This window comes from Atractosteus spatula, chromosome 5, assembly GCF_055471065.1.
Source record: "Atractosteus spatula isolate fAtrSpa1 chromosome 5, fAtrSpa1.hap1, whole genome shotgun sequence".
Taxonomy (NCBI): domain Eukaryota; kingdom Metazoa; phylum Chordata; class Actinopteri; order Semionotiformes; family Lepisosteidae; genus Atractosteus; species Atractosteus spatula.
This window is the reverse complement of record NC_142710.1, coordinates 13656398-13768308: the sequence shown is the minus strand read 5'-3', so window position 1 is coordinate 13768308 and position 111911 is coordinate 13656398. Positions and strand designations below refer to the sequence as shown.

At 56.4% G+C, this 111911-nt stretch overlaps 5 protein-coding genes across 8 annotated transcripts; 3 read left to right on the top strand and 2 right to left on the bottom strand.

Annotated features, from left to right (window-relative positions):
- Positions 1-418: 418 nt before the first annotated feature.
- Positions 419-13888, bottom strand: phkg2 (phosphorylase kinase, gamma 2 (testis)). Its single transcript, XM_088916945.1, has 11 exons — positions 12563-13888; positions 12199-12438; positions 10616-10717; positions 7378-7553; positions 7152-7206; positions 6332-6397; positions 6080-6243; positions 5721-5811; positions 4834-4987; positions 3405-3530; positions 419-2636 (listed from the first exon to the last, which is right to left on the bottom strand). The coding sequence occupies exons 3-11, from the start codon at positions 10708-10710 to the stop codon at positions 2379-2381; spliced, it is 1185 nt and encodes a 394-aa protein (XP_088773071.1). The 5' UTR covers positions 10711-10717; positions 12199-12438; positions 12563-13888; the 3' UTR covers positions 419-2378.
- A 2975-nt stretch (positions 13889-16863) lies between these two features.
- Positions 16864-38496, top strand: fbrs (fibrosin). 3 transcript variants are annotated; one of them, XM_088916901.1, is made up of 18 exons: positions 16864-17718; positions 22402-22599; positions 23758-23793; positions 24668-24697; positions 25255-25300; positions 26058-26445; positions 26602-26846; positions 29539-29822; positions 30655-30699; positions 30824-30913; positions 31143-31211; positions 32773-32811; positions 33379-33450; positions 33917-34040; positions 34195-34275; positions 34490-34573; positions 34767-34947; positions 35665-38496. In XM_088916901.1, the coding sequence occupies exons 1-18, from the start codon at positions 17434-17436 to the stop codon at positions 37097-37099; spliced, it is 3732 nt and encodes a 1243-aa protein (XP_088773027.1). In that variant the 5' UTR covers positions 16864-17433; the 3' UTR covers positions 37100-38496. The 3 variants fall into 3 exon arrangements, with proteins under 3 accessions (XP_088773027.1, XP_088773028.1, XP_088773029.1); XM_088916902.1 differs by lacking the exon at positions 23758-23793; XM_088916903.1 differs by lacking the exon at positions 34490-34573.
- A 13555-nt stretch (positions 38497-52051) lies between these two features.
- srcap (Snf2-related CREBBP activator protein) lies at positions 52052-87013 on the top strand. The gene is made up of 33 exons (XM_088916982.1): positions 52052-54158; positions 54868-54906; positions 55674-55934; positions 56544-56729; positions 57169-57309; positions 58212-58404; positions 58554-58732; positions 59908-60001; positions 60102-60191; positions 60460-60672; positions 61092-61297; positions 61389-61566; positions 63221-63357; positions 63450-63619; positions 64828-65020; positions 65101-65237; positions 65344-65530; positions 67511-67680; positions 68423-68595; positions 68942-69214; positions 69658-69822; positions 70055-70228; positions 70703-71038; positions 71181-71335; positions 72137-72444; positions 72701-72903; positions 72995-73164; positions 73356-73552; positions 74057-74171; positions 74725-74853; positions 76330-76518; positions 77144-77227; positions 79310-87013. Exons 1-33 carry the CDS (start codon positions 52134-52136, stop codon positions 83435-83437), a joined length of 11598 nt encoding a protein of 3865 aa, XP_088773108.1. The 5' UTR covers positions 52052-52133; the 3' UTR covers positions 83438-87013.
- Positions 87014-88291: 1278 nt separating this feature from the next.
- Positions 88292-98157, top strand: LOC148834218 (cardiotrophin-1-like). Of its 2 annotated transcripts, none has more exons than XM_088916971.1 (3): positions 88292-88385; positions 92711-92826; positions 95491-98157. In XM_088916971.1, the coding sequence occupies exons 1-3, from the start codon at positions 88370-88372 to the stop codon at positions 95941-95943; spliced, it is 585 nt and encodes a 194-aa protein (XP_088773097.1). In that variant the 5' UTR covers positions 88292-88369; the 3' UTR covers positions 95944-98157. The 2 variants fall into 2 exon arrangements, with proteins under 2 accessions (XP_088773097.1, XP_088773094.1); XM_088916968.1 differs by having other exon boundaries at positions 88350-88385; positions 92708-92826.
- On the bottom strand, positions 95998-103685 carry LOC148834217 (macrophage mannose receptor 1-like). The gene is made up of 7 exons (XM_088915755.1): positions 103649-103685; positions 103090-103434; positions 102597-102956; positions 101522-101845; positions 100916-101266; positions 99461-99811; positions 95998-96140 (listed from the first exon to the last, which is right to left on the bottom strand). The coding sequence occupies exons 1-7, from the start codon at positions 103683-103685 to the stop codon at positions 95998-96000; spliced, it is 1911 nt and encodes a 636-aa protein (XP_088771881.1).
- Positions 103686-111911: the final 8226 nt, after the last annotated feature.

The following is a 111911-nucleotide window of genomic DNA, read 5'->3' as shown; positions in this document are numbered from 1 at the left end:
ATGGCTCTGAGTGTCATTGGTCAGAGAAATGTCAGAGCAACATGGGCAAAACACCTTTGTTCTCCCCTTGTAGGTGGGCAGTTGGAAAAATGGAGGAAGAGCAAAGTTTTTCTGTACGAACCCCTCTCTCTCAGTACAGTGTTAATGTACTGGAGTGTCCAGTCAGTCAGTGTGTCTGTATGAACCCCTCTCTCTCAGTGCAGTGTTAATGTACTGGAGTGTCCAGTCAGTCAGTGTGTCTGTATGAACCCCTCTCTCTCAGTGCAGTGTTAATGTACTGGAGTGTCCAGTCAGTGTGTCTGTATGAACCCCTCTCTCTCAGTGCAGTGTTAATGTACTGGAGTGTCCAGTCAGTCAGTCTGTCTATATTAACCCCTCTCTCGAAAAGAAAGACAAATGAAAATGCCAGAATCACAGGTTTGTAAACCACAAGTTAATCTATATTTCTCACCAGCTTGTTTATGAGTGTTTTAAACATCAAGTACAGTACATAGGATGCAGTGGTGTATACAGTACTGAACAGGAAAGCGCCGCACCGCCCTTCTCTGTGCATGACATGACCTGCCCTGTAGCAGTCAGTCCACCCGCCCTCAGAGTTCAAGAGTGAAGGCTGTGTCCCTTTCTTATTGCGGACAGGGTCGGCCCCGATGTCCTGTGCACAAAATAAGTCCTTTCCACAGTGGTGTGTGGACGGGAGCCCCGCTCGGAGGCAGCTGTCCCTGCGAGAGGAGGGATCAGGGGTGTAGGGGGCAGTGTGATGGGGTACGACTAAAGTCACAGCCACCACCCCCCCAGGACTCCACTTCCCAAACTCTGGGAGCCCCTCTTCCTCCAACAGTCTGTGGATAACATGTATGCAGGCCTGCGGCTCTTCCACACTGACTTATCTATTCAAGTTAGAGAGCCGTGTCAGAGGCTTGTGACACAGCACAGCCCGAGGGGGGGTCAGACTGTCAGGTGTCCCACCGCGTGCTCCTCGTGTGCTCAGCCGACCCCCCGAAACCCTCAGCAGAGCAGGACATCTGGAAGAGGACGTCTGGAAGAGGGCTGCGCCAGCTCAATCACGCACGGGTCTGGAGCTGCTGGTGCCTCAAGCACACTGACAGAGGCCGCTGGCCTGGCGCCCCCGGGGAGAGTCCACTGCAGCCAGTTCTTCCCCAGAGTCAACAGGCTGAAAGACCCCGAAGTTCTCACCCGACAGAAACTTGAAGAAACGGCTGCATGAGACTCACGGATCACTTTTAGCCGTTAGCAACCCAACCCGCTCGTGGTTCTGCGAGAGCCATCCTGTCCTCCGAGCTGCTCAGCACTTCCGTAAGCGTCTCTGGGTCTTGGGCCTGCTGTGTACGCAGCCTGTCCAGGTCTCTTCCAAGTACCAGCGCCCTCCTAGCTGGGAGACGCTGGGAAACAGTCGAAACGAACTGCCCTACGAGGTTAAGAGATGAGATGGTCCTCCAGGTCTGGAAATGCAGCCAGAACACAGTACTGGCAGGAACCGCAATGGTCCCGGGGCCACTGAATTTGTGCTGCGTTCCGAATAATTAAGGTTCAGGAAAAAAATAAATAAAAATAATCTTAAAAATTACAGACGGTCCCTCAGACAGGGCCCCGAGTTCTGGTCCTCACCCCTGCTGGTTTTCATCGCAGCTGAGCCCTCGACTTAAAAAAGGAACCTCAAGGGAACCAGTCCGTCACTGGGCTGGAACTGCGTGCAAGATTAATCTTCTACTCAGAGGCTGGAAACTGGTAAGTCACCCAAGAGTTAAAAGGTATCTCCTACGTGGAAGTGAAGACAATTAAAGAGTTTAAATTCAACCTAAATCTATGGAGTCTGTTCCCCAATCGAATGATTTAACTAGCGGGGTGCTCAGGTGGAACTTCGGGGTCCCCAGGACTGGCCGCGCGTCACGTGAGCTGCAGGCAAGGGCGATGTGAGAACCAGCCGCGCTGGTGGTCTCCGGCTCGAGGGGAGGAAGCTGTGGCTCCACACTGGCGCTCGCCTGCGGGGGTGAGAGGGGTGGGGTGGGACGCCGGTGTCCAGGCAGGGGCGACGCCCCCCTGAGGTGGACCTCCACTCACAGAACAGACACCGCACCAGAAGGCCAATTGGGAATGCTGCCCCTTAATCCCGTTCCCGATCTCCCCTTCACCCAGCGGCACAGGGACGGGGATTGGATCGCGACAAGTCCAGACCAACCGAAGCCCCCCTCCCCCCCCCCCCCCCCAACCCGTGGGGATGTCGGTACAGGAACACGACGACGACGGACATGCGGGGCGCTCGGCGCGGAGGCGGGGCCCCTCAGCCTCGGGAAGAGGGAGGAGCGGAAGGGAGAGACGGCGCTCCCTCTCCTCCCCCGGTCTCGCCCGCACGGCCCCGCTCAGTCCCCCTCGGCCTCCTCCAGGCTGGCCAGCTCCAGCAGCACGGTCTTGGGCGAGTTCTGGAAAAGCGCGGCCCGGTTCTGCTGCTCGCCCTTCTTCACCCAGTGGCCATAGATCCGGAAGGCACAGGCGTCAATCAGCTTCCTCACCCCCCGCACGGAGTAGGGGTCACGGGTCAGCACGTCGCGGGTCAGCGGCCGGGCACGACGATACCGAGAGTACACCCGGATTCCTGCCAGGACAGTCAGGATGAGCACCTTAGAGAGAGAGAGAGGGGTTAATACAGACACACTGACTGACTGGACACTCCAGTACATTAACACTGCACTGAGAGAGAGGGGTTCATACAGACACACTGACTGACTGGACACTCCAGTACATTAACACTGCACTGAGAGAGAGGGGTTCATACAGACACACTGACTGGACACTCCAGTACATTAACACTGCACTGAGAGAGAGGGGTTCATACAGACACACTGACTGACTGGACACTCCAGTACATTAACACTGCACTGAGAGAGAGGGGTTCACACAGACACACTGACTGACTGGACACTCCAGTACATTAACACTGCACTGAGAGAGAGGGGTTCATACAGACACACTGACTGACTGGACACTCCAGTACATTAACACTGCACTGAGAGAGAGGGGTTCATACAGACACACTGACTGACTGGACACTCCAGTACATTAACACTGCACTGAGAGAGAGGGGTTAATACAGACACACTGACTGACTGAACACTCCAGTACATTAACACTGCACTGAGAGAGAGGGGTTCATACAGACACACTGACTGACTGGACAGTCCAGTACATTAACACTGCACTGAGAGAGAGGGGTTAATACAGACACACTGACTGACTGGACACTCCAGTACATTAACACTGCACTGAGAGAGAGGGGTTCATACAGACACACTGACTGACTGGACACTCCAGTACATTAACACTGCACTGAGAGAGAGGGGTTCATACAGACACACTGACTGACTGGAGACTGTGGTTTATGCTCTCACCCTGAACTTCCTGTAGGGGCAGAACTGCCGGACCTCCTCAGGCTCGTAGAGGCGGAAGAAGGGGTGGGCGAGGGCCTGCTCGGCTGTGAGGCGCAGCGAGGGGTCCACTACCAGCAGGCGACAGATCTGGAGCGGGACACAGGGGGCAGGACCGTGTCAGCACATCGGTCTGCACCAGCGCCCACCTGCTGATCTGTCACTAGGGGTGTGGTACAGTGACAGTGAGCACTGGGGGTGTGGTACAGTGAGCACTAGGGGTGTGGTACAGTGACAGTGGGCACTAGGGGTGTGGTACAGTGACAGTGAGCACTGGGGGTGTGGTACAGTGAGCACTGGGGGTGTGGTACAGTGACAGTGAGCACTAGGGGTGTGGTACAGTGACAGTGAGCACTAGGGGGGTGTGGTACAGTGAGCACTGGGGGTGTGGTACAGTGAGCACTAGGGGTGTGGTACAGTGAAAGTGAGAACTGGGGGTGTGGTACAGTGAGCACTGGGGGTGTGGTACAGTGACAGTGAGCACTGGGGGTGCGGTACAGTGACAGTGAGCACTGGGGGTGTGGTACAGTGAGCACTAGGGGTGTGGTACAGTGACAGTGAGCACTAGGGGGGTGTGGTACAGTGAGCACTAGGGGTGTGGTACAGTGACAGTGAGAACTGGGGGTGTGGTACAGTGAGCACTGGGGGTGTGGTACAGTGACAGTGAGCACTGGGGGTGCGGTACAGTGACAGTGAGCACTGGGGGTGTGGTACAGTGAGCACTAGGGGTGTGGTACAGTGACAGTGAGCACTAGGGGGGTGTGGTACAGTGAGCACTAGGGGTGTGGTACAGTGAGCACTAGGGGTGTGGTACAGTGACAGTGGGCACTGGGGGTGTGGTACCGTGACAGTGAGCACTGGGGGTGTGGTACCGTGAGCACTAGGGGTGTGGTACAGTGACAGTGAGCACTGGGGGTGTGGTACAGTGACAGTGAGCACTAGGGGTGTGGTACCGTGACAGTGAGCACTGGGGGTGTGGTACCGTGAGCACTAGGGGTGTGGTACAGTGACAGTGAGCACTGGGGGTGTGGTACAGTGACAGTGAGCACTAGGGGTGTGGTACAGTGACAGTGAGCACTGGGGGTGTGGTACAGTGGCAGTGAGCACTGGGGGTGTGGTACAGTGACAGTGAGCACTGGGGGTGTGGTACAGTGAGCACTAGGGGTGTGGTACAGTGACAGTGAGCACTGGGGGTGTGGTACAGTGGCAGTGAGCACTGGGGGTGTGGTACAGTGACAGTGAGCACTAGGGGTGTGGTACAGTGAGCACTAGGGGTGTGGTACAGTGACAGTGAGCACTGGGGGTGTGGTACAGTGAGCACTAGGGGTGTGGTACAGTGACAGTGAGCACTGGGGGTGTGGTACAGTGAGCACTGGGGTGCAGTCACACTCACCAGGTCCTTGACGGTGTCCGAGCGGTCGTCCCACTCCGGGGAGCTGAACTGGTACTTCCCCTCCATGATCATCCTGAGCATCAGCATCTGCTTCCGGTGCCAGAAGGGAGGCGAGCCGGCCAGGAGGGTGAATATGATCACCCCACACGCCCAGCTGCACAGGGCAAGAGAGAAAGAGAGTCAGACACCCCACACGCCCAGCTGCACAGGGCAAGAGAGAGAGAGAGTCAGACACCCCACACGCCCAGCTGCACAGGGCAAGAGAGAGAGAGAGAGAGAGAGAGAGTCAGACACCCCACACGCCCAGCTGCACAGGGCAAGAGAGAGAGAGAGAGAGTCAGACACCCCACACGCCCAGCTGCACAGGGCAAGAGAGAGAGAGAGAGAGTCAGACACCCCACATGCCCAGCTGCACAGGGCAAGAGAGAGAGAGAGAGTCAGACACCCCACACGCCCAGCTGCACAGGGCAAGAGAGAGAGAGAGAGTCAGACACCCCACACGCCCAGCTGCACAGGGCAAGAGAGAGAGAGAGAGTCAGACACCCCACATGCCCAGCTGCACAGGGCAAGAGAGAGAGAGAGAGTCAGACACCCCACACGCCCAGCTGCACAGGGCAAGAGAGAGAGAGAGTCAGACACCCCACACGCCCAGCTGCACAGGGCAAGAGAGAGAGAGAGAGAGTCAGACACCCCACACGCCCAGCTGCACTGGGCAAGAGAGAGAGAGAGTCAGACACCCTGCTGCTGGAGAGACGCACTGCACACACACACACACCAGGTTCAGACCGGCGCGTGCGCACACACACACACACAGACACAGAGCTCAGACTGGCACGCACGCGCACACACACACACACACACTGAGCTCTATGGTGACAGTGACTCACAGGTCCACTTCCTTGCTGTATCCTGGGTGAGTCTCATCCATGGAGCACTTCAGTATCTCAGGAGCCAGATACCCAGGGGTCCCACACAGCTCTGAGCGGGATGAGACAAATAGTGAGAGGCCTGTTCTAAACCCCCTTCACCCCTCCAGTCTCACGCCTCGGTATCTCTCTGAGCCTGTCCCCTCTAGACAGCCAGGTCTGTCCATGTCCAGTTTCTACATCCAGCCTGTGGTCACTGAGCCTGTCCTCTCTGGACAGCCAGGTCAGTCTGTGTCCAGTTTCTGTTGTCAGTGCCCAGGTATGACAGTCCTGCTCCAGCTCCTCTCTCTCTCTCACCCCCCCCAGCCCTCCTCTCTCACCTCTCAGCCTCTCTTCTGGGCTCAGCTGACAGGAGAAGCCGAAGTCAGAAAGTTTGATGTTTCCATTGTTATCTAGCAGGATGTTCTCGGGCTTTAGATCCCTGTGGATGATGTTGAGGGAGTGGAGGTACTGGACAGCCTGCAGCAGAGCCCGCATCATACTCCTGGACAGAGAGAGGGGTCAGAGCGGTCAGCACCGGACACTGCAGCGCAGCCACACCACGAGACACACACACCACCCGACACGCTCACCTGGTCTCCTTCTCACTCAGCGTGACCTTCTCTGTCAAGTAATCAAACAGCTCACCTCTCCTCATTCTGAAACGTCAGAGAGAAAGAGGTTAATACAGACACACTGACTGACTGGACACTCCAGTACATTAACACTGCACTGAGAGAGAGGGGTTCATACAGACACACTGACTGGACACTCCAGTACATTAACACTGCACTGAGAGAGAGGGGTTAATACAGACACACTGACTGACTGGACACTCCAGTACATTAACACTGCACTGAGAGAGAGGGGTTCATACAGACACACTGACTGACTGGACACTCCAGTACATTAACACTGCACTGAGAGAGAGGGGTTCATACAGACACACTGACTGACTGGACACTCCAGTACATTAACACTGCACTGAGAGAGAGGGGTTCATACAGACACACTGACTGACTGGACACTCCAGTACATTAACACTGCACTGAGAGAGAGGGGTTCATACAGACACACTGACTGACTGGACACTCCAGTACATTAACACTGCACTGAGAGAGAGGGGTTCATACAGACACACTGACTGACTGGACACTCCAGTACATTAACACTGCACCGAGAGAGAGGGGTTAATACAGACACACTGACTGACTGGACACTCCAGTACATTAACACTGCACTGAGAGAGAGGGGTTCATACAGACACACTGACTGGACACTCCAGTACATTAACACTGCACTGAGAGAGAGGGGTTCATACAGACACACTGACTGGACACTCCAGTACATTAACACTGCACTGAGAGAGACAAGGTCAACTTTTTAATCATTGAGAGCAAAAGTAATACTCACAGATCAAACACCAGGAATATAAATGTGGACGATTCATAGGAATCAATGAGGGTAACTGAGGAGAGAGAAAAGAAAATCAGTCCCACATCTGGGACATGTCATTGATGTCTGCAGAGAAAGAGAGATTCACTGATGGAGGAGAGCCGAGAGAGGGACAGACTCACTGACAGAGGGGTTTCCAGAGAGAGACAGAGAGAGAGAGAGAGAGAGAGAGAGAGAGACTCACTGATGGAGGGGTGTCCGCTCACAGTCTTGAGGATCTGTATCTCCTTCAGGGTGGAGCTCTTCACCTCCTGCAGCTGCTGCTCTGTCATCCTCTCAGCCGTGATCTCAATGATCTTCACTGCAAACTCCTGGCCGGACTGCCTGTGCACACACCGCCGCACCACGCTGCTCACACCCCTGGGGACAGGGAGAGAGAGCTCCAGCACTCCAGCTCGCATGATAACCAGAATCCCAGCTCAGAACTACTCCAGCTCACTGTACAGTCAGTCCAGTCCAGCCTGGAGTGTCTCAGACTGCTCTGTCAGTGTCAGAGGAGTCTGATTATAATCCCAGTTAATCACTAATCAAGATCACAGTCCAGTCAGTCCAGTCAAGCCTGGAGAGTCTCACACTGCTCTGTCAGTGTCAGAGGAGTCTGATTATAATCCCAGTTAATCACTAATCAAGATCACAGTCCAGTCAGTCCAGTCCAGCCTGGAGTCTCACACTGCTCTGTCAGTGTCAGTGTGAGTCTGATTATAATCCTAGTTTATCACTAATCAAGATCACAGTACAGCCAGTCCAGTCCAGTCTGGAGTGTCTCACACTGCTCTGTTAGTGTCAGTGGAGTCTGATTATAATCTCAGTTAATAACTGATCAAGATCACAGTCCAGTCAGTCCAATCCAGCCTGGAGTGTCTCACACTGCTCTGTCAGTGTCAGAGGAGTCTGATTATAATCTCAGTTAATCACTAATCAAGATCACAGTACAGTCAGTCCAGTCCAGCCTGGAGAGTCTCACACTGCTCTGTCAGTGTCAGAGGAGTCTGATTTTAATCCCAGTTAATCACTAATCAAGATCACAGTCCAGTCAGTCCAGTCCAGCCTGGAGTGTCTCACACTGCTCTGTTAGTGTCAATGGAGTCTGATTATAATCCCAGTTAATCACTAATCAAGATCACAGTACAGTCAGTCCAGTCCAGTCTGGAGTGTCTCACACTGCTCTGTTAGTGTCAATGGAGTCTGATTATAATCTCAGTTAATCACTAATCAAGATCACAGTACAGTCAGTCCAGTCCAGCCTGGAGAGTCTCACACTGCTCTGTCAGTGTCAGAGGAGTCTGATTTTAATCCCAGTTAATCACTAATCAAGATCACAGTCCAGTCAGTCCAGTCCAGCCTGGAGAGTCTCACACTGCTCTGTCAGTGTCAGTGTGAGTCTGATTATAATCCTAGTTTATCACTAATCAAGATCACAGTCCAGTCAGTCCAGTCCAGCCTGGAGTGTCTCACACTGCTCTGTTAGTGTCAATGGAGTCTGATTATAATCCCAGTTAATCACTAATCAAGATCACAGTACAGTCAGTCCAGTCCAGCCTGGAGTGTCTCACACTGCTCTGTTAGTGTCAATGGAGTCTGATTATAATCCCAGTTAATCACTAATCAAGATCACAGTCCAGTCAGTCCAGTCCAGCCTGGAGTGTCTCACACTGCTCTGTTAGTGTCAATGGAGTCTAATTATAATCTCAGTTAATCACTAATCAAGATCACAGTACAGTCAGTCCAGTCCAGCCTGGAGAGTCTCACACTGCTCTGTTAGTGTCAATGGAGTCTGATTATAATCCCAGTTAATCACTAATCAAGATCACAGTCCAGTCAGTCCAGTCCAGCCTGGAGAGTCTCACACTGCTATGTCAGTGTCAGTGGAGTCTGATTATAATCCCAGTTAATCACTAATCAAGATCACAGTCCAGTCGGTCCAGTCCAGCCTGGAGAGTCTCACACTGCTCTGTCAGTGTCAGTGGAGTCTGATTATTATCTCAGTTAATCACTAATCAAGATCACAGTCCAGTCAGTCCAGTCAAGCCTGGAGAGTCTCACACTGCTCTGTCAGTGTCAGTGGAGTCTGATTATAATCCCAGTTAATCACTAATCAAGATCACAGTCCAGTCGGTCCAGTCCAGCCTGGAGAGTCTCACACTGCTCTGTCAGTGTCAGAGGAGTCTGATTATTATCTCAGTTAATCACTAATCAAGATCACAGTCCAGTCGGTCCAGTCCAGCCTGGAGAGTCTCACACTGCTCTGTCAGTGTCAGTGGAGTCTAATTATTATCTCAGTTAATCACTAATCAAGATCACAGTACTGCTGTCAGTGGAGTCTGTTAATAATCACAGTTCAAACCTAATCAAGGTAACAGTAACGTCACTCCAGTCCAGCCTGGAGTGTCTCAGAGTGCTCTGTCAGTGTCAGTGGAGTCTGATTATAATCCCAGTTAATAACTAATCAAGATCACAGTACAGTCAGTCCAGTCCAGCCTCGAGAGTCTCACACTGCTATGTCAGTGTCAGTGGAGTCTGATTATAATCCCAGTTAATCACTAATCAAGATCACAGTCCAGTCGGTCCAGTCCAGCCTGGAGAGTCTCACACTGCTCTGTCAGTGTCAGTGGAGTCTGATTATAATCCCAGTTAATAACTAATCAAGATCACAGTCCAGTCAGTCCAGTCCAGCCTGGAGAGTCTCACACTGCTATGTCAGTGTCAGTGGAGTCTGATTATAATCCCAGTTAATCACTAATCAAGATCACAGTCCAGTCGGTCCAGTCCAGCCTGGAGAGTCTCACACTGCTCTGTCAGTGTCAGTGGAGTCTGATTATTATCTCAGTTAATCACTAATCAAGATCACAGTCCAGTCAGTCCAGTCAAGCCTGGAGAGTCTCACACTGCTCTGTCAGTGTCAGTGGAGTCTGATTATAATCCCAGTTAATCACTAATCAAGATCACAGTCCAGTCGGTCCAGTCCAGCCTGGAGAGTCTCACACTGCTCTGTCAGTGTCAGAGGAGTCTGATTATTATCTCAGTTAATCACTAATCAAGATCACAGTCCAGTCGGTCCAGTCCAGCCTGGAGAGTCTCACACTGCTCTGTCAGTGTCAGTGGAGTCTAATTATTATCTCAGTTAATCACTAATCAAGATCACAGTACTGCTGTCAGTGGAGTCTGTTAATAATCACAGTTCAAACCTAATCAAGGTAACAGTAACGTCACTCCAGTCCAGCCTGGAGTGTCTCAGAGTGCTCTGTCAGTGTCAGTGGAGTCTGATTATAATCCCAGTTAATAACTAATCAAGATCACAGTACAGTCAGTCCAGTCCAGCCTCGAGAGTCTCACACTGCTGTCAGTGTCAGTGGAGTCTGATTATAATCTCAGTTCATACCTAATCCAGCCCACAGTAAAGTCAGTCCTATACTGTGACTCACCTGCCAATCACCTCTTTCGGATCATACTTCTGATAGAATTCTTTGGCTCCTGCCCAGTCAGGGAGCTCATCTCCCAGCTGCAGATCACGGGTCATGTTGGGGCTTGAGAGAGAGAAAGACAGAGAGTCACACACAGACACTGGACACACAAAGGTTCTCACTAACCACAGCTGGGCGTAGAAACTGGACACAGGCAGATCTGGCTGTCCAGAGAGGACAGGCTCAGTGACCACAGTCTGGACACAGGCAGACCTGATTGCCCAGAGTGGACAGATTGTGCTCTCACTGCGAGCAGGGAACCCTCCACAAGGTCAGCCCATTCTCGTGGACACACAGCGACTGTTCAGAAACTGGACCTGGTGGACACGGTGACCAGCTGCACTTTCTGCTGCGCTATGAGACATACTCTGGGATTAGACCAACATTCTTCGCAAACATAACACATAGAGTCCCAGAATTCCCACAGCTGCCAGTCAGAACAGCTCCCAGTCCTGCTGGGAGAGGGGACTCGGCAGGGAGCCTGTCTGATCGTCTCACTGGTGCACATGTCTCTGAAACTCGTGCCAACTGCTACTGTGCTGGCAGCACCATCAGCCCATCTGTCGCACCGGTGAGGCTCGCCGAGCTCTGGACAGAGGGACAGCGGCGTGAGACCCCCGCTGCGCTCTTCCCCAACGGGTCCGTCCTGTCTGCCCCCCCTGACCCCTGACCCCGCAGAAGGGAAATCCCAAATCCTGACGTGTCCTCTCCGGGACGACACCCTGCCCGCGGAATCACTGCACCTTCCTCACTTCCACCCTCGGCCTGGCCAGCGACCGGGAGGGGCAGAGGGGCATCCAGTACCACAGGCGTGCTGGGTGGGGCAGGAGGGGTATCCAGTACCACAGGCGTGCTGGGTGGGGCAGGAGGGGTATCCTGTACCACAGAAGTGCTGGGTGGGGCAGGAGGGGTATCTAGTACCACAGGGGTGCTGGGTGGGGCAGGAGGGGTATCTAGTACCACAGGAGTGCTGGGTGGGGCAGGAGGGGTATCCAGTACCACAGGCGTGCTGGGTGGGGCAGGAGGGGTATCCTGTACCACAGAAGTGCTGGGTGGGGCAGGAGGGGTATCTAGTACCAGAGGCGTGCTGGGTGGGGCAGGAGAGGTATCCTGTACCACAGAAGTGCTGGGTGGCGCATCCAGTACCACAGGGGTGCTGGGTGGGGTAGGAGGGGCATCCAGTACCACAGGCGTGCTGGGTGGGGCAGAAGGGACTGTTGAAGGTGAAAACGAAACCCCCCCTTCCGTTCCCGTGACCCTGTCCTGCGTGTAAGTCAAAAGGAGAGAAACCGGGGAGGGCGTGGACGTTGCGGGGTGGAACATGTATTTACGAGTATTGTGTGTAAATGTCACGTCGCCACCTCTCCAGTATCTCTCTCCCTGTCCACTCCACGACACCGCACTTGAACCCACGGCTACAGCCCCCTCCCACGCGCTACACGCGAGTTCTTACGCAACAGCGGCGCGCGCGCGCACGCACGCAGCCGTCTACACGTTTTAATCCTCTGCCCCCCTTCCCCTCCCCCGGGAAACCAGGTACTGACCAGCGGCTGTTCCTCGGGTCGTCACGTAGGACACGGCGGCGGCTGTAACTGGAGTCTCGGCGTGCGTCCGGCGCTCAGGTCATCGTCCTCACAGCACGGGCAGGACTCGCCGCGGGCGGGAGGGACGCGTCCGAGCCGGGAGAGAGCGGCCCAGCTGCGAGATCCTGGCCCCCGGCGTCTCTTCTAGACCCGGGCGGGGAGCTGCGTGACCTCGGTCTGCACAGTGGTTACTCCGAGTCCCTGGAAATTCAGCGGCAGAGCGTCGGGGGGAGGGAATCGTACCTATGTGCAGCAGATAGAGCCGTGTCCAGACTCATGCATTTAATCCAGCGCCGAAACTCGTCACTGTGGTCTCTGCAAATACCTGTACTTGCGGCTCGTCCGGGTTTGTTGTCGCTCCCAGCGGTAAGATGATCTGGTTACGACCTGTCACGGCTGATTGAAACACCTTCCCACCAATCGGGTTGCAGCAAAGCCTCGTCAAGGCGGTCTGCCAATGAAAACCCAGCGATCTCCCCCTTCGTCACCAGGCTGTAACCAATCAAATCTCTCCACTCACTCCCTAGACCACGTCCGGCCCTAACATTACGAAATTCTGAAGCCGTCTTGGCGCCATGTTGGTAGGGGACGAAAAAAAATTCTTTCCACGCCCTGTGTGTGTTTTAGGGGTTATGTAGTACAGAATGTCGGAGCAGACGGAGAGGATAGGAGCGGGGCGAGTGTGTGTGGAGTTGACAACCCCCTCTCTCCTTAATTCAGTAAGGTTTATTTAAGAGCTGAGGCCTTTATGACTTTCTAGAAAATGGGAAGAGGACGATGACTCAATAATGGAGACAAACGAAAGAACATTGGCGCCCCCTGCCTTGTCAATTAGAATTAATATCTAAACAATCCCAGTTTCTTTTCAGCCGCCTCTGGGATAATCCTGGGGAGCCAACTATCACCAGCAACACCGCAGCAGTCTAAAACACTCTGCACTGATGATTTTGAAAATGAATCTCTTCAGAGAACAGAGAAGACTGCGTAGTCACTTGAACAACTCTGTGGTCCGGAGACTCTGTCTCTGCGTGTCCGGGTGGCCTCCCTCAAAGGGGAGCGTTTAGTGAATCTGGGACAGACCGAAGGGGACATTACAGGGAGGTGCATTTAAAACAGACAACAGGTGGCCTTTCTTTACACACAGCGGGGTGGGGGGGTGGAACAAGCTGGACGGCCATGTTGTTGAAGTGGATACCCTGGATTCTTTCAAGAAGCTGCATGAGATTGGGGGATCAATGAACTACTAACTACGAAAAGGGTTAGATGGGATGAATAGGTTCCTCTCACCTGGGACCTGTCTTCTCTTTTTAAACAAAGCACTGAGCGCTGTTCTCTTCTAGGTAGCACTTTATCAGCATGCTGGGGCTCTGGTTTGTAATTAAACATAGGAAATGGTCATTCAAGGGCTACAATATGACTCTTAAACACCCAAAGCCTGCAAAGGTGAACAAAGACAGATGATGATGTTCACTGCAATAACCTTGTGTCTATAATATGGTATCTTGTTTATATACTGTACCACGACCATCCATGATTGAAAACTGAGGTATTGTATGTTCAAGCAGAATCAAAAGTAATCTTAAAAGTACAAAGTGTAAAACATGCTATCTGGAAAAGAGATGAACCTCCCATCTGCTGTGAATAAATTTAAACTCATAATCATTAAACATGACTGATCTGCTGTGCTGTACTGTATGGGTTTCCTGTTTACTTACATGCCCCCCTGTACACAGATCAGTGGCAGCAGAGAGAAACTGCTGCACCAGGAGGGTTAAGAGGGACTGTCTAGCCCAGAGCAGAGTTTAGTCAAGACACTGGGGTCAACACCCCTACTTTTACTGACAGTGTCCTGGGATCTGTACTGACCAGCTATCAGGACACCCCTACTCTTACTGACAGTATCCTGGGATCTGTACTGACCAGCAGTCAGGACACCCCTACTCTTACTGACAGTATCCTGGGATCTGTACTGACCAGCAGTCAGGACACCTCTACTCTTACTGACAGCGTCCTGGGATCTGTACTGACCAGCAGTCAGGACACCCCTACTCTTACTGACAGCGTCCTGGGATCTGTACTGACCAGCAGTCAGGACACCCCTACTCTTACTGACAGTGTCCTGGGATCTGTACTGACCAGCAGTCAGGACACCCCTACTCTTACTGACAGTGTCCTGGGGTCTGTACTGAGTTCTGTACAGTACTGGACTACTGAGAAGTAGTTCAGGTGGGTAGTTGTGTCAGCATGTGTAGGCTGCAAAGGGACAAGTAATAGGTGTAGCCTCCTGCTCACCTATAAGGCTCTGCATGGCTTGGCACCTCAGTACCTGTCTGAACTATTATCGCCCTACTCCCCACCTCATCACCTTCGCTCTTCTAATTCTGCTCTCCTTACTGTCCCCCAAGCCCGTCTACATTGTATGGGTGACAGGGCCTTCTCATGTGATGCCCCCAAGCTCTGGATCTCTCTCCCCAAGGATATCAGAGAGTCACCTTCTCTAAACTCCTTCAAATCCAGACTCAAAACCCTCTTCTTCAGAAGAGCCTTTACTGAACTGGTTCCATTCTTCACCCCTCTGCTTCTACTTTTCTTAGTACCACCACCCACAGTCTCCTCTGTGTATTGTAATTGTGTTTAATCTTGTGTATTCTCCTTATTTATTGTTGTTGTCATTCTGTAAAGCGCTTTGAGATGCCACCTTTAAAGGCGCTATATAAAATAAAGTTTATTATAATTATTCCCTGCTGAAAAGAGAAGAAAGAAAACACAACGTTTCGGCTGTGGAGCCTTCTTCGGGCGTGAGGTCTCACAAGTGCCCCACAGGCGAGGAAGGTAACTAAGCAGCTCTAGAGCCGGGCAGGAAGGAACTGCTGCTCCCCTCCGCTCCAGCAGGTGGCGCCACCGCCTCGGCTCTCCGCTGCACCGGAACAGGACAAGGACCAGCAGCGCAACAAGGATCTTCGCTTCAAGGGGAGGAAGTGAGGCGGTTCAGGGGCTGGAGTGAATAGTGAGAGCAGAAAGGGGAGAAAAAAGGAGGAAATCTCCGACGTGGTGGTGCAGAAGACAGATTCTGAGAGAGGGAATACCGGATGCGTCGATCACCGCCCTGGTGAATTTGGTCTCCGCGTCTACTGGGAGGAGAAGGGACACTCTTGAAACAGCCCTCGCCGCCCGTGTGGGGCTGTGTGGGAGAGACGGAGACGGGCTCTCGCCGAGATGACGGCTGACTGGCTCCGCGGGGTCTGACAGCAGCAGCCCGGAGAGTGACCGGCTCTGACTGGGGGGGGGAGGAGGAGGAGGAGGAGGAGAGACGACCGCCGTCCCGGGGAAGCTGACGGCTGGCCGGCGCGTGAGAAGGACCCCGAAGGCCTTGACGACGCCGCCGCCTGTCTCGGGGGGCTGCGCGCGCGGGCTGATCCGCACGCAGAGGCAGAGGCAGAGGGAGCTCGAGCCGCCCCGCGAGGCTCCACATTGTTCGAGGGGGGGGGGGAGCGGAGCGGAGGCACGCGCTGACCGTCGCCGGTATAAAAGGGCGCAGCGCTTCGGGGCGGGCGGCCGGGGGAGAGACCGAGAGACAGAGACGGAGCGGCTCGGTCCCGGGCTCTGCTGCTCTCGCCCCGCGGTGTCGGGGAGCACCGGCAGCCCCCGGCTCCGAATCGTGACGGGCTCGGGAGGAAACACCCCAACAACAGCTATCTGGCATAACGTCCCCCCCCCCCCTCTCCGGGGCAGCGTCCATACTCGCCCCCTCCCTCCTCCTCCTCCTCCTCCCCGCTCTCCCCTCCCCCTCGCCACCATCTGTGTCCCGGCCGCTCGCATTGTGCGCTCACGGTGCTGCGGGGCTTGCGGCGCGATTTCTACGCTTTTCTTCCTGTCCGCTCGGAGCAGAGACCCGTCCTGGCGGCTTGTTCCGGGCCCTCGTCTCGGAGAGGTACCCGGAAAGCTCCTTTGTTCAAGAGTCAAGAGCGGGGAGGTTTTTCAGCGCTTCAGCTACCCCCCCCCTTCCTTTCCCCCGGTCTCTGTTGTGCTTCAGCGGGGCCGCGGAAGGAGGAGGAGTCCGACCTGAGAGCCCTCCGCCTGGGGAAGCGGCTGCAACGCGAAGCCGAGGCTTCTTCCGTCCCCGGGCCCCGTGGATGTTAATGGACGCGGAGAGCCGAGTGCGGGAACGGCAGAGGGAAGTGACCGCCGCGGCCGTTGTTTTCGGGAAGGGAGGCGCCATTTCCTTCGCCTCGCCTTGAAGAGGAGCCGCGCTCGCTCCTGCTCGGTGCGCCGTCTGTCTGCGACGCCGGAGCGGCTGAGCTGCTGGTGTCGAGGGAGAAGAGAGAGAGAGAGCGAGAGGGGCCTGCTCCCCGGTTTCCTCTCCTGCACAGGCCCCCCAGTTCGCATTTGCCTCTTCGCGGAGCGACTCGCCTGCGGGACGCACGGCCGTTAGACGAGGGCGAGCTCGAGCCCGGGCGCGGGCTGTCAAGCGGGTGTCCTCGCTCAACCCTTGTCGCGAGCCCAGGGCACGAGCCTGCTGTCCCCCCCGCGAGCCGGAAGGCGGAAGTCCTCGCCGAAGCGGACAGACAGACAGACCGACCGAGAGACCGCGGGGTGGTTGTTGTTGCCGAAGCGGACAGACAGACAGACCGACCGAGAGACCGCGGGGTGGTTGTTGTTGTTGTTGTTGTTGTTGTTGTCGCCGTCGTCGTCCTCGGGGTTAAGAGACACGAACCCTGCCGGGGTGAGACAGGCTGAGCCTCGGACGGGGCGCAGAGCGATGAGCGGCAGGTGTCGCTCGGCAGAACAGGGGAAAACCAGCGCCGAGCCCGCCGGCTGCGCCTCCTGAAAGGCCGGAGGGAGACCGCCGCGCCCCGCGAAGCGGCGGAGGCAGAGCCTGGTGCCCGGGCGTGGGCCATGCTGAGCCCGGCCGGCTCGGGGCTCGGTGTCAGCGGATTCGGGCTGGGCTGCGGGCAGGGCCGGCTCCCGGCGCAGTAGCGACGAGCCCTCGGCTCCTCGGCTTCGGCTCGGACCCACACGCCAGGGGCGCCTGCTCTAGTTTCGGCAGCGCCGACGGGATGAGCCGGCGGGCGCCGTGAGAGACGGAGAGCGACACACAGACGGGACAGACGCGTTTCGGACGACAAGAGCCGAGAGCGGATCTTCAAGGCGAGGACGCAGAGCGGAGAGCGGCCGGGGGCGCCCACGGACTGCGCCATGGACGGGCCGGGCCGCAGCGCCGGCTACAGGCAGAGCCGGCGCTCCCGCTCGCAGCGCGACCGAGAGCGGCGCCGCCGCCGCTCCGACCTCGCCGAGCAGCAGCGCGCCTCCTCGGGCTCCTCGGGCTCCGAGCGGGAGGCGGCGGGCGGGGAGGCGGGAGGCGGCGGCGCCAGCAGCCGCCACAGGCCGCCGCGCCGGCGGAAGCGGGAGTCGGTGTCGTGCGAGGAGGACATCATCGACGGCTTCGCCATCGCCAGCTTCGTCAGCCTGGAGGCGCTGGAGGTAAGCGGGCCCCGGGCACGGGCCTCTGGGGTCAGGGGTCAGGGCTGAGGTGGGGGGGGGGTGTTGGGGTGCCAGGTGTGAGCAAGTTGCTGAGGTCGGGGGGGTGTTGGGGTGCCAGGTGTGAGCAAGTTGCTGAGGTCGGGGGGGTGTTGGGGTGCCAGGTGTGAGCAAGTTGCTGAGGTCGGGGGGGTGTTGGGGTGCCAGGTGTGAGGATACTGAGGTGGGAGGGGGTCACTGTGGCGCGGAGGACCCCGGCGAATGGGACACGCCTGTGCCTTGCTCTCTCCCCGCCTGGCTGATGAGTGCCCTGTCCGCTGAGCCGCAGGGTCACCATGGCGCTGCGGCAGTCGGGGGGACCCCAGTTTTCAAACCGCGCTGCATCCACGGGCCGTCGCCCCGACTCCCCGTCCTTCTCCTGCGCCCCTGCCAGCTGCGCTCTGGTACACGGCAGAGTGTTTGACGGACGGGGTTCGTCTGAACTGTTGTCAGCTCGTGAGCCGTGGCTCTGAGCGGTGAAGAAACCGCACAGTGGGCTCTGTGAGGGCTTGGGTCAGGCAGGGTCCTGGGGTGGACCGGGGCTCTGTGTGGCTTGGATCACATTCAGACGCTCTTGAGAACGCACCCAGGCGCAAACAGTGGTGGGAGGCTGGAACAAGCTGCCCAGACATGTTGCTGAAGCCCCAGACTTCTTGAGGAACAGCTGCATGAGATGCTGCGGTCAGGACAGGAGACTGGACACACAGGGTGGCGGGAGTGTGGAGCAGGCTGCCCTGCCTGGATGAGATCACCCCAGTCTGTGACACTGGGTCAGGGACACGGGCCTTGCAGACGCTGCTGCCTCCAGCTCTTCGACTGGATTGATCCCGCTGGTCCCCGGCTACACCGTTACTGGAGCGTCTCCTGCCGCGCCCCTCTCCCCCGGGATGGGTGATGAGCCCCTGCTGTGGCTTATTCCATTCGCTCCGGACCGCCAGACCCCTTCACGCCCTCTACCATCTGGGCCCGGTCACTCTGGACCCCTTCGCGCCCTCTCCCGTCTGGGCCCGGTCACTCTGGACCCCTTCGCGCCCTCTCCCGTCTGGGCCCGCACCCTGATCCCTCCGGACTGCCGGACCCCTTCGCGCCCTCTCCCGTCTGGGCCCGGTCACTCTGGACCCCTTCGCGCCCTCTCCCGTCTGGGCCCGGTCACTCTGGACCCCTTCGCGCCCTCTCCCGTCTGGGCCCGGTCGTCTCCCAGTTCCCCCGCCCTGTGGACCTCGCTGCTGAAGGACCGGCCCGAACGGATCGAGACCGTTTCTGGCCTCCCCCCTCCACAGGCCCAGCTGTAGTGCTCTCTTCAGGGAGCCCTCTCCAGGGGTCATGAGATAGTCCGGGGTCCCCTCGGCGGCGGCCCCCACTGCGCTTGAGCGCCTCCCCTCTTAGGGACGGGACAGAGCCAGGCCCTTCAGCATATCGCTTCCGAACAGCAGTCTGATCTGCTCCGTTTCCCCCCTCCTGGGGTTCTGAGCAGGACCCAGCTGTGGCTGGGTGTTTCTCTGTACAGGGGCCGTGTGTACAGTGTGCAGAAGCTCATCCTGGGATCGGACACCCGAGGCCGTGCTGAGGAAGCTCTGGGCCTGGTGTTGAGAGGGATGGCTTTTCCACATGATCCCTGAATCTCCGAGTCAATTGAAGGAAGCTGCTTGCAGAGTGGATCCCAGCTCGGACGGAGGTCCAGCAGGCCAGGCATTCAGAGACCTTCCCTTCATCAGAGCCTCCCAGCCCTGGTCTCCTCTTGGTCACTCAGCGTTGTGACTTGTTTCTGCGGTCAGTCCCGAGTGTCGGAGATCCATGGACTTGCAGGGAACCGCTTCATCGCACAGACCCGTACCCTGGCTTATTCCACTTATTTCTGAGTCAACAGCTCAGAAGTTTACAAGGTGACCAACTGCTGCGGGGTACAGGTGGGAGGGGTGCTGTGTGGGTCACCCCAACATTGGGCATTCTGTCCTTCTGGTGACATTTCAGGAAACACGCCTGAACGAGGACAGTTCCGAACCCCAGAGCCCCTTAAGTTACACCCCCCCCCCCCCTTCAACCTTTAAGAGCTGAAAGCAAAATAGCGCATCTCCCCAAACAGCTAAGTGCCATGAGTCTGGGATTAAAGGCAGGGCATCAGTTCTATCCTCCCCCACCTTCATATCGACCCTTAATTAGACTCTCCTGGGAGTGTCTCTCCTGCTCTTTTCCAGGACTCTGCTGTTCTCTTGGTTAAAGGTACAGCTCTGTCCTGGCCACTCTGGATCCTGGTGAGCACAGTTAGCTCCAGCCCCTGGAGAAAGGGAACACCCTTTGCAGAGTAACCTTGTGTGGCCTAATGGCCTGAAATCAAGACCGTTTACACGGTGTAACACACAACCCCTCCGGGTGAAAAGCACGTGCGCTGACATTCTGGAAAGTCATTACAGATGAGGACCTGGTGAACGGGGCTGGATAGGGTCACAGCCCTGAGGGCGTCCCTGTTGGGATGAGTCGCACTTGTGAGCGCGGATGGCTCCGTGCCAATGCAGCGCACCTGGTTCTGGTCCTGGTTCTCCCAGAGCTGCTCGAGCTCGGTCAGACTGCGAGGGCGTCTGATGGTCCGCGGGTTTCCACCCGGGCTGGGGCCAGGGCTCGGCCTGGGCCTCTCGGGGACAGTGATCTTCCTGTCCTTGGGCTGTGTGCCCTGGGTCCCTGTCGTGCTGAAAGGTAAACGTCCTTCCCAATTCCAGCTTTTTTTTTTTGCTCCATCCGGTTTCCCTTCGGTCCGGACCGGTACGGGGGTCCCTGCTGCCGAGCAACACCCCCATTACAGAGCGGCGTTCTCCCCCTCCTCTGTGGGTCATGTGCTCTGTTGTTTGCGTTGCAGCCAGAACGTTCTGTCCTGGTTTGATCCGGCCACGGCCCGCTTTCCCCGCGCGGCGTCTGGATCCGGTGCAGCGTTGCGCGTTCCTCACGCGCGGCTCGGTGTGGGCTCTCCTGGGCAGTGGCTTTCTCCCTGCCGCCCTCCCACATCACGACGGGAACACGCGGGCGGGTCCTGTCACGAGCCCCTGGATTCTCGGTGGCCTCTCTTGCCGTGTGCCTCCCCTTGCTCGGTCATCCATTTTGGAGAGGTGACTTGACCTAGGCCAAGACAGGCCCTGGCGTGAGTGTGTCTGTGTCTGCCCTGCCCTCTTGCCCTCGGAGCCCGGCGCGCGCTGGGACGGAGCGGTTGGAAAGTGGGTGGCTGGGCTGATCCACGCAGGGTCTAGGTGGTGCCCTACGTGGTCTTGACTGTTCCACGAGAGATGTATGGCCCCTGACATCCGTCTCCCGCTCTGCGGCTTTCCAAGACGATATCCCGGAGGACCTCCGGTAGCTCCTAGCTGCCCAGGGTCGACTCTTCGCCTGGAGGCGCGATACCCGGCAGAGGAGAGCTACAGGAAGGGCTGCTTCTGCTCTGAAGCCATCAGAACCGCTCCAGTTGAAGGGGGGGGGGGGAGGCTGATTGGCTTGTTGTGTGATGTGGGAGGTAATAGGTCACACCAGAGCTGATTTACCATTGCTCTTGCACTCGTCTGCGTGTTCACCCTCGGTGACTTTCCAGGATGTCTGATGTGTTTTCCACGGGGAGGCTGTGTGAGGGTGTGTGAATAAAACTCAGATGAACTCGGTTGCCGTCTCTTGTTTTCTCTCGGGCGGGGCCACAGGGTGTGTGGCTGCGCGTGCGGCCGGTAATGACACTCGCCCTCGCAGTTCTCTTCGGCGCTGTCACGGCGGTGCGGTTCAGCTGCCGAAAGATCCAGTTCTGTCCAGAACGCCCCGGCTCTGGTGATCGAGGGTTTCCAGTCACACGGTTGATGAGCTCATTAGTCCGCCTGGAGCAGGATCCAGACCCTCTCAGGTTGGGGGTCCCTGGTTTCGGAGGTCAGAGCAGCAGGAATACGGACTAGCACACAGGACAACGGACTTCAGGCCCTGACTGTGTCCGAGACGGTGTCCGGGGGGCTCTCGGACTCCGTTGCCATGGAGCCCAGCGTCTGCTGGTTTGGGCCCTGACCTGCGTGAGCTGGGCCCGGGTGCGGCCAGAAGCCGATTATTCTGCCTGTTCCGAGTCCGTGTCCGACCCGGCTCTCGATCGTGACGTGCAGTCGCTGCGGCGTGTGTGGATGCGCTTTGCCAGTTTTTTTTGCTGAATCCGAGGAAAGTCTCGGAGGTGATCCCTCCCTGGTCGGAGGTGGGTGGGGAGGGGGGTGTGACGGACTGTCAGCTGTGTGTGTTTGAGAGGTCACAGCTGCAGCTGCTCCTTCCCCCTGTTCTTCCAGGAGAAACCAGGGCTCTGTTTTCTGGGGGTGAAATTGGGGTACCTGATCTCAACATACTGAGGCTGTCTGGTGTCGTGCGTGCCTCGTGTGTGTCCAGGAGCCTCTGGTTTATTCCTCTCTCCCACTGTGAGGGGCAGCAGCTGCTGTTCTTCCAGGAGAAACCAGGGCTCTAGTTTCTGAGGGGTGGGAGGTGGCAGGAGCTTGGAGTGAAATTGGAGTACCTGAGTCTGTCTGGGGCCGTGCGTGCCTCGTGCGTGCCTCGTGCGTGCCTCGTGCGTGCCTCGTGCGTGCCTCGTGCGTGTCCAGGAGCCTCTGGTTGATTCCTCTCTCTCTCCCTGTGTGTGCGTGTCTGCTGCAGAAGGACTGCTCCCTGAAGCCCCCGGAGCGAGTGGCCCTGTGGGAGCGCAGGGGTAGCAAGAGGAAGAGGGCGGAGGAGGAAGGGCCGCGGTCGGACCCCGAGGACGGGGACCCCCTCCCCCCCCGGCCCCCCGCCGCCTTCTCCCGCCGCGAGGGGGCCCCCGACCGGAGAGCCAGCAAGCGCCGGAGGAAGAGAGAGGTGAGAGGGCAGCGCATCCCAGCCCGGAGGGGAAAGCTCGGGAAGATCCCGCTGCCTGACGCGAGACCCCTCCCGTTTCGTACCCGGGGTCTAGAGAGGCGTACTGGTACCCTAACAGAGCCCCGAGCTGCCGAAGAGCACGAGTGCCTGTTCGTGATCACGACACTTACTGCGCAGCAGTGGTCACAGGGGACCTGCAGGCCTGTTTTACATTTCAGGGTCAGAAAGAATTGGCATGGAGGAGTGCCTTTCAAACCCCCGTGAAAGCAGAAAGTACACCCTAACGTGTAAAACCTCCAATTTCCATCACGACGGAGACACAATTTCCAGATTTGCGCTGCGCCGTGTTCTGCGATTCACCAACAGTGACAAGAGCAGCCCTCTTACACTGTGAACAAGCAGGCTTGTGTATCCCTCTCTTTTAATCCAATAGGAATATTGCTTTCGGTTTTGAGATGTTTTTGCAGACAAATACAACTGACTGGCTAATTGCAAGCGGATCACATTGGCACATTTCTGTGGTGGGATATCTGCTGCACAACCTGTACTGATTCACTCGCACATCCCGTTACTGTAGTCATTACCGGGACTAGTGAGCAGGAAGGGCCACCTCACGGCGCAGTTCATGGGACTCGAACCTGAATCTGTGCCGACTTACAGTACATTCACAGTGTTCGGATTAAGCACAAAATGGGGAACTTTGTACATTTTTTTTCTATGCGGTCACTGAATTAATTTTATTGAGATTTAACAGCCGGTCTGCGAAACTGGGACTGCAGTTCCTCCTTAAGATCAGTAAGGTGCGGAGGCGACCCTCTGCTGTGAGAATTTGTGAACTAGGGGCTGGGAGACCGAGTGGGAGGTGTGCTTGTGTAGAAAGAGGGGTTTAATAAGGTCAGGATGAGTGCCGCAGAGCCAGAAGTGTGGCGCTGCCCCCTGTGTGCTGCTCTGTGTGCTCAGCTCTGTCCTTTTTTTTCTGTCATCTGTGCCCTGCCCTCTGTGCCTTGTGCCCTGTGCCCTTTATTCTGTTCTCTACTCTGTGTCCTGTATCTTTCCGCCTGTGTGTCCTTTGTCCTCTCGAGCTGCCCTCTGCCCTCGGTGCTCCTGAACCCAGGAGGTGCCCTGTCCTGACAGTCCCTTCTCTCTGTGCTGTTGCAGGGTCCTGGGAGCCTGTTCCTGGAGACGGGCTACATCGTAAGTGTCCCTCCCCCCCCCAAGCCCCCCCCCCCACCCCCCTCTGCCGGGCTTCAGCGGCGACTTGCCGCGAGGATGTCTGTACATTTTGCGATGGCGGTGACAGCCTGTTACACCAGTTTTATGATAACTCCACTTTTGTTCCCCCACATTGGCTGGCTGGGGGATCTGAAGCAAGCGCTCTGATTGGCTAAGGCACCGAGCTGTTTTATATTCCCCACTCCCACCACCCTTTTTGTGAAGTAGGCCTGACTGGAGGTTCTCATCCAGATGTGTCCTGGAAGAATCCCGGGTATCGGTTTCATCACAAGGCTGGGCACCTTGTTCTCCACTCCCACCCCCCTCTGTGTGAAGACACGGCTCGTTCATTCTAGGCCTCAATTCTGGGGACAGCGGGCCTGAGATTTGGAAAAGGTTCTACGACCATAACGGAGGTTACGAATCACAAATTGGCCCATCTAGCTGGTTTAGTAGTGGCTGGCCAGCTTGTTCCATGCTCCTACCACTGTGTAAAGAGAAGCTGCTTTCCTTTAAGTCTCTGGACAGGTAGACCTCTGCTTGTCTCACTGTTCAGGCTGTTGGAAAAGCTTAGACCAGAAGCTGCCCTGCCCCTCTAGCCCTCCAGCAGGTGCTCTGACAGACTCCGTAAGGAAGCAGGTCTTTGCCAGTTCCAGTTCAACCAGTTCAGGCTACTTCCTCCCCAGTCGGTTTTCCTAGTCCAAATGAGAAAGGTCCAGATCTCCCACTCCGGGATCCGCAGGGATGGCCGTGTCCCAGGGGAGCTGTGATGCTGTGTTAGAGCCGGGATTAAGAGACAGTGCTGCCACAGTGGCTACACGAGACTGACCTGTTTTCTGTTTTCTCTCTGCTGCAGTGCGACACAGAGAGCGACTCTGGAGACAGGGTGAGTCTGCGAGTGTTGGCGATCGTCTGACCTGGCCTAGGGACCCATGACCCGGTCCAGCCTGGAGTGTCTCGGACTGCTCTGTCAGCGTTGGGGGAATGTGTACCTTGTCTGATGGCAGTCAGACTCCAATGACACTGACAGAGCAGTGTGAGACTCTCCAGGCTGGACTGGACTGACTGTACTGTGATCTTGATTAGTGATTAACTGGGATTATAATCAGACTCACACTGACACTGGCAGTCAGACTCCACTGACACTGACAGAGCAGTGTGAGACTCTCCAGGCTGGACTGGACTGACTTTACTGTGATCTTGATTAGTGATTAACTGGGATTATAATCAGACTCCTCTGACACTGACAGAGCAGTCTGAGACACTCCAGGTTGGACTGGACTGACTGTACTGCGGGCTGGATTAGTTATGAGCTGTGATCATAATCAGACTCCACTGACAGAACAGAGTGAGACTCTCCAGGCTGGACTGGACTGACTGTACTGTGATCCTGAGTGGTTATTGATTGGGATTATAAATGGTCTCCCTCTCGCTGTGTTCAAGGCCTCTGACGACATGGATCGGATGTTCACGGTGACCACCAGGAAGGGTAAGCAAAGCCTCCCTCCAGTGAAGCTCCAGCTTTTAATTCCTCGCTCAGGTCAGAAGGTGGGGGGGGGTGTTTTAGATTTTTTTTTAGAATAAATGAGTCCCAGTCACATGAACTGTGGGTTAGTACAACTAACAGTCAGCTGTGATGGTGTTAAATCCTGCAGAACATGGCAATGGTTCTGAAACCACGACGCACGCAGTCCTGTCGAGTGGTTCCCGGGAACATGGGTTCACACAAACAGTGGAGAGCCAGGTTTATCTGGCCCAGGGGTGCTGCACTGACTGTGCCAACTACAGCTCCCATAATCCCAAAGGGCCGATTCCTGTAGTGTTCCTGCGTCATGATTCGCTAAGATGCCTGTCAGCTGTGACTTCCTGCAGGCCCCGCACAGGCCTGGCGGTCAGGGGGACTGGTCTGCCAGGAGCCCACTGGGAATGACCCCACGTGGGCTTATTTCTGAAACAGTGGGACAATGCAATGCAATGGGATGGAATTCCAAATGATTGCTTAGCATGGCACAGGACACTGGTAGCTTTCAGAACCATGGCAGAGGTTCTGGACCGGGTCGTCTTGGCACGCTGTCACTCCGCAACAGTCTTTCCAGAAAGCCCAGTAGGTCCGCCTCCCACGCCCTGCTCCGTTTCCAGCCAGAGTGCCAGCAGCCAACTCCGGAGTGTATCGGGGTGCAGCAGTAGATGCTCTGTCGGGGTGCGCAGGAGTAACTCGCCGTCCCCTCTCTCTCCCTCCCTGTCAGTGTCCGAGACGGCAGTGGGACCCGTGAACGGCCGCCCCTGCGACTCCTGCGGCCCTGCCCGGCTCTCGGTGACGCCCCGCGTCTCGGGGCTCCAGCGCAGCCAGGAGAGGAGCCAGGACCCGCCGCCCCCCCGCGACGCCCTGCTGCTGCTGCCGCCAGGCCCCGCGGCCCCACGCCACAGCCCCTCTCCCGCCCCGGCCCTGCCTTCCCAGCACCCCCGGCTCGGGCCCTCCCCCGCGCCCCAGCCCGCGCAGCCCCAGCTCAACGGAGACGGCCGGCCCCCCTCCCATGGCCCCAGCCCCCCGCAGCCCAGGAACAAGACGCCCCTGTCCTTCGGGCCCGCCCCGCAGACCGTGTACTCCTCAGGGCTGGGACTGAGCACCGTCAGGTGAGCGTGTGCTGGCGGGGGGGGGGGGGGGGGGTTCGGGGCGAGGTCCATCCGACAGTCCCGCGGTGCTGCAGCGCCGCGGGACTGTCGGGCCCGGCTGGTCTCGGGGTTCAGCAGTGTACTCCTGTATTGACTCTTTCTCCCTCTCTCTCTCAGGAGCAGCACGCCTGTCAAGCGACCCTCCTCCAACCCCCATTCCCAGTCCCACCGCTCCTCCACGCCATCATCCACTGGAATGGCCATCTCGCTGGGGGGGGCCGGGGCTCCTCCCTCGTCTTCCCACAGCTTTGGGGAAGCTGGACTGTTCACCCCCTCCCCCGGTTTGCCTCCTCCGCCACCTCTTCTTCAGGTGTCCAGCCATCACCACAGCACTGTCCCTGCCAACACTGCTGCCTTCACAGGTAGATATGGACACACTGGAGCACTGTACTGACGCACACTGTCGCTGTCCACACTGCTAGATATGGACACACTGTAGCACTGTACTGACGCACACTGTCGCTGTCCTCACGGCTAGATATGGACACACTGGAGCACTGTACTGACGCACACTGTCGCTGTCCACACTGCTAGATATGGACACACTGGAGCACTGTACTGACGCACACTGTCGCTGTCCTCACGGCTAGATATGGACACACTGGAGCACTGTACTGACGCACACTGTCGCTGTCTTCACGGCTAGATATGGACACACTGGAGCACTGTACTGGCGCACATTGTCGCTGTCCTCACTGCTAGATATGGACACACTGTAGCACTGTACTGACGCACACTGTCGCTGTCCTCACGGCTAGATATGGACACACTGGAGCACTGTACCTGACGCACACTGTCGCTGTCCTCACGGCTAGATATGGACACACTGGAGCACTGTACCTGACGCACACTGTCGCTGTCCTCACGGCTAGATATGGACACACTGTAGCACTGTACTGACGCACACTGTCGCTGTCCTCACGGCTAGATATGGACACACTGGAGCACTGTACTGACGCACACTGTCGCTGTCCTCACGGCTAGATATGGACACACTGGAGCACTGTACTGACGCACACTGTCGCTGTCCTCACGGCTAGATATGGACACACTGGAGCACTGTACTGGCGCACACTGTCGCTGTCCTCACGGCTAGATATGGACACACTGGAGCACTGTACTGGCGCACACTGTCGCTGTCCTCACGGCTAGATATGGACACACTGGAGCACTGTACTGACGCACACTGTCGCTGTCCTCACGGCTAGATATGGACACACTGGAGCACTGTACCTGACGCACACTGTCGCTGTCCTCACGGCTAGATATGGACACACTGGAGCACTGTACTGGCGCACACTGTCGCTGTCCTCACGGCTAGATATGGACACACTGGAGCACTGTACTGACCCACACTGTCGCTGTCCTCACGGCTAGATATGGACACACTGTAGCACTGTACTGACGCACACTGTCGCTGTCCTCACGGCTAGATATGGACACACTGGAGCACTGTACCTGACGCACACCGTCGCTGTCCACACTGCTAGATATGGACACACTGTAGCACTGTACTGACGCACACCGTCGCTGTCCTCACGGCTAGATATGGACACACTGGAGCACTGTACTGACGCACACCGTCGCTGTCCTCACGGCTAGATATGGACACACTGGAGCACTGTACTGAGGCACACCGTCGCTGTCCTCACGGCTAGATATGGACACACTGGAGCACTGTACCTGACGCACACTGTCGCTGTCCACACTGCTAGATATGGACACACTGTAGCACTGTACTGACGCACACTGTCGCTGTCCTCACGGCTAGATATGGACACACTGGAGCACTGTACTGACGCACACTGTCGCTGTCCTCACGGCTAGATATGGACACACTGTAGCACTGTACTGGCGCACACTGTCGCTGTCCACACTGCTAGATATGGACACACTGGAGCACTGTACCTGACGCACACTGTCGCTGTCCACACTGCTAGATATGGACACACTGTAGCACTGTACTGACACACACTGTCGCTGTCCAAACTGCTAGATATGGACACACTGTAGCACTGAACTGACGCACACTGTCGCTGTCCTCACGGCTAGATATGGACACACTGTAGCACTGTACTGGCGCACACTGTCGCTGTCCACACTGCTAGATATGGACACACTGTAGCACTGTACCTGACGCACAGTCGCTGTCCACACTGCTAGATATGAACACACAGTAGCACTGTACTGACGCACACTGTCGCTGTCCACACTGCTAGATATGGACACACTGTAGCACTGTACTGACGCACACTGTCGCTGTCCACACTGCTAGATATGGACACACTGTAGCACTGTACTGACGCACACTGTCGCTGTCCACACTGCTAGATGTAGACACACTGTAGCACTGTACTGACGCACACTGTCGCTGTCCACACTGCTAGATATGGACACACTGTAGCACTGTACTGGCGCACACTGTCGCTGTCCACACTGCTAGATATGGACACACTGTAGCACTGTACTGACGCACACTGTCGCTGTCCTCATGGCTGGACAGTGTGTCTGTGTTATCCCCCCTCTCTCTTAGTGCAGTGTTAATGTACTGGAGTGTCCAGTCAGTCAGTGTGTCTGTATGAACCCCTCTCTCTCAGTGCAGTGTTAATGTACTGGAGTGTCCAGTCAGTGTGTCTGTATGAACCCCTCTCTCTCAATGCAGTGTTAATGTACTGGAGTGTCCAGTCAGTCAGTGTGTCTGTATGAACCCCTCTCTCTCAGTGCAGTGTAAATGTACTGGAGTGTCCAGTCAGTGTGTCTGTATGAACCCCTCTCTCTCAGTGCAGTGTAAATGTACTGGAGTGTCCAGTCAGTCAGTGTGTCTGTATGAACCCCTCTCTCTCAGTGCAGTGTTAATGTACTGGAGTATCCAGTCAGTCAGTGTGTCTGTATGAACCCCTCTCTCTCAGTGCAGTGTTAATGTACTGGAGTGTCCAGTCAGTCAGTGTGTCTGTATGAACCCCTCTCTCTCAGTGCAGTGTTAATGTACTGGAGTGTCCAGTCAGTGTGTCTGTATTAACCCCCCCCCCCCCCCTCTCTTTGTTCTCTTCACAGATCACGACCTGCTGCGTCAGGAGTTGAACTCTCGGTTTCTGAGTCACAGCGCAGAGCCTGTGGGGGTTGGGGGAGGGGGTGGAGCGGGTGGGGGCCGCGGAGGGGCTGGGGGCGGCTCGGCGTCGGGGGCGGCCCCGGGTTCAGGTGCTGGGGCGTCCCCGGCCCAGCCTGCCATTCCCCCGCTGGCCTTCCAGTTCCACCAGCACAACCACCAGCACCAGCACACCCACACGCATCAGCACTTCACCCCCTTCCTGACCTCCCCCGCCGCTGCGCCCCCTCTGGTAGGTGTCGGGATTGCGCTCCTGCCCCTTTCCTCCTCCGGGGCCTCGTCTTTCCTCGTCGGCGGCAGCTGCAGGCCAGGCTGTGAGGTGCCAGGCCGGGCCAGCGCTGACCCGAGGGCCGTGCCGTGGGGTCTGCTCTCCTTGTAGGTGGGGCTCTCGCACTGTGTCCCCCCTGAAGGGGGGGACCTGGGGCATCAGTGGGCTGTCCTGCTTCACATTGGAGACGTCCTGTGCTGGATCAGCAGGCCTGGGGCCTGGTCATCAGCACAGGGCCGTCCCGGGGCTCAGCAGCTCTGTTGCGCCTGACGTCCGAGCACCTTGTCCTCTCCCGGGGCCGGTTGTGGGCGTGGGCTGAGGGGCGGAGACGCTGAGCTCCGGTGCGTTGGTCTGATCCACGTCTCCCAGCAGGACAGATCCTGCCTGGCGTGCAAGCCCCCCACCCCCCCTGTGGGCCAGGGGCGACTGGGAGGTGACCGCTGCGAGCTCGGTCCACCCATCTCTGGGTGCCAGCTCTCAGGGCAGACGCTGGTTCTTTAGAAAGCGGCGCAGGGGGCTGTTGGGGTTGTGGAACTCTTTGGGCTGCCGCGTGACCTTTGACCCCAGTCCTGACTGAGTCGCTGGAGAGGGTCCTGGGGCTCTGTCAGTGAACAGCTCGCCTGCTCTCCCAGAGCCAGCCTCTTCTCTGGGCTTTAGAGCTGACCACTCCCAGCAGCTCCTGGTACCCGGTGGGACAAGGGAAGCAGGCCCTCACCCGCCCAGTTTCTCCGTCTTCGTTCGTCTCCCGCTTGTGGCGTTCGGCCTCTCAGTCCTTCCCTCTCTCTCTCTTTCTCAGTTCGACAAATTCCCAGGGAAGATGGAGGGGCTGTACCGACACAGTGTGAGTGGGGCCTCTATCTGCGTTTCTGTGTCCGTGTCCATTTGCCTGTCTCTCTCTGTGCCTGCTCAACTCCGTGTTTTTTCTGTTCCTCCTTGTGAGATCCTGCTTGTGTCCTCTCTTCCAGTTCTACCCCAACTACCCCCACTCTGTGCCTGGGATCCAGCCTGTACTGCCTGGACCATTCAGCTCACTGCAGGGAGCCTTCCAGCCAAAGGTGAGGACTCGCTGACCTTTGACCTTTCACGCTGCAGCCCACACTGTTCTATATCGCCCTCACCCTTCCAGCAAAAGGGTGGCACTGTCTCTGACACTTGTTCTTTCACACTGCCCCCGTGCCAAAACTCAGACCTGGGTTCTCTAGTTGTGGCACTCAGACCTAGATAAATCACTGCTCACTACCCACTCCCTATCCGTTCCATGAGTGACAGTCTCTCTGCTTCCAGGCTACCAATCCAGAGATGGCAGCTCGACTAGGGGCGGTGCCTCACGCCCTGCAGCCCAAAGACCCCCGGGTGAGTGACAGTGTTTCTGGTGTGTATGTCCTCAGTCAGTGTCGGTGCACAGTGAACAGGTGTGTGTGTGTGTGTGTTTGTGCAGTCTGTGATCAGGCTCTGGTTGTGCACAGTGAACAGGTGTGTGTGTTTGTGCAGTCTGTGATCAGGCTCTGGTTGTGCACAGTGAACAGGTGTGTGTGTGTTTGTGCAGTCTGTGATCAGGCTCTGGTTGTGCACAGTGAACAGGTGTGTGTGTTTGTGCAGTCTGTGATCAGGCTCTGGTTGTGCACAGTGAACAGGTGTGTGTGTGTGTGTTTGTGCAGTCTGTGATCAGGCTCTGGTTGTGCACAGTGAACAGGTGTGTGTTTGTGCAGTCTGTGATCAGGCTCTGGTTGTGCACAGTGAACAGGTGTGTGTTTGTGCAGTCTGTGATCGGGCTCTGGTTGTGAACAGGTGTGTGTGTGTTTGTGCAGTCTGTGATCGGGCTCTGGTTGTGAACAGGTGTGTGTGTGTTTGTGCAGTCTGTGATCGGGCTCTGGCTGTGCACAGTGAACAGGTGCGTGTGTTTGTACAGTCTGTGATCGGGCTCTGGTTGTGAACAGGTGTGTGTGTGTTTGTGCAGTCTGTGATCGGGCTCTGGCTGTGCATAGTGAACAGGTGTGTGTGTTTGTGCAGTCTGTGATCAGGCTCTGGTTGTGCACAGTGAACAGGTGTGTGTGTGTGCAGTCTGTGATCGGGCTCTGGTTGTGAACAGGTGTGTGTGTGTTTGTGCAGTCTGTGATCGGGCTCTGGCTGTGCATAGTGAACAGGTGTGTGTGTTTGTGCAGTCTGTGATCAGGCTCTGGCTGTGCACAGTGAACAGGTGTGTTTTTGTGCAGTCTGTGATTGGGCTCTGGTTGTGAACAGGTGTGTGTGTGTTTGTGCAGTCTGTGATCGGGCTCTGGCTGTGCATAGTGAACAGGTGTGTGTGTTTGTGCAGTCTGTGATCAGGCTCTGGTTGTGCATAGTGAACAGGTGTGTGTGTTTGTGCAGTCTGTGATCAGGCTCTGGTTGTGCACAGTGAACAGGTGTGTGTGTGTGCAGTCTGTGATCAGACTCTGGCTGTGCATAGTGAACAGGTGTGTGTGTGTGTGCAGTCTGTGATCGGGCTCTGGCTGTGCACAGTGAACAGGTGTGTGTGTGTGCAGTCTGTGATCGGGCTCTGGTTGTGCACAGTGAACAGGTGTGTGTGTTTGTGCAGCTGTGATCGGGCTCTGGTTGTGCACAGTGAACAGGTGTGTGTGTTTGTGCAGTCTGTGATCGGGCTCTGGTTGTGCACAGTGAACAGGTGTGTGTGTTTGTGCAGTCTGTGAACAGGTGTGTGTGTTTGTGCAGTCTGTGATCGGGCTCTGGCTGTGCACAGCGAACAGCTGTGTGATTATTGTTAATTGTAGGACATGCTGTTGGTGTTTCCTTCTGATAATGGCTTGTTGAGATCACAGGTTGCCAGTAGCTAATTGACCTAATGAACTTGCTGGGCTCAGTGAGCTGTAACCGTGCTTGTGTTCTGATTCTCACAATCAGTCACTGTCTTTTTCAGCTGACTGATCACTTCAGGAGTTCACTGCGAGTCAACAATGTAAGAACCTGCAATTGCTCTGACTCTTTTTGTTTAATCTACCTCTGACATCACGATCTGTCGGCATATCACTCTGTCTAGATGTTTATCGGTCAGTGTGTCTGTATCAACCCCTCTCTCTCAGTGCAGTGTTAATGTACTGGAGTGTCCAGTCAGTGTGTCTGTATGAACCCCTCTCAGTGCAGTGTTAATGTACTGGAGTGTCCAGTCAGTCAGTGTGTCTGTATTAACCCCTCTCTCTCAGTGCAGTGTTAATGTACTGGAGTGTCCAGTCAGTCAGTGTGTCTGTATGAACCCCTCTCTCTCAGTGCAGTGTTAATGTACTGGAGTGTCCAGTCAGTCAGTGTGTCTGTATGAACCCCTCTCTCTCAGTGCAGTGTTAATGTACTGGAGTGTCCAGTCAGTCAGTGTGTCTGTATTAACCCCTCTCTCTCAGTGCAGTGTTAATGTACTGGAGTGTCCAGTCAGTGTGTCTGTATTAACCCCTCTCTCTCAGTGCAGTGTTAATGTACTGGAGTGTCCAGTCAGTCAGGGTGTCTGTATTGACCCCTCTTATGCTCTCTCTAGAAGCCGGGCAAGTGGTGTGCAATGCATGTAAGAGTAGCTTGGATGATCCTGAGACACCAGGAGAAAGTCAAGGTAATGGCATTATGAAGAGAAGATACTTGAATTAAGAGGAATATTTGCAAATCTGCAAAGATTTGTAGTTTTATATGCTACTCTTATCCTGTGTATTATGTCCCTGATTAACAGCAAAATGTACCAGTTTCAGTCTAACGACCCTACTGCTTTCGAACATGTAGTAAGAAGTTTAGGATTGTTGTTAAGAGATTCCCACAGAGCAGCGTGAGACTCTCCAGGCTGAACCGGACCGACTTTACTGTGCTCTTGATTAGGTATGAACTGTGATAATAATCAGACTCTGACAGAGCAGTCTGAGACACTGCAGGCTGTACAGGACTGGACAGAGTTTACTGTAAACTGGGTTAGTGATTAACTGTGATGAGAATCGGGCTCTGTGAGAGCAGTCCGTGCCTCCCCGGTCCCCTGTCGCTTCTGTGCTGTATACTCTGTTGGTTTGCTCACTGTCCTCTCTGCTGCTCAGATGATGCAGGGGGACCCTCACAAGCTGGACTTCCGCACTGACCTGCTGGCCAGGATGCCCGGGGCCAGCTCTCTGCCCACCTCTCACCAGCTGGCACGGCCCGCCTCTCTCTTCTCTGCCGCTGGTGAGTCTGGGTCCGGCTGTCCCCCTTTCCTTTTTGCTCCTCCTGCCCGTTGGAGAGCGACCTTTTCCACATGGATCTGTCTGCACAGATCAACAGGGAGTCGGCCGTCGGTTCCTTCTCTTGACCTCCTTCACCCAGGCCTCTGTCTCGACAGGTGCAGTTCACCCCAGCTCCTCTCCGTTTGTTCCCCCCTCAGGACCTCACTCCTCTTTCCTGGCCCCAGCAACCCACCTAGGTAAGAATCTCTTGGGCGCACACAGCCCTGTCACACTGGTGTGTCGGCACTTTCGCGTGCACGGCCCCCGTCGCACGGACACTGGTGTGTCGGCATCTTCTTAGGTGCAAAAGGTGTCTTTAATTCCAGGAAGCAATCTGTACTTCTGTGACGAGCACTAACCAAGCTCTCTCCCATTTCTCTCCTCCTCCCGTCTCTTCTCTCTCTCCTGCAGATCCCTTTGGTCGCTCCCAGGCTTTCACACCTCTGGGAGCTCTGGGTAATGGGGCGTTTGGTGGCTTGGGCAGCCCCACACTGGGTGAGCACTGTGTGTCTGAGGGAACAGAGCACAGGGTTCGAGTGCAGAGACGGGGTGAGGGAGGGAACAGGGCACAGGGTTCAAGTGCAGAGACGGGGCGAGGGAGGGAACAGGGCACAGGGTTCGAGTTCAGAGACGGGGTGAGGCTGTGTCTGGTTCTGCTGGTCTAGATCTGTGTGTGCGCCTGTTGCAGGAGCTGGCTCCGTGTTCGGGCACAAGGACTCCCCGGGGACAGGGGGCTTCGGCAGCCCTCACGACACCTGGAACCGCCTGCACCGCACCCCCCCTTCCTTCCCCACCGCCCCCGCCTGGAGCAAGGGGTCGGAGAGCGAGCGCGACAGGGACGCCCCCCTCATCAAGGATGAGAAGGACCGGTAAGAGGTGTTATTCCTGCTGTTGGGCCCGGTTTTGGACCCGGTATTATTCCTGCTGTTGGGCCCGGTTTTGGACCCGGTATTATTCCTGCTGTTGGGCCCAGTTTTGGACCTGGTGTTGTTCGAGGTGTTATTCCAGGTGTTGGGCCCAGCTCTGGATCAGGTGCTGGACCAAGTGTTATTCCCAGTGTTGGGCCCAGTTTTGTAACCTGTTATTCCTGCTGTTGGACCCAGTTTTGGACCTGGTGTTGTTCCCAGTGTTATTTCTGCTGTTGGACCCAGTGTTATTCCAGGTGTTGTTCCCAGTGTTGGGCCCAGTTTTGTAACCTGTTATTCCTGGTGTTGTTCCCGGTGTTGGGCCCAGTTTTGGACCTGGTGTTGTTACCAGTGTTATTTCTGCTGTTGGACCCAGTGTTATTCCAGGTGTTGTTCCCGGTGTTGGGCCCAGTTTTGTACCAGGTGTTGTTCCCGGTGTTGGGCCCAGTTTTGTAATGTGTTGTTCCCGGTGTTGGGCCCAGTTTTGGACCTGGTGTTGGGCCCAGTTTTGTACCAAGTGTTTTTCCCGGTGTTATTCCTGCTGTTGGACCCAGTTTTGGACCCTGTGTTATTCCAGGTGTTATTCTCGGTGTTGGCCCCAGTTTTGGACCTGGTGTTATTCCCAGTGTTGGGCCCTGGCCCTGCCTGGTCACTAACCCCTCTGCTCTCCTCCTCCCGCAGTGACAGTGCTGCCTATGGCCGCCACCCTGTCCGAATGTCTCCCGCCCACAAGCCGGCACCTGCGTCCCATAGCAACGGCCATGGCAGCCACGGGCCAGGAGGAGGCCCGGACAGCGACGCCGCCCCGCGAGCGCGGAGCCGCGAGCCCAGCCGAGACCGGGACCACGAGAGGGAGAGGGAGAGGACCCGGGACAGGGAGAGAGACAGCCGGCAGGCCCCCACAGCCCCCAGGAGCTCCTCGCTGGCGCTGGAGAGACCCCGCTCCTCCTCCTCGGCCTCCTCCTGTGCCCCCACCCCGGCCGGCGAGCCCTCGCGGCCCTCCCACACCCCCCCGGCCCGGCCCGAGGAGGCGGCGGCCCGCTCGTCCAGGGAGAACGGCTGCGCCCCGAACCCCCCTCCCGCGGACCGCAAGCCCAGCACCCCGGACCTGCTGCTGCCCCCCCAGCTGAAGAAGACGCCCGACGGCGCCCCGCCCGCCTCCCACGTGAAGGTGAAGGAGGAGCGCAAGGAGGAGCCGGAGCCCATCCCCATCTCCCTGCCCCCGCCCCCGCCGCCGCACGCCTTCGAGAGGCCCAGCAGCCGCCCGCACCCCTCCGCCCTGCACCCCCCGCTGGCCCCGGGGCCGCCGCTGGGGCCCCCCGCCTTCCCCGCGCTGGGCTCCCTGTCGCTGCTGGAGCGCACACGCATGCTGGACTACCTGGGCGGGCCGGTGCCGGTGCTGGCGGGCGAGCGCTTCCCGCCCCACCACCACACCGCCGCGCCGCCGCCGGCCTCCGCGCCCTTCGGCTGGGACTGGCGGGACCTGAGCCAGCAGCAGCAGCGGCGGGAGGCGCTGGCCCTGCGCCCCGACCCGCACCTCAGCCGGCTGCTGGCCGCCCAGCACCACCACCACCACCACCACCACGCGCAGCGCTTCTACGAGTCCTCCGCCGCCGCCTCCTCGGCCGGCGGCGCCCCCGGGCGGGCGGACGACTTCGGCCTGCTGGCCCACGAGCGGCCCGGCGCCGGCGGCCTCCTGGACGAGGAGGAGCGGGCGCACATCCTGCGGGAGGACTTCGAGCGGGCGCGCTTCTACGCCGGCGTGCACTCCCACCCGGGGCCGCCCCACCCCGCGCAGCACCCCGTGGCGGCCGCCGCCCTGGAGCAGCTCGCCCACCCGGGGCTGCTGGCGCCCCACCACGGCCCCCCGCCGCCCCCGGGCGCGCTCTACTCCCGCCTCGGCCCGGCCCTGCACACCCACGCTCACCACCCCAACAGCCTGCTGACCAAGACCCCGCCCGGGCTGGTGGGGCCCCTGGGCGCCGGCCCCCCGCCACCCCTCATCCCCACCGTGGCCCCCAGCAGGGCCTCCGCCTCCCCCCGCAGCTCCCGGATGGGGGGTCCCCCGGTCGAGCTGGCCATGTACGGTGCCCACAAGGACCGGGACTCCAGATAGTGGGGTGCGCAGTTGGGGCGCTCCCTGGTAGCGGGTGTCAGTTTGTTCCCCGGTTCCGGTGTTGTGACTCGCGGGGGGAGAGGGCCAGCGCTGCAGGAACTCGAACCCTGAGCCGCCCCCAGCCCCTCTCCTCGGGGACAGGGCTCCGGCCGGCTGCTACCCCTCTGACCTCCTCCTCGGAGGCCCCAGTGGGATTCGGCAACGCAGTCCCTGCGAGGGGTCACCCTGTCCCCAGAGGGATGTCGGGGCTCCCCTACTGTCTCAGGCACTGTGACAAAGTGTGTGGGGCACCCCCGTTGTTTGTCCTCTGCTCTGCCCCCATGGGGGGGGGGGGGTTAAGGGTCTTGGAGATGGGGCGCCCCCGTAATGGATGGGTGAAGGGTCTTGGAGATTGGGCGCCCTGTTGTGGGTGGTGAAGAGTTTTGGGGAGGGGGTGCCCCTGTCGTGGGGAAGTGAAGGGTTTTGGAGATGGGGTGCCCCCATTGTTGGGGAGTGCAGGGTCTTGGAGAGGGGGGCCCCCGTCGTGGGGGGGTTGAAAGGTCTCAGAAAAGAGCGAACTGCAGGTGTCTGAGACCCCCCCCGGTCCTCCATGCAGTGTGTCGAACCCAGACCCGCGCAGCGCAGAGGGAGTTAAACACGCCGCTGTGCCCGGCAGCCCTCAGTGCATTCAGGCAGAAGTATGCGCTGTGCTCTTAATTCAGGTGTCATTTTTCTATATAAATATTGTAAATTAGTCAAGTGTTTGCCCATCAGCACACACACGCTGGGCTATTAATCCCCTCTCGCGCACCTGGGCAGTACTACTGCGTAATATTATTGTTGCTATTATTATTATTGTAATTATTAATATTATTATTAATTATTTTTAATAAATATATTCCTTTTTTTGAGGCAGTTTTTTTATTTTTTTAAGTTTCCGGACTGTTACTGGCTCCTTTCCTTTAGGCTATTGTATGGACATTTGGATCAAGACGTGAACATTTCAAGGAAAATATGTTTTGTGGGGAGGTGAGGTGAGGGCTCGTGTTGAACTCGTCAGGAGTCCTTCAGGGCTCCCCGCCACCGCTCTGCGTCTGGATATTGAGCCTTCCTCTTGAGGTCTGTGGGCTGCAGAGGGACAGCAGAGGCTCCTGGACTGTGCCCAAGAAGCATGGAGCAGCAGTGAAGTCCTGGCAGGCGGGTTGTGAAGACAGGCCGCCCGCATCCTCCACCTTGACACAAGACCCCATCCGCACGGGCGGTCTGAGGAGGAACTCGACTCTTCAGGACCCGGAGGTCTGAAACACGCTGGAGAGCAGCACAAAGAGAAGAGACTGCTATAATATGAATATTTTGTACATTTTTAACACCTGGGATTTCCTTCAAAAAAAAGCTAACAATGAAAATGTTTTGGTTATTTATTTGGGTGTGTGTTTTTTCTTCTTGAGCATGGTTGCGTTGCCCGTCTGGGGGAGGGAGATGGTGTGAGAGCAGGCCACAGGGCTGTATTGGGACAGAGTGGAAGAGCTGCTCTGCTCGACCTCGCCCTACCAGAACTAAGAGCTGGTCCGCGTGCTTGTGCTAACTAGAATAACACTGCAGCACACACCAGGGTTATTCTACTAATGCAGTTACAGGGTTATATGCTCGTTACTCCACTCATCCAGTAACACAGGGTCATGTTCTGCAGTTATTCCACTGATGGTATAACGTAGCGTCCTGAGCTGTAGTTATTCCACTAATGCGGTAACACAGGGCCATAAGCTGCAGTTATTCCACTAATGCAGTTTCAGGACCATGTAGCTGCAGTTATTCCATGTACGAAGTAACAAAGGGGCCAAGTGCTGCAGTTATTTCACTAATGCAGTGACAAGGCCATGAGCTGCACTTCTTCCACTAAGTGTAAAACGGGTCTGTTACTATAACTATTCAGTGATCCGCAGCTGCTTTATCAGGATCACAAGCACAATAAGCAAGTGCAACAGATTGAGGTGCTGAATTGACGCTCCCTAAAATCCAAAAAGTTTTTCACTAGGGATAACGACATCCAAGGAGTGAAAGCCTGGTGAGAAATGTGATTTATCCTGCTTGATTAATCGTTACTAGCCACCCCCCTACTCTTCTCAAGAAACATCCTGGGACTTTTAATGACCACAGAGTCAGGACCTCAGTTTTTTGTCTGATCCAAAGGAAGGTGCCTTTTACTGGAGCATTAGGACCCACACAGACTGCAGGGTGAGCGCCCCCTACTGGCCCCACTAACACCTCTTCCAGCAGCCTCAGCTTTTCCAGGAGTCTCCCCTCCAGGTACTGACCAGGCTCACACCTGCTGAGCCTCAGTGGGCTGAAGGCTGTGAGCTGCAGGGTGATACAGCTGACATTCCTCCATCTCTCTTTCATGGTGAGGAACGTGCATTGCGCATGGTGTGATCCCACTACCCACATCCCGCCCTGTACCCCACTCTCGCTGTCCTGTACCCCATTGTCCCTGGGCCATACCCCACTGTCCCTGTCCTGTACCCCACTGTTGCTTTCCTGTAAACCACTGTCCCTGCGCCGTACCCCACTGTCCCACTGGGGGTGAGGTCCGGCTCGCTGTGACCCCCGGATTCTGAAGGGATTCCAAGCTCGCCCGAGTTTCCTCAACTGGCTCCCCAAATCCCTCGCTGCATTTACAGGCGTCTCTGAACCTGCGCCCCTGGAAACATCTCAGTCCCTCGCTCACTAGCACAAGAGGGAGCTGCTTGTTCTGAAGAGGCCCAGCTGTGTGCAGGAGTTAGGGCACGCCTGGTCACTCTGCATGAGTCTGCGAAAAACAACCCCCACAGGGTCCAGACTTCAACAAGACATCTTTCTGCACATTTTAGTGCACCATTCAGATCAAATCACTTTACTGGCCATATACAATCTCTTGCACTAGGAATTTGTCTTTTCTCAGACCCCAGCTTGCTCTCCGTGAGACACACAGACAGGGAGAGACGCTTGGGGTCAGAGCGCAGGGTCAGCCATTTATACAGCACCCCTGGAGCAGCTGGGGTTAAGGGCCTTGCTCAGGGTCCCAATGGAGTAGGATTCCTCTGCCGGCCGCGGGATTTGAACCGGCAACCTTCCAGCCACAGCCACAGAGCCACCACTCCACCCCGTTACTATTTCTTTGCTGATTATCCAGTTGATTCATCAGAACTTTTCTTAAGCCTTCAGAACTTGATTGGCTCCTAAGGCCTTAAATTAAGCGAGGCGAAGACGCTTCCAGAGTTAAAGACGGACCCCGCTAACCTCTCGGGGTGCTGTGCCTACTCTCAGCCACCATGGGCTCCTCTAAGCAGCTGACTGAGGACTTGAAAATGAAGATACGCGACTCTTACAAAGCAGGGGAAGGCTATAAAAAGACATCTAAAAGCCTCCAGCTTGGAATCTCCACCGTCAGAAACATCGTGAAGAAATGGAAGTTAAGGGGAACCGTTGAAGTCAAAAACAGAAAACCCTCTAGCAGAACGGCTCGTAAACTGGTCAGATATACGCAGCAGAACCCACATATCGCTGCAGAGGAGCTGCAGAAAGGTTCAACTGCCGCCGCAGTAGTGGTCCACAGGTCCACAGTACAGCCTGGCTTACACAAAAATGATCTGCACAGGAGAGCTGTCAGCAGGAAACGTCCTCAGAAGAGGCGACGTTGGAAGTATGCAAACCAATACTGGGATAAGGCAGAAACCGTTTAGAACAAAGGGCTGTGGACTGATGAAACAGAAATGAAAAGGTTTGGCCACAGCCACAGAAGATACATTTGAAGAGAGACAGGTGAGGTATTTGAAGAAAAGAACACCTCGCCAGCTGTTAAGCATGGGGGTGGATCTCTTATGCTTTGGAGTCGTGTGGCAGCCGGTGGCACAGGAACCAGTGTGCGGGTAGAGGGAAGAATGGATTCTACTAAATATCAACACATCCTAGAAGCTCGTGTCCCAGAGTCAGTGAAGAAATTGAAGCTGAAAAGAGTTTGGACATTTCAGTGAGAAAACAATCCAAACATCCCTCAGAATCAACCATGAAGTACTGACAGGAATGGAAGATGAAGGTTTTGGAATGGCCTTCACAGACCCCAGACTTGAATAGTATTGAACATCTGTGGGGAGATCTCAACTGTACTGTACTACAGCTGCACATTACTGCTGCTGTTAATCCTACAGCTATTAATCACTGCGGGTGTTCATATGTTTTTTCTAAATTATTTCTACTATTAATACTACTGCTATACATAACTGTTGAGGTTAAGACTTATCCCCTCCAATTAATTCTGCTGTTAATACTACTGCTGTCTATTACTGCTGATGTTAATGCTACTGGTTATGTTATGGATCGGGTGATCCTTAAATTCAGGATTGTTTTTTACTGCAGCTCACATCTGTCAGCCCCCTTAGGCTCAGCAGCTATGAGCCTGGTCAGTCCCTGGAGGGGAGACTCCTGGGAAAGCTGAGGTTGCTGCTGGAAGAGGTGTTAGTGGGGCCAGTAGGGGGCGCTCACCCCAGAGTCTGTGTGGGTCCTTATGCCCTAGTATAGTGATGGAGACATATTATTCTGTAAAAAGGTGCCGTCCTTCTGATGAGACATAAAACCGAGGTCCTGACTCTCTGTGGTCATTAAAAATCCCAGGGCATTTCTCGAAGAGAGTAGGGGTGTAACCCCAGCATCCTGGCCAAATCTCTCCCTGGCCTTTACCAGTCATGGCTTCCTGATAACCCCCCTCTCTGAACTGGCCTCATCACTCTGCTCTCCTCCCCACTGAGAGCTGGTGTGTGTGAGCAGACTGGGGCATCATCCAGGTGGGGCTGCACACTGGTGGTGATGGAGGGGATCCCCATTACCTGTAAAGAGCTTTGAGTGCAGTGTCCAGAAAAGTGCTATATAACTATTATTATTATTATTATTACTGCTTCTATTACTCTGTTGTTATGACTGTGTTATTAATACTACTGCTGTAAATACTCCTGCCTGTATTACTGCGGCTATTAATAATAGTGCTGTAGTTTTGCTGTATGCTACTGCTGCTCCTAACACTCCAGCTCTATATTACTGCTGCCCTTAATACTACAGCTCTATATTACTGCTGCCCTTAATACTACTGCTGTATATCACTGTTGCTCTTAATACTACAGCTGTCCATTACTGGTGCTCTTAATACTATTGCTGTATATCACTGTTGCTCTTATTGCTGCTGCTGTACATTACTACTGCTGTTAATACTACAGCTGTACATTACTGCTGGTCTTAATACTACAGCTGTACGTTACTGCTGCTCTTAATACTACAGATTTACGTTACTGCTGCTCTTGATACTACAGCTGTACGTTACCGCTGCTCTTGATACTACAGCTGTACGTTACTCCTGCTCTTAATACTACAGCTATACGTTACTGCTGCTCTTGATACTACAGCTGTACGATATTAATTCTGCTGTTATTTATACTGTTGTACATTACTGATGTTGTTAATACTGTACTACTACCGTACACTAATACTGCTATTAATACTACTGCTGTACATTAGTGCTGCTTTTAATACTACTGTACATTACTGCTGGTGTTAATTCTACTGTTGTATATTACTTTTGCTTTTAATATCACTGTAAATAGTTTGTGCTTTTAAAATTGCTGATCTATATTATTACAGCTGTTAATATGACTGATATCACTACTGTATACTAGTGCCACTGTGAATACTATTACTAACCATTACTGCAGGTGTTACAGCAGATATAATACACCATGACATATAATATTTATGTTCTACATTGCTTGTAACACTACTGCTGTTATTAATATTGCTGCTATATATTACTGCTGTTTGTAAAAATACTATTGGACATTTCTGTTGCTTTCAATACTGCAGCTGTAGTTTACTGGTGCTCTTTATACTACTGATTATCTTATTTCTGTTGTTAATACCACTGCTGCACAGTGCTGAAGCTACTCCTGAAATACATTACTGTCACTGCTAGTGCTATAAATTACAGCTGATTTCAAAACTACTGCTGTACATTACTGCTGCTGTTAATACTACTGTTGTACAGTACTGCTGTAACTAATATTAATGCTGTATACTACTGCTGCTAACAGTACTGTTGTACATTATTGCAGCTGTTCATACTGCTGATCAAAGGTATTGTTGCTTTTCATACTACAGCTGTACATTACTGCTGCTCCTAATACTACAGCTCTATATTACTGCTGCTCTTAATACTAGTGCTGTACATTACTGCTGTTCTTAATACTACAGCAGCAGTGACATACAGCAATAGTATTAAGAGTGACAATAGTGACTAGAGTAATAGACAGCTGTAGTATTAACAACAGAGTCGTAATATATACTGTAGTAGTAATATTAATAACAGCAGTAATGTACAGAAATAGTATTATCAGCAGCAGTAGTACTGACAGAAATAGTAATAACAGCAGTAGTATTATCAGTTGCAGTAATGTTTATTAGTATTAACAGCAGCGGTAATATGTACTGTAGCAATAATATTAATAACAGCAGTAATGTGCAGGAAACGTATTATCAGCAGCAGCAATGAGTTGCAGTAGTACTACCAGCTTGACTAAATTACTACTGCTGTTGTTCATACAATAGGCTGTACATTACTGCTGTTCTTAATACTACTGCTGTACATTACTGCTGCTGTTCATATTACTGCTGTTACTACTACAGCTGTACATTACTGTTGCTCTTAATACTTCTGCTGTACATTACTGCTGCCCTCAATTCTACAGCTGTACATTACTACTTCTGTTAATACTACAGCTGTACATTACTGCTGCCCTCAATTCTACAGCTGTACATTACTACTTCTGTTAATACTACAGCTGTACATTACTACTGCTGTACATCACTGCTGCTGTTCATACAACAGCTGTACATTACTGCTGCTGTTCATACTACTGCTGTACATTACTACTGCTGTTACTACTACAGCTGTACATTACTGTTGCTCTTAATACTTCTGCTGTACATTACTGCTGCCCTCAATTCTACAGAATTCTGCCCTCAATTCTCAATTCTACAGCTGTACATTACTACTTCTGTTAATACTACAGCTGTACATTACTACTGCTGTTACTACTACAGCTGTACATTACTGTTGCTCTTAATACTACTGCTGTGTATTACTGCTGCTCTAACTGCTGCCCTTAATACTACAGCTGTACATTAATGCTGCTGTTCATACTACAGTTGTACATTACTGCTGCTCTTAATACTACTGCTGCTTAACTTATGTTGCTTCTACTGTTCAACTGTTGACTGTATCATTATTAGTACTGTTATTATTTAAGGTACTACTGTTGGCATTGGCGCTACTGTCACAAATGCAAGTGTTTATAGTAATTGGCTTCATTACTCTGCTCTCCTCCCCACTGAGAGCTGGTGTGTGGTGAGCGTTCTGGCGCACTATGGCTGCCGTTGCATCATCCAGGTTGGGCTGCACATTGGTGGTGGTGGAGAGGATCCCCGTTACCTGTAAACCTTTGAGTGGAGTATCCAGAAAAGCACTAAATAAGTGTGAGCAATTATTACTATTATTATTATTAATTATTATTGATCAATTATCTCGGCGGAGCGGTAGCTCTGTGGCTAAGGATCTGCACCTGTGCCTGGAAGGTTGCTGGTTCAAATCCTGTAGCTGGCAGAGGAATCCTACTCCGTTGGGCCCCTGATCAAGGCCCTTAACCCCAACTGCTCCAGGGGTGCCGTACAATGGCAGACCCTGCGCTCTGACCCCAAGCTTCTCTCCTTGTCTGCGTCTCATGGAGAGCAAGCTGGGGTATGCAAAAAGACAAATTCCTAATGCAAGAAATTGTATAGGGCTAATAAAGAAACATTACACATTATTACATTATAGTTATTAATCAATTGTATCATTAATAATACATGATAACAGTATTATATACTGTGGTAATAACATTTTATATTATAATTGTTTCATATAACAATGTATATTTTTATTATTTAAATAGCTGGTTAATAATTATATTTATTAATGATATTGTATTTATCTTCTTTCATCTCAAAGCAGGTACAAATGAGTACAGTAAAAGGAGTTAAAAGCGGGGGAGTTTAAGAGGATCTACCAGGATCCCAAAAATTTTGCTAGATCTCCTAGGGTTCCCCAGTGATCTGTCAGGATTTCCAAGGATCTACAGGGATCAGCCTCAGTATCTCCCAGAGTCGTATCTTACTAGATCTCCCAGGGTCTCCCAGAATTTCCGCGGAGACAGGAATCCTTACTGTATAGCGGCTGCTAGAGGAATAAAAGCTGCAGTGGTGTGTCTGTGGGCGCGCAGGTGGGTTTGGGGGGTACGGCTCCCGGTGTGGGGAGAGGGGGGTCCCAATGCAGCGAAACCGCTAGGTGGCGCAGTAGCTACAGGACCCGCATGCACTTGGGTGCTGCTATGGCCTTAACACAGGACGTCTGCTCGCTGTGGTCCCCTGGCGAAGGGCTATGCGCCCGGGAGGGGCGAGCGGGCACGACGAGTCCGGCCTACAGGTGCGCAGGCAAGATCCGGGCGGCTCAGCCCGGGGGGTCACGGGAGTCCGTCTCCGGCTTCTCAACTGGGCACACGCAGAGCCCGTTCAAGCTCGACTGACGCTCCTGATATTTCGACCAAAGAGCATACGAGCGACAGGCCGGAGGTGTAACGCACGGCAGAAGTAACTGTGAAAGAGGAACACTCACGGTGGCGCCCGGGGACGACATTTGGGGGGGGGAAACAAACGCCCGCCTTGGAGACAACTTCTTTCTCGCGCTGCAGGACGAGCAGAAAACTACACTTCCCGTCAGCCCCTGCCGCGGCGGCGGGCGGCCGGGCTCTCGCGAGGCTGCGGCGCGCTCCCAGCCTCTCGGCGCGCGGCGCTCCTCCATTTCGCTGAAACCCGAGTCTCCTCCCCGCAGCCGGCCGCCGAATCGCCGTCTGGACCCGCAGCCGGTTAGCCCTCACTTTTACCCGCTCCCACGGTCCCGCCAGCAGCTCGCTGGGTACCGAGAGACAGTTTGGAGCGGCCCTGTCACGGATTGAGGACGATTTCAGGCGGATGGCGACTCCTTCCCCGAGTTTTTAGTGAAAGAAAGCGGCTGAGAAATTCAGGTAGGAGGGGAGAGAAGATGGCGGCGGGGGTCGGGGAGGAGGAGGGGGGGGTTCCGCGAGGGGGCGAGCGCCGGGCGGCGCTCATGGGTCGGCATCAGCGACCGGCCTCCGCGTTGCGGGGAGGGGGGGGTTGTGGCCGAAACAGGACCTCGCTGGGCAGCGACTTGTCCCCGTCCTGTACCACAGACTGGCACGGCGCGGCAGCGGCAGGGGAAATGCACTGTTTCAGTCTGGTCCACGATGGGTTTTCGAGGCCGGTGGATGTTGTGGTGTGCTGCCTGGTCCCCCCCTGGCGGGCCCCCGCGCGGCGTGGGCTCAGAAATACCTGCGGAGGGAATTTTTGGGGAAGCGACCCCGAGCCGGGATAGGGTCCCGCAGCCGTGCGGAGCCCGGGGTCGGGGTGGGAAAATTTTCGGCTCCGAGGGAAAAAAAAAAAGCTTAATTTCTGGGCGGCGGTTGACCCCGCCGGGTGACGTCACGGGGGCTTATTCCCTCGCCGGGGAGGAGGGGGTCTGGCGCGACCCGGGAAGGTGGCGTGTGTGTGTGTGACCGGGATATTAATGTTTCACGGGCGAGCGCGGAGGTGCGCAGCCGTGGGAGCGGAGCCGGCCCGCCGTCGCCGGTGGGGTTACATAACCGGGGCCGCCGCGGCTGCTGCCCGGGACCTGGCCGGCCCGGCGGAAACCCGGCGCCCCGCGGGTCCTGCAGGGGGAGTTGGCCGGCTGAGGCTGAGCGGGGAGCGCAGCGGCACCGGCTCCTCCGCGCTGAGGGCTGAGGCCCTGCGTGCTGCCCGGCGAGGTCCCCGCTTTCCTGCGAGTCTGCGGTGCTCGTGCGGGGTTTGTGCCCCTCCGGCTGCCTCTGCCGGGTGTGGGGGGTACCGCCGCCCCTCTCGTGTGCTCCGCTGCGGGCCCCGCAGAGCCCATTACCCGCCCGGACTCAGAGGTCCGGCCCCGGAGCTGTCCCGGAGTGAGGGGTACCCCCGTGCAGGCGGGGTGAGGGTCTGAGACAAGGGGTATCCCCGTGAGGGCCGGAGACGAGGGGTACCCCCGTGCAGGCAGGGTGAGGGTCGTTGACGAGGGGTACCCCCCTGCAGGCAGGGTGAGAGTGGGAGTGAGGCGTACCCCTGTGCAGGCAGGGCGAGGGTCGTTGACGAGGGGTACCCCCGTGCAGGCAGGGTGAGGGTCGGAGACGAGGGGTACCCCCGTGCAGGCAGGGTGAGGGTCGGAGACGAGGGGTACCCCCGTGCAGGCACGGTGAGGGCTGACCTGCTTGCTTCCTGTCCAGCCCTATGCTGTGCTGCTCTCTGTTGCTGCTGCACCCCACATCGTGGAATCGGGGGTGCTCTGTAAAACCCCAGCCCTGGGGATACTGGAGAAGAGTACAGGCCCTGAGAGACGCACACACACACCCCCCCAGGACAGGAGCGTATATGCCCTGAGAGACGGACACACACCCCCAGGACAGGAGTGTATATGCCCTGAGAGACGCACACACCCCCCCAGGACAGGAGTATACAGGCCCTGAGAGACGCACACACACCCCCAGGACAGGAGCGTATATGCCCTGAGAGACGCACACACACCCCCAGGACAGGAGCGTATATGCCCTGAGAGACACACACACACCCCCAGGACAGGAGCGTATATGCCCTGAGAGACGCACACACACCCCCAGGACAGGAGCGTATATGCCCTGAGAGACGCACACGCACCCCCAGGACAGGAGCGTATATGCCCTGAGAGACGCACACTCACCCCCAGGACAGGAGCGTATATGCCCTGAGAGACGCACACTCACCCCCAGGACAGGAGCGTATATGCCCTGAGAGACGCACACACACCCCCAGGACAGGAGCGTATATGCCCTGAGAGACGCACACGCACCCCCAGGACAGGAGCGTATATGCCCTGAGAGACGCACACACCCCCCCAGGACAGGATGTATATGCCCTGAGAGATGCACACACACCCCCAGGACAGGATGTATATGCCCTGAGAGATGCACACACACCCCCCAGGACAGGAGTGTATATGCCCTGAGAGATGCACACACACCCCCCAGGACAGGAGTGTACAGACCCTGAGAGACACACACACCCCCAGGACAGGAGTATACAGGCCCTGAGAGACACACACACACCCCCAGGACAGGAGTATACAGGCCCTGAGAGACACACACACACTCCCAGGACAGGAGTATACAGGCCCTGAGAGACACACACACACCCCCAGGACAGGAGTATACAGGCCCTGAGAGACACACACACACCCCCAGGACAGGAGTATACAGGCCCTGAGAGACACACACACACCCCCAGGACAGGAGTATACAGGCCCTGAGAGACACACACACACCCCAGGACAGGAGTGTACAGACCCTGAGATACGTGAACACACCCAGGGCAGGAGTGTACATGCCCTGAGAGACACACACACACCCCCAGGACAGGAGTATACAGGCCCTGAGAGACACACACACACCCCCAGGACAGGAGTATACAGGCCCTGAGAGACACACACACACCCCCAGGACAGGAGTATACAGGCCCTGAGAGACACACACACACACCCCCAGGACAGGAGTATACAGGCCCTGAGAGACACACACACACACCCCCAGGACAGGAGTATACAGGCCCTGAGAGACACACACACACACCCCCAGGACAGGAGTATACAGGCCCTGAGAGACACACACACACACCCCCAGGACAGGAGTATACAGGCCCTGAGAGACACACACGCCCCAGGACAGGAGTGTACAGACCCTGAGATACGTGCACACACACCCAGGACAGGAGTGTACAGACCCTGAGATACGTGCACACACACCCAGGACAGGAGTGTACAGACCCTGAGATACGTGCACACACACCCAGGACAGGAGTGTACATGCCCTGAGAGACGCGCGCACACACACACCCACCCACCCAGGACAGGAGTGTACAAGCCCTGAGAGAGGCACACACACCCTAGGACAGGAGTGCACACTTCCTGTCGCAGTATTGAGCCTCTTGACTAGTGTTCCAGATCACACTGTTCCTGTCGCAGTATTGAGCCTCTTGACTAGTGTTCCAGATCACACTGTTCCTGTCGCAGTATTGAGCCTCTTGACTAGTGTTCCACATCACACTGTTCCTGTCGCAGTATTGAGCCTCTTGACTAGTGTTCCAGATCACACTGTTCCTGTCGCAGTATTGAGCCTCTTGACTAGTGTTCCACATCACACTGTTCCTGTCGCAGTATTGAGCCTCTTGACTAGTGTTCCAGATCACACTGTTCCTGTCGCAGTATTGAGCCTCTTGACTAGTGTTCCAGATCACACTGTTCCTGTCGCAGTATTGAGCCTCTTGACTAGTGTTCCAGATCACACTGTTCCTGTTGCAGTATTGAGCCTCTTGACTAGTGGTCCAGATCACACTGTTCCTGTCGCAGTATTGAGCCTCTTGACTAGTGGTCCAGATCACACTGTTCCTGTCGCAGTATTGAGCCTCTTGACTAGTGTTCCAGATCACACTGTTCCTGTCGCAGTATTGAGCCTCTTGACTAGTGTTCCACATCACACTGTTCCTGTCGCAGTATTGAGCCTCTTGACTAGTGTTCCACATCACACTGTTCCTGTCGCAGTATTGAGCCTCTTGACTAGTGTTCCAGATCACACTGTTCCTGTCGCAGTATTGAGCCTCTTGACTAGTGGTCCAGATCACACTGTTCCTGTCGCAGTATTGAGCCTCTTGACTAGTGTTCCAGATCATACTGTTCCTGTCGCAGTATTGAGCCTCTTGACTAGTGGTCCAGATCACACTGTTCCTGTCGCAGTATTGAGCCTCTTGACTAGTGTTCCACATCACACTGTTCCTGTCGCAGTATTGAGCCTCTTGACTAGTGTTCCACATCACACTGTTCCTGTCGCAGTATTGAGCCTCTTGACTAGTGTTCCACATCACACTGTTCCTGTCGCAGTATTGAGCCTCTTGACTAGTGGTCCAGATCACACTGTTCCTGTCGCAGTATTGAGCCTCTTGACTAGTGCTCCAGATCACACTGTTCCTGTCGCAGTATTGAGCCTCTTGACTAGTGTTCCAGATCACACTGTTTCTGTCGCAGTATTGAGCCTCTTGACTAGTGCTCCAGTTCACACTGTTCCTGTCGCAGTATTGAGCCTCTTGACTAGTGCTCCAGATTGAACTTTTCCTCTCATCTCTGCCGTTTATTTTCTTCTGCGCTCCTCAAGCCACCATTGTGTTCTATTCAGGTGCCGTTTAATATTTTGTGCTCTGTGGAGCAATAAGTCTAGTTTTACTTGGAAAGTTAAGCGTCTTCCACTCCCCTTATTATTCTTTAGAAATGATGTTTCTTGCCAACTTCTGCGAGCGACAAAGGGACGCAGTATTTATCTGCGACCTGGTGATTCAGCTGCGAAGAAGCCCTGCATATTTTTTTTTGTTTCTGCGTCACGTACTAAAGCAGTTCTCAGTAGTCCAAAACCCTGACTTTTTCTGGGTGAGATTTTGGAAGGAAAGCCGCGATGGCTCGTGGTTTCTCCTATTCCTTCCTTTTACTCAAGAGAGCAGGTTGGTTTCCCGATCTCGCGGTGATTCATTCGCCGTTTTTTGATCTGACCAGATCTGATGGAAATGCGTGGGGCTTGAGAGCTGCGCGCTGGCTGGCAGGCGGTCTCGAGGTCTCGATCTTGGTCTCGCCGCGAGACGGATGCGCATGCGTGTTTGGTCGGCGTTCACGTGTTTGTCAGGAGGTCCGGCGGCCCACCCAGCCCGCGTACGGCTGCGGGACACCGTGCCAACGTCTTGGGCACCCTGCCGCACCTGCTTGTCCTGTTCCGCTCTGGGGGTCTACAGCGGAGCGGGGGGTGCCAGCCGGGGCCGGGGGGGGGCAAGGGGCCAGGGATGCCCACCGGCCCTCAGTCCTCCCTCACGAAGTGCCAGCGGGAAGCCGGCACCGTGCAAGGGTTTAGGGGAACCCGAGGCGACAGGGAGAGGGTGTTCCCGGGCGCTTGGGTCACTGTGGGAGCGGAGGAGTGCCGTGACGTCTGGGCGGCCGCCGTGTGGTAGGGGAAGGGGTGTCTGGGACAGGCCTTGAGCGTGGGCCAGCAGGGCTGTGCTGCACTGTGTGGAGTGTGACCTGTCCCCCCCCTCTCTGTCTTGCAGAAGCGCAGGTGCCCATCAACTCAGCATCCTGGAAGTGGAAAGCACAGACGAGCCTGGTCCTGAGCCACAGACAGGTCAGAGCGCCCCCACTGTCTCACCTGCTACACCTGTCTGTCTGTCTTCCCCCGTGCGTCCCCCTGTCCCGCGCGCCGGCCCCGGCCGGTAAACATGCGTGTCCTCGTGTCGTTTGTGAGCTGGTGATGTTTGAGGCAATCCCCCTCTCGGCTCTCCTTCTTGCTTGTGTCAAGCATTGCAAACCCCTCCCCCCAGCAGGTGGCGCTGTTGACTTTCTGCATGCCTCTCCAGCTCATGTGCTCTTGTTCTCTTGCGGTCTCTTCCAGGTGCGTTGTGCGGCGGTGGTTTTGGGGAGACGCTGCAGGGGTCCCCAGCTCCGGACGCCTCGCCCCTCAGACTGGCAGTCCAGAATGAGGCCGGGCTATCCCAGCATGCCCCGCAGCAGGCCGTCGCTGTCGCCACACAGCCGCCGCCGCCGCCCCCCCTACAGGAGAGAGAGCACAGCAGCAGCGCCCCGTGGGACACGCGCCCCCGCCCCCAAGCCGACGGCGCCGTGGAGCCCGAGAGCCGCCCGCACCCCAACAAGACCGCGACCGGCGCTGGCCAGCACGGAGCCGAGCCCCGGTGCGTCTCCCTGCCCGCGGCTGAGCAGCCCGAGGGCCCCAGGTCAGCCGAGTCCCTGCAGCAGGTGGGGGATCCCCGAGACGCCGCCGCCGCGCAGGCCGGCTCCGCCCGCCTCATGGACTCGCAGGACACGGCCCTGGCCCCGCAGGAGGCCGAGACTCTCCCTGAGCCGGGAAGAGACGCGGCGGAGTCTCGTGGCCACGCGGTCCTGCAGGAGGCCGGCCAGCACAGTCCCCCAGGGGGAGACACTGCGGGGCCCGGCGATGGCGGAGCTTACACGGCGCCCGGGCCCTTCCTCCGGGCTGACACAGATGCGGACGGGGCCGGGAGAGAGGACGGAGGAACACAGGGATGTCCTGGTATCCCAGGCAGCTCCCTCTCCCCTGCGGAAGGACAGACGCACAGAGGAGCAGGCGCCGCCCCCACAGGAGAGCCTCCGGCCTCCGAGAGCAGCCGGGGAGCCGACCCCGGCCCGCTGCCCACAGCTGCTGCCCCCCTCGGACCCGGGGGCGACGGACTTGAACAGCAGGCCGCCCTGCTGTCCAGCTGCCCCGATGCTGCCCCCCCGGCCCAGGAGCCGCCGAGCCCTCGTGGCGAAGAAGCTCCTGGCGGGACTGGCGGCGCGCCTGGCGCGGAGGCTGCTGCCGGGAGCGCGGACCCCCAGCCCGCCCAGTCCGGTGCAGAGGCGGGAGGCGACCAGGCCGGCGCTCAAGGCGCTGGCGGCCCTGCGGACCCAGGTGGCGCGGCGGGGGGCGGGCAGCGCGCGGGCCTGGCTGCTCCGGAGGCTGGGGCTCCTGCTGCTCCAGATCACTGCCAGGATGCGCTCCCGGAGGACGGCCCAGCCACCTCCCAAGACCTTCCGATCCATCCAGTAGAGTCCGAGTGCGACCACGGCGCCGCCAGCCCGCCCACCAATGACCTTGCGGCGCTGCAGGGGTGCCTGAGGGGAGCTGGGGGCAGTGGAGATGCGAGCCCTGGTGTCCACCAGGCAGAGGGCAGTGCCAGCCAGGTCCCGGGCAAACCCCTTGGTCCATGCGCCACTCGGGCCGAGCCGGCCCCGGGTCCTGTGAAGGAGGGCAGCGAGCCGTGCAACCAAGCCAGAACCAACGACTGTGCGGCTCTGACCGGGGCTTCCCCGTCTGATGGGGGCTCCCCAGTCCCCGTCTGGGGGTGCAGGTCAGAGACTGTCCTCAACAACGACCCCCCGGTAAACCAGCACGATGAGACCTGCTGCCTCCCCCTCAATGACCTCCACAGCATCCCCTGCTCTCCCCTGGGTGCTGGACAGGGTGACGGCTGCGCTCTCCAGAGCAGCCAGCAGGGGGAGCCTGATGGGAAGCGAGCTCTGCCTGCCCCCCAAGACCTTGCTGAGGAAGGCCAGGCCCGCAGTGGAGAGGAGGAGCCCCTGCCTGGCCTCGTGGCTGAAGGACTGCTGCCGAGCGCAGACCTGGCGCCCCTTTCTTCTGAGGGGGCCAGCGGGCCAAGCCCTGGGGACCCGCCGGGGGCCTGTGTAGGCTCCCTGGAGCTGGCAGGCCCGGAGCAGCCGGCGGAGCACGCTGGTCCCGGGAGGTCGGAGGTGGAGATGGGTGCCACGGTGCTGGATGTCGTTGCCGGCGTGGTCAACGCCCGTGCGCCGTCGCCGGCGCCTCAGCTCTGCGCCGCGCCTGCCAGTGCGCCCCACACGGAGGAGAGCGCGGGTGACCCCACTGGCGAGCCGGGGCAGACCCGGCCCGACGGCTTGCCTGCTCCGGCGCCGCTCCCCACCGTCACCACCGGCCAGCCCGCAGCCGCCGCGCACCCCCAGCTGCACACGGACGTCGGGGTCTTCAGGCTGGGGCCGGTGTTCGCCCCGCCCGCGCCCGTGGCTGCTCCCGCAATGGACACTGGCGACGAGCCGAGGGAGACGCCCGCGGGTGCCGCCGACTGCCCCCTCCAGACCGACGGGCCGTCCCCCTGGCCCCTGCCTGCGGCCCCCGCGCAGCGCCCCGACACGCCGCCCTTCGGGGATCCCCCCGCCCGTGCTGCTGAACCCCGGGTGGACAGCGCATCCTCGGGGCCTCCGGGCGCTGCGGTGGAGGAGCCCGCCCAGGCCCAGGCCAGCGGACTCGGAACCGGAGAGCCCAGTCCGGCTCAGTCCAAGGTACGGCGCGCGGCCCCGCGGTCATTGCCCGGGTGAAGCGGGCTGTTCGGTGCCGAGCCGTTGTGATGGCAGAATCGGGGGGGGCTTGGTGTTCCGTGGCCAGGGTTTAGGGTTAGGCGCGCGCCTCTCTGGAACCGGGTTCGAGAAACCCAGAGGAGGGCGTCCTGGCGGTCTCCCCAGAGATGCGAGAGGCGAGGAGCACTTGTTCCCGCTGGCGCCGAGTCGGGGAGGAGGAAGCGGGCGCCTGCGTGCTTGCGCTCGCTCGCTCGCTCGCTCGCTCGCTCGGTGGGGTCGCGGGGCGAAGGGGACAGCAGGAGGTGGGGCGACAGTGCCCGCAGTGCGAGCGGCGGTAGCTCATGATCTCTTCTGGCCCCGGGGAGCAGGGTTTGTGGGTCACCCTGAAATCGCCAGTTTCTAAAGATAAGGAACATGTCCGCCTCTGAGAGAGAGAGCGCGCACAGGTGTTTAGGAATGTTAGTAGCCCGCTGGGACACCTGTCTTGCCTGGTAGGAAGAGTGGTCAGGGCAGGCGTGGGTCTGTCAGCGCAGGGACAGGTTGTTTGAGCCCAGTTCAGAGCTGACCAGCTGCAGACCCTCCCAGAGGTGCCGGGCTCTGCCTTCCTGCGCCTGCGGGTGGGAGACCCAGGACTGACTTGTGTTTCTGGACTGTTTTGCAGCTGAGGGTAATGACAGAGTGACTGTTTTGGCAGGGACAGGGCACGCCAGGCAGGGAGAGCACGTTCCTGAAGGTAAGAGTCGCGCAGGGGCGTTCTTGTACGCGCAGTGAAGATTTGTTTTTTAGACATTCTCAGTTTTTCTTTTTGGGAGCTGGTGCTCGTCCTGCAGGCGGTGCGGAAACCTCATAGCGAGATAGATCTCCTCTGTATAAGCAGCACGCGCAGGGCTGCGCGGTGTGTAGACCTGTCCTGTGCACCAGGCCTGGCTGTCGGGGTGAGAGGATACGAGCTGGGAAGTGACTGGGTCTCCTTGCGGGTTGTCTGGCCTTGCCGGGGGGCTAGAGCTGGGGTTGTGAGCCAGCAGGGTTCCGTCTGGGACAGGAACTTGCAGGCCGGGTTCCAGGTGGAGATTGTCACTTCGCCGTTGTCCGGCTGAATTATTCCGTACGGTGTCCCGGAGAGCTCTAGTTCCTCTTGGAGCAGGTCATATTAGAGCCGTCATTCTCGCTACCTCTCTGTCCTCCGACTACCTGGGGCAGTGAAGGGCGCAAGTCTGCATCTCGTCTCCCGTTTCTACTTTTTTCGCTGCCGCCTCGTGGTTCTCCTTGGAAGACGTGCATTCTGGGGCTCTAAACCCGGCTGGGAAAATCGTGCTCCAAAATCTCAGGAGGAGAGCAGTCCGCTCCCGGTTATCCGGGGCGTGCAGGAAAGGTTCTGTGGCGTGATGTGGCCCCAGAGAGGTGTCTGGCATGTGCTATCGGATCTCTTCTCCCACGGGGTTGCTGTGGTGGTGCTCCGCTCACAAGGTGATGGTTTTCCTGTTGGCTTCTCTCCCACAGCTGAGCAAGTGGATCACGGACAGGATGTCGCCAGCCCGCCCCTCTTCCTCCTCCTCCTCCTCCTCCTCCTTCAGCCTCAGTGGCTGGACGCCCCCCGTGGAGCGCCACTTCACCCCCCTGCGGGGGCCGCACGGCAAGTTCATCTCCCCCCCTCAGCGGGCCCCTTCCGCTGCCTCCTCGCCGGGCTCTCCGGCCGACTCCTCCCAGCGCCACGCCCGGGGAGAGCGCAGCCACTCGGACATCGCGGAGCTGGCCAAGCACGTGAGTCTGACCGCCCTGCCTGCGGGCTGTGTGGAAGGTGCTGCGCTGACAAGTACAAATGAGGTGTTTGGCACTGCCTCCTCAGCATCTTAACAGGTCGTGGCCACAGGGCAGTGGGCCAGGATTTGGTAGCTGGTGCTGAGAGGAAAAGTCTCCCCCTGCAACTCACTGCTGGGTCCCACTGTGCCAGTAGTGCTACTAATGGGGAGAAACACTGCAGCTCTGTTATAGTTTCTGTGTGCTATCCTTCCTCTCCCTCTGTCTGTGTCCCAACCTGATTTTCCCCTCTCTCCTCTCTCTCGGGCGCCCCACCCCTCCTCCCTCTCTCTCTTGGGCGCCCCCCCCACCTTCTCTCTCGGCATCCCACCCCCCCCTCCATCTCTCTCTCCTCTCTCTCGGTGTCCCACTCCTCCTCCCTATCTCTCAGCATCCCACCCACCCCTCTCTTGGCGTCCCACCCCTCCTCCCTCCCTCTCTCGGCGTCCCACCCCTCCTCTCTCCCTCTCTCTCTCTCTATCTCCTCTCTCTTGGCTTCCCATCCCCCTCTCTCTCTCTCCTCCCTCTCCTCTCTCTGGGTAACCCTGCCTCTCTCTCATTGTGCCTTTACAGGAGGCCGAGATTGAGCACCGCACAGCTGCTCTGAAGCGCGAGGGCTTCTGGTCCCTGAAGCGGCTGTCCCGAGTGGCGGAGCCCAGCCGACCCAAGGTGCACTGGGACTACCTATGTGAGGAGATGCAGTGGCTGTCGGCTGACTTCGCGCAGGAGCGCCGCTGGAAGAGGGGCGTTGCTAGGAAGGTCTGTAACAGTCAGCGCTTTCTGGTGGAGGGTATGGGCCTGGCAGTAATGTGCCCCTGATGCTGGGTGTTGGGGCTGGGGGGGGAGGTGTGTTCAGGCTGTGACGCCAGCTGTCAGGGTGTTGAGGTTGGGGGGGATGAGTTCAGGCTGTGATGCTGGGGGGTGTGTGTTCATGCTGTGATGCTGAATGTCAGGGTGTTGGGGCTGGGGGTGTGTGTTCATGCATTGATGCTGGGTGTTGGGGTGTTGGGGCTGAGGAGGTGTGTTCAGGCCGTGATGCTGGGTGTTGGGGTGTTGGGACTGGGGAGGTGTGTTCAGGCCATGATGCTGAGTGTCTGGGTGTTGGGGAGGTGTGTTCAGGCCATAATGCGGGGTGTCGGGGTGTTGGGGCTGGGGAGGGGGTGTGTGTTCAGGCTGTGACGCTGGGTGTCGTGTTCAGGTGGTGCGGATGGTGATGCGTCACCACGAGGAGCTGCGTCAGAAGGAGGAGCGTGCTCGCCGGGAGGAGCAGGCCAAGCTGCGGCGCATCGCCTCCTCCATCGCCAAGGAGGTGCGGGCCTTCTGGAGCAGCGTGGAGAAGGTACCAGCGCTCGCCTCCCCTCCCTCCCTCCCTTCCTCATCCTCAGCATCTTAACAGGTCGTGGCTGCAGGGCAGTGGGCCAGGATTTGGTAGCTGGTGCTGAGAGGAAAAGTCTCCCCCTGCAACTCACTGCTGGGTCCCACTGTGCCAGTAGTGCTACTAATGGGGAGAAACACTGCAGCTCTGTTGTAGTTTCTGTCCCCTATCATGCCTCTCTCTGACTGCAGCTCTGAATTTCCCAGTGATGTACTGGAGTGTCCATTCAGTCAGTGTGTCTGTATGAACCCCTCTCTCTCAGTGCAGTGTTAATGTACTGGAGTGTCCAGTCAGTGTGTCTGTATGAACCCCTCTCTCTCAGTGCAGTGTTAATGTACTGGAGTGTCCAGTCAGTCAGTGTGTCTGTATGAACCCCTCTCTCTCAGTGCAGTGTTAATGTACTGGAGTGTCCAGTCAGTCAGTGTGTCTGTATGAACCCCTCTCTCTCAGTGCAGTGTTAATGTACTGGAGTGTCCAGTCAGTCAGTGTGTCTGTATGAACCCCTCTCTCTCAGTGCAGTGTTAATGTACTGGAGTGTCCAGTCAGTCAGTGTGTCTGTATGAACCCCTCTCTCTCAGTGCAGTGTTAATGTACTGGAGTGTCCAGTCAGTCAGTGTGTCTGTATGAACCCCTCTCTCTCAGTGCAGTGTTAATGTACTGGAGTGTCCAGTCAGTCATTGTGTCTGTATGAATCCCTCTCTCAGTGCAGTGTTAATTTAGAGACAGACAGAAAACAGTCTGCATACAGATTTTCATGGAAAATCAAGTGTTAAAGTAGTGATATGGCTACAGGTATAACTGAGAACTTCATGAGGTGTGACTGAACTTATGAATGAGAGTGTTTGTATTAACCCCGTCTCTCTCAGGTTGTGCAGTTCAAGCAGCAGTCTCGGCTGGAGGAGAAGAGGAAGAAGGCCCTGGACCTGCAGCTCGATTTCATCGTGGGCCAGACGGAGAAGTACTCCGACCTGCTGAGCCAGTCTCTGAGTGAGGCCCCTGCGGGATCCGTGCTCCTGCCGCGCCACGGGGCCCCGGTGCGGCCCGCTCCGGAGGAGGATGGTAATGTCTGATGAGGAGCAGCGCGTGTGCGTGCTCCTGAGCGCTGTGTGAGTGTGGGGCTGGTGTGCTTGTGTCCACGTGGGGTGTGTGCACATATTCACAGGGAGAGTGCGTGTTAGACTGTTCTCAGCTACCGGTGCTCTCCCCAGATGGAGACTTTGAGCCCCAGTGTGAGGAGGAGGACGATGAGGAGACCATCGAGGTGGAGGAGCAGCAGGAGGGCAACGACGCCGAGGCACAGCGGCGGGAGATAGAGCTCCTGAGGCAGGAGGGGGAGCTGCCCCTCGACCAGCTGCTGCAGACTCTACGCGCACAGACGGAGGCCCAGGTGAGATTCTGCGCAGGCGGGGGCAGGCAGGAGCTGCGCAGGCGGGGGCAGGCAGGAGCTGCGCGGGTCTGCCCAGGCTTTGCAGGTGGGGATGCAGGAGCTGCGTGGGTCTTCACAGGTTTGGCAGGCGGGGGGTAGGCCGGGAGACAAGAGCTGGGTGGGTCTGCACAGGCTGTGCAGGTGGGGGGGAGGCAGGAGCTGCGCGGGTCTGCCCAGGCTTTCCAGGTGGGGAGGCAGGAGCTGCGTGGGTCTGCACAGGTTTGGCAGGCGGGGGGAGGCCGGGAGGCAAGAGCTGGGTGGGTCTGCACAGGCTGTGCAGGCGGGGGGGAGGCAGGAGCTGCGTGGGCCTGCGCAGGCTGTGCAGGCGGGGGGGAGGCAGGAGCTGCGTGGGCCTGCGCAGGCTGTGCAGGCGGGGGGGGAGGCAGGAGCTGCGTGGGCCTGTGCAGGCGGGGGGGAGGCAGGAGCTGTGTGGGTCTGCGCAGGCTGTGCAGGCAGGGTGGAGGCAGGAGCTGCGCGGGCCTGTGCAGGCGGGGGGGAGGCAGGAGCTGCGTGGGTCTGCGCAGGCTGGGCAGGCAGGGTGGAGGCAGGAGCTTCGCGGGCCTGTGCAGGCTGGGGGAGGCAGGAGCTGCAGGGGTCTGCGCAGGCTGTGCAGGCTGGGGGGAGGCAGGAGCTGCGCGGGTCTGCGCAGGCTGTGCAGGCAGGGTGGAGGCAGGAGCTGCGCGGGCCTGTGCAGGCTGGGGGAGGCAGGAGCTGCGGGGGTCTGCACGGGCCTGTGCAGGCTGGGGGAGGCAGGAGCTGCAGGGGTCTGCGCAGGCTGTGCAGGCTGGGGGGAGGCAGGAGCTGCGCGGGTCTGCGCAGGCTGTGCAGGCAGGGTGGAGGCAGGAGCTGCGCGGGTCTGCGCAGGCTGTGCAGGCAGGGTGGAGGCAGGAGCTGCGCGGGCCTGCGCAGGCTGTGCAGGCTGGGGGAGGCAGGAGCTGCGGGGGTCTGCGCAGGCTGTGCAGGCTGGGGGGAGGCAGGAGCTGCGCGGGTCTGCGGAGGCTGTGCAGGCGGGGAAAGGCAGGAGCTGTGTGGGTCTGTGCAGGCTGTGCCCTCAGGCTGCTCACTCATTATGGTGACAGGAACGTGAGCACAAGCGATAAGCCTTTGCTTGACTGGCTGCACTCTCACTCAATCAGGATTCTTCAGAGGGTGAGGGTGAGGGCTCCCACAGCACCTCTCGTGCCCCAGAAGAGGATGAGGATGACGAGTTCACTGCCAACGAGGATGAAGGTGAGTGGTATATTATGGTTTCTGCTATGCACTCAGTAGTACTGCACTCTGCGCTGTTGTTAAATGGTACCTGTGCATTAATCCCTTTCTTTTTGTCCAGCGGAGGATGAGGAGGACACCATAGCAGCTCAGGAAGTAGTTGAGGGGGATGCTGATCATTCACAGGAGCTCAGTGACCTGGCCAGAGAAGGTAACACCACCCCTTTTTACTGCAGTGTTAATGTATTGAAGTGCCTAATCAGTGTATCTGTATGAACCCCTCTCTCTCAGTGCAGTGTTAATGTACTGGAGTGTCCAGTCAGTCAGTGTATCTGTATGAACCCCTCTCTCTCAGTGCAGTGTTAATGTACTGGAGTGTCCAGTCAGTCAGGGTGTCTGTATGAACCCCTCTCTCTCAGTGCAGTGTTAATGTACTGGAGTGTCCAGTCAGTGTGTCTGTATTAACCCCTCTCTCTCAGGTGAAATGAGTATAGAGGAGCTGATGGAGCGCTATAGTGGTGCCTACGCTGAAGATTTTGAAGTGCCCTCAGCTTCGGAGTCATCCTCCAGCTCTGAGGAGGAGCAAGAGGAAGCAGATGAAGAGTCCGTGAACACTGGGGAGCGTGAGGAGGAAGATCAGAGTGAGGCAGAGGAGGGAGAGCAGAGTGAGGAAGAGGAGAGTCACTGTTCAGGTAACTGGACCTGGAGCACATTGCAAAAATGACGTACACTCTGTCAGAGCATCCCATCATTTTTCCCACACAAGTTTAGAACCACGAGTTATTTGTGTTAAAAATGTGTGATGTGGAAGAGCCAGGTGTGTGTGTCACGGTCTTGATTTGCAGCTCCAAACCCCCACGAGCGCACACAGGACAGGGAGCCAGGGAGCAGGTGTGTGCTGACTCCTGCGCTCAGGCTGCCTCAGGGAAGAGAGGAGCGGAGCTCCGCCCCCCTCCCCCTCACCGCCGGAGGAGAGGCGGGTGTGATAAGATATCGATTCTCCTTGGGCGAGAGTCTGGTGTTTTAGTAGGGGTCATGCTCAGAATATAGAGGGATCCTTCACTGGCCTGACTGACCAAGGCGTCTCTGTCTCCCCTTCGGTTTGCCCCAGAGTCCTCTGCAGCCCTGGACAGCGATGACGGGCGCTCGAGTCCCGGGGGTGACGTGGGGGTGGAGTTCCTGCTGAAGGGGGACCGCAGCCCCCCCACCCCGGGAGAGAAGGGCCCCACTGCTCCCCGGCCCAAGAAGGAGATCAGCGACATTGCTGCCACAGCCGAGAGCCTGCAGCCAAAGGGGTACACGCTGGCCACCACCCAGGTACCTTGGCCGTGCGCGAGCTGGGCCCTAGCAGTGCCTGTCCATCTGGAGCCCTTCTCCCGGCTCACCCCCTCTCCCTCCTCTCCGCCAGGTGAAGACCCCTATCCCATTCCTGCTCTACGGCACGCTGCGGGAGTACCAGCACATCGGGCTGGACTGGCTGGTCACCATGTACGAGAAGAAACTCAACGGCATCTTGGCGGATGAGATGGGGCTGGGCAAGACCATCCAGACCATCTCGCTGCTGGCCCACCTGGCCTGCGAGAAAGGTACTGAGAGCCTGGGCATCACTGGACACTCCAGTGCATAACACTGCACTGAGAGAGAGGGGTTCATACAGACACACTGACTGACTGGACACTCCAGTACATTAACACTGCACTGAGAGAGAGGGGTTCATACAGATACACTGACTGGACACTCCAGTACATTAACACTGCACTGAGAGAGAGGGGTTAATACAGACACACTGACTGACTGGACACTCCAGTACATTAACACTGCACTGAGAGAGAGGGGTTCATACAGACGCACTGACTGGACACTCCAGTACATTAACACTGCACTGAGAGAGAGGGGTTAATACAGACACACTGACTGACTGGACACTCCAGTACATTAACACTGCACTGAGAGAGAGGGGTTAATACAGACACACTGACTGGACACTCCACTACATTAACACTGCACTGAGAGAGAGGGGTTCATACAGACACACTGACTGGACACTCCAGTACATTAACACTGCACTGAGAGAGAGGGGTTCATACAGACACACTGACTGGACACTCCAGTACATTAACACTGCACTGAGAGAGAGGGGTTCATACAGACACACTGACTGGACACTCCAGTACATTAACACTGCACTGAGAGAGAGGGGTTAATACAGACACACTGACTGACTGGACCCTCCAGTACATTAACACTGCACTGAGAGAGAGGGGTTCATACAGACACACTGACTGACTGAACACTCCAGTACATTAACACTGCACTGAGAGAGAGGGGTTCATACAGACACACTGACTGACTGGACACTCCAGTACATTAACACTGCACTGAGAGAGAGGGGTTCATACAGACACACTGACTGACTGGACACTCCAGTACATTAACACTGCACTGAGAGAGAGGGGTTCATACAGACACACTGACTGGACACTCCAGTACATTTACACTGCACTGAGAGAGAGGGGTTCATACAGACACACTGACTGACTGGACACTCCAGTACATTAACACTGCATTGAGAGAGAGGGGTTCATACAGACACACTGACTGGACACTCCAGTACATTAACACTGCACTGAGAGAGAGGGGTTCATACAGACACACTGACTGACTGGACACTCCAGTACATTAACACTGCACTGAGAGAGAGGGGTTCATACAGACACACTGACTGGACACTCCAGTACATTAACACTGCACTGAGAGAGAGGGGTTAATACAGACACACTGACTGACTGGACACTCCAGTACATTAACACTGCACTGAGAGAGAGGGGTTCATACAGACACACTAACTGGACACTCCAGTACATTAACACTGCACTGAGAGAGAGGGGTTCATACAGACAGACTGACTGGACACTCCAGTACATTAACACTGCACTGAGAGAGAGGGGTTCATACAGACACACTGACTGACTGGACACTCCAGTACATTAACACTGCACTGAGAGAGAGGGGTTCATACAGACACACTGACTGACTGGACACTCCAGTACATTAACACTGCACTGAGAGAGAGGGGTTCATACAGACACACTGACTGGACACTCCAGTACATTAACACTGCACTGAGAGAGAGGGGTTCATACAGACACACTGACTTTACGCAGCGGTATTTCAGTGATCTATAAGGATTATTGGTGTCGCAGACCGTGTTGTAAAATGTCTCCTCTCTCCCTCTCCGAGGTAACTGGGGGCCTCACTTGATCATTGTGCCCACCAGTGTGATGCTGAACTGGGAGATGGAGCTGAAGCGCTGGTGCCCTGGCTTCAAGATCCTCACTTACTACGGCAGCCAGAAGGAGCGCAAGCTCAAGAGACAGGTAGGGGGCAGCGCAGAGCTCTGCCCGTGCTGGTTGTGTGGCTGTGGACCCGCCCGGAGGCCTCAACCGTTGGTCTCTCTTCCACCCCCCAGGGCTGGACGAAGCCCAACGCTTTTCACGTCTGCATCACCTCCTACAAGCTGGTGCTGCAGGACCACCAGGCCTTCCGCCGCAAGAGCTGGCGCTACCTGATCCTGGACGAGGCGCAGAACATCAAGAACTTCAAGTCCCAGCGCTGGCAGAGCCTGCTCAACTTCAACAGGTAGGGGCCGCCCCCGGGGCGGTTGGAGCCGCTGGCTAACGGCCGCATCTCTCTCTCTCTCTCTCTCTCTCTCTCTCTCTCTCTCTCTCTCTCTCTCAGTTCAGTTTCAATTCTAGATGTTTTATTGGCATGGCCGATGTATATGATCTGGCAACACTGAAATTCAGTTAACACAACATCTGCAGATATTTACAGTCATTTGCAATACAGACACATCATAATACGTTTAAATACAAACATATGGAACCCTATTGAGAGACAGGCTCACTGTTCCTCAGGCTGTGTCAGGAAATCACACTATTATTGAGAGACAGGCTCACTGTTCCTCAGGCTGTGTCAGGAAATCACACTATTATTGAGAGACAGGCTCACTGTTCCTCAGGCTGTGTCAGGAAATCGCACTATTATTGAGAGACAGGCTCACTGTTCCTCAGGCTGTCAGGAAATCACACTGTATTATTATTATTATTATTATTATTATTATTATTGAGAGACAGGCTCACTGTCTGTTCCTCAGGCTGTGACAGGAGATCACACACTGTATTATTATTATTGAGAGACAGGCTCCCTGTTCCTCAGGCTGTGTCAGGAAATCACACTATTATTGAGAGACAGGCTCACTGTTCCTCAGGCTGTCAGGAAATCACACTATTATTGAGAGACAGGCTCACTGTTCCTCAGGCTGTGTCAGGAAATCACACTATTATTGAGAGACAGGCTCACTGTTCCTCAGGCTGTGTCAGGAAATCACACTATTATTGAGAGACAGGCTCACTGTTCCTCAGGCTGTGTCAGGAAATCGCACTATTATTGAGAGACAGGCTCACTGTTCCTCAGGCTGTCAGGAAATCACACTGTATTATTATTATTATTATTGAGAGACAGGCTCACTGTCTGTTCCTCAGGCTGTGACAGGAGATCACACACTGTATTATTATTATTGAGAGACAGGCTCCCTGTTCCTCAGGCTGTGACAGGAGATCACACACTGTGTTATTGTTATTGAGAGACAGGCTCCCTGTCTGTTCCTCGGGCTGGGGCAGGAGATCATATACTAGGCTGCAGCTCTGTTGAGTTTCCTCTCCCAGTAGGATTAGGAGCTGTTGGGATTCTGGGAGGTGTGGGAATTCTGGATTGGGATTTGTTAATTTTGTTAATTTGGGAGTGCTGGTCTAATTCCTGAATGTTTGTCCCCCTCTCACTCTCAGTCAGAGGAGGCTGCTGCTGACGGGCACGCCCCTGCAGAACAGCCTGATGGAGCTGTGGTCCCTGATGCACTTCCTGATGCCCCACGTCTTCCAGTCGCACCGCGAGTTCCGCGAGTGGTTCTCCAACCCGCTGACTGGCATGATCGAGGGCAGCCAGGAGTACAACGAGGGGCTGGTCAAGAGGCTGCACAAGGTACTGCCCCCGCCCTGGCTGACGCAGTGTGCGCCCCCAGTGCCCGAGCCTCACCCACGCTCTCCCCTCTCTCCGCGCAGGTGCTACGGCCCTTCCTCCTGCGCCGGATCAAGGCCGACGTGGAGAAGCAGATGCCCAAGAAGTACGAGCACGTGGTGCGCTGCCGGCTGTCCAAGCGCCAGCGCTTCCTGTACGATGACTTCATGGCGCAGGCCTCGTGAGTACCCGCCACGTCCGTCGGGCGGGGGGGGGAGGGTCACTGGGTTGCGGCTGCTGAATTGGTCATCTCTTGCTCTCTCCCCTCCCCTCCTCCCTCTGTCCAGCACCCGGGAGACGCTGGCCAGCGGTCACTTCATGAGCGTCATCAACATCCTCATGCAGCTGCGGAAGGTGTGCAACCACCCCAACCTGTTCGACCCACGGCCGATCCACTCGCCTTTCATCACGCCCCGCATCCTGTACACCACCGCCTCGCTCGCCCTGCGCGGGCTGGACACGCACCCCTTCCAGGTGAGTCGCACCCTGATGAAGGACCACAGCCTGGACACGGATACTGGGCACAGGCAGACCTGGCTACTCAAAGAGAGCAGGCTCAGTGACCACAGCCTAGACATAGAAACTGGACATAAGCAGTTACTGACCCTCAGACCTCTCCCTCTCCCCTGCAGCGCTGTGACCTCTGTGTCAATGTGACGTCACTGTGGCCCGTGTGCGTGTGCTGACCCTCAGACCTCTCTCTCTCCCCTGCAGCGCTGTGACCTCTGTGTCAATGTGACGTCACTGTGGCCCGTGTGCGTGTGCTGACCCTCAGGCCTCTCTCTCTCCCCTGCAGCGCTGTGACCTCTGTGTCAATGTGACGTCACTGTGGCCCGTGTGCGTGTGCTGACCCTCAGACCTCTCTCTCTCCCCTGTGGCGCTGTGACCTCTGTGTTAATGTGACGTCGCTGTGGCCCGTGTGCCTGTGCTGACCCTCAGACCTCTCTCTCTCCCCTGCAGCGCTGTGACCTCTGTGTTAACATGACGTCACTGTGGCCCGTGTGCGTGTGCTGACCCTCAGACCTCTCTCTCTCCCCTACGGCGCTGTGACCTCTGTGTTAATGTGACGTCACTGTGGCCCGTGTGCCTGTGCTGACCCTCGGGCCTCTCTCTCTCCCCTACGGCGCTGTGACCTCTGTGTTAATGTGACGTCACTGTGGCCCGTGTGTCTGTGCTGACCCTCGGGCCTCTCTCTCTCCCCTGCGGCACTGTGACCTCTGTGTTAATGTGACGTCACTGTGGCCCGTGTGCCTGTGCTGACCCTCAGACCTCTCTCTCTCCCCTGTGGCGCTGTGACCTCTGTGTTAATGTGACGTCACTGTGGCCCGTGTGCCTGTGCTGACCCTCGGGCCTCTCTCTCTCCCCTGCGGCGCTGTGACCTCTGTGTTAATGTGACGTCACTGTGGCCCGTGTGTCTGTGCTGACCCTCAGACCTCTCTCTCTCCCCTACGGCGCTGTGACCTCTGTGTTAATGTGACGTCACTGTGGCCCGTGTGCCTGTGCTGACCCTCGGGCCTCTCTCTCTCCCCTGCGGCGCTGTGACCTCTGTGTTAATGTGACGTCACTGTGGCCCGTGTGCCTGTGCTGACCCTCGGGCCTCTCTCTCTCCCCTGCAGCGCTGTGACCTCTGTGTTAATGTGACGTCACTGTGGCCTGTGTGTCTGTGCTGACCCTCAGACCTCTCTCTCTCCCCTGTGGTGCTGTGACCTCTGTGTTAACGTGACCTCACTGTGGCCCGCGTGTCTGTGCTGACCCTCAGACCTCTCTCTCTCCCCTGTGGCGCTGTGACCTCTGTGTTAATGTGACGTCACTGTGGCCCGCGTGTCTGTGCTGACCCTCAGACCTGACCTCTCTCTCTCCCCTGCGGCGCTGTGACCTCTGTGTTAACGTGACGTCACTGTGGCCTGTGTGTCTGTGCTGACCCTCAGACCTCTCTCTCTCCCCTGCAGCGCTGTGACCTCTGTGTTAATGTGACGTCACTGTGGCCCGCGTGTCTGTGCTGACCCTCAGACCTGACCTCTCTCTCTCCCCTGCGGCGCTGTGACCTCTGTGTTAACGTGACGTCACTGTGGCCTGTGTGTCTGTGCTGACCCTCAGACCTCTCTCTCTCCCCTGCAGCGCTGTGACCTCTCTGTTAATGTGACGTCACTGTGGCCCGTGTGTGTGCTGACCCTCAGGCCTCTCTCTCTCCCCTGCGGCGCTGTGACCTCTGTGTTAATGTGACGTCACTGTGGCCCGTGTGTCTGTGCTGACCCTCAGACCTGACCTCTCTCTCTCCCCTGCGGCGCTGTGACCTCTGTGTTAATGTGACGTCACTGTGGCCCGTGTGTCTGTGCTGACCCTCAGACCTGACCTCTCTCTCTCCCCTGCGGCGCTGTGACCTCTGTGTTAACGTGACGTCACTGTGGCCCGTGTGCGTGTGCTGACCCTCAGACCTCTCTCTCTCCCCTGCAGCGCTGTGACCTCTCCATGTTTGACCTCATTGGCCTGGAGGGCCGCGTGACGCGCTACCAGGCGGACGTCTTCCTGCCGCGGAGGAAGGTCTCCCGCCTGCTGGTCCAGGAGGTGATGGACTCGCCCGACCCACCGCCGCGGCCCAAACCCGTCCGCATGAAGGTCAACAGGTACGCGGCTCCCGTTAGCGTGACCCCTTTGTGACACAGGAGGCCGAATGAGTCGTGAGGCGCTCGCGGGGCTGATGAGGGTTTCGAACCGAGGGAGGGGGGCCGGTCCAGGGGCAGGGGTCTTGCTAGTAATGGCTGGTGGGCTGCATCAGCTTCTCTTCAGTATTGACTGGGCTGGCATACAGCCCTGTGGGTCTCTGCGTGAGGGAGACTTGGGAAATCAACGGTTGCCGCCTGACGGGCGGACTGCATGGCGGTGCACTTGCCGGGCTCGAAAAATTGAGGTTCGCTGCTGAGGAGTGGAGCCGTGTCTGGCGAGGTGTCAGCGAGTCCGGGGTACTCCCTGGGCCTTCCCATCAGCAGAGCTCGTGTTCCCTAGCGAGAACCTGCGGTGCTGTGTGAATCGCATCCAGACCTGGGTGTCAGGATGGGGGGGGTGGGTCGAACCCGATTCCGAAACTCCAGTGTCTCGTCGTATGGGGTAAATAGTGCCCGTCACCTGTGCCCGGTGACAGTGAAGGGATTCGGGAGACTTCAAGAAACCCTGGGGAACAATGGTTCAGAGCTGCGATCCCAGACAGGGTCTGAAAGACCAGGGCCGTGGCAGCGTCGGTCTTGTGGTCCACAGTGTGGTGGTGTCACCCTGCACTCCGGTAGCCTTCACCTGATTGAACGCTCAGTGCGTCTCTTAACCTCCCCCCTTCTCTCTCTCTCTCTCTCTCTCTCTCTCTCTCTCCGGCAGGATGTTCCAGCCGCTGCCGAAAGCGGACGGGCGCACTGTAGTGCTGGTGAACAGCCCCCGCCCCCCCGGCCCAGCCCCCTCGCCCTCCCCCCTGCTGCGCCCCCCCGTGGCCCCGGAGAGCGCTCCCGCCGCCGCCGCCGCCCCCCCTCCGCAGCAGCACCCCGCCCCTCCAGGTGAGCAGCCCCGGGAGCCGGGGGCCGGTGTCCCATGTGCCGGCTGCTCGACCCACTCCTGTCCGGTTTGGGGTGTCAGGGTCATCGTGTTGACACCCCACCCAATCGGGGAGCACAAGTTCTAGACTGACCCGGGACAGTTGTTCATTTTAACGGCGTGGGTGAAATGAGTACAGCCAGCACAGGTTATCTACAAGATCAGAAGCTCTTCCTTGAGCGGGCTGTGATTTGTAATGAATTAACGTCCTTTCATGGGACATGGGCTCAAAGGACCGGGGGGAGTGTTGTCAGCTGTGTGGCGTTGAGCCGTCTGTGCTAACGGGCCTCTTGTCCCTTTCTCTCCCAGTGACCGTGTGTTCGGTGCCGCCCGCTGCTCTGGCCCGGCCTCCGCTGGTCCCAGCTGGCCCCAGTGCTGTCTGCGTTGGCGGAACCGGGGTGAGGCCCGGCACCCCTTTGCCTGTACTGGCTGTGCGGCCTCCGGGATCCCCTGGCACCCTGCTCCGGACCCCGACGGCACCCGCGGCCTCTGCGCCACCTCTGTCAGGCTACGCAACACCCACTGGTGGGACCGTCACCCAGCGAGTGCTCCTCACCCCGGACATGCAGGCCAGACTGCCCTGTGAGTGCACACTGTCTCTGACTGTGGATCTCTCTCTCTGTTTGTTGGTGTCTGTTAAAATTCTTTATTCACATCTCTCATATTAACCCCTCTCTCTCTCAGTGCAGTGTTAATGTACTGGAGTGTCCAGTCAGTCAGTGTGTCTGTATTAACCCCTCTCTCTCAGTGCAGTGTTAATGTACTGTAGTGTCCAGTCAGTCAGTGTGTCTGTATTAACCCCTCTCTCTCAGTGCAGTGTTCATGTACTGGAGTGTCCAGTCAGTGTGTCTGTATTAACCCCTCTCTCTCAGTGCAGTGTTAATGTACTGGAGTGTCCAGTCAGTGTGTCTGTATGAACCCCTCTCTCTCAGTGCAGTGTTAATGTACTGGAGTGTCCAGTCAGTGTGTCTGTATTAACCCCTCTCTCTCAGTGCAGTGTTAATGTATTGTAACCCTCTCTCTAGCCGGTGAGGTGCTCAGTATAGCCCAAATTGCCTCTCTGGCCAGTCGCCCAGTCCAGTCGTCTCAGGGCAGCAAGCCGGTCACCTTCCAGCTGCAGGGCAACAAGTTGACTCTGTCAGGAGCGCAGCTGCACCAGGTCAACATGAGCCAGCCTCGGCCCGTGCAGGGTGAGTGTCTGCGTGCTTCCCTTTAAAACCCCCTAGCGCGGATCTTGAGTGTGTGTTCTTATCCCCCGGCTCGGTGCGAGTGCTGTAGAGATGCCAGTGCTGTCCTGTGCGCGTGTGCGTGTGTCTGGGATCCGGGTTTCTGTTTCGCTGCCTGCTCGCGCGCCCCTCCAGCGTCGTGATCTGTGCGTCGTGGTGATGTCATCTGTGACCGGATCCATGCCCGTCTCTGCAGGGAACGTAGTTCACCTGGTGTCCAGTGGGGGGCAGCACCACCTGATAAGCCAGCCGGCCCAGGTGGCTGTGATCCAAACCGTGAGTCAGAGCAGCGCGGGGGTGGTCAGCACGCACCAGCCCACCCTGTCGCCCGGTCCCCCCGGCCTGTCGCTGCCGCTGAATGCCACCCAAGGTAGGGCTCTTTCCGGCTCTTCCTCCCTCGGGGTGTGGTGGTGTCCGTCTCCGTCACGGTGGAGAACTGCATCGACGGTTTTCTGTCCGGTCAGAGTCGTGTTGCTTTGGTGCTGGGGTTAGCGGAGCACTGCTGGGACCTGTACGTGGTCTACTGCTCTGCTTCATTGTGTCACTTTAAAAAATGAGGCCAAAACCGCTGGACTGGCAGACACTGTGGCAGCAGCAGATGAAATTTGGAATGATTTAGCTGATATTCAAGCCTGGGCGAGCATCTGGCAGATGACGTTGAATGCAGGTTTCAAGTGCCAAGTTTCATGTGCAGGCAGCACTGACATGAACTGCTAATACAGAACAGGACAGTCAGACAGTGGTAATGTGCTAAATTTGCTTTTTTAACAACCAATTCAAAAGGCAAATGGATGTGAGGATCTCGAGTGTTGAATTTTAATCAGTAGTAACTCTCTCTTTGCAGTTCCTCCCTCCATGGTGTCTGGCTCTGGCATTGTGAAGATCGTGGTGCGCCAGTCGGCTGGTAAAGAGGGGGTGCCCACCCTGGCTGTGCCCCCCACCCCCCGTGCCCCTCCCTCCTGCCCCACCCCCTCCCCCTCTCTTGCACCCCATTCCAATAGCAGCCAGTCCCTGCGCCCGGTGCCCCCCCCGCAGCCCGTCAGCCGGCCTCCTGCCCCCCTGCCCAGCCAGCTGGCCCCCCCGCGGCCCCCTCCTCAGCCCCCGTCGCCCACCCCCACGCCCCCGCCGCTGCGGCCCGTGCTGAGGGTGCTGCAGGGCCCTGCCGCCGGGACAGAGCAGGGTGAGGAGCGCCGCCGTCTCTCGGGGTGCTGAACCCCCGCCCACAGGCACTGGGCTGCTCCTTGCTGCTTCAGTGATGCCCCTCTCTCCCTTGCAGACCAGTGTCCTAACTGCTGTCCCTCTCTCCCTCTGTCCGCTCGCAGCGCGCCTGAGCGCGACCCCGGGCCGGGACGACGGCGACGTCATCACCCTGCGCGTGGCCACGCCGTCGGGAGCGAGTCCCCACCTGGGCGGCGGGCTGAGCACCCCGAGAGTGCGCACCCAGGTGCCTCCGCCCCCCCGCTCGCCCTTCTACATGGTGAGTAGCCTCTGGGCCAGCCATTGTACCGCTGAGGCCTGACCCCTAGTGTCCAGGGGTTGACCCTTCTCCAGGCAAGCTGTGAGGACCCCGGCCAGCTGATCCCGAGTCTCATCCCAGGCAGGGCCGGCTGGTGGCAGGACCCTGGCTCGCACCCGAGCTCGGAGCGAGGCTTCCGGCTCTAATCACTCGGCGGCGCCACCAATCGGTTTTCTCGATTAATCGTTTTAGTTTGGCTGACGTTCAGGCAGAGCCATTTCGAAGCGGCACCGTTTCCTGTACAGGGAGCTCTTTTTCCCAGCGCGAGTCGGCAGCTCCGCGACAACTTCATCGCTGCCGCTGGCCGTGCGTGTCCCCGTGCGTGTCCCCGTGCGTGTCCCCGTGCGAATCTGCAGCGCAGGAGCAGGGGTGCCCAAGCACTGTCCAGCTGCCTTTCGTGACGTTACACAGACGCGTTTTGAGGCCGCGGGTTTTCATTGAGAAAGCAATCGGAACGTAAACCCTCCTTCGTTTTCCCTGCTTTCCTGCTGAAGACTGGCGCATGTGGTACGGTCACGGGCCCGTTTGACTCGCAGTTACACAGGCTTGAGAAAGTAAGAGCTAATGCTGTGTCAGTCCTGAATGGGTTTTCTGGAGATCCTGCCCCTACCCGTTAGTTCCCATGGGATCAGTGGCGAGGAGTCTGTGCTGTCTTCGAGAGCGCCACGGACACATTGCAGTGCTGACTGTCGTTGTGACTTGTCCAGATGTCGGTGACGGGCGTGATCAGTGATCACTTGCGGCCCGGCTCTTTTCTTTCAGTCCTGGCTGGCGGACCGGCGCAAGGCCCAGCGTGAGGCCCGCCTCTCCCGGATCCTGCGCGTGAACGAGCAGCACTGCTCCGCCCGGCCCATCTACGGCCAGGAGGTCCTGCGCTTCCTGACCGTCCTGGACCGGCCCTCCGCCCCGTCTCCCGACGCCCCGGGGCACTGGCTGAGCTCCGGCTACGCCCACTGCCTGAACGCCCAGTCGCAGGCTCCGGACCGGTACTGGGAGCGCAGCGAGGCCCTGAGCCGGGTCATCCAGACCCCGGAGCAGCGGATAGAGCAGCTGTCCAACGTCATAGACAGGTGCAGACCAGCGCCGTGTCCCTGAGCTCATGCAATTCTTCCAGCAATGTTAGCCAGTCGCTGTCCTGGTCCTGGAGAACCCCAGTCCAGTGAGTCTTATAGGTCCCCCTCAATCAGAGGGGCTCCAGCACCAGTCCAGTGAGGCTTACAGGTCCCCCTCAATCAGAGGGGCTCCAGCGGTTAGTTCAATGGTGGATTGAGGTCAGTTCCCCCAGTCTACAGTGAAGTGACCCCTACTGCCCCCTCTTTTCCCCAGGTTCATCTTCGTGATCCCCCCGGTCGAGGCCCCGGCTGTGGCCCTGCACACCTCTCACCCCCCGCCCTGGCTGGCACACCGTGAGGCCGCGTTCCGGGAGCGGCTGCGCGCCGAACTGTCCCCGCGCACCGCCTGCCTGCACCGCATCCACTGCAACATGCGGACGCAGTTCCCCGACCTGCGGCTCATCCAATACGACTGCGGTGAGTCCTCCGGCCACCAGGGGGCGGTCTCGCAAGAGGCCCATTGGCCGGCGCACCCGTTACTCACCCCTCTCTGTCTGCCGGCCCGTAGGGAAGCTACAGACTCTGCACATGCTGCTACGCCGGCTGAAGGCGGAGGGTCACCGCGTCCTGATCTTCACCCAGATGACCCGCATGCTGGACGTACTGGAGCAGTTCCTCAACTACCACGGACACATCTACCTGCGCCTGGACGGCAGCACCCGCGTGGAGCAGAGACAGGTGAGCTGTGGGGATGGGCACCGTTTGGAATCGGGAATGCTGGGCTGGAGGCTTCTTCAGTCAGCCCAGGCAACGGTAGAAAGGGCTCTTCTCCCTAGGAGCAGAAAGACTGAAGTGCTCACAGCGGCCTACACAGACTCCTGTTTCTGCTCCTGCTGTCGGTGCTGACCCCTCCTCTCACTCTCCCTCAGGCCTTAATGGAGCGCTTCAACGCAGACCGGCGGATATTCTGCTTCATCCTGTCGACCCGCAGCGGGGGCGTGGGGGTCAACCTGACCGGGGCCGACACCGTGGTCTTCTACGACAGCGACTGGAACCCCACCATGGATGCCCAGGCACAGGACCGCTGCCACCGGATTGGCCAGACCAGGGACGTGCACATCTACAGGTACAGTGCGGCGCTAATCCTGACACAGAGCTGACTGTGTCAGCCATCTGCAGCCCAGAGTCACGCTGACGCAGGTCAGGGACAAGCGCCTCTAGAACCCAGAGTCGCTCTAGAGCAGGTCAGGGACAAGTGCCTCTAGAACCCAGAGTCGCTCTAGAGCAGGTCGGGGGCGAGCGCCTCTACGGCCCAGAGTCGCTCTAGAGCAGGTCGGGGGCGAGCGCCTCTACGGCCCAGGGTCGCTCTAGAGCAGGTCGGGGGCGAGCGCCTCTACGGCCCAGAGTCGCTCTAGAGCAGGTCGGGGGCGAGCGCCTCTACGGCCCAGAGTCGCTCTAGAGCAGGTCGGGGGCGAGCGCCTCTACGGCCCAGAGTCGCTCTAGAGCAGGTCGGGGGCGAGCGCCTCTACGGCCCAGAGTCGCTCTAGAGCAGGTCGGGGACATCTACAGGTACAGTTAAGTCTTCAGTTTTGTGCTGTGAGTTCACTGGGTATTGTTGGTTGTTGTTCAGACTGATCAGCGAGAGAACAGTGGAGGAGAACATCTTGAAGAAGGCCAATCAGAAGAGGATGCTGGGAGATATGGCCATCGAGGGTGGAAACTTCACTACAGCCTTCTTCAAACAGGTACTCCCTCCCCCCCCCCATCTTTCTCCCGTCCTGGTGTCGGTGCCTCCACAGCATCTTAACAGGTCGTGGCCGCAGGGCAGTGGGCCAGGATTTGGTAGCTGGTGCTGAGAGGAAAAGTCTCCCCCTGCAACTCACTGCTGGGTCCCACTGTGCCAGTAGTGCTACTAATGGGGAGAAACACTGCAGCTCTGTTGTAGTTTCAGTATCCTATCATGCCTCTCTCTGACTGCAGCTCTGAATTTCTCAGTTATGTCCTGTAGAGTCCAGTCAGTGTGTCTGTATGAACCCCTCTCTCTCAGTGCAGTGTTAATGTACTGGAGTGTCCAGTCAGTCAGTGTGTCTGTATGAACCCCTCTCTCTCAGTGCAGTGTTAATGTACTGGAGTGTCCAGTCAGTCAGTGCGTCTGTATGAACCCCTCTCTCTCAGTGCAGTGTTAATGTACTGGAGTGTCCAGTCAGTCAGTGCGTCTGTATGAACCCCTCTCTCTCAGTGCAGTGTTAATGTACTGGAGTGTCCAGTCAATGTATTAACCTTTCTCTTTCTCCTTAGCAAACAATCCGGGAGCTCTTTGATCTGACCGAGGGGGAGAGGAAGGAGATGGAACAGCCCAACCAGGCCCCCTCCCGACAAGAGGAGGAAGAGGCCTTGAACAACAAACATACCTCTATCCTGGAGCAGGTGAGGGGCTGCAGTGCACCTAAACACAACTGGCATCCCACAGGGCTCTGTTTTTGGTCCCATTCTTCATATCTGTTACAGCTGGCTCACATTCTTCTCAATATGAGGTTGTGGGTGAGCCGGAGCAAGCAATAGGCGCAAAGCAGGACACACCCTGGACAGGATGTCAGTCCATCACAGTGGACAGCAATGTTGACCACTGCACCTTATTTCTAGGCTTATGAAACACTGGAATCATACTCGCGCAAAACCTGGTACGAATCGCAAGCTACAGAGGGTCCCTGTTGGAAGTCGGCTTAGTAATTTGTTGCTTTGCATATACGTTGTCAATTAAATTAATTATACTTCGAACATCATACTGATCTGTACTTTTTTCAGGGCACCAATAACTAGCACGTGTAGGTGGTTAGTGAATTGCCTTGTTCCAAAATGAAACAGCAAAGGAAAAAGGCAAAATCTAACACTTAAAAATTGTTCTTGTAGCCAGTGCAGTTGCACGTGACTCGGATTAAGAACCGTTGTTCAGCCTTGTTAAAATCAATCTCTTATCGCTTCCCGCGACTTCGTTGATCCAGGTGGTGGATTAAGGTGTGATTGCTCACTTTTAAAGCCTCTTCTCCACATTGGGCTTTCAGGAGACTCCGTAATGAGGCAGTGGGTGGGGTGGGAATTTTGGCATGGTTTGACCTTGTGAACGCAGTGATGTGCACTAAGGCGGCGTGGGGCGAGGGAAGTGCGAGCTGCATCAGCGGTGTTGGAGTCGGGGGGATATCGACCGTGTTGCAGTGCTTGACTGTTGGGTTTGACAAGCTCACAGCTGGAAAGGAGCTGATGCTGGCTTGCTGTTTCTCTGTACGCGCGAGTTTGGGGTACATATCTGAAGGTCATGACATTATTCTTTATGGATAAGACTTTCCTCTTCTAAGCAGAGGTCACGTGATCTCCCAGGCTTGTCGCAGTTGAGAGCTGCGTTATTTAGGGACATATCCTGGACTTGCATGGGGACCCCTTGTGCTGTTCTTCAGTGCACCCCTGAAACACTGAATGGAACCAAGTCTGACTTGGGACTACCAGCCCCATTAATTTCTGATCGGTAGAGCCTTCAGCTTTGCTGCTGGGGAAAGTTTATGCTGTGATGCTCCTGAACCCTCCGTGTTTTCCATTCTCTTGGCTGGGGGGGGGCGTTCCCTTTTGTACGTCTTCACACTATGTCACGGCTTTCCGTGTGCAAGGGTTCGAGCCTGGATCGTGTCACGCCAGCTGTCCGGGCTGTCAGGACTGGCTGTCCTGGGGCAGTGTGGGATTGCTCGGCCAGGGCGCAAGCAGCTGGGTCTGCGTGCTGGGGCAGGGGGGCCTGCCCGCGCTGCCACGTTCTCCTGCCGCGCGCCTCGATCGAGTTCAGTCGGTTCCGCCTCTAACTCTGCGGGCCGGAGCTGCAGCAGCTGGCCCGGGGGTTCACCAGCTCCTCTCTCTCAGGCGCTGTGCCGGGCGGAGGACGAGGAGGACATCGCCGCCGCCTCGCAGGCAAAGGCGGAGCAGGTGGCGGAGCTGGCCGAGTTCAACGAGAACATCCCATTGGAGGAGGGCAGCGAGGGGGCGGGCCGAGAGCAGGAAGAGGAGGAGCTATCCAAGGCTGAGCAGGAGATCGCCGCCCTGGTGGAGCAGGTACTGGCTGACATGTGACACACACACTCAGCAGATTGCAGCTCTAAAGCGGAGCGGAAACGCACACCGTGCTCACCTCTTGCACTGCCATGTCATCCTCGCCATGGGTCCGGGCTCCTGCCTTTGGGTGTCCAGTCAGTCAGTGTCTGTATTAACCCCTCTCTCTCAGTGCAGTGTTAATGTACTGGAGTGTCCAGTCAGTCAGTGTGTCTGTATGAACCCCTCTCTCTCAGTGCAGTGTTAATGTACTGGAGTGTCCAGTCAGTCAGTGTGTCTGTATGAACCCCTCTCTCTCAGTGCAGTGTTAATGTACTGGAGTGTCCAGTCAGTCAGTGTGTCTGTATGAACCCCTCTCTCTCAGTGCAGTGTTAATGTACTGGAGTGTCCGATCAGTCAGTGTGTCTGTATGAACCCCTCTCTCTCAGTGCAGTGTTAATGTACTGGAGTGTCCAGTCAGTCAGTGTGTCTGTATTAACCCCTCTCTCTCAGTGCAGTGTTAATGTACTGGAGTGTCCAGTCAGTCAGTGTGTCTGTATGAACCCCTCTCTCTCAGTGCAGTGTTAATGTACTGGAGTGTCCAGTCAGTCAGTGTGTCTGTATTAACCCCTCTCTGTTTCTCTTACAGCTGACTCCAATAGAGCGCTATGCAATGAACTTCCTGGAGGCCTCACTGGAAGACGTCTGCAAGGAGGAGCTGAAACAGGCCGAGGTAACTGCCGTCTTTTCTCACAAGCTCTCTCACTAAGCCGCACTCGCGCGCGCTACCTATATATGAGCCGCGCCCTGAGAGAAGGGTTCTGGGCAGCTACTTATTAAGCAGTGGCCTTGGGTTCACATTAACAGGGAGGGACGACAAGGTCTCTGCCCTGCTGAGGAGCAGTTCCTGTGGTATGAAAATAATATGCCAGACCTGTGTTTGCTGTATCTCCTGCGTGTGGTCCCACAGCAGGATCTCAGAGGGGTAGCAAAAGATGGCAACTAACAAGGATGACGCCCTCATTCTGCGGAAGTGGCCGCTAGGCTCAGTCTGAATCGGTGTTTTCCTCTTTGCAAGGGGCTAGCGGAGCAGTTGGTGTTTTTTCCTTGTTTGCAAGATGTCGTCTCTAAAGGGAAGTTGCCTCTGGCCTTACACCCACGTGTGGTTTCTTGGGTTTGGCCAGTCCCAACGCAGTGTCGCTGTCCACGCCGCTGGCTGTGGCGTTCAGACACTCTTCCTTGGTGTTATCGGTGAATATGAAACTGAACAGCAGCGCAGCCTAGCGACTGTCCACATTGACGCGGCACCGCTGATGGTGTACAGCCATGCGGTGCTGGTGCCTTCCCCTCCCGCGCCCTTGAGTCCGGATCGGTCTCGATCCGTGAAGGCACGGCGGCTCTCTTCCGGGGTGCGCGTGGTCCGATGATGCGCCAACTGGACTCCTTATCCCCGAGCCTGCTGGGAGATTTTAGACTTGGCTGAGATTTTGGACTGCCACACTGTGGACATTTCAGCAGACAGTGTGGGTTTGTCTGAATTCCTCTCTCAGGGAGAACAGACACGATTGCGCCCCGTTTTCAAAACCCTTGAAGGCCGGGCCGGGGTAACCAGACGCGGATCAGGAACTGCCGTATCTAAATGTTCCCGGGGGTCTCTGAGGTGAGCGGTGGTTTGGCTTCTTCGCGTGCAGGCAGTCAGCTTAGTGATGGAGTTGAAACGTTGCTTTCAGGGGTGGGTGTTGTAGGGCTGGGCGATATGGCCAAAAACATTATCACGATAAATGTCAAATCATTATTTCTTTCAAGTTTAAAGGCAGTTTTTTTCTCCTGAGTGAAAGTTGAAGAAACCAGACAGTTAATTGGTAAATTAAACAACTCTTTATTTTAAGAACACAACAAACACTTGCCAAACAGCAGAAACATTAAACAAATCTGAGGCAGAGAGTATTCAAGTCTTTTTTTATGTCAAAATATGCATGAGTAAAATTTACAAAATAAATATCTTAATAGAAAAATTAAATACTGCAGTGTGATAAAACACACATAGAAGATGGCTCAGACAGACTGCAAAGTTTAAAGTGCTCTGTTTGATGTCTGATCGTAAAAAGCCAAAATATCTCCAAATTACCGAAGTTGAATGACCTTTTCTGTCGACGATGTCATCGTCCTTCGAGCTGGTCGTTGGCAGCACTACATTTGCTTCAGTGTCGCTCATTTTTCCACTCTAACTACAATCCTGTCAGCCACCACTGTGTGGGTAAACAACACCACGTTAGCCCGGTCTGCAACACGCACGCTCACTCGCGCAATATTTTGTGCGCGCGCGCATATCATGCGCAAAGCATAAACATATATATCGAACATTTAGCGAACTTTTGTTAAAATTATATCGAGGAAAATTATATCGCGATAATTATCGTTATTGAATTATCGCCCAGCCCTAGGGTGTTGTCTCGAACCACACCCGCCTCCTCACAGGCCAGAGGAGCAGTGATGAGGAGTCCTTACAGACCCTGGAGACGCGACCGGTTAGGTCTGAGGAAGGCTCTCGGGACGCCGCTCGGTGATACAGACCCCGATCTTTGTCGCCTGGTTCCCCGGAAGCTGCTTACGGGGTTGTGCTGGTGCCAGAAGAGGTTCCCATGTGAACTAATGCCAGCGTGATGGTGGTCGGGTTTTCAGAGTTGTGTCCGTGAAATATTTGCAAGCGGGATTCGGGGGGTTAAGAAACGGCTTGTGTCCAGAGCCCCTGACACTGGAGCTCTTCCTTTCGGGGTGCCTGACGCCCTCCTCCTCCTCCTCTCCGTGTCCGCAGGAGCAGGTGGAAGCCGCCCGCAAGGGCCTGGACCAGGCCAAGGAGGAGGCGTTCAAGCTGCCCTCGGACGACGAGGCCCCGTCTGCGCCCCGCGCCCCACCCGAGGACGCCCCGCACCGCCGGGCCCGCAAGACCAAGGAGAAGAGCGCCCTCTGCACCCGGGCCAGCGGGAGGCTGAGGCCTCGAACCCCCGCGGCAGAGGGGGCAGACGAACTTCCCCCCGCCCCCGCCCGGAGTCCGGGGGAGGTGACGGGAGACTCCCCTCCAAAGCCTAGGATCGACGCCCTTCCTACCACCCTGGCTCGACCGGAGCCTGAGGAAGGGGTCCGGACTCAGGGTGAAGACGACGTGCCGGTGCAGGAGGCGAGCACGGTGTGTGTTTCCGCTCCGGCACCTGCTCCGACTCCAACTCTGGCTTTGGCTTTGGCTCCGAATCCGACTCCAAATCTGGCTTTGGCTCCGAATCCGACTCCAACTCTGGCTTTGGCTCCGAATCCGGCTCCGGCTTTGGCTCCGAATCCGGCTCCGGCTCCGGCTTCGGCTCCTACTCCGGCTTCGGCTCCTACTCCGGCTCCGGCTTCGGCTCCAGCGCCGGCTTCGGCTCCAGCGCCGGCTCCGGCTTCGGCTCCAGCGCCGGCTCCGGCTCCGCTGGTTCCCACCCCCGAGGAGGATAGCACCCCGCAGCACAGAGACGTGCCTGAGCCTGCCGGCCTGGCTCTGCAGGGAGACACCAAAGACGAGCTCCACCTCCCTTCGCCACCGCCACTCACCCGCCTCGCCATCCCCGAAGCCCATCAGCTGCCCGGGCCAGCCGAGCTGGCGCCGCCTTCTCCCCAGAACGACGTTTTGCCCGACGCAGGCGTTGGGCAGCCAGAGGGAGGAGGAGGAGGCCTCCCTTCCCCGGGCCTTTCCTCCTCACCCCAGCCAGCCGCCTGCCAGGCCCCCAGGGACCCCCAGCCCCATGCCTCCCCCCTCTCAGTGCCTTCTGCCGCCCCCACGTCTCCCTGTGGCGAGACTGGGAGGATGGCCCCCCTCTCCCCTCCAGCCACCCCCGTGCCCTCCTCCGAGCCCCCGCCCCCTTTGCAAACGGGGGACGGCACCCATGGCCCCCCCGCCCCGCTCGGTGAAGAGCCAGAGCCTCACGCCGCCCCGCCGCCCGGAGCGGAGAAGGTGCTGGAGCAGCCCGTCTCCACAAGGGAAGGGGAGTCAGCCCCCGGCTCGCCTGTGAAGAGCGAGCGGCTTGATTCCTGTGGGATGGCGTCTGCCATGTTGCCCGGATCCCTTGTCTACAGCAACGCCGACGAGGCAGGGCAAAGCAGCAACCCTGGACATCGCGCTGCAGAACTGGGCACCCCTCCTCCCCAGCCCCCGCCCGCCTCCCCCTTGCCCTCCCCCGCCTCCTCGCCCCCGGGCTCGCCGCCGCCACAGGTGCCAGCCCGGTCTCCCCGCAAGCGGGTGTCGGCGGACGGGGAGGTGCTGAACAGCCTGCAGGAGGGGTCGCCCTCGGCCAAGGTGCTGCGCAAGCTCCCAGGTCGGCTGGTGACTGTGGTGGAGGAGAAGGAGCTCAAGCGCCGCAGGAGGGGAGCGAGCGGCCCGCGGAGGGACGCCGCCGGGGAGGCCGACCGAGGGACGGACCCGGCCGCGGAGGACGGAGTCATGACCGCTGGGGAGCCCTCCGGCCCCGGAGACCTGCCCGACCACGCGCCCGCGGTGCCGGACTCCCTGCCCGGCCCCGGCAGGGCCTACCCTGCGGACATGCCCGTGCTCAGGAACCTGCCCGTGCGGCGGCGCCTGGAGACGGAGTCGCGGCTGGCGGCCCAGCTGGGCGAGCAGCCGGGCCGCGGCCGAGGGAGGGGCGCGGGGGGAACGGTGGGGGACAGGAGGAGCTTCTCGCCCGGCTCCCCTCGGAAACAGGACACCCCGCCAGAGAGGGACTGCTTGTCCTCGCCGGACAGCTCCGCCGCCACTCCCACTCCTCCGGGAAAGCGCAAGCGCGGCAGGCCCCCCAAGACGCCTCCCCGAGCCGTCGGGGACCTCAAAACCCTGGAGTTGTCGTCGTCGCCCCAGCCACCTCCCCTGGCTCAAGCGGCGGCGGCAGGAGACGGCAGCCTGTCGCCCTCCCCCAAACGCAAGCGGGGCCGGCCCCGCAAAGACCAGCGCCCGCCCGAGATGGCTGCGGACTGCCCCGCCAGCCCCTCCGCGTCGAGGTCCCCCGCTGCCGCCCCCACCTCTCCCCTCCTCCGCAGCTCCCCGCCCGATCCCTCCTGCCTGCCAGTGCCTGCCCAGACCCTGCCGCCCAGCCCCCACAGGCAGGAGGCCGTGCCGGAGGCGCAGCTGGAAGGGGAGGACAAAGAGGCAGTGCTGAAGCAGAGTCCCACAGAGTCCCGGGTAGGAGAAGAGGGGGGGAATGGCAAGATGGCGCCGCCCGAGGAGAGCAAGAGCAAGGGCTCGGAGAACAGGAGGCCAGGGAAGAGGAGAGACAGCGAGAGCCGGGACTCGGAGGACAGGAGGCCAGGGAAGAGGAGAGACAGCGAGAGCGGGGCCGAGGCAGACGAGGAGTTGCCACCCCACCGCAAGAAGAGGAGGGTAACCCGCTCCTCTCAGGAAGAGCACTCCCCCTCTCCCTCCCTGCGCAGAGTGACCCGAGCCGCCGTCAGGGGCCGCAGTCCCCGGCCAGAGGAGCAGCGGAGGCACAGCCGGGCCAGACAGGGGGGCAAGAGGGGGAGACGCGCGGCACAGGAGGAGGAGACGGAGCCTCCGCAGCACCGGCGCAGCAGCCAGAGCCAGGAGTCAACGCGCTCTTCCTCCTCGTCGTCCTCCTCCTCCTCCTCCCGCTCGGCCTCCACCAGATCGTCCTCGCTGTCCACCGGGAAGAAGGGCGGCCGAGGGAAGGCACCGGTCAAGAGGAAGGGAGAGGAGGTGGAGACGGAAGAGGAGGAGGAGGACGCTCCCCAGAGGAGGATCACCCGCTCCTCCCGGACAGACGCCCTGGCCGCCACCGCCACCTCGCAGTCCTCCTCCCCCTCGTCCTCCGATTCAGAGGCGTCCGGCGGGGCGGGCAAGCGGCGCCTGACACGGGCGTCCCAGCACAGGCCGGAGGGCAGGCAGCGGGAGGCGGAGCGCCAGGGCGAGGGGAGGGACAGGAGGAGAGCGCCGAAGAGCCTGAAGAGGAGAGAGCGTCCGCGGGAGGCGGGCTCGTCCGGCAGGCTCACGCCCAACACCACCACCACCACTGGGGGCGAGTCGGGCAGCGAGGTGTCGGTCAGGGCGACCCGCAGGACCCTCACACCCTTGCCCGCCCGCCAGGACCCAGAATCCACCTCTGCACCTCGGGCCGCCGCAGCTGCCCCCCTGGACAGTGACCGCAAGCAGAAGGCCGGCGCAAAACCGCGGCCGAGCCCCGTCCCCGAGGTCCTAGGCAAGCGCTGCTCGGCCCTCAACGCGGCCGCCAAGCTGCTCGCCATGCGCGGCCGGGGCTCGGCGGGTCCCGCCGGCAGAGGGGGCCGGCAGGGGGGCACCCCCACCTCCTCCTCCTCCTCGGCGGACCGCAGCTGCCGGCCCGAGCCCTCGGCTGAGCGCCCCGAGCCCGGCCCCCGCTGCACCAGGCAGAGGCCGGGGCCGCTGGTGCCCCCGCTGGAGGCGGGCGGCAAGAAGGCGGCGAAGAAGCGGGCGGAGGCAGGCGGGCGGCGGGCGCGCAGCAGGAGCAGGGCCTCGCGCCGCAGCAGCAGCGGGAGCTGCCGGAGCTGCAGCAGCAGCAGCAGCAGCGGCGGCAGCCGGATCAGCCGCAGCCTCAGCTCCCAGAGCACGGGCCGCAGCCGGAGCAGCACGGGCGCGGACAAGACCTCCGGCAGCGACCGCGAGGAGCGCCGCTCGCGCCACAGGGGCCGCCGGCGGCAGGCGGAGGACTCCTCCTCGGACAGGGAGCGGGGGGGCCGCCGGAGGCCGTCCCGAGGGGGCGGGAGGCTGCGGAGCCGCCAGCCCCCCTCGGAGGGTACCCCTGACCGGGTGTTGCGCAGCGTGGCGGCGGCCGCTGCCGCCCAGGCCCGCACGCCCGCCAGCAACACGCGCTCCTCGTCCTCCTCCTCCTCGCAGCACCAGCCCCCGCCCCGCCGCCGGGGCAAGACCTGAGGGTCCCAAGGGCGCTGGACTCGATGCGCGGACAGACCCTGCCCCTCTCCGGGCGCCAGGCTGCTTTCGAGGGGGGGAATAAAACTGCTTCTCTCAGGCGCGCACCCTCCCCCTGCCCTCTCCTCTGCCAACCCCCTCTCTTGACGTGGCCGTGAGCGCCCCCTGGTGGACACCGCGAGGAGCCGCGCTGCTCACGTACAGAGAGACGGACTGTGGGGGGGCGGCGGCCGCGGCACTGTCTTGCCCTGCTGGAGGAGAGAGATAGGTGTCCATTTGGGTCCCGGAGCCTGTCCCGGTCTGCGCCCCAACACGCTGGGGGTCAGCGAGACAGTGCAGAGAACTGTGGAGACGCGCAGGCTTGGGGGGTTGACAGGGAGCACACTGCTGCTAGCTCCCTGTAGGGGGCGGCGGGGATCAGGCGTGTGAGGAGGGGGGAAGTGGGGGGGTTGGTTCTGTCGGGTTCTGTCCTTACAGCTGGACCCCTCTTCCTGATAGAGCACGCAGGAACCTCGTTTGGGGTAACAAACACTGGTTGCCCCCCTTTTCACCTGCCGTTTGGTTTTTCCAGAACTGTGGGAGGGACTGGGGGGGAGAGGGGAGTTTGTGCCAAACCTGCTGGGGTGCCACTGGAGGTGGAAGTGCTGGATGAAGTAGTTTGAGAAGGTGAGGATTTTTTAGGGGCGTAGAGGGCTTGTTCTTCTACTCCAGAGGGAGTCCAGCAGCCAGCACAGGACATGATGTCGGGTCGGAGCCAGGGGTGATTTTAGGGAGCTTTTTGGGGGTGAGGGGTGACGGCTGGGGAGAAAGGGCTGTCGGCACTGCCCCCCACCCCAGAGCGAGGTTCCTGCTGCCCAGCGGTGGCCCTGTGTGACCCGATCTGCGGTTCCAGTACCAGCAGCTGCAGGGCCCTGAGCTCCGGGGGCATCCTTTCAGTTTAAGGGGTTCCAGCGGTTCAGCGGAAGAGTAGGGGTGCCCCGTACCAAACTGCATGAGACCATCAATTGAAAAGCCAGGTGTTTTGACACGTTTCCGTCGGGGTTGAAGTGTACTTAATCTGTCTGCTCCACTGGACAGACTCGGGGTTTCCTCCCCCCTTCCAGGCCTCATCTCCCCCCGTCTGCCCCTCTCGGTACCCCACTAGCACCCCAAACTGGTGTCCACGCGCTGTGCAGCCTGGTCTGACCACTGGAACTGGGGGGAGCTGGTGTTGCCTTAATGTGGAGACTGTTGGGCAATCGGCACATAAAAAGCCCCCCCCGTCTAGTCTAGCTTGCACCCCCTCTTTCCCTCTCCCTGTCCCCAGAGCGTCTAAGTCCTGTTCCCACCTCTATCGGGGGTCGGACTGCTCCAGAGTGCGCTGGCCAAGCCCCTGTCCATCCTTGTTCAGAAGGCACATGCTGCAGGGCGCAGGGGAGCCAGAAGGGGGACCCCCCCCCCCGAGTCTGAAGTGGAGGCAGCCATGAGCATGTCCAGGAGAGCTGGGGGGAGGCGTCAGGAGGCAGGGCTGGGGGGGGGTTCTGGGACTGGGAAGGAGTTTGGTGGGGGGGGGAGGGTGAAGGTTTTTACGTTGGACTTTATTTTCAGTTTCTACATTCCTGTGTTCCCGTGTAATTCCAGATTATTTTACTTGAACGAGAAACGATTAAATAAAAAGACCAAAAAACTTGAAAGAGCCTCTGCAGTGGTGGGTGTTTTTCATTGGGGTGGGGAGGGGGGGTGGAGGGCTGGCTAATTCTGCCCCGCCAACGGGCTTTAACCCCGACTGGCCCCCCTGGGTGTTTCAATCAATTACCTGACCCACCGGGAGCTGTAATAGAGCTAACGAGCTGCTGGAGCAGTTGGCTAGTTCTCATCTACTCGGAAGTGTGGGGTTTTATTTCATCCCTCCCTTTTCTAACCGCTTCTCCCAGTACAGGGTCGGGTGGAGCTGGAGCCTATCCCAGTGAGCCGTGGGCACAAGGCGGGGTACACCCTGATCGGGGTGCCAGTCCATCGCAGGGCGGACAGACGCTCACACCAGAGCCAGTTTTCCCAGAAGTCCATTGACCTACCAGCATGTCCTTGGATTGGGAAGGAAACCTGAGCACCTGCAGGAAACCCATGCGCGTTTGGGGGACACGCAAGCTCCATGCAGACAGCTTTAACTCTCCAGGTCCGGAATTGAACTCGGGGGCCCCAGCACTGCGCCACCATGCTGCCCTGTAAGTTTTTCTTTCCGCTGATGAAATTCAATCATTGAAAGGGAACCTGCGTCACGTTAAAGGGGCAACAAACCATTAATATGCATCGTGTCAAGTCAATTAAAGGACTAATGGTTTAACTGTGCGGCAGATCTGGGCTCGAGCCAAAACCGGGGGTGTGATCCAGAGTCAGGATTGAGATCCCTGGTTTAACCCTTCATGGCAAGGCATGTGGTGGAGAGACACGGATGAAACACTACCGCCGGGGCTTAAGTGGAAAAGTACAGGGAAGTGCAAAACCAAAAAGACATGACACTCTACAAAGCACAGTGTCGCTATAAGAAGTGGAACACGCTGCCCAGCCATGTCGTGGAAGCCGATAACCTGACTTCTCTCAAGAAACAGCTGGATGAGATCCTTCAGTCAGGACAGATGGGAGACTCTGCTTTAAACCCAGGGTGGTGGGAGTGCGGTCTGCATGTGTGAGACAGAGTTCCCAGTGTTTTGCACTTCAGTTATGAACTACCTGGGTCACCGATTCACTTCTTCATATTTTTAAAAAGGGACACAACTACGGAATATTGAGAGGTGCTCATTAGTTTCTTTGTAAGGACATGCAGTTTCTTGCTAATATTTGCCTTTTAAGGCAATATATGCAACTGTTCTGATTAGGGTATGATATTGGTGACTATTTTAATTTTCCTGATCACACAAACGCGCAGAAGAACACAACTGCAGAACAGTTCCTCTCGCCCCAGTGGCACAGCGCTTGAACTCGGCAGACGGGGTCACTGGAGGTCAAAGTCACCGTGCTTGGTCACGTGATCACCGGAGAAACAAGGCGCTATATCTCGGGAACGAGAGCAGCTGGAAAGCTATTTTCAACGGCACAAACGTAGCACTAAGGAATGAGACCAGTTTGGTTTCCCTACGACATTGTAGAGGGGCTGAGTGACGTCACGACCCCGGAAAAACAAGGCGCTATATCTCGGAAATGCTACTTTCCACAGCACAAACGTAGCGCTAACGATTGAGACTGGTCCGGTTCCCCTGACACGTTGTAGAGGGGCTGGGCAAGGTCACCCCCCGAAAAAGAAGGCGCTATATCTCAGGAACGAAAGCAGCTGGGAAGTTAACAGCTCAAACCGGCACAAACACAGCACTAACGTCTGTAGAGGGACCAACTTCACGGAGCTGCTGCCCAGCCACGTTGTTGAAGCTGATACCCTGACTTCCCCTTCAGGAAGCAGCTGGATGAGATCCTGGAACCAATGAACTATTGAAGTACCAAATGGGCTGGATGGACCATACCTATGCTGTTCAGCTGTCCCACGTGCTTTGTGTTGGAAGTGCTAATTGCTAATTGGGAGGTGCTCCTCAATTAAACAGAAATGTTGACAATTTCCAGTGGAAAGGTTGCCCTTTATTGCTCACCTTGGCACTGTGTTGGACAGTCTTTGTCCGATTGTAGTGTCCATCTTAGCACTATATTAGTCCTGTCTGACTGTAGCAGCCAGCATGGACCAGTACTGGACAGTCCGGTCTGACTGTAGCAGCCAGCGTGGCACCATGTTGAACAGTCCTGCTGGAACTCTGCCCTGTACAGAGTTGGACACTTACAAACTGCAGGAAACCTGAGGCCAAGAGAGCCTGCAGGCTTCACATACCTTCCTCTGGGAAAGGGCTTTCTGGCGCCAGATCAATATACTGTAGTCGTTCAACATGAAGTGCTTTTGTACAGTACATTAACACTGCACTGAGAGAGAGGGGTTCATACAGACACACTGACTGACTGGACACTCCAGTACATTAACACTGCACTGAGAGAGAGGGGTTCATACAGACACACTGACTGGACACTCCAGTACATTAACACTGCACTGAGAGAGAGGGGTTCATACAGACACACTGACTGGACACTCCAGTACATTAACACTACACTGAGAGAGAGGGGTTCATACAGACACACTGACTGACTGGACACTCCAGTACATTAACACTGCACTGAGAGAGAGGGGTTCATACAGACACACTGACTGACTGGACACTCCAGTACATTAACACTGCACTGAGAGAGAGGGGTTCATACAGACACACTGACTGGACACTCCAGTACATTAACACTGCACTGAGAGAGAGGGGTTCATACAGACACACTGACTGGACACTCCAGTACATTAACACTGCACTGAGAGAGAGGGGTTCATACAGACACACTGACTGACTGGACACTCCAGTACATTAACACTGCACTGAGAGAGAGGGGTTCATACAGACACACTGACTGGACACTCCAGTACATTAACACTGCACTGAGAGAGAGGGGTTCATACAGACACACTGACTGACTGGACACTCCAGTACATTATCACTGCACTGAGAAAGAGGGGTTCATACAGACACACTGACTGACTGCACTTCTAGCTCTCATTACAGTATTGGAGCAGTTCAGAGCAGGGTTAATCCTGCTTCAGACTCGCCTGGGTAGTTTACGGGAAAGAGCTCTTCAGAAGAACCCGCGTGTTACAGATTTGCTCTGGGCTCCACCTGTGGCGTGTCCTCTCTCGGGGGGCGGGTGGGGGCCCTGTGACGTGTACACGGGTGGGGGAGGGGGCTGTCCGAGTCCAGGCTACTTTTAAACGCGCATCGGTTTCCTCACTGGCCGGCACGCCGCCGGACAGGACTGGACGGGACAGGACTCCGCGGCGCAGGGAACCACCGCCGAGGCTGTGCTTCGGTATCGACGGCAGCGATGGAAGTGGAGCGGGGTGCGTCGATTTGTGTTTTGTGCAAGAACTCGGACAAACCCCGGGTTTCTTTGGGCGGAGAAGCGGCCGGTACCTCTGTCGTGCGTGTGTCTCCGTGTTTGGAAAGTCAGCCTTGTTTGAGAAAAGCGCTCGGAGGAGCCGAGTATCACAGACCTTCTGTCCGGCGGGTGAGGGCTACCGGCCTTAAAGTGGATGCACATAAACCGCCGTCTGTTTGTATTGAGCGCTGGATTTAAAATCGGGTCTCAGCTGAGTTTTCGGCAGTGTGCCGTGTAACAGCTCGCTATAACGCTACTCTGTCGCAAGGGATCACTATTGCACTGTCCGGATCGCAGTACTGGACTGTGCCATGTCGCTCCCGCCCCTGCGGCACCTATGCCCGTGCGCGCCTGTGTCTCTGTGGTTGAATGCCCCGGATTGCGTCTCCGATGTGATTTGCTGTTGATTTATCGCAGTCGTGCGCTCTCTGCACCGCGTCGTAGCAATATAACCTGCATGGGCTCAAAACCCGGGGTGCCTGGTTCTGGGGACCTCCAAACCTGTCGATTTTCATCCGGTCCGGGCTCGGTAAATGAACACTTTGGCCTCACAATACAAGCACTCCACCCGTCCCAGCGGGGATCTGCTCTGTTTCCGCTTCATTCGGATGAAAATCGGTTTCGGCCCGCGTCGGTTTTCAGACGGGGGGAGGCGTGGCTTTATGTAGAGTGGGAGTGTTTTCGCCGAGTGGGCGTGTCTTCCATGCCGAAGGGTTTGTCTTTAAGGGGGCGTGTCTTGTACACTAAAGGGGTGTGTCTTCCGAGGTGATGGCAGGAAGTGGGGAGCCGGTGAACAGGCGTCTTCCTGCTGGGTGTCCAGGGTCCAGCACCTCAATAGTACTGTCCACAGGTTTTCCTGGAGTCCCCGATTCTAGTTTCTCGGCCGCCTGGGTTGGAGTGACCTGATCGCTAAAGGACTTAGTTGATTAATTCAGTGGTTCTCAAACTGTGGTACGCGTACCTGCAGTGGTACGTGGCGTGCCGCCCGGTGGTACGCCAAATGACCCTGGAACTGTGTCGTGTGCGCTGAAAAATCGGGACGGGTTTTCATATTTTGTATTTTTATACGTGTCGAATACGCAGCCTACGTACTACGATACAGTGCGCGCTAATACTTCAGTGGACACAAGAGATACTCTGTAATCTATACCACTCTATAGGAATGCGTGCTACGGACGCAAGTGACCAATTGTATTGTAACGCTTACGGCCGTCAGGTACTGTGTAAGAGCCGGCGTACCAGAGCAGGTGACGTCACCGCCCTTCCCTATGATAGCAGGACTACAGCTACTGGGCTGGAGAGAGATCTCTCTTTAGCTCACGGGGTTGGGTCGCTGCAGAGAGACGCGGAAGTCCCGGGTTCGAGCCACCTATACTTTGGGCCGACCTGATGCGGCAAGGGCGCCCGCCTGAGCCCCCGTTGCGTTACAGTATTTAAAAAAGCTACTGTATCTCCAGCAAATAGGGAAGTAAGTGAATGTGCGTGATTTTGGAACAATGCCAACGTTGTAAACATAGGAATGCATAGAAATGCGTGCTACGAACGCTGGTAATCTTGTGAGCACAGGAAAGCGTGATAGATAACAGAAAAATATTTAAGAACTGTTCTAAGTTAATTTGAGAAAAATAACACCGAGCGTCTCTGTGTTTCTCTCCCACGTGCATGAAATAAAAACTTAAAATAAACACTGAAATAAAAACGGAAACGTGGAAAAATGCAAGCTTGCGGATTGCTAAAGCAGGTAAGCCCCACACTATTATGTGTGGAGAAAAAGCTGCTGAACAGCTCGACCTGCTGCCCCCCCTGAAAGACAGTCATTCATAGAATTATTGAAATGAAGGATTATATCAAAAGTACGCTGACAGAGCGCGTTAAGATGAGCAGATGTTTTTCACTGCAATTAGATGAGTCTGTAGTCGATTTGGCCAATTTGGTCGTTTACGTTAGATACGAGTTTGAGGGCATGTCCCATGAGGACTTTCTGTTCTGTAAACCGCTACCAATAGGAACTACAGGAGAGCACATATTTCAGCTTCTGAATGAATTTATCGAAGAGAATGGCATCGACTGGATAAAATGTGTTGGAGTTTGTACAGACGGTGCTAGAGCAATGACAAGCCGACACAGCGATGTAGTTGCACGAATTAAAGAGGTTGCTCCAGAAATTAATGGATGCATTGCAACATCCACCGCGAGACCTTTGCCGACAAGAAAATGCCTGACGATTTAAAACCTATTAGACTCTGTTGTGAATTGTATCAAGGCTCGAAAAATTAATTCACATCTGCTTTGCTCGACTAAACTGGCTCACCCCCTCACTGAAATGGTGCTTTTTTATTTTTATTTGTTGTTTTTTTTCTGTAAAACACTTTGAGAAGCCACATTTTTTATATCAAACAAAGTTTATTATTATAATATTTATTATATGTATGTGTGAGTGTGTGTGCACACGCGCTCATGTTGGTCATTGAGAATTACTGGGGTTCCTATGAGATGATGACTTGTAGGTGGTACTTGGATGCTTTGGTTGGATTAGGGGTGGTACTTGGTCCAAAAAGTTTGAGAACCACTGGATTAATTGATAACTAATTAACAACGGTCTTGTGCGGTTATGTTCTGAAGTGGAGGGCAGCAGCACAGCTGGGTGGCTCGTTCCAGACCCCTGCCACTCTTTGCGCGAAGATGCATTCCCACTTCCCGGCCTGCGTGACGCTGACCTTCAGAGGCAGTGACCGCGGATCGGGGCGATCTGCTTCCTTCCCCGCCAGCGGCGTGTCTCCCCCCGCCCCCCTCTCAGCTGTGAGAAATCTCGGGTGGCGGGACAGGGGTGGTGCGCGCTGGGTGGTGCCTGCTCTCCTCTCCGGGCCCGTCCTGTTGTGTCCTGCTGGGAGCTGGAGCAGTGCAAGCCGTGCAGAGGGGGGGGGGTCCTCTCCCCCCTGCTTCTGGGAAGAGGCTGGGCGCAGCGGCGCTGCTGAACTGGACCTATTGTCTGATCCCGCTCGGTCGTGGGGTGGGGGTGGGGGGTGTTAGAGAGTGGCGCCGGCAGTAAATCCCACATAATCTGCCTTCCGGCCGTCGCGGCGTGCCACTCTGTACAGCGCAGTGACCGCTGTATGGGCCTGAGCCAAGCGCAAGGCCCAGCGAACCTTTTCATACTCGGTATCGTCTTCAACAACATGGCTGGGCAGCTTGCTCCACACTCCCACCACCCTCTGTGTAAAGAAGTGCCGTCTGTTCTCAGATTTAAATGCGTCACTCCTAAGATTCTCCCTTGTGCATGTGTGAGATTCACCGGATTCACTCTATCAATGCGTCAGCGTGTCTTTCTGTGTGACTGTTTCTCTATCCAAGTGTGACATCCTAGAGACTGCTGTCCCTCTCCTCTCACACTCCCCCTGGATTCACACACTGAGACACACCTGCCTGGACTGTAGACACTGCTAGAGACACTGCTGTCCCTCTCCTCTCACACTCCCCCTGGATTCACACACTGAGACACACCTGCCTGGACTGTAGACACTGCTAGAGACACTGCTGTCCCTCTCCTCTCACACTCCCCCTGAATTCACACACTGAGACACACCTGACTGGACTGTAGACACTGCTAGAGACACTGCTGTCCCTCTCCTCTCACACTCCCCCTGAATTCACACACTGAGACACACCTGCCTGGACTGTAGACACTGCTAGAGACACTGCTGTCCCTCTCCTCTCACACTCCCCCTGAATTCACACACTGACACACCTGACTGGACTGTAGACACTGCTAGAGACACTGCTGTCCCTCTCCTCTCACACTACCCCTGAATTCACACACTGACACACCTGACTGGACTGTAGACACTGCTAGAGACACTGCTGTCCCTCTCCTCTCACACTCCCCCTGAATTCACACACTGACACACCTGACTGGACTGTAGACACTGCTAGAGACACTGCTGTCCCTCTCCTCTCACACTCCCCCTGAATTCACACACTGAGACACACCTGCCTGGACTGTAGACACTGCTAGAGACACTGCTGTCCCTCTCCTCTCACACTCCCCCTGAATTCACACACTGAGACACACCTGACTGGACTGTAGACACTGCTAGAGACACTGCTGTCCCTCTCCTCTCACACTCCCCCTGAATTCACACACTGAGACACACCTGCCTGGACTGTAGACACTGCTAGAGACACTGCTGTCCCTCTCCTCTCACACTCACCTTGAATTCACCAGCACACACTTGCACTCTCACCATTTCAGTAGTAAAGTTGCATGAGCCCGTCTCTGTTTTCCAGCAGACCCAGACCTGGCCCAGTACACTCCTCTCGAACCCAGTGTCCAGGACATGCTGGAAAAGTCCCACAGTCTGACAGTGTTGCTGCTGACCCACTGTAGGGATCTTCTGCTGGAATATGTGAGCGCTCACTCTATACCTTCGGCTACGGGTTCGAATCAGTGACCCAGAGTGTGGAAAGGGCAAGGGTGGAGTGGGAGAAGTGAATAACAAGTAATTCCTTTCTTTTATATAGTGCCTTTCATCCAGATGGATAATATATCCCTCTACCCATTTTCTAACTGCTTTATCCAGCACAGGGTCACGGGGAGCTGGAGTCTATCCCAGGAAGCAACGAGAATAAGGCAGGGTACACCCTGGACACCAGTCCATACACAGACACACACTGTCACACACCCTGGACTGGAAACCAGTCCATCACAGGACACACACTCTCACACACCCTGGACACCAGTCCATCACAGGACACACACAGACACACACTCTCACACACCCTGGACAGGACACCAGTCCATCACAGGACACACACAGACTCACACACCCTGGACTGGACACCAGTCCATCACAGGACACACACAGACACACACTCTCACACACCCTGGACACCAGTCCATCACAGGACACACACAGACACACACTCTCACACACCCTGGACACCAGTCCATCACAGGACACACACAGACACACACTCTCACACACCCTGGACAGGACACCAGTCCATCACAGGACACACACAGACACACACTCTCACACACCCTGGACAGGACACCAGTCCATCACAGGACACACACAGACTCACACTCTCACACACCCTGGACAGGACACCAGTCCATCACAGGACACACACAGACACACACTCTCACACACCCTGGACACCAGTCCATCACAGGACACACACAGACACACACTCTCACACACCCTGGACAGGACACCAGTCCATCACAGGACACACACAGACACACACTCTCACACACCCTGGACAGGACACCAGTCCATCACAGGACACACACAGACTCACACTCTCACACACCCTGGACAGGACACCAGTCCATCACAGGACACACACAGACACACACTCTCACACACCCTGGACACCAGTCCATCACAGGACACACACAGACTCACACACCCTGGACTGGACACCAGTCCATACACAGACACACACAGACACACACTCTCACACACCCTGGACAGGACACCAGTCCATCACAGGACACACACAGACACACACTCTCACACACCCTGGACAGGACACACACTCTCACACACCCTGGACAGGACACCGGTCCATCACAGGACACACACAGAGACATAATCTCACACACCCTGGACAGGACACCAGTCCATCACAGGACACACACAGACACACACTCTCACACACCCTGGACAGGACACCAGTCCATCACAGGACACACACACCAGGGCCAGTTCTCCCAGAAGCCTCTTACCCTTCCAGTCTCTGGACTGTGGGAGGAATCCCTCATGAACACAAGAAGAACATGCAGACTCCACACAGATGGATCCCCAGCACTGTGAGGCAGAAGTGCTCACCATGCTGTCCATGATAATATATAAATATGAATTCCACTCTGGGTTGGTCTCCCTAGGGTTTGTCTCTCCTGCCCCCATAATGTGTGCAGGGGGGGTGCTGTGTGTCGCCCAGAAGAGGGCAGAGCTTCAGTGAGGGCTAAATCCCTTCATGGGATCTTTTGGGATGAAAGGCGCTACATCAGTGCAAGAAATTGATCACCACTGATAGCAATTCCTGGATTGGATTTAGCCTCAGAATGGGGCAAAAAACATTTAATTTCCAGATTAAATGCAGAATCGCAAGTTTTCTCCTTCTTCCTTGTATTGGTTTATCAATCAGAGACAGTCCATAAAAGACCCAAGGTTAATAATAATAATAATAATAATAATACTTCTTTACATTTATATAGCGCTTTTCTGGACACCCCACTCAAAGCTCTTTACAGGTAATGGGTCTCCCCTCCACCCCCACCAGTGTGCAGCCCCACCTGGATGATGCTCCAGTCTGCTCACACACACCAGCTCTCAGTGGGGAGGAGAGCAGAGTGATGAAGCCAGTTCAGAGAGGGGGGTTATTAGGAGGCCATGACTGGTAAAGGCCAGGGGGAAATTTGGCCAGGACGCCGGGGTAACACTCGTACTTTTTTTGAGAAACAACCTGGGTTTTTTAATGACCACAGAGAGTCAGGACCTCAGTTTTCCATCTCATCAGAAGGACGGCGCCTTTTTACAGTATAGTGTCCCTGTCACTGTACTGGGGCATAAGGACCCACACAGACTCTGGGGTGAGCGCCCCCTACTGGCCCCACTAACACCTCTTCCAGCAGTGTCCTCAGCTTTCCCAGAAGTCTCCTCTCCAGGTACTGACCAGGCTCACACCTGCTGAGCTTCAGGGGGCTGAGGGCTGAAGGCTGTGAGCTGTGAGCTGCAGGGTGATAGGTTCAAGCTACTGTAAGATCAGCCAAAGACACATCCTGTTCCTCCTGAGAGCAGGACAGAATTGGTTCAGTTTTCTCTAGAACGGAAACGAGGCAGTAAGAGGGATTTGGATGTGGGTGGCGGGACACTGTAAAATAATTCAAGCAGGGAGCCGCATCAGCGGGCGCAGGCTGCAAAGGCAGAAGTAAGGGTTTATTCACTGCTGAAGAGGCGAAAGGGAACGCAGCGTCTCGGCTGTGGAGCCTTCACGCCTGAGGAAGGCTCCTGCTGTAAAACGAGGTGAGCTAACCCCCCTCCCCTCTCTGTCCCGTCCAGCGGCAGTGGCAGGGACCCCCGTTCCTGGACCAGAGCTTCTCCCCTCCTCCCTTCGCCTGCCCCGGCTGCCCCCCCCTGCTGCCGGCGGAGCGGCGGCGCCCCCTGACGGCTCCGGAGCGGCTGCGGGAGAGCCACGCCGCGCACCACGTCCTGGCCGCGCGCCTGCCGCAGGTGCAGCGCTGGCAGATTGAGCTCAACCCCCAGGCCCTGCGCCTCCACCGCCTGCTGGGGGAGGTGGGCAGCCGGCTCGGCCTCCTGGCGTCCAACCTGGCCGCCGTGCTGGGGCTGCCCGACCTGCCGGGCCTGCCGGAGGAGGAGGAGGAGGAGGAGGCCGGCACGGAGTACGCCCGCAAGCTGGCCGGCTTGAGCGTGTGCCAAGCGGTCCTCAGCTGGCTGGAGGAGACGGAGAGGGACCTGCGCAGCCTGGCGTCCTCCCCGGCTCTGCATCCCTGAGGAGAAGTGGACTCCCGGCCCCATTCCTGGTGGGCGGATCCGTGAACAAGAGCTTCAGGACAGGGGCCCCTGTTTCCCAGCATGCACCTGGAAAGAGTCGCCAAGCCCTGAGCCCCCCGCGGGCTCTTCCTCTGGACCGACCCCTCCGCCCCTCTCTTCCAGGCGGGCGGGAGGGACACGCCCCCTTGCGGGGAGAGCTGGACGAGGGGGTCAGATCGGGAAGGGAAGAGGTTGCGTGGGGACATGAGGGGCAAGACGAGGAGATTGGAGGTACAGGGACGGCCTGGATTTGGCCCGTGGGGACTGCCGTTGGGAAGCCTTGTTTCGAGTGAACAGCTGGTCGTTAATAAACCCGCAGGTCGCGGCCGGAGCTCGCGCTGCTGGTGCCGGAAGAGTGGCTGGCGTGCGAGAGGAGTTTCTGGCCTCGGCTCAGGAAGGCGGGGCTGGGACCTCGGACCGCACGCTGGACCTCCTGCTGGGCGCAGTAGGAACTCTGCTGGTGCTCTGCTGCACAGTCCCAAATCTTACCAACATGCTGAACACTGCTGCATGACAACAGCACTCCTGCTGATACACTGAACACTGCTGCACGACGACAGCACTCCTGCTGAAACACTGAATGCTGCTATACGACAACAGCACTCCTACTGATACACTGAACACTGCTGCAGGATAACAGCACTCCTGCTGATACACTGAACACTGCTGCACGACAGCTACACTCCTGCTGACACACTGAACACTGCTTCACGACAACAGCACTCCTGCTGAAACACTGAATACTGCTATACGATGACAGCACTCCTGCTGACACACTGCTACACGACAACAGCACTCCCACTGACACACTGAACAGTACTGCATGACAACAGCACTCCTGCTGACACACTGAACACTGCTGCACGACAACAGCACTCGTGCTGACACACTGAACACTGCTTCACGACAACAGCACTCCTGCTGAAACACTGAACACTGCTGCACGATCAGCACTCCTGCTGACACACTGAACACTGCTGCACGACGACAGCACTCCTGCTGACACACTGCTACACAACAACAGCACTCCCACTGACACACTGAACAGTACTGCATGACAACAGCACTCCTGCTGACACACTGAACAGTACTGCATGACAACAGCACTCCTGCTGACACACTGAACACCGCTACATGACAACAGCACTCCCGCTGACACACTGAACAGTACTGCATGATAACAGCACTCCTGCTGACACACTGAACAGTACTGCATGACAACAGCACTCCTGCTGACACACTGAACACCGCAGCAGTGACACAGTGCTGGTACTGACACGCTGGACATCACCGACAGGCCTGCAGAGGAACGCTCCCATGTGCTCTTGAATAGGAGGTGGTGGCTCTGGCACGGCTGACTGCTTTTTGGGTTTATTTTGTTAGTGTAGGTGCAGCACCATGAGGTCTTTTTGTGTGTAATGAGTTTGAGCGTCCCAGTCTGCTCTGGCAGCTCTGGCAGACCCAGAGTCCACAGTGCTCGCAGCAGTGTGAGAAGGCGGTCGCTCTGGGCAGGACTGCTGACCCCGGAGCACTTAGATTTCTCCCCCAGCGTACATCCACTCAGGCAGAGACTGACTGCAGGATCTCATCCAGCTGTCTCTTGTAAGAAGTCAGAGTATCAGTTCTAACAACATGGCTGGGCAGCTTGTTCCACACTCCCACCACCCTGTGTGTAAAGTAGAGCCTCCTGTCATGACTGCAGGATTTCATCCAGCTGTTTCTTGTAAGAAGTCAGCTTTTTTGAAGGAAACTGCAGCACCAAGCAAAACCCCCCCCCCCACACACACACACACACTACTGAAGAGCATGCAAACTCCACACAGACACCCCAGATTCAAACCCAGGAACGCAGAGTGACACCCCTCTCCGCTGCTCCCCAGTGCCACTTGGTAACACTTCTTACAAACTCTGTATTACAGGACAGATTTCCACGAGTCTTGTTTTATTCAATCCAACCTGAAGCCTTAATTACTATCGTTATTCGAATTGTCTGGTGAATTACTGGTCGCAATAACAGACAGGAGCTGAGAGAGGGAGAGAGAGAGAGCCTGTTTATTGTCAGCGATGATCTCGGCAAACACCCAGAGTCATTTAATCAGGTTTATAAACACAGCAGCGTTGCGAAGAGCTGTTCCTCTATCTCCATCTTCAAATAAAAGCCTGCTGCACCTCCTATAGTACGGTTATATTCTATATTCTGCTTTTATTTTCTCAGATAGCAGTTTATTGCAAATTATCTTAAAAGCTTTTAACGTCACATTATAAAGTCGCAAAGGTTATGAATAAATCCTAAAAATCTGCAAAAGCTTGCTTATTAGGAGACCTGCTGTACTGTAACAGAAATGTAAATCTTAACAGGAACGATAGGTTTATTCCCTGCTAAAAAGAGAAGAGCGAAAACCCAACGTTTCGGTTGTGAAGCCTTACATTCTGTTTTCTCTCTTCTCTTTTCAGCATGGAATAAACCTATAACTCTTTCCTTTGCAAACTACACATGCTGACGCAGCTACCCACCCGAACTACTGTAAATCTGAACTATTACTACCATCTCCAATGGGCTGTAAAACTGAGCCAGGGCCAGCAGGGGGTGCCAGAGTCACAGCTCCCAGAGCCCCAGAGCTGCCCAGTCCTCCTGCCTGTGCCTGGAGAGATGCTGCTGCTGTCAGACTCTGCCTGGGGGTCTCTGGAGACACTAAGCTGTGGAGGAAACACAGAACCACACAGTTAGAAAAGCACACAGGTGCTGCACTGCCCCCTGCTGGACTGGGGGAGTCACTGCTAATAAATGTCCAATGTAGGGCACACACACTCTGGACAGGACACTAGTCCATCACAGGACACACACACACACCCTGGACAAGACAGCAGTCCATCACAGGACACACACACTCTGGACAGGACACTAGTCCATCACAGAAAACACACACACTCTGGACAGGACAGCAGTCCATCACAAGACACACACACACTCTGGACAGGACACTAGTCCATCACAGAAAACACACACACTCTGGACAGGACAGCAGTCCATCACAGGACACTAGTCCATCGCAGGACACACACACACTCTGGACAGGACACTAGTCCATCACAGGACACACACACACACACACACACACACACACACACACACACACACACACACACTCTGGACAGGACACTAGTCCATCACAGGACACACACACTCTGGACAGGACAGCAGTCCATCACAGGATACACACACACACACACTCTGGACAGGACACTAGTCCATCACAGGACACACACACCCTAGACAGGACACTAGTCCCTCACAGGACACACACACTCTGGACAGGACAGCAGTCCATCACAGGACACACACACACACTCTGAACAGGACACTAGTCCATCACAGGACACACACACCCTGGACAGGACACTAGTCCCTCACAGGACACACAGAAGGACGAGTGCTGTTGAGCACAGGTCCTCCATGAGCTCTGCAGTGACAGGTTACCTGTGTAGCAGAGGAAGTTGAGCTTCTCCTCACAGCCCAGCGCGGCCCAGCTGGAGGTCTCAGTGGACATGGCTCCACAGCGGCCCGACTGGGGGCACTGGGGCTGCTCTCCCCGCGCCCACGCGGTGTACCCCAGGGGCTCCCTGTTCACCCAGAACCAGGAGCCGGATACGAAGCTCTGCCTGAGGCCCAGCCACACGTGGGGAGACTGGGCGCCTTCCACCTCCAGGGCGGCGAGGTCCTGCTCCGTCTGAGAGAGGACGCTGGTGAGGTCAGTGTGGTGAGTCCTGCAGTAGTCCAGCGCCTCCTCCCAGCTCCTGTTCTCCTTCACCAGCACGATGTCTCGAGCATCTGAAGGCATGGAGGAGGAGGAGACAAGATAGTGTGTCAGCAGGAGTGCTGAGGAGACAGGGGGGTGGGGGGGTGGAACAAGCTGTTGAAGCCGATACCCTGGATTCCCTCAAAAAGCAGCTGGATGAGATCCTCCAATCAGGACAGGGTAGCTTACACAAAGGGTAGTGGGTGTATGGTCCAAATAATCAATTGAAGAAGATAGAATATCACACATATCACATACTCAGATGTTCCCCAGTTAAAGTGCATTTCAACAGCTTCAGCACACAGAACTCTGCAGTTTCCTCTTAACTTGGGAATTAAGAACTTGCTCCCTTAATTCTGACTAAACTGATCTAACAGGTTGATCACTTGGAGAACAGACAACTGGGAGTGACACAGGGTGAGCGCCCCCTACTGGTCACACTAACACCTCCAGCAGTAACCTCAGCTTTCCCAGGAGTCTCCCCTCCAGGTAGTGACCAGGCTCACACCGGCTGGGCTGCAGTGGGCTGCCAGCTGTGAGCTGTGGGGGAGATATGGCTGCTGGCAAAAGAGGATGTGGTCCTACCTCCTGTGAGGATCAAACTCATGACCTTCAGATTATGAGACCGATGTGCTACCTACTGCACAGACACTGTATCAGATACACTCAGAATATGCCCATAGCAGGAGTATCCAGGATTTGACATTGTATCAGATGTCCTCAGTGGGAGTGACGATATATATGACACACCCTTTGTGGGAGGGACACTGAATTAAACACGCCCACAGCAGGAGTGACAATATATGAGACACGCCCACATCGAGTCAGTGCTCAAGTCTGATTGGTCGGCTCCAGCTCACACACCTGAGTGAGGGCGAATGAGTCCTCCCCCCATGAGCACAATTCACAAAAACAATTCAGCTTCAGAAGGGCTGCCAGCGGATGTAAAGAGAGACCTCGAGTGGAAAAATGAAATGAATGATCATGTTATAAAAACCTTCACCTGGAGCACGATCCAGAAGAGACAGTTTCCCCGGAGCTGACTGCCTCTGTGCTAAACCTGCATGAATAACTTCTGCGTGAGGGGAAACACATGAACCTGTCTGTCAGACTGCCGGAGCTGTGAGAGGACTCACCCACAAGACAGAGGAAGGGAAACGCATGTCCACAATTCTTATCGATCAAGGCTCCCCTGGACGGACTGCTCAGAGACAGCAGTACGCACTTCTCATTGCCACCCATGTTGTTCGGCTCCCCTGTCACCCAGTTTCGGAATGACGAGTCTCCCCCATCGGACCACTCCCAGGGCTCGTTGAACAGCCCGATCCAGAAGACGCTGCCCAGAGCCGCCTCCCTCACTGCCTGGTTCTCTGTGGGGCTGCTGATGGTGACCAGGTCAGTGTGCTGCTGTCTGCAGTGATCTCGAGCGGCTGCCCAGGTCTTGTTCTGCTCAATCAGGGTGTAGGTCCTGGAGCCCTGGCTGGAGTCTGAGAGAGACACACAGGCTCAGAGGAGGGGCCGTGGGGGTCTGGGGCTCAGAGAGTTGGGGTGCAGTGGGGGTTTGGGGGTGAGAGAGTTGGGGTGCTGTGGGGGTTTGGGGCTCAGAGAGTTGGGGTACTGTGGGGATTTGGGGGTGAGAGAGTTGGGGTGCTGTGGAGGTCTGGGGCTCAGAGAGCTGGGGTGCTGTGGGGGTTTGGGGCTCAGAGAGTTGGGGTACTGTGGGGATTTGGGGGTGACTGTACCTGTGTAACACATGAAGTAGTGCAGCTCGTCACAGACAACATCTGTCCAGTACCCATCTGGACCAGCGGTGGCGCAGAAGAGCTGGGTCTTCCAGTTGGCATAGCTGGCCCTCTCTCCACTGACCCACTGCCAGTTCTCCTTACCGTGGTACAGCCCGATCCAGGACATTCCCAAGATGTAACCTGGAAGCTGCTGATTTTCCTGCTGACTGTAAGTGGTGACCAGGTACTTGTTCAGGGATCTGCAGTGGCTTTGGGCTTGACTCCATGACATGAGTGTCGAGATGAAGACACACCTGTCAGCGATACTCCTGGACCTGTCGGCTGAAACACAAATAGAGAATCGAACCTGAAACACTTGAGAGGCTGAGTCTGGTCAGGGGACGTCCTGTCCAGGAGGGGTGATCTGAGGATCACCAGTGACCCCATCACTCACAGGTCTCCAGGAAAGAGACAGGAAGTGGCTCTGAGAGAGAGGGGCTCAAACTCTTATAAGGGCTGGAGATGATCTCATACTCTTCTATCCTGTGCTGCTCTCCTGCAGTGTGTGTGAGTGTCACAGTGTCCTGTGTGTGTTACACTGCGACACTGTGTCTGTGAAACACTGTGTCCTGTGTGTGAGAGACACTGTGACACTGTGCCCTGTGTGTGTATGACACTGTGTACTGTGTGTGAGAGACACTGTGACAGTGTGTCCTGTGTGTGTGAAAGACACAGTGTCCTGTCTGTGTGTTACACTGTGACCTGTGTGTGTAACACTGTGTCCTGAGTGTGAGAGACAGTTTCCTGTGTGTGTGTAACACTGTGTCCTGTGTGTGTAACACTGTGTCCTGAGTGTGAGAGACAGTTTTCTGTGTCTGTGACACTGTGACACTCTGTAGTGTGTGTGAGAGACACTGTCACAGTGTGTCCTGTGTGTGTAACACTGTGTCCTGTGTGTAAATTATTAGAAGCTGTGATCAGGGGTGATAACAGGACCCCTGTGTCCCTCCCTCAGACTGCCAGTGACAATTCCAGACTGAATCCGCAGTGGAAGAGCTGGGAAGATGCTGTTAGGAAGATGCTGAGGACTCACCATCACAGCAGAGGAAGGACAGTGCAGTCAGGCAGTTCATATCGTACCACACAGATAGAGACACAGTGACAAAGGGACCCCCAGTCATTGAAACACAGAGCTCAGTTCGATTCTGATTGTCAGGTTCTCCTGGAGCCCACAGTCGAAATGACGAGTTTCCCCCGTCGGACCACTCCCAGGGCTGGTTGAACAGCCCGATCCAGAAGACGCTGCCCTGCGCCGCCTCCCTCACTGCCTGGTTCTCGCTGGGGCTGCTGATGGTGACCAGGTCAGTGTGCTGCTGTCTGCAGTGATCTCGAGCGGCTGCCCAGGTCTTGCTCTGCTTAATCAGGGTGTAGGTCCTGGAGCCCTGGCTGGAGTCTGAGAGAGACACACAGGCTCAGACAGGAGGGGCTGTGGGGGTTTGTGGGGCTCAGAGAGTTGGGGTGCTGCCTGCTGTTCACCTGCTGCCTCATAAAGACTCGACTGGAGCCTTAAAGCCGGTTGTCTTTACCTGTGGAGCACATGAAGTAGTTCAGATCGTCACACACTGCATCCTCCCAGGTGCCTTCAGCGTTGACTTTAGCGCAGAAATAGCTCCTGTTCCAATTGTAGTAGGTGACCTCCTCTCCACTGGACCACTGCCAGCGGGGCTGGTCCTGGTATAGCCCGATCCAGACCTGAGAGGCAGAGGAGCCCTGGGCTGCTACTAAAAGCTGCTGCAGCTGTGATTGGTCAAGCACTGTGGCCAGGTCACCATCGTCACCCTGTCTGCAGTACTGACGAGCGTCAAGCCAGCTCATTGCTGTCTTCACCAGGTAGGGTCTCCTGCTTCGGCCATGGGTGACCACGCTGAGCCCTGAGACATAAACACAGACACTAATACACACTGTCTGTAACCCCTCCAGCAGCACACACACAGACACTAATACACACATTGCATAAGTAGACCTTACTAGTGTGTTATACAGTTTTAACATCCCTTTATTTAAATTCTACATTTAAGCCATATCCCAGTATTTTGTTTGCCTTCTTTCGTGTGGTGTGTGCCAGCGAGAGGCGCCGTCACTCACCTGCCAGCAGGAGGACAGCCAGCCCCCTCCTCTCCATGAGCCTGCATGGGGAACAGGACCAGTGCTGAGTCAGCTCTTCCACACACAGACCCTGACTGAACTGGACTGAATGTCTTTAGTCTTGAACAGTGAAGACTGCCAGCAGACCTGACAGAAGTATTCAAAATCCTCAACCCCATCAACACAGTCACCCCAGCAGACTTCTTCACAATCAACAGTGAGACACCAACCTGAGAAATCAAGTGGAAAATACCAGGGAAGAACTTACAGCTTATTTTCATAAAGGGGGGTGGGGGTGGGGAACAGGCTGCCCAGCCATGTTGTTGAAGCCGATAACCTGACGTCTCTCGAGGAACAGCTGGATGAGATCCTGCAGTCAGGACAGGAGGCACTACTTTACACAAAGGGTGGTTGGAGTGTGGAACAAGCTGCCCAGCCATGTCGTTGAAGCCGATACCCTGACGTCTCTCAAGGAACAGCTGGATGAGATCCTTGGTTTAATTAGCTACCAAACGGGCTGGAATGTGCGAATGGCCTCCTCTTGTCTGTGACCCGACTGATGTTTCCATAAGCAAAAACTGTCATTTGATTTTTGACTGTGTTCCTGCTGGGTGCTGACAGACGGATATATATACAGCGCAAGATCGGGGCCGTGTTTCTGAGCGCCTCCGCTGGACCGCGACGAAACGAGAAGCTTGGCCGGACCTGATTTTTGCAAACCAAATGGTTTTCACCCACCCACATCTCTCCACTCTGCCCGAGCTTCTGTCCTCTGCTGCCGTATGAATTTTACCTTCAAATGAACAATTCAGATTTAAAAGTAATAACTACAAGACTGGGTTGCAATGTGGTGCAGTGGTGGGCATTGCTGCCTCTCACCTCTGGGGCCCGGGGGTTCAGTTCCAGAACTGGGGTGCTGTCTGTGTGGAGTTTGCATGTTCTCCCCGTGTTTGCATGGGTTTCCTCTAAGAGTTCAAAGGCAAGCTGGCAGGTTTATTGTCTTCTGGGAAAGCTGGCCCTGGTGCGAGGGTGCTTGTGCCTGTGTGTCTGCTCTGTCACGGACTACCGGCTCGTCCGCGGTGTACTCAGCCGTGCGCCTGTCTTGCCGGGATAGATTCCTGATTCCCCACCACCCTGAGGGGGAAAGTAGTGCCTCTTGTCCTGATCGGAGGATCTGATCCAGCTGTTTCTTGAATGAAGCCGTGGCATTGGCTTTAACAACATGGCGGGGTAGTTTGTTCCCCACTCCCACCGCCCTGTGTGTAAACAGGGGCCTCCTGTTCACAGTTGTGCAGAAATGCACTACTCTGTAGTTTCCACATGTCTCCTGTGGATCTGTTGCCATGACTCTGTTAATGGCTTTGAGGGATTTTGAATAACTGTGTTAGGTCCCTCATAGTATTCCCCATTCAAGAGATTCTGTTCCCTCAGTCAGTGTGGGACACTCCCTTCAGACTAAATAAAACTCAGTTCCTCCAGCCTGTCAGTGTGGGACACTCCCTTCAGACTAAATAAAACTCAGTTCCTCCAGCCTGTCAGTGTGGGACACTCCCTTCAGACTAAAGAGACTCAGTTCCTCCAGCCTGTCAGTGTGGGACACTCCCTTCAGACTAAAGAGACTCAGTTCCTCCAGCCTGTCAGTGTGGGACACTCCCCTCAGACTAAAGAGACTCAGTTCCTCCAGCCTGTCAGTGTGGGACACTCCCTTCAGACTAAAGAGACTCAGTTCCTCCAGCCTGTCAGTGTGGGACACCCCTCAGACTAAAGAGACTCAGTTCCTCCAGCCTGTCAGTGTGGGACACTCCCTTCAGACTAAATAAAACTCAGTTCCTCCAGCCTGTCAGTGTGGGACACTCCCTTCAGACTAAATAAAACTCAGTTCCTCCAGCCTGTCAGTGTGGGACACTCCCTTCAGACTAAATAAAACTCAGTTCCTCCAGCCTGTCAGTGTGGGACACTCCCCTCAGACTAAAGAGACTCAGTTCCTCCAGCCTGTCAGTATGGGACACTCCCTTCAGATTAAAGAAACTCAGTTCCTCCAGCCTGTCAGTATGGGACACTCCCTTCAGACTAAAGAGACTCAGTTCCTCCAGCCTGTCAGTATGGGACACTCCCTTCAGACTAAAGAGACTCAGTTCCTCCAGCCTGTCAGTGTGGGACACTCCCTTCAGACTAAAGAGACTCAGTTCCTCCAGCCTGTCAGGAAGAATCTATGGCCAGCAGCTATATCACCCTGCAGTCTGTGTGACAGAGACACTATACTGTAAAAAAGGCGCCGTCCTTCAGATGAAACATAAAACCTGACTCTGTGGTCATTTAAAATCGCAGGCTGTTTCTCAAAAGAGTAGGGGTGTTACCCCGGCGTCCTGGCCAGATTTCCCCCTGGCCTTTATCAATCATGGCCTCCTAATAACCCCCCTCTCTGAACTGGCTTCATCACTCTGCTCTCCTCCCCACTGAGAGCTGGTGTGTGTGAGCAGACTGGAGCATCATCCAGGTGGGGCTGCACACTGGTGGTGGAGGGGATCCCCATTACCTGTGAAGAGCTTTGAGTGCAGTGTCCAGTGTGAGGATATTATTATTATAATAATCTAGTGTCAGGTTTCCTCTGGTATAGTGATAGGCTCTCGAGGGCCAGGACCGCTGATGCTGCTCGCTCTTTGCTCTCTACATTGCTCATGTCTTTGGAAATACTTCAGTTTAGATATTTTGCTGCAGTTTTGAATCCAGCTGCTCCCTATTCCCGAATGTTCAGCAAACCCCAGCAATCCGCAACGCCAATGTGCGTGGACCTTAACTTTTCTCCTAGCTTGGGGCTGCTGCTTTTCAATATGGAAATGGGCGACACACTCTGCACGCTCCTGTCGGCACTTAACACTCTTTAGAAACACACAGTTCCAGTGTCTGGTGCTCATGCTGCTGTATAAGCTGCGTGGAGAAATTGTCATTCACCTTGAACTCCGCTCTATTTGCAAGCCTTGGTCAGCAGAGCCGTCACAGGAAATACCACAGGCTGAGTGCAATTCAGAAACACAAACTGCAGTCCAGCCTTGTCTGAAGCAGACCACTGATACCATGTCCTCACTCCTCTGATACTGCTGACCCCTGTGCTGGTCTCTACAGCACACTGTCCCCTCTGCTGGTCTCTACAGTATACTGACTGCTCTGCTGGTCTCTACAGTATACTGACCGCTCTGCTGGTCTCTACAGCACACTGTCCCCTCTGCTGGTCTCTACAGTATACTGACCACTCTGCTGGTCTCTACGGTACACTGATCCCTCTGATGGTCTCTATAGTGATACTGCTGTCCCCTCTGCTGGTCTCTACAGTATACTGACCACTCTGCTGGTCTCTACGGTACACTGACCCCTCTGCTGGTCTCTACAGTGATACAGCTGACTTCTCTGCTGGTCTCTACAGCACACTGTCCCCTGTGCTGGTCTCTACAGTATACTGACCACTCTCCTGGTCTCTACAGTGATATAGCTGACCCGTCTGCTGGTCTCTACAGTACAGTGACCCCTCTGACAGTCCTGTTGGAAGGGCTATTTTTATTTAACACCTTCAAAGAAATGTAATCATTAATAATAATGCTTACATTTATATAGCGCTTTTCTGGACACTCTGGCCTGATGTATTTTCTGCGTGTGTTGTTCCACGTTCCCAGGCTGGAACTTGCAGGATGTCGACCTGTCTGACACTTCTATGGCTGCTTCTATTACGGAGGATAAGGGTCCTTTGATTCGTGCAGATTCGAGTAGTGTGAAAAGGACTCCGGTGCAAATTAGCGAGAGTGCTCCTGATGTCTATGCTGAAATCGCCGGTAACTAGAGAACAGCTTATTGCAGTGTGACCGTCGCAGTTCCGTCTGTTCCGTCCCGCAGCACCTGGGGCGCGAACCCGGGTCTCCGGCATAACGCAACAGGGCACCAGCCGCAGGAGCTAAACGAGACCTCCCCCAGCCCAGCCCAGCCGGCTGAGGTCCCTGCTACGCGCAGGGAGGCCGCTGACGTCACCGTGTCCGAACTAGCCCCGCTACAGCAGCACAGAAAGCCGGTTCTTTCTCTCGCTGCTCCTCGGTCTGCTGTTGTGGATTCAAAGGCGGTTACGGAAAAATATGTGGCGTATTTTATCGCTAAGGAAATCCTGAGGCGCGAGTGGACTCCTCCCAGATGTAGAGACGATGGTTGGGAATTCGGTGTATCAGGTTGTCGTGCCTACTGCTTCTCGCCCCTCGCGGCCCGTGTTTATCTCATGACCATTGTTCGCCTGGACACTTAGGGGTTGCGAAAACACATGACCGTGTTTTAAGACATTTCTTTTGGCCGGGTCTGAAGGCAGACGTGGTCCGGTACTGTAGAACGTGCCCCACCTGTCAATGAACAGGAAAACCAAAATCAGGTTGTCCCCCCTGCTCCGCTCTATCCCGTACCGACGATAGGAGAAACATCTGAGCGCGTTATTAGTGACTGTGTTGGTCCCCGTTGCCAAAAACTAAATCTGCCAACCAGTACTTGCTGCCCGCGATGTGTGCTGCTACTCGCTCCCCTGAGGCTCTACCGCTGCGTAAAATACCGCCTCCGGTGATCGTGAAGGCTCGGCTTCAATTCCTCTCTCTCTTCGGGTGGCCAAGAGTGATACAGACTGACCGAGGGCCTAATTTTATGTCTAACCTTTCGGCACAGGGCATGAGGCAGCTGTCTGTTAAGCTCGCCACCTCTAGCGCTGGTCATCCGGAGTCTCGGGGTGCGCTCGAACGATTCCGTCAGACTCTGGAATCCATGCTGGGTGCGTATTGCTTTGAAGCTGGACAGGACTGGGATGAGACTTGTTTTGTTTGCTGTGAGGGAACCCACGCAGGGATCTTTCGGGGGATCAGGCCAGCTGAACCTGTAATTGGACGTAGTGTCAGAGGGCCTTTGAAATTGTTAAAAGACAAATGGAGCTCTGAAGATTCCGACTCTAATCGTAATGTATTGGATTTTGTTAGTACTTTTCGCGAGAGATGACTCATCATGCTTGTTCTGTCGCTCAAAGGTCTCTGTCTTCTTCGCAGTCTGAAATGGAGACTCGATATGACAAGAAATCTGTTTTTCGGGAATTTCAGTCAGGAGACAAGGTTTTAGTCCTATTACCGATATCTGGTTCGGCTTTTACACGCACGATTTTCCGGCTCGTATGTCATTGACCGCAAACTGAGTGCAAGTGAGGATGTTGTCTGCGCTCCCGACCGTAAGCGACAAACCCTTGTGTGTCACGTTAAGATGTTAAATCCGTACTATGATAGAGAAGACCGTAGACTTCCGTAGACCGTCTACCGTAGACCGTAGAAGACCGGAAATAGCAGCTATAGCTACTCCTGGAAGTGAGTCGGTTAATAACCCGGGAGCTCCTTCGGCTTCTGCATCTGTGGCGAGCAAGCAGCAGTGAACACGGCCCGGATACAGACAAGCTTGAAATGCGTAATATGTCGATGCAATGTGCTCGGTTAGCGGACTCGGAAGTTCTGGCTGACTCGTCTCCCTGCCTGTCTCATTCGTCTGAAACAGAAAAGACATCATGTCTCTCATTGAAAAACCGTTCTGGTTCATTCCCTGTGCTTCAGCATGACACTGACGTGGGTAGCGCCCCTCCTATTGAACAGCGTGCTGATCGTCTACACCCAAGGCAACGTGCTCTTCTGCGGAAGGAGAGCACGGCCTAGCGAAAACGAGTCCTAGTCCGTGGAGCTCCCCTTGTCTAGTAGTGCCCAAACCTGACGGGACGAAGCGGTTTTGTACAGATTGACAGAAAAGTGAAACTCGGCCGGATTCATTTTCTCTTCCTAGAATGGAAGATTGTATTGATCGCGTTGGGCCCGCTCGCTACGTGAGCAAGCTTGACTTGCTGAAGGGTTATGGGCAAGTCCCTTTAACTGAACGTGCCTTTGTCGCTCCGGCCGCGCTCCCTCCAGAGGCCCGTGGGTCGTGCGTTGGCGGGGGCGCGCCTAACTGTGGGGCATACTTGGAGGACGAGGTGGTGAACTCTTCCGGTCGGTCTGAACACGTACACGCCTCGGGAGCGGCGTTCGGGCGCCGCGGGAAGGCTTCCTTGACACTCGGCTTGGCAAAAGGGGACTGTGCTAGAGCAGCCGTGACTTATTTGGGTAAGCAGGTGGGTCAAGGTCAGGTGCGCCCTGTTGTTGGTGCCGAAGCTGCTGCATCAAAAAGCGGGCGTCCCTGTGCCTAGCACAAGACGCGGACTTCGCCGTGTTCTGGGAATGGCTGGGTACTGTCGTAGCTTTTGTAAAAAAAAATCGCCACGGTAGTATCGCCTCTGCCCAGTGTGCTTAGTCCCTCCCGGGCATTCCTGTGGACTTCTGAGTGTCAGCGCGCTTTGGAGACCGTCGAGGCTCTGCTGTGTCAGTCCCCTGTGCTTGTTGCTCCGGACTTCGCGCTACCGTTTAAGATCGAGATGGAATCGACCGCCCTGTTTGTTATTTTTTCAAAGAAATTCGATAAACGTCAGCTTAATTATCCCGCTATCGCAAAGGAGACGTTAGCTCTATTATCCGCTTGTCAATATTGTTTGAGGTTTATTTAGGTGTGAGTTCCTTGCCCATAGCTGTCAAAGGACTAGGGTCCGTAAACACTGCTCTCCACTGTACGCATAATTACAATCGCCGGTCATTTATCTTACAGGGGTTATCCATTAGAAATTAAACACCGAAAGGGCACTGAGAACATAGTAGCTGATGCGGTATCCCGTGTTTCATTTGTGATTTTTTTTGTCTTCTTTCTGTATGTGTGGTTTTACTAGACTGTGACCGCGAACCCCTTCTTGGAACAAACACTACGTTTGTATTTAAGGGTGGGGGTGTTACGTTCAGTTTTCTCTGGGAGGGGAGGGGGTCCCTAAATGGGCTCTCTCTGTGGATGGGTGGAAGGGAGCGGTCCGGTTTTAAAATGCCGGTACGAGACGTCCGGAGAGGGAGGTAGGAGAGGGGTGTGGACTAAACTACGGCGAATGTTTGCGAGACTGGCGCTGGTTTGGAGTTTTTGGCAAACGCGAGATCTGTCGGGTGGGTTTACTGGGCTGTGTTGGGGACTGGGAGTGTCGTGGCTGCTGTGTGTTTTTGTGTTTTCCGTTACAGCTCAGTTTAGTGTAAGAAGTTAGCTCGCGGAAGACTTTTCTCTGGCTTTGCCACCCCGTTTCCTCGGGAGGCCGGTTTAGAGGTTTAGAGGTTGTAGGAGAGTGTAGTGTTGTTTTGTTTGTTAGTGAATTTCCGTCCGTTTGATCCCTGGCTCATGTGTTAGTCCCCCATTCGCCCCGAGGCTGAGCCACATTGGGGACGTAACACAATCTCTCGGTGTTGTCAGGTCGTGTTGTTACCCGAGTCTGTACATATCAATCGCAGACAGTGCAGGTCAGTTCAACCTAACAAGCACAGCTAACCGCCAGAGAAAAACAGGCACATTGTCTGTCTGTTATACAGGGAAATGCTACCGACATCCCATATATGATCAAATCAGTTTGGAAGAAAGCATGGCCTGACTTTCTAAAAGACACTGTGAATGATCATGTAAGATTTTTTTAGCTTACTGAACATGACTCGGGCATTAGACAGAAAAAAAGCCTTTTCCATATTTTAAGAAGCAACTGTAAAAGTGCCCCATTTTAGTTTTTAAGCGACTTAAGGATTGATTTTCCCTAAAATGTGTATTAGCTTGGGCGGCAAGCCCCTAGTATTGCTGCCTCTCAGCGCTGAGGCCCTGGGTACAATTCCAGACCTGGGATGACTGTCTGTGGGGAGTTTGCATGTTCTTCCCATGTTCACGTGGGTGTCCAATGGTTGCTCTGGTTTCCTCCCACCGTCCAAAGACATGCCGGCGATTCCCTTAATTGGCTTCAGGGAAAACTGGCCCTGGTGTGAGTGTGTGTGTGTATATATCTGTCTGTCTGGCCTGAAATGGACAGGCGTCCTGTCCAGGGTGTACCCTGCCTTGTGCCCAGAGCTTGCTGGGATAGGCTCTGGCTCCACCCCACCCTGTACTGGAAAAAACCAGTTAGAAAATGGATGGCTGGAGATTAGCTTTCTTACTTTCAAACATTTTATAAATATACCCATCTTAAGTATATTAATTTTAGTGCTGGTTTATGCAGTTCGAATGACAGCTATATACATGCTATTAATATTTGCTAATTTGTTGCAATGCGTCTTGCTGTGAATAAGCGTGGAGGCCTTAGTTTGTGCCTGGAGGCTGCAGTGCTCTCTGTGTGTTT

Bases quoted from the DNA above. Each gene is read 5' to 3' on its own strand.
- phkg2 (XM_088916945.1), bottom strand. From the start codon at position 10,710: ATGACCCGTGATCTGCAGCTGGGAGATGAGCTCCCTGACTGGGCAGGA. The intron at 5,812-6,079 runs GTGAGAGAGGAG...CATCCCGCTCAG, and splicing joins CCCAGAAGAGAGGCTGAGAG to AGCTGTGTGGGACCCCTGGG. The intron at 4,988-5,720 runs GTGAGTCACTGT...TGCCCTGTGCAG, and splicing joins TACAGCAAGGAAGTGGACCT to CTGGGCGTGTGGGGTGATCA.
- fbrs (XM_088916901.1), top strand. From the start codon at position 17,434: ATGGACGGGCCGGGCCGCAGCGCCGGCTACAGGCAGAGCCGGCGCTCC. The intron at 30,700-30,823 runs GTGAGTGGGGCC...CCTCTCTTCCAG, and splicing joins AGGGGCTGTACCGACACAGT to TTCTACCCCAACTACCCCCA. The intron at 34,041-34,194 runs GTGAGTCTGGGT...CTGTCTCGACAG, and splicing joins CTCTCTCTTCTCTGCCGCTG to GTGCAGTTCACCCCAGCTCC.
- srcap (XM_088916982.1), top strand. From the start codon at position 52,134: ATGGACTCGCAGGACACGGCCCTGGCCCCGCAGGAGGCCGAGACTCTC. The intron at 56,730-57,168 runs GTCTGTAACAGT...TGTCGTGTTCAG, and splicing joins AGAGGGGCGTTGCTAGGAAG to GTGGTGCGGATGGTGATGCG. The intron at 60,002-60,101 runs GTGAGTGGTATA...CTTTTTGTCCAG, and splicing joins CACTGCCAACGAGGATGAAG to CGGAGGATGAGGAGGACACC.
- LOC148834218 (XM_088916968.1), top strand. The intron at 92,827-95,490 runs GTGAGCGCTCAC...TGTCCCGTCCAG, and splicing joins GGGATCTTCTGCTGGAATAT to CGGCAGTGGCAGGGACCCCC.
- LOC148834217 (XM_088915755.1), bottom strand. From the start codon at position 103,685: ATGGAGAGGAGGGGGCTGGCTGTCCTCCTGCTGGCAG. The intron at 101,267-101,521 runs GTACAGTCACCC...TGTCTCTCTCAG, and splicing joins CTACTTCATGTGTTACACAG to ACTCCAGCCAGGGCTCCAGG. The intron at 96,141-99,460 runs GTAACCTGTCAC...CCCCTCGTCCAG, and splicing joins CAACTTCCTCTGCTACACAG to CTCTCCCCGCAAGGGGGCGT.